This window comes from Triplophysa rosa, linkage group LG19, assembly GCF_024868665.1.
Source record: "Triplophysa rosa linkage group LG19, Trosa_1v2, whole genome shotgun sequence".
NCBI classification, from domain to species: Eukaryota; Metazoa; Chordata; class Actinopteri; order Cypriniformes; family Nemacheilidae; genus Triplophysa; species Triplophysa rosa.
Genome location: NC_079908.1, coordinates 1,637,774 through 1,781,952, shown reverse-complemented (window position 1 = coordinate 1,781,952; position 144,179 = coordinate 1,637,774). Strand labels below are relative to the sequence as shown.

Here is a 144,179-nt window from a genome sequence, read left to right as displayed (position 1 = left end):
GTTGCCTGCCTACTTATGTGATAAACTACATATAAATATTTTTGTGTTTATATATTTTTTGTAATATAACATACGTTTTATACTTGTACTACAACTATTTGGCCTGTGCTACAAAACTTTATACCTCTGTAGCACCAGTGCTACGTGCAAAAAAAGGACAGCCCTGACCTTAGGTATAAGGTATATCCCTAAACAGCCACACAGCTCAAAGATTTTAATGTAATATATTACGAAAACGATTATTTATTTTTATAATTTTTATTTTATTTCAGTATATTTAATAAATATTCATCATCAACCCATAAAATAATTATATTAATGTGTTTTTAATTATAATTAATAAATGTAAATATACAATACAAATAAATTATAATTAATAAATGTAAATATACAATACAAATAAACACTTAGCAGCAAAATATTTTCTCTCTTTTCACTTTAAACTTTTTTTTATTTGGAGCGAGCGATACATGGGGAGGAGTGGCTTCACAGCGTAAGATATACGTCACTTTTCTCAGAGCTGATTGGTCCAGTTTTGGTTTGGATCTCTAACCCAGAATAAAACCTGCTCCGGAGCAGGTTAGCCATGTAGCCTAAGTTACCATGGCGACGAAACCCGCTCAAAACCAATCCACCTTCTTGAGCCCAAAAACTCTTCGTATGCTCAAACTAAACGCGAACTTACCTGGGTATGAACCGAAACCGGCTTTGTGATACAGGCTACTGGTGTCATGGGTTTTGGTTTGTGTTTATGATTTATGTTGTCTTGTATTACGAAGTTGTCTTTGTAGTCCTGGGTTTATGGTTATTGTAGTTCTTTCAAGGGTCTTGTTCTGATTGGTTTATTGTTTCATTGTCTTCAGGTGTGGCTTGTTAGTCTTTAGTTCTTGTGTGTATAAATACCTCAGTGTTTCATGTGTCTAGGGTTGGTTATTGAATGTATGTATATGGGTTGCCTAGTCATTTTTCTGTCTCTCGTTTCTTGTCATGGATTATTGTTCACGTTTGGATTTATTAAAGACGTTATCTGCACTTAGATCCTTCTCCCAGTTTCATGATTTGGGCAACGTCCTTACAGAATAACCAACCCCCCAAATTGAACCAGCAGCTCGTCTGTTCCTAGAGGTGGTGAGATGAAGCCCATAAAGCATTGAAGCTTTTCAGCCAAGTGGTTCACAAAAGGGTTAATTTCTCAAGGCTTTATTTACTCACAATACCACCTGGTGGCCAAAGAGTGTAAAACATTACTGTAAATACATTACAGATGTGCCTGATGTGGTCTGTGATAAACTTTATTTTGCCCCAGTTAAGGCTTAGAAATAACGTTGAAGAAAAAAACAATTTATACATAGACTAATCTGTTTATATCAATATAATGTGCATTTCCTGGTGGTATATAATGATTGTATAAAATAACTGTGTAATAACTCTGCTCCTGGCCTACAAGACCACCACTGATTTGGCACCCCCTTACCTTCACTCGCTAATGCAGACTTATATACCCGCCAGATCCCTACGCTCTGCAAACGAACGACATCTTGTGGTGCCATCCCAAAAAGGTAAAAGATCTCTCTCAGGTACGTTCTCGGGATCGGTTCCACATTTATGGAATGATCTGCCCACTGCTACAAGATCAGCAGATTCTGTAGCCATCTTTAAAAACCGTCTGAAAACACATCCCTTCCGTCAACACCTGACTGATCAGCTCTGACTTCTATCTCTTTCCTACTCTTCAAAAAAAAAAAAAACCTTAGCTCTGTATACTGTGATAGGCTATATGAGACCTATTTTCTTTTTGCACTTAGGCTTTTTGTTGTCCTTATGTAGTTCCAATTGCTTCCATTGTTTCCCTCATCTGTAAGTTGCTTTGGATAAAAGCGTCTGCTAAATGACTAAATGTAAATGTAATAAACGTATTGGCTTGAAATGAATGGGGCTATCAAATGTGTGTAAATCAATTATTTGGTTATAATAGGCAGAAGGGGCAATATTATTATTCTAAAACTGGAAAGTGTCTGGTCTTAACTGGGCAGAGGGCAGTGGATGTGCTTGTGTAACTTGGTTTTTATAGCTGTCAAAATGTCACGGCAAGATTCGAACCGCTTACTGAACTACTCAGGCGGAAGCGAGGCTTCAGACGTCATCTATGACGTCATTGGTCTAAAGCGGTACAAGCTTCGATACGCGCTTCACTGAAAGCTTCCGGGATTTCTTGACACACGCTCCAAAGCCTCGGCACAGAACGTAACATCACTATCTGTTCCTTTTGAACCAGGATGGCCGCTCCATTGAGGAATATTTCACAGAATATTTGGATTTAAGTTATCAGGTACCATGGGACGATGTTATGTTAAAGTTTTGTTTTGTAAATGGATTGGACGAGCAGATTTATAGACTCCTTCCATCTGGGATAAACAATCTCCCACTTGTGGAAATTTATTGACTTTGTTTACTTCTGTGCAACTCGCCCTTTACGGTTGGGCAAGGCAGAGGACATTTCCACACCAGAACCAGGGTAGTCTAAATTTGCCACATTTGGGTCTATAGGGCATGTAAGGACTCTAGTTTCCCCTGGAATTTTTTTGTGGGGGGGTCCATACAGTCAAGATTCCGGGGACAGCGGAGATGGGCACATCACAGCATGGCAGCATGTGAGGAGCCTTTCTGCAGGACCGCTGTTAAGCCGGAGTCGCTAGTCAAGATGTCCGCCAGTCCAGAGCCCGCTCACAAGATGGCCACCAGTCCAGAGCCCGCTCGCAAGATGTCCGCCAGTCCAGAGCCCGCTCGCAAGAAGGCTGCCAGTCCAGAGCCCGCTCGCAAGATGGCTGCCAGTCCAGAGCCCGCTCGCAAGATGGCTGCCAGTCCAGAGCCAGCTCGCAAGATGTCCGCCAGTCCAGAGCCCGCTCGCAAGACTGCTGCCAGTCCAGAGCCCACTCGCAAGAAGGCTGCCAGTCCAGAGCCTGCTCGCAAGATGGCTGCCAGTCCAGAGCCCGCTCGCAAGATGGCCGCCAGCCCAGAGGTTCCAGCCATCATGGCCGCCTCACCAGTGTTTCCAAGTCCGGTGTTTCCAAGTCCGTTGTTTCCATGTCCGGTTGTCCCAAGTCTGGAGGTGTCTGTTTCCGAGGTTCAGCCCTTGGAGTCTGCTCTGTCGGTTGTGGCTGCAGCTTTGTGGTTGTGTCTGGGCTGTGCACTGCTATTCCACTCCAGAGGCCGTGGGCAAGATAGCTGTCACGCCCAGGCTTCCAGCCCTACCAACCATGCCCAGGCTTTCAGCTCTGCCTGCCACGCCCAGGCTTCCAGCTCTGCCTGCCACGCCCAGGCTTCCAGCTCTGCCTGCCACGCTTAAAGGGAGGAATATATCATGGAGTTCTTTAGTTCTTGTGTGTATAAATACCACAGTATTTTATGTGTCTAGGGTTGGTTATTTAATGTATGTACGTATATGGGTTGCCTAGTCATGTTTTCTGTCTCTCATTTCATGTCATGGATTATTGTCTCTCTCTCATGTCTTCTCTCGACAGGACGCTTCTTGTCCAGTGTGCTACTCCGTTAATTTACATGCCACTTTGTTTGTTTACATTGCACTGAAAGCTCAACCGTCACCGCTACAGCCTTGATTGTGAATGTACATGTAAGATTGGCTGTTTGGTCTCTCTGCCATAGTTAAACTAGTGTGTGTCGTGGCCTCCGTGTCTCTGATAAACACGGCTCTTTAAGCTGGTGCACGCTGGTGTAACTTTGTTTTCATTTTGTGCAAGTTGCTACGTATAAGTTCCGTGCAACAGAAACATGCGGTGTAACGGAGCCTTTACGATTAATTAACCGTTACGATTTTTTGGCACGGTGAATAGTGAACCTCGGTAATCGCTACATCCCTAGTTCTGTGTGCATGTCTGTATTCTATTTGTGTTCACTTTTTGTTTTTACTTGTATAACTTTAATGTTTTGCTTATAGTCAATATGTTTCATGTACAGCTGCTTTGTAACAATGAAAATTGTAAAAAGCGCTATATAAATAAAGTTGAGTTGAGAGTGGATGCATGTTGCTGCTTGCCAAATGATTGGTAATTAAATGGATGCTCAAAAATAAATATCCATCCATTGCTTCACTCTGCACATATTAGTTTTTATAAATGGTGTGGAGAGGTGATTTTCAAAACATTCACTTTATAAGTATGGCTTTTTGAATATATTGGAACTTTGTTTGGATTCTGCCAAAATTAAACATCATGTACATCTGGGATGAGGGTAAGTATATAACAAATTTTGGGGTGAACGCCTCTGATTTAGACAGTGGTTTGTTAAAAAAAACATTCTCATGTGTACTGAAAGTGAAGGAAAAACTTACTTTGGGTGCCTAATATCAGGGAGGGATCTGTTAAGGGCGATTTTATTACTAACAAATATGTTGAATCCATTCTCCCTGTAGGCTTGATCCACACGATCTGAATCAGTCAAAGGATAGGGCATGCCTTGCTCCCCAACACCTTCAAACACATTAGCATGTTAGTTACTACTGAAATGCTTTACTTTTACAACAAGATTTAAATTTAAAAAAGTGTAAAAGTCTGGATTAGTGGAAATGGTTTAAGCAACACTTAAGTGTTAAATGTATTATTGACAGCTAACTCACCAGTTAAAATTTTGCATGCTCTACAACCCAACTTTTGCAAACACAGTTTTTTTAAGCACATTCAACTTTAATAACAAATTTAACAAAAACATCCCATCCTCTACATCACTATATGTGGAATGATACTCTGATAAGCCTAGCCTCAGATCTGGCCTGGTAAGAGCCTTATCTGGAACACAACATTATTCTTATATTTATAATTTTAATTTTTTGAAAGCATAAATGTGAATCTAAAACCTTCTGGAGGAAGGTAAATTTAGGGCTTCATTAGAGTGGTCCTCAATAGGTCCTCAACTCTGGGGTCTTCCACTCAAACCCTTAACTATTACTACTTACTCAAACAAGCTGACTATTCTTCTGTACAAATCTTTTATATCCTTTGACCTTGCAGCTTTATTTATACTTCTTTAAACTAATTCCATTCTTAACAAGAACATTGCATTAAGATTTTATGGAAACAAATTCCACAGTCATAGGGAATAAATATAGATTAACATGGAACATTCTATTATCGTGACTTTAAGGTTCCGTTTTATTACTTGATCTGTAAATAATAGTGTTAGTTCTAAGATGTTCTGGTTAGAAAGTATACCACCGTATCTACACCGGACACGGCACGATGCGACAAAAGACAATGGAACGCATTAGAACTAGGGCTGTCAACGTTAACGCGTTAACGCCTGCGATTAATTTTTTCAGATTACTGCGTTAAATATATTTAACGGCATTAACGCAACATCCATTTTTTTGTCATCATTGTCTAGTGTTACATTATATAATTACGCTCTTATTCATATAAAGGCCTTTAAACTGAATCTATCAGACAGCGCACCAGTATTAACTTCTCTTTCATGCTTGAATGAACAAAAACACTCAAGATTATACCAGAAAGCACATTTTGTCTAGTATTTTCGCAAGCACAGTCTTCAACGAGTTAAATAAAGTCTTAAATTAATGCAAAGAGTAGTGAAAATTTTGGGTTCCTCGCCACCGTTTGCATACTGTTTTGCACTATTTGCGAGGCCGGGGGGGCTGCTTTAGAATTAGAATTTTAAAGTTTTACTTTATTAATATTGCATATAGGAATTTATAGTCTGTTTAATATGTCCTGTGTTTCTCTCTCCTTTATCATAAATGTGTGCTTTCATTGTGCGTGTCTGTGTGTGTGTGTGTGTGTGTGTGTGTGTGTGCGTGTGTGTGTGTGTGTGTGTGTGTGCGTGTGTGTGTGTGTGTGTGCGTCCGTGTGTCTGCGCGTCCGTGTCTATGTGTGTTAGTACGTGTGCATATTGTGTGTGTGGAGTGTTTTGTATGTGGGTATGTCTGTCTTCTGTGTTTTCACCTTTTTCTTTTTTCTTGTTTTTACAGGTACAACTTTAATTGTTTTGCTTATAGTCAATATGTCTCATGTGCAGCTGCTTTGTAACAATGAAAATTGTAAAAAGCGCTCTATAAATAAAGTTGAGTTGAGTTGAAAATAGGAAGCACATTAGACCTGCTTAGAGCGGCAGCTCTTAAAGGGGCCACGTTCTTATGCTGCTGTGACTCCTGTCACTAATGTTAATCAAAGAACAAAATAAAATAAGAAATCAATGTGATTTTGTAGCTTTAATGAGGATTCTTTAATGAGGTCATTGTTTACCCAAGGAGTTTTTTGCCTGTTTTTCCTTGACTGTGGATTATACTTTGTGGATTATACCCTGCGGATTTTGTCAGTTGTTTTTTCACCCGTGGACCTTAATTAAACTGGTTAAACGTCTTTCTGTCTGGTGTGCATCGTATTTGTCAGAAAATATTGTACAAAATCTAATTAGAACCCATTATAATTTTACATTTTGTCCACACTGGATGCGACGCGACAATCCCATTAGAACAAGCCGTGTGTCCGGTGTAGACACGGTGTAAATGTAAATACCAAAATATCTAAATGTGGCCAAGATAATGCATAACAAAAAACCTGTAAAGGTTAGCCCCATTAGTCTTCATCATGTACCTTTACATTTATTATTTTAGCAAATGCTTTTATCCAAAGCGACTTACAAATGAGAGAGCATTTACCATTTTTTAAAACCATGTAACCTACCCAAGCGCGCTGCATCGCTCCTAATAGTGCCATAATCATGCCAGTCTATTTTCCGAACACCAGCATTCTGCAGGTTCTGTCTGTTCATTCTCTGAAAAAAACACACAGTGTGAACATGTGTAAGCAATATAGCATACACTGTAAAAAATTATTCTGTGTTGTAGTAGATTTCATGAAATTAATTAAGTAAACTTTACTTAATAAAATCGCATTCTTGTTTTTTAACCAAAATTTGAGTAAAATTATGGAAAAAATCTAGTAATTCTAAATGCACAAATTATTGTGAATTTAATTGAATTTTATCATGTTGAACCCAGTTAAACTTGTATAAAGGATCTTTAGTGGTGGGACTACATGAATTATTTTTGTTAATGAGCAGTGGATTTAGAGTTCCAAGCATGCTTTGCATTTGCATTTGAAGAGATGCTGTTTATAGTGTTCACATTATTTTGTCAAAATAATGTTTTTCCTTGACTGTGATTGAAAATGTGTACATTTTTTTTATAAAGGACACAAGGACAAACCCCCCCCCAATCCCCCCAATAATAGTCTTTAATGTTACTAATTAAATGTTACATGATTAAAAACAAGCAACTGTTTGCCAAAAACAGATATTTTTCACTTAGCAACACAAAAACAAATTACCAAATTCTGACTGCCAATTTTGGAAATATCAGTTCAAATGTTTATTAGTTTAACAGTCACCTAAACAATATTTAATAAAATAAAATGAAATAAAATATTTTCAACCAGCAATATTCATTAAACAATAATTGAACACAAAAAGTAAAGAATAGCCTACTGTGGCCTCAAGAGACTTCCAAACACTGCCACTAGATGGCGTATCTACGTCTTTTATACAGTGTTTGTCCGCATTAATCCGCAGGTTTTGCAAACGCTGCATGTTTTAGTTCATTTAAATGTACGCTTTCAGTAGAGACTTCAACACGTTTATATTAGACAGTGACTAGATCGGCCATTTGTATAGTTTCAAGCCATCAAATCGCGGAATGGCCTATTTTAGTCTCTGTATATAGATAATGCTTTAATGTTAAATCATATCATGTAGACGTCTCAACATCCAGACTCGGGATTTTCTGTATACCTTACAAAACGCTGTTCAGTTCCCCATTTAATTAAAAATGACACCACACACAGTTTTGAGTACCAAAACAGCTGTGTTTGGCTTCTATTAGTCTGTCTGGACTCTCTGGAAACACAAAGATAACTCCCAAAATGATGTTCTTCTGAATGAAGCGGTCACTCTGCATTTATAACAAGTGTGTGCATGACGTAGAGAGCGTAGAAAGGATCCTGTTGGCCAGCTGTATGATTACCACGCGCACATCCCCAAACCCCCACCAAAAGTGAGTGAGAGTGATTTTTCCCTTTGTGGGATGGCACCACAAGACGTTGTTCGATTGCAGAGCGCAGGGATCGGGCGGGTACATAAATCTGAATTAGCGAGTGAAGATATGGGGGTGCCGAACGAGTGGTGGTTTTGTAGGCAAAGAGCAGAGATTTGAATTGGATGCGAGCGACTATTGCGAGCCAGTGCAACCTAACAAGAGAGAGGAGTGACGTGCGCTCTCTTCGGCTCATTGAAGACCACTCTTGCCGCTGCATTCTGGATCATCTGAAGAGGTCTGGTTGTACAAGCTGAAAGACCAGCCAGTAGAGCATTGCAATAGTCCAGTCTGGACAGGACAAGAGCCTGGACAAGAACTTGCGTAGCATGCTCAGACAGGAAAGGTCTAATTCTCCTAATATTGTAGAGGATGAATCTACAGGACAGGGTGGTGCTGGCAACATGAACAGCAAAGTTCAGCTGATCATCAATTACCACTCCCAGGTTTCTGGTCGTTCTGGAAGGAGTAATGGTTGATGAACCTAGTTGGAAGGAAAGGTCGTGCTGAGTTTTCCGGTCGGCCGGGATCATGAGTAGGTTTTTGCAAGGTTCAGCTGCAGGTGATGGTCCTTCATCCAGAGTGAGATGTCATTCAGACATACCGACATGCGCTCAGAAACCGTCGGATCATTAGGCTGAAATGACAGCTGATGTGTGTCATCCGCATAGCAGTGATAGGGTTGTTCTTTCATCACAACGTCCAACTTGCAGGCGGTTGAGTAAACCATGCCTACTTCTTAATATTCCGCGGAATACACGGAATAGACAAATCTCTTACGGCATATACCTTCATACCGCCCAGCCCTAATGCTCACGACACAATATATTGCGATACGGTATATAGAGGGCTGTGAATGTGAAGGAATTTCCTGTGCGTTGATTTTTTTAACACAATATCCTCACACAATTGGCATGATGGAGTGCTGGGCTCGAAATTGTGACCATTTTAGTCACATATGCTCCCTAAATTTAACCTGTGCGACCTCAAAATATATTTTGGATCATTTGTGTGAGGATGCGCTCCCACCCGCAAGGCGTGTCCTCGCACCATAAAGGTCCAACTGAGGAGGGAGGGTGGGGGTTCAGGAGGTGGACCAGGGGCAGGCAAGGGGCAGGCAATGGGGAGAGGAAGCAGTCCATGAGGCCAGGGTGGTGAGGACAGTGGGAGGAGCCGGGGGGCCTGGAGCAGGGGAAGCCAGATGGCGACCCAGAGGCCAGCCAGGGTGACAGCCTACAGGGGTGTCGACGGAGGGAGGAGCCATGGTGGAGTTGGGATGGCCGGTGACACCAGGGGGCCGAGTGACGGAGATGATGCCGATGGAAGAGGAGCCCAGGGTGGAGCCGCACAGACAGAGAGACAGGGTGACACCAAGGGTCCGGAGGGCCAAGGCAAAGCAGACGGCTCAGGCGACTGAGGCAGAGGCGGGGACCCGGAAGACCACGGCGGAGCCAGAGCGACCGAAGATGGAGGTGTAGCCGGATGGAAGGAGGAGCCTGACAGATCCATGGGGACGGAGTGACGATGCGTAGCTTGAGGATTGGAGTCCCGAGGCGGCGGATTGTTGACGACTGATGGAGCCGGAGGGACAAGGGAGCCTGGTGGAGCTAGTACGATGACTGATAGTATGATGAGTCTAGAGCCCTGGTTATTTTTTGTCAAACTAGTTTTTTCTGCTCTAATGCGGTTACATTTTTTATATGACGAAGAAATCATCATAGAAATATGCAGAAGCATTAGTTAAAAGATATACAAGTTATAAGACACTAACGAGAGATTTAAGTTAAAATGTCACAGAGTTGTTTTATTATTATTATTATTTATAACAGGCTTTATTATGGAATAAGCAGAAAGAATTTGTTAAAATAAGAAAAGACAGGCTTTATTTAGTTTGTTGCGAGTATGCACTTCACAATAAAGTTTAGTCATGAGAAGGCTAAAGAGGTTATTTTGTTTTTTGAAGGGGTGTTTTTTGTGCCTCTCGCTCTTCCAAAATGGCGCCGAGTATGGCTGCTGTGTCGCGAGCTCCGAACCAACTTTGTTGTTTTTTTGTTTGTTTTGTCGACTTTTCTTATGCTATTTATATTGGATACTGTTTGCCTTATTGTCTACGACAGACAAACACTTTTGAATATTGGTTCAGAAGTGGCACATTGAAAACCAGACTTTAACACTTCAACGCTGACCCACTGTTAACAAACACCCAAGCGGAGCCCTTTGTCTGGACAGCCCGGCCGCGGAAACGCAGACGGAAAAGATGAAGGAGAGCCGGCGTTCTTATCAGACTCAGACGCCGAGTAAACCGACCCCCGCTACCCAGTATTTTACTGGCAAACGTTCAGTCTCTGGATAACAAACTTTGCAAACTGAGTGCGCGGATCTCTTTTCACCGAGAGACGAGGGACTGTTGCATTATCTGCCTTACTGAAACCTGGCTAACTGCGGGAATTCCAGATACGGCCATCGAACTCGCGGGGTTCTCCATGCATCGAGCGGACCGATCGAAAGACCTCTCGGGGAAAAGTAGAGGAGGTGGTGTATGTTTTATGATCAGCAAATCATGGTGCGATCAAAGGAACGTACATGCTATCAAGTCTTTCTGCTCCCCTGATCTGGAATTTCTCATGCTTTTGTGTCGACCATTCTGGCTACCGAGGGAATTCACAGCGGTCATTATCACAGCTGTGTATATCCCAGCACAAGCCGACACAGAACAGGCTCTCAAAGAACTGTATGGGAGTATAAGCAACCAGGAAATCGTGCACCCAGAAACCGCGTTCATTGTTACTGGAGACTTTCCAACCTCAAATCTGTAGCACCGAAATACCACCAGGGGAACGAGGGCTGGACCATTGCTACTCTCCCTTCCGTGATGGCTACAAATCCCTCCCCCACCCACCATTTGGCAAATCAGACCACTCTTTCATCCTTCTGCCGGCTTACAGGCAGAAACTGAAGCAGGAAGCACCCGCCCTTAAGATCATCCAGTGCTGGTCTGACCAATCAGACTTCAACAAGATCCGGACAAGCTAAACACCTTTTATACTCACCATCTCTGTAGCGGATGTAACCCGATCCTTTCCGACGAGTGAATATCCGCAAAGCCGCGGGCCCAGACGGCATCCCGGGTCGCGTCATCAGAGCGTGCGCATACCAACTAGCCGGAGTCTTCACGGATATTTTCAACCTTTTCCTTTCTCTGTCCATCGTATCCACATGCTTCAAAACATCCACTATTGTTCCTGTACCAAAGCAACCCAAAATTACTTGCTTAAATGACTGGCCTCATGTTGCTCTGACACCCATCATCAGCAAATGCTTTGAGAGGCTAATTAAAGATTCCATCTGCTCTGTTCTGCCTCCCTCACTGGACCCACTACAGTTTGCATACCGCTCCACTGATGATGCCATTGCACATACACTACACATTGCTCTCTCCCACCTGGAAAAAAAGAACACATATGTGAGAATGCTGTTTATAGACTACAGCTCTGCATTCAACACCATTGTGCCCTCCAAGCTAGATGTGAAGCTCCGGGCGCTGGGCTTAAACAGCTTGCTGTGCAGCTGGATCCTGGACTCTAGCAGATGCCAGGTAGTCAGAATTGGCAACAATACCTCCTCATCACTGACCCTAAACACTGGAGTGCCACAAGGATGTGTTCTCAGCCCACTCCTGTACACCCTGTTCACACACGACTGCGTGGCAACACGCAGCTCCGACGCCAACATAAAGTTTGCTGACGACACGACGGTGGTAGGTCTGATCACTGACGCTGACGAAACAGCTTACAGAGAAGAGGTGCACACTCTGTCAGGTTGGTGTGAAGAACACAACCTCTCTCTCAACGTCAGTAAGACCAAGGAGCTGGTGGTGGACTTTAGGAGGAAAGACAGAGAACACAGTCCTATCACCATCAATTGAGCACCAGTGGAGAGAGTCAAAAGTTTCAAGTTCCTTGGTGTCAATATCACAGAGGAGCTCACATGGACCACTCACACTGAAGCCGTATTGAAGAAGGCTCACCAACATCTCTTCTTCCTGAGACAGCTGAGGAAGTTTGGCCTGAATCACCACATCCTCACTCGGTTCTACACTGGCACAATAGAGAGTATCCTAACTGGCTGTATCACTGCCTGGTACGGTAACAGCACCGCTCTCAACCGGAAAGCCCTGCAGAGAGTGGTACGAACTGCCAGGCACACCGTCGGAGGTGAGCTTCCCTCCCTCCAGCAAATTTACACCAGACGGTGTGTGAAAAAAGAGAGGACGATTACTAGAGACACTATATCTCTATGTGTACACTAGGACACAAACCGATTGCATACACAGGGCACGATATAGATGCTTGTAACATCAGACTGCCACGAGTTTCACAAATTGCTGCATTAGCCTCATCTACCCCTGATATGGCTATAACTCAACTAGCCAATGTTGGTATTCTACCACCCCCTGTGCATCTTTAAAATAGATTTGAGGCACTAACGAGTGTGTGTGAAAAATTCCCAAATGTGGTCAGGCAAAAATCAAAGTGGACACTGCAGCTGGCAGACCCTCTGTGTCAAACAGGCCAAGGTGCTCCGCTCAGAAAGCAGCCGAGCCAAACACTCTGCAGTTATTTTGGGGGTCCTGGGCTGAAAAGTTTGGGAACCCCTGGTTCAGCCGTGCATTTACAACCTCAGGACTGTGCTGGTTCACATCAACTGCACTTTTATTTCTATTTTCCTTTGATTTGATTCTTTTTATATATACATACATTTTAAATCAATTTTAATTAAGTTTTATTGTCTTTTAAATGTTTAAGCTGTATTTGTCATTTTAAATCATCTGCTTTTTAAAGATGTCTTATTAATGTATTTCATCTTTCCTTTGTCAATCATTTTATGTAAAGCACTTTGAATTACCTTGTGTATTAAATGTACTATATAAATAAACTTGCATTGCCTCGCCTCGCCTCAATATTTACTTTTCAATCTACAAAAAGCAATTAGAACATCTTATAGACTTAATTTGGACATGTTTGAGGTGTGTAAACAAGAGTAAACTGACAAAACTATAATAAACTTTACTCTCAGTCAATTCTGTGAGCTTCAAAAGAACAACATTATTACAGATCTTCCAATAACTCATGACCACGTTTATAACACCCAGTCTAACATATGCAACAAAACAAATACGCCTCAGCCCCATAACACTGTCATTTACCAACTGCTTAAGTTACTAATGAACAAGTTATTTTGCATTTGTAATGACTGTTATATTTGACAGGATCCGTACATTTTGAGTGTTCTAGTACCGATCAGAGGAGAACGGTGCTATATAAATGTTTTGTTACCTGTATGTATGAGAATCCAGGTCCCTCCGCCGAGTTGTCAAACATTCGGTCCAGATAGATAGACCATAAACCAACATTGGGTAAAAACAGAAAGGCCACAACGATTATCAGAACGATCTGCAACAATCTTTTTTGTTTTCTTCGCATTTCTCTCTCTTTTTCTCCCGGTTAGTGCTGTTTAAACTTGTAATTACCCAACTCAAACTTAACCGAGTCCCTGTACAGTAACTTTATTCACTTTGCGTTTTACTGTAAGAACTTCCGCTATTATGGAATGAACCAATTCGCTCTCTTAGACGGGGGTAACCATCTCTAAGCCAGACTCTTTAAACGGCAGATTGTATTTAATAATGACATATAACCTATTACAAGAGCGATTTGAAATATATATTGAAATATATTTACATTAAAAATTCCTAAGTAATCACTTATATTTCAACAAACTGGGAAAAAAAACCTAGCAACGTGATAATGGAACTGAACACTTAGGTTCAAAGCTTACATTTCATACAATTCCAAATTTTCATTTAATCAGCATTTCTAGATGTAGCCTATTGTTGCCATTGTAGTCCGGTGTCTGTTGAATTTCAACAAAATCAAACCTCAGAAGTTACATAAAGTTATCCAACAGAAATGTGAAAGACTGACAGCACAACAAGAAACATGAAAACTGTGATAAAATAGAGGTTATCACATAAAAAACTTTTAAGCTTTTTTAAATACATGCACAAATATTACTGTTGTATTGCTTAAAAGTATTTGAGGTCTAAAAAACAGAGCATTTCTATTATTTTGACCTGTTTGTCTAGTTTTCATTTTCTGCAAATAGAAACAATATTTTCACAGAATTAAACAAAAATTATAACTTTACCTAAACACATACCAACATATATACAGTATATATATATATATATATATATATATCCTATGTACAGGGCCATGCACAGGCATTTTGAGGGGCAGTGGCCGAAACAAAAAAGGGGACACTAAGGGTTGGGGCTGGAGGAGACAGCATACGCTCTTAAAAATGTCTTTCTTGTTATCATGCTGTAGCACTCAGTAAATATGTAAATCTATATTTTATGTTGTAAGTACAACTCTTTTAAAACATTTAGAGTTGCCAATATTGCGTTAAATAATGGTGATTTATTGACATTTCAAACAATTTTTAACGTTATATGCGATGCAATGCAATATTATCGATGCATTTACATTGACAAATCGAAGTTATTTATGATATACAAGGCCGCCGTGCCTCAATTCATTCTGGTTGCAGGTGTGCACATTTGTTTATGTTGCTTAGCTTTATTTGAGAGGAGTGATTTTGACTGTGGTCAGTCTTAAACATGTTGTGCATATTTGCTGTTATTCTGCACTAATAGTATGTGAAGTACTTATAATTACAAGTTTTTAACAATATTTGTAAATGTAAAAGTTTTTTCAGTACATATAAATAGTACATATAAAATAAACTTGTAATCATTGTATAATTTTGGTTAAAATCTTTTTTTAGCTTTTTAAAAAGTGCATGATCATATGAATGTAAAGTTTAATGAAATATGTATTAACTAATGATCTGTTAAGCATTATATACTGTTTCTTAGTCATTTATAATGACGTTTTTAATCATTGTAAACCATGTCAAAATCATTTCAAGTTTTTAAAAAAGTGCATGATCATATGAATTGAACGTTTTATGACATTTGGAAACATTTTAATTTACATGAAATAATAATCTGTCAATCATTAGATGATGAGAGTAAAACTACATTAGTAAACATTAATGAGCACATTCCCAGCAAGAAATAGCCGTCATTTCAACGTCTCGGTTATATCGTGTTTCTAGCTATGTGAACATAATTAACTAATGATTTGTTAAGCATTATATAATGTTTGGTTATAATTTATTAATGAAAATGGTTATCAAGTGTTACCAAGTTTTTTAATACATGTGTTACGGCCCAACGTGTTTGTGTGTTTGTCCATTAGATGGCGATGCTCCGCGATTTTGTTCTCAGTCAGAACGGTCCCCTTCAGGAACAGGTGCGGAGTGTTACCTGTGATTGCCACTGGCTTAAGAAGCGGGAGGTTCAGAAAGATTGAGTTCTTAGATTGTGGTGCCGCTCGTCACTCAGCTCCAGCCCAATTTTCTTTCTTTATATTTTTCATTAAAATTTTTGTATTATTATTTTGTGTTATTATTTATTAAATGTCTATTTGTTAAAACTTAATCCCATGTGTGGCATCCCTTTTAAATGTTACCTCACCTAGAGCCAGGTGGTTGTAACATGACGTGTGTGGTAAACAGGAGATCTGGGATACAAATGTTACATCCACCTGGCTCTAGGTGAGGTAACTGTACTGTTAAATTTACTTTTAACAACTCTCTTTAATCTTCACACTTCCGCATAAGCCTCCTGCTAGGCAGCACTAATCGCTCACCCCACGATCAGGCATGCCCAATCATTACCGAACGTAATTTGTGAACAACATATATTCCTTACAGTGAACACATTCCCCCCCCCTTTTTAGTTGACAATTATGAAGAGAAAAAGTAACAGCATAATAACACACTTAACCATGTATAACCCAGAACACACCATAACTCTGTTTGCTAAACATGGAAGGCGGTGATAAAGTCATTCAAGTAACAAGGCCGAGATCTGTCCCGCACTGGCCGTGGGGAGAAAGAGTCCTGACTTGGAACCAAGGGGCCTGAAAACCCCGGGGTCACACCAAGTAAGGGTGAGGCAGGAGAAACAGGGGCTTGGGGCAAAGAGTCTACATCATGACTATCAGCCCGGGCTGTTGCAAGTTCCTGGTCAGGTGAAGAGAGGGTTTGTGGCAGGACCTCTCTGCTTTGAGGACAGACTGGAGTCGGTGCAGCTACTTTCTTAAGGCGGCTAGCGTGCCATCGGGTACCATCTCCCAGGAGATATGACGCCCTGCCTATCCGACCAGTAACCACCAGTGGAGTGGACCAGAACGAAGCCAGTTTGGTGCTCCTGTGGGGTCTGCGGACTCTTACCCAGGCAATGTTCAGCTCCTTGGCACGTCTAAGCTTGTCAAATCGTAGTTTCATCTGCTGCTGTTGGTGAGTGACATGTGCTTTAACCCCCTGGGGAAGTTTCTGAGGCGTAACCGGGCAAAGTCTGTCCAGCGGCAAACTGAGTTCTCTGCCCAGCATAAGAGAAGCAGGAGATACTCCAGTGGTGCTGTGCTGTGAGGCCCGATAGTGCAGCAAAGTAAGGCGAATGGCTTGGTTGAAAGTGTATCCTTGGGCCAGGTGTACTCTAAGGCCATTTTTCAGAGACTGGTGGAAGCATTCCACACCACCATTAGCTTGGGGATGATAGAAGGTGGTGCGAATGTGTTGGATACCTCTGCTACTCAGGTAAGACACAAAGTCAGCAGACACAAACTGAGGGCCATTATCCATCGTGACAGTTTGTGGGAGGCCCCAGTGGGAGAACAGAGAGTCCAGAAAGTCCACAACAACCTCTGAGGTGACTGAGCCAGTGGTCGTTAGTTCTGGCCACTTGGAGTGCAAGTCATATGCTACCACTAGGTAACGCTGGGTATGGAGAACACCATGAATCTCCCCGCAGATATCCCAGTTGCAGATGTTGCCAAGGACGGTTGGGCCAGGCCAGGGGTTGAAGAGGAGGGGAGCATGGTTTGCCTGTCTTTCCACTCACAAGGCAGGCCGGACAGTCTTTAACCAAAAGTTCAATTTCTGTGGCGATGCCCGGCCACCAAACCCTGTCTCGGCAATGCTGTTTGAGCTTCACTATGCCCAGGTGCCCCTCGTGCGCCATTTTTAGCACACGCGCACGAAGAGGACCTGGGACCACAGTACACAGCCCACGTGCCACACATGTGTCATTCCAACAAGATAGCTCATCTTTGACACGAGCAAACGCAGACAAGTCTCCAGAAACTTGTGAGGGCCAACCATCCCTGATGTAAGTGCGGAGCTGAGAGAGGATAGGGTCCTGCTCTGAGGCAATTTTGAGCTCATGTAGTGAAACCACGCTCTGCAGAGGTGTGTATAGAAGCTGGATGATGTCTGTTTCTGGGAGAACACTGTCTTCTGTTGTTTCCAGAACTGGGACAGAGCGAGACAGAAGGTCAGCCACCACGTTTTCACGACCTGGTGTGAACTGGAGGGTGCAATTGTACTGACAGAGCCGATCGTACCAGCGGTGTAGTCTCAGTGGTCTATGACCTGTACCTGAAGTTGCCAGTAGTGCCACTAAGGCATGATGCTCCGTCCTCAGTTTAAAGGGGCGGCCATACAAGTACAGGTGCCATCTTTCGCATGCCCACATGCACGCCAGGGCTTCCCGCTCACCCACGGAATATCGTTGCTCTGTTAAGTTGAGGGCCCGGGACGCGAAGGCTATGGGCCTCTCTACCTCATTTTGCACCTGTGAAAGCACGGCGCCAATGGCTGTGGCAGAGGCGTCACTGGTGACCACGGTGGTGCTGAAATGTGACAATACCGGGGGTGAAGTGAGTTGGGCCTTGAGGGTGCGCACAACCTCTGTACAGTCCTGTGTCCACATCCAGGGCTCGCCTTTACAGAGTAGTTGGCGTAGAGGGGCAGTGGTGGTCGAATACTGTGGAAAGAACTTTAAATAGTAGCCTGTCATTCCTAGGAAGGAAGCCACCTGAGCAGGTGAGATCGGTTCCGGGATGCGCTGGATGGCCTCCACGTTAGACTGGAGTGGAGAAACGCCCCATTGTGATAACTTAAACCCCACAAATTCAATAACTGGCACAGCAAACAGACATTTTTCGGCATTTAGGGTGAGCTTGTGCTTATCCAGTGCGTCAAAAACCTTGTTGAGGTGCTCGTCATGAGTGTGCAGTGTCGGCCCATGCACAACAATGTCATCGAGGTAAATGACGACACCTGGTATCCCGGCCAGTACTGAGGTCATGACCTTTTGGAAACAGGAAGGGGCAGAGCTAAGGCCAAACGGCATCCTGGTATAACGGAAAACTCCCTCGTGTGTCACAAAAGTTGTTAGGTTCCTGCTGTCCACATGGAGGGGAACCTGCAGATAACCTTCTCTCAGGTCCAGCTTAGAAAACACTGTGGAGCCATAGAATTGGGCTGTGAGTTCTTCCGTCATTGGTAGGGGGTATTTATTGGGAATTACTGCTTTGTTGACTTGCTGTAAGTCCACACAGATGCGTAAGGCCCCCGATTTTTTCTTAGCCACCACAAGGTTTGAAACCCAGGGCGATGCATCCACAGGCTCAATGATGCCAGTGCCCAGCAGGTGCTGTAGTTCTGCTGACACCCCATCCCGCAGCGCCAGAGGGATGCGGCGCAGTGACTGAATGACGGAGTGATGGCCTTGTCAATGAGGGGCTGATGCATAAATGAAGTGAGGCAGCCCAATCCGTTGAACAATGTTGGGCGCTGTTGCTGCCATGTCGTGGTCACAGCCAGGACAGCAGCCCCCTCTTTGTCCACGAGGGCAAACCCCAGCGCAGTGAACAAGTCCAGCCCCATTAAGTTTGCTCCTTTGTGGGCCACATCAAAGGCAAATGAAGGCAGCGTCCTCTTCCCATAGCGAACAGTGAATGTAAGTGACCCTAGTAGTGTAATTGCAGAATCACCATATCCACATAAGGCTGTGGTGGGCATGGCCAGGGGAAACTCGCTAAAGAGCTAATTGTAGGTGCTCGCATTGAGCAGGGAAACGCTGGCCCCTGTATCCAGCAGCAGTGGGACATGCACATTATTCAACATGACATTACATGATTTAAATGGCACCAAACATGAAGTAACATTGTGGATAACCGCCGGTGAGGACTGTACGGTGGGCGTCTGAGGTGGGGCAGAACGGCATACGCTAGCAAAATGTTTCCATTTTCCGCAATTACGACATGTCTGGCCTTGGGCTGGGCATGTTTGGGCTCTGGTGGAGTGAGAACGGGATCCACAATTAGCACAGGGTAGTGTTTGACGTGGTCGTCTACGCTGTTGCTGAGTGGGTTGCATCACTGAATCAGGATCCTCCACAGATGCCTCTGTGCCCCCATCGGATGACCGCTCAACCGGTGTTTCCCTAAATGTCAATTGGCTCTGTGTACATTTAGTGTGGCTTGTGAGAGTAGCTGCACATTCAGCCGTGCTTTCCACTTGAAATGCTATAGTTAGTGCCTTAGATAGTGTCAGATCGTCTGGCTGTAAAAGCAGGATTTCTCTTATTTTGTTGTCATTAGTGTGTTCAATCAGCTGATCACGGATCATCTCGTCGTGCACCTCTCCGAATTTACAAGAGTTCGCTAGCCCTCTCAAATCAGCCACATACTGATGTACCGACTCACCGGGAAGTTGATGACGTCGGCGAAATACGAACCGCCGCAGAAAAACACTCTGCGGAGCCGTGAGATGTTCATTCAGGAAAGTGACACACTGGTCGTAAGAAGCTTCGGTAGTGTCGCTTAACGTGCCTAGCACTCGCTGGCCCTCCGCACCCAGGCAATGTTGTAGAAGTGCTTTTTTCCGTGCCGCACTCACCTCCGTAAGGCCGGCCGCGACTAAATACGTTTCAAAGGAGCGAAGCCAACGGGTTCATGGTATCGGGGGATCACCCGGGAGAGCAAGGAAAGGTGGCGGTGGGGGCAGTGAAAAATCCACCATCCTCGTCGCCAAATTGTACTGTTAAATAAAGACGGCCAGAAAGGTATGCTTTTAACATCTCTCCTTAATCTTCACACTTCCGCATAAGCCTCCCGCTAGGCAGCACTAATCGCTCACCCCACGATCAGGCATGCCCAATCATTACCGAACGTAATTTGTGAACAACATATATTCCTTACAGTGAACACAACAGTAACATTTCAAAGGGGAGGCCACACATGGGATTGGGCACCACGTTCAGACTGTCGCTTCAAATCCAATTTTTTGCATATCCGTTTGAAATCTAATATAAAGGATTGATTGTCCACACTGTGTATAGCAACTGTTCAGATACAATTTGAGTGTCCAGTGGTAAACTCTCATTTTTTTTGCTATATCTGATTTGGTTTCTATTGCAATGACAGGGAGCGTTAAACTTCATGCGTCGCTGTGCAGACCGATCGGTGTATGACATCGCAATGCCGCGAGAGCGATTCGATATGAGGTGTACAATGTGCAATTTCTGCCACTCACTAAGCAAACTGACAGGAGAACAAACTTGTATACGCTCGCCTGCCGTCTGGCTGAAATCCCATTGAATTCAGGCGTCAGATGTAAGATATGAGACGTCATACGTCACGTGTCGGAGCTGCGCTCGAAATGCGCAGGTACGTATATGGCGGGTACTCCGTACCAAAACCTAACGTCCGATCGACCGACCGTCTAATCGAACGTCTGACCGAACGTCTTGAGCTTTGAGCATCTAACAGTGCAGGTGACGTCAACGTCTCCAAATTAGCATTTTTTTAAACCAGTGTCTATTAACACATCCAACCAATAGGCTGCCCAGTGGCGTATGGTGTAAGGTCTGTATAGTCTAGCACAGGAGATCGGAGTTCTAATCCACCTCTCGTTGAAGACACTCTTTAATCTTATTCTATTACCTTGAAGGCTTTTGTTTTCAATAAAATTGATTTAACACTTAAAATTCATTTTTATTCATACAGTTTAAGTTTAGGGGTTGGTGTAGGCCTTTAATATACATTTACATTTGGCAGACGCTTTTATCCAAAGCGACTAACATTGCATTATCCAATACATTTATACATAGATATGTACAATCCCCTGGGATCGAACCCACAACCTTGCGTTGTTAACGCAATGCTCTGACCACTGTGCTACTGTGCACTGTTCTTTGTTTATTCAATTATTATTTTGTTTTTATTTTTTCAATACTTATATACGATACAATACAATACTTTACTTCTTCAATACTACATATTGCTATTTATTGCTATTTACAGGCCGCTGCCTGTTTTTAAACAGGTGAAGAACCACGCAGTTGTTTAAATATCATACAGTACATTGACATTACAAGCATTAAATACAGATATTTTATGTCTTATTTTCACAATACAATTTTCCTCCTGCTCTTAGCTAAACAAGCTTTAAGAGACAGGTGTTGTATGCTATTCCAAGCTGATGTATTAGTGATGACCTTAAAACCTATCACCCATTTACTTTCATTACTGTATTCCATGACAGCATGTTCTACAGTATTTTTATTTTTTAATTGCAATGTGGAACTTTCAAAGAGCAAACATACTGTACATACAATACTGTTACATATAATATTATAATATATAGTTTTATAATGTTATATATAATTATATAATAATATCACAATTATATATTATATTCATAATTTATATTTTTTATTTAATTGTTAACGTAGCTGTCACTGTAAAGGAATTTCCCTTGCGGTGTTTTTAGGTGGTTCAATAGTGCGGTTTGGTTTTATTACAACTTTTCTTCTATTATTAGTGCTAAATACATCTAAATAAGCTCTGTTGATGGGTTATTATTATGTAGCATTTGTTGTTTATTAAATGTTTAATTAAATACTTTTTATTTATTGGTAAATGCAGAACAACGACCAACAATACGAACAAAAGGTAGCCTTCTTTTCTCCTTTAATGAGACAAGGATTAGCCTACATTCAGCCAGTTTATGCTACATATAAGATAAATATAAATATCAAAAGAACTAAAAGCAAATTGTTTATGCATCTGTAGTGCAAATTAAAATGGAACGCAGCGGAGTATGTGACAGAGCGGTACAAGTTTGGGACACAAGCCCAAGCTTTAAACAATTAGAAAATCTGACTACGCCACCCCAGGAATTACACCCAGGGAAAATACTTCAAACCATGTAAGACACACAAGTTCAGTCCCTTACAAAGGGGTAGGCATGAGACGTGGGTAAAATATAAATATACAAATCTTTGATACAAAAATCCTTAAAATATGCTAAACAGTCGATTAATAGAGGACACCAATAGCAGCGCCGCTCACAAGACAACAATAAAACAAACACAATAGAAACAAACAAATTTGAATAAATGAAAAATAAAATAAACGAAAAACAAAAGAAAAAGGTAAATACCCGCAGGGCTGAGGCTCCCAAGAGAAGGAACTATGATAGAGTTGGATTTTTACAAGAGGAACACTCCACAGACACTCTCATCAATGTGCACTCGAATCACACTACCAAACATTCAGAAGAGGTTATCACCCCATGTATACCATCCTTTACAGGTGCAGGCTAACAGTCATTTCACCTGCTTGCACAATGGGATGCAAGGATCCATGCCTATAGCATGCATACCAACATTACATGCCACTTCAAGTAAATAAATGCAATACGAATAAGCTCATTATACACATACCTGAATGATGAGCAGTCATATAACCTACTAATACAGCACAGAGGGCCATCAGAGCAACAGGAAAAGACGCGCTACAAATCAAAGAAAACATTAATAATACACTCACACTACGAAACAGCTCAGAATAGCTGCATGCTAACAACTGGCACGCTTACCTGCCACCGCCAACAACAGGGGGGTCAGATGTGACGCATACCAGGCTACAACCAATTAGCCCTTAAATAAGACGCCACACTTGCTGATAGGTTAACATAGCTGTCACTCACCAAATTCCATTACACGTGCATGATTTAGCTTAATACGAATATTTTTTTAGTTTAGAATAATTGTCGAACTTGCTTAACTCTTGTTTTCTGGCAACAATATGGCAATATTCCAGGATCATCTCTGTGTGAAAGGCATTACTGATGTATAGCTTTCCTGTGGCTCAGTGGTTAACGCATGGCGCTAGCAACGCCAACGTCATGGGTTCGATCCCAGGGATTGCACATACTCAGATACAAATATATAGTATAATGAAATGTAAGTCGCTTTGGATAAAAGCGTCTGCCAAATGCATAAATGTAAATGTAATATACGACTCGCATTGACAGGTGATCTGCCTGTTTCCATGACAGTCATAAGCTACATTCAGACTGTCACTTCAAATCCGATGTTTGGGCATATCCGATCATATTTAGCAAGTATGTGTAAAATAATGGGTCTGACACAGGGCTTCAGTACCGAGCCAATGCTCACTGATTTCTTGTTAATTTGCAACATGCATGCCAAGCAAAACAGGCAACGTCATAACATAGACTACGGACGTCAGGGCGTCACTTAAAGGAACAGGTACACAATCGCAATACATAACATCTCCCACCCTAAGCATGAAACACAAACATATTCCTATTCACTTTATATTCAGTATGTACTGCTATTATTACTATCAAACAATTATTCACAGTAATGACTTGTTGAACATCAATATACTGTACATAACTAGGGAGGAGAGGTTACTAGCACATCACTTCCACAAGGCGTCTCTACCACGCCTTTCCCTGACTACAAACAGAGCTTGACAGGAGGCTTCACAATTCTGCCTCTTCGGGTGGTGTAGTGTCCTGTGGGCAATGTCTCTTCAGTAGTCTCGAGGTCAGTAGGTGTCACTTGGGTCGAATTAGAATTATCCACAGATTTTGGCTCCTCATTAGACAATGACTCTGACATCTCTGTCCATTGATCCTCACTAAGCAGGTGACGGGGGCCATTGGCAGTTGCTGTGCTCTTACGAAGATGCTGTATATTGCGGCGGTACTCTTTTCTTCCACAGTCTACAACATAGAACCTTGGGACACAGTGTGTTCTCACTACAACTCCAGGAGTCCACTTTTTACTGCCAGGGTGTGGTTGCATTCTTACCTCGTCTCCCGGCTTCAGTGCAGGGCGAGGGCCACTTGCTCTCTTGCTATCATAGTATACCTTCTGAATTCTTTTACCTTCATCCAATTGACGTTTCACTCTGAGAGGGTCATACGACGTTGGAGTAAGCAACAGACGAACAGCAGGTAAGTTGTTACGGGGCCGTCTACCCATCAGAAGCTGAGCTGGTGAAAGATTCACTCTCTCAACTGGCGTTGTTCTGTGGTCAAGCAGCGCAAGATGTTTGTCCAGCGCTTTACACCAAAGTTTCTTAACAGTCTGGACTACTCGCTCGGCCTCACTGTTGGAATGTGGTGTGTGAGGGGATTACGTCTTGTGTGTAATTCCATAGCTTTGGCAAAAATCCTTAAATTAATTTGCTGCATATTGCGGTCCATTATTTGTACGAAGGATGGCAGGAATTCCATGTCTGCTAAATTGAGCTTTGAGCTTTTCTATAACAGCACGGCAATGTGAGTTTTTCAGCTTGTCCACTTGTCTTCAGCTTGTCCAATGTATTTTGAGTAGTAATCCACTAGCAGAACATAGTGGTCTCCTTCAAACTCAAAATGGTCAAAAGCTACCTCTTCAAATGGAAGGTCTGGTGTTTCTGTTGGTTTGAGTGGTTATCTATCTTGTCGGTTTTGGAATTCTGCACATTTACCGCAGTTTTTCACCATTTGCTCAATTTCAGAATCACCTCGCGAGCTCTCTGCTTGCTCTTCACTATTCCTAAATGGGACTGATGTATGAGCTTAAGCACGTGTACTCGCATGGAGGGGGGTACCACTATACGCAGGCCTTTATAAACAACACCATCTGACATGGAGAGCTGACTTCGTGAGTCCCAATATGGTTGCACTACATTAGGCACATCACGCCTATGGTCTGGCCAGCCTTGTGTGATTGTCTGCTGAAGGAAGCTGAGTTCCTCTTTTGTGCAGTCCTGGAGTTCAGAGTATCTCTGCTCGCTAACTGAGACAAAGTCAAGCGCAGAGACGCGTACTCTAGGCCTTCTACCTCTGGCTCCTTTCCAGGTAACTGTGCTCTGGACAGTGTATCGGGCAGTTCCATATCCTTTCCCTCTTCTGTACTTAACAGTCAGATCATACCATTGCAGGCGGAAGCGCATTCTCTGTATGTGCATCGGAATGGAAAGCAGAGGCTTTCTGTATATATCCTCCAGTGGTCTGTGGTCATTTTACACTGTGACGTGGTTTCCGAATATGTAGTTGTGAAATTTGACACAAGCATGGACTATTGAGAGCATCTCTTTCTCAATTTGCGCATAGCGAATTTCTGTATTCGTTAGTGACCTGGATGAAAAAGCGATTGGATGACTGTCCTACAGTAAGACCGCACCAAGGCCATTGCTGCTGGCATCACAGAAAATATCCACTGACTTTACTGGATCAAAGAAATGTAGCACAGGAGACTTCGTGCATAAGTCTTTAAGCTTGTCAAAGGCTTGTTGTTGTGCTGGTTGCCACGCAAACATTGTCTTAGTGGTGCGTCCACTTCACTGAGGTTAGGCAGGAATTTCGACAAATATGTGACGAAACCTAATAAACGACGAACACCATCCTTGTCTGTTGGTGTTGGCATCAACTTGACAGCCTCTATTTTCGATGGGTCTGCCTTCAGGCTGTCTGATGTTATCAGATGTCCTACATAGGGCACTGATGATTGTCTGATGTGGCATTTGTCAAAGTTTAACCTCAGATTGTAGCTTGTGACTCTCTGAATTACTTTGCGTGGTATTTCATCATGTTCCTTCACTGAGGGAGCTGCGATGAGAATATCATCCATGACGCTGGAATATTTCCGGTGCACATTTTAGGCCAAAGGGAAGCGTGAGCCACCTATATCTTCCAATGAGCGTATTACATTTTGTCAGAAGTGATGACGGTTCATCCAACTCTATTCGCAGAAAGCCAGATTTTGCATCCAAGAAGCGCCAGGCATTGCTGAGACCACTTCTTCAATGGTATGCATTGGGTAATGTTCCCTCAGTGCAGATCCTTATTTCCCATTTCGTATTGCTGCTACCATTGAGCTCACCCACTCAGTTGGTTGGTTTACTTTAGTGATGTGTCCATCTTTTTCCATCTCATGCAGTTTTTCAATTATCTTTGTTCTTAACGCTGCAGGTTGTCTGCAGACTGGATGGACCACACCTTTTGCATCTGGATCTATTTTTATTGTGTACTTGCCTGGCAAGGTACTAGTAGTGTGAGACAGCTCTGGGTATTCATCTAGTCCAACCGGCACGTTTTGATTTACTGCCTTTTGGCTGAGATGTGTCTTGTTATTCTCTTTCTTTGTAGACTGCAATGCATCAAGCCGCATAATTAAGCCTAAAGCTTCTGCTGTTGCACCACTAAGCACATTTTCCTGTGAAATATCCACAATCTTGTATTCAGATGGTATTTCGGCGGATTTATGCTTCGTCAGTAGGTCTACCGTAGCCACTGGTTTTAGCTTGTGGTTTGAGTATGACTTTAACACTCGATTAGAACGTTTGAGCTCGCCATTATGCATAAGTGACTGGTAATTACTCAAAGTTAAAGTGTTGCATTTTGCACCGGTGTCAATTCTGAATGGTACCTTCTGAGACAAAATTTCAATGTCCACTGTCCACTTATCTTCATCGTGTTCATCTGTTTGTGTCAGATTTATTATCAGTATCTCTTCATCCTCTGAATCTGATTGCAGCTGCACACTGACTGCATTTACCGATCTTTTGTGACATACTGCCACCCAGTGGTTTGGTTTGTGACAGTAGGAACACACAGGGCCTTTAGAGTCGCTGGACATTTTCCTTGGTTCCATTTGTGTTGAGGGTCTTTACCACAACTTGAACAGCTTTTTTGTTGCACCGTTTGCTTTTATTTCTGCACAAATCTTGTTGGATTTTCTCTGTAGGTTTTCTTATTTGCGATTTGGTATTTTGCTTTTACTTTTATAGCTTGCACTTGAGATTCTTCCTCTCTGACTATTTTCATCTGCTTCTTTGACAGTTCAAATTGCTAAACTATTTCTATGGCTTTTTGGTAACGTTAGATCTTCACCTTTGTCTAACAGTCTCTCTTGTACACGCTTTTCTCATACACCCGCGATTATTGCATCAATTAACATACCATCTGGATCAGAAGATCATGAGCAGAAGTCTCTAATCTTTCACAAAGTGATCAAAACTTTAGGCGAGTGCTTGTTTTCTTTGCTTGTAGTGGTGTCTGGCTATTCTTTTGTTTTTCCTTGGCCTCGTGTAGTTTGCGAATTAATCCAGAACTTTAGATGGGTCATCTTTCTCACCTTCGCCCCATTGTAGCGTCTTGTATATCTCTCTGCCTGCACGCTGTTTCGCTGATTGCTCCGATATCGGGCCGTAAAAGACGAATGTGACGTGGCTCCGAAATCTTTCAAACTCCTGATAAAGATCTGGAGCATCCCAGTCGATTCTTGGGTGATCGAACTGGGACGCCATAATTAAATATCTGTTCCTCACAGATTTCTGGCAGCATGTAAAATAATGCGTCTGAGACAGGGCTTCAGTACCGAGCCATGCTCACTGATTATTGTTACTCTGCAACATGCACGCCAAGCAAAACAGGCAATGTCATAACGTAGATTACGGACGTCAGGGCGTCACTTAAAGGACCAGGTACACAATAGCAATACATTACAGTATGAACAGTATGGTAAATAAACGTTTTCAGGCAATCGTCCAACATGTATAGTTTTAAACGATTCATTGATATCGATATGAATTCATTTCAACATCTAAAAAGATATGTACAGTATGTGTAATTTATACTCAAAGACAATAAAATGTATACTTATTGACCAGGTTGACGTTCTGTCTGGATCAACCTTAGCTAACCACGTGTGTGCTTACTCGATATCTCTTACTCATTTTCATAATTATTTTATTTTTCATTTTATTTTTTTGTCTGTCTCTAGCCTATGTGATGGCCTTTTCTGGTAACATATTCTTCTGACCCTGTTTACTTACATTAATACATAACGTCACTACAGTAGGCTTATATGTAAACCATTTCAATTTAGCTGCACACCTACTTAAGTTATTTATTATTTTAAGTCGTTATTCATAGTACAACTTCCTACAAAATGGAGAGCCCCATATTCAGAACTAACAATTAATCACAGGTGAGAACATCACAGTCAACCTAATAATTAGCCAGCAAACAATTTTCTTAAATGTGTATTAAGAAAACAAAAGATCAGTAATTGAGCACCAACAATCACAAACATGTTCAAACTCGAATTGAAAACTTCATTCCCATATGGAATAAAATAAATTATCATATTATGTAATGTACACATAAAATACATTTTTGTTAAAATAGCTTAATGATCCTGATTAAAATTTATGTGCACCTAATGTGAGTTTTATCATGTTTGTGATTGTTAGTGCTCGATTAATCTTGTTTTCTTAATAGCAATTGTTGGCTGGCTAATTAGGCCTAATATGTTGTGATGTTATTGATCTCATCTGTAATAATACTTGGAAGTAATAAAAATGTGTTCAAGAATGCATTTTACATAATACTGCACTTTAAACCAATAGCTTGTCTAATAAATACATAAATGACTTACAGACACATATGTGGCAATGTTTTAATGACATTGTAACAAGAGTTCAAGGGAAATAGGAAGGAAGAGGCTGGAATCAGGGTAGAGCTGACGACTACAAAGTTTATTCCGTAATACTATACACAAGCGCTGTACGCGCATATATCAAAAACTCCCACTTCCGTGGATGAAACAGTCTTTACTGGACCGAGCCTCTTGCTTCAGTTCGCAGCTCGCTCGTCCAGAGTTCCGCATATCCAGCCGTCAGCTCCGGTCTCTCTCCTCGACTGTCTCTGCCTTGCTGGTTTTTAAGTTCTGTGTTCATTATTTGTGCGAGCGCCACTCACTCACCGCTCGTCTCCTCACTCTCTCTCCTGCTGCAGACTTCGCTGAACCACGCCCCCCTTGCCACATACCCCCACCGCCGGACTCAGGCCGGGGAGCCATCCGGCCTGCAGTCTCCCCCCCCCTTTGCCGGCAGAGGAAGTCGGCCACAGCCATCTGTGCACCTGGCCTGTGGACCACCTTGAATTTAAAAGGCTGTAAAGCAAGATACCAACGGGTGATCCGGGCATTGGTGTCTTTCATGCGGTGGAGCCATTGGAGGGGAGCGTAGTCCGAACAGAGGGTGAATTCCCGCCCCAGCAGGTAGTATCTGAGGGTGAGGACAGCCCACCGGATGGCCAAACACTCCTTCTCTATGGTGCTGTACCTAGCTTCCTTGCGGCTCAGGTACAGCACCGGCCGTTCCTCACCCTCCACCAGCTGGGACAGTACTGCACCCAGCCCTCTGTCCGACACGTCGGTCTGCAGGATAAAAGGGAGAGAAAAGTTAGGAGAATGTAAGAGCAGCCCGCCACACAGGGCAGCCTTCAATTTGGTAAAGGCCTGCTGGAACCGCTCCATCCACTGGACCGTATCTGGTACTTCCTTTTTAGTGAGATCAGTCAGCGGGTTGGTGAGTTCCGAATATTTAGGTACAAACCGTCTATAATATCCCGCCAACCCCAGGAACTGTCTCACCTCCTTTTTGGTCTTAGGCCTCGGGCAGGCCGCAATTGCTGCGGTCTTATCAATTTGGGGACGCACCTGCCCATGACCTAAGTGGAAGCCCAGATACTTGACCTCCACCCGCCCAATCGCACACTTCTTCGGATTAGCCGTGAGCCCAGCCTCCCTCAGCTACCTCAGGACCGCTCTCAGATGCTCCATATGCCGCTGCCAATCGTTACTATGGATGATGATATCGTCTAGGTAAGCAGCGGCATACGTCGCATGGGGTCGGAGGACAAGGTCCATGAGGCGCTGGAAGGTGGCCGGGGCTCCAAACAATCCGAACGGAAGAGTTACGAATTGGTGTAATCCGAATGGCGTGGTAAAGGCTGTCTTTTCCTTGGATACTGGTGTTAGGGGTATCTGCCAGTACCCTTTTGTTAAGTCCAGCGTCGAATAAAAATGAGCAGAGCCCAGCCGGTCCAACAATTCGTCGACCCGGGGCATTGGGTAAGCGTCGAATTTCGACACTGTATTAACTTTGCGGTAGTCCACGCAGAACCTAACCGAGCCGTCCGTTTTGGGAACCAAAACTATCGGGCTCGCCCAGTCACTGTTGGACTCTTCTATTACCCCCAAATCTAACATGGCCTCTAATTCTGCCTGAACCACCTTTTTTTTGTGTTCAGGTAAACGGTAGGCTCTACTACGCACCACTACCCCCGGTTCGGTTTCGACATGGTGCTGTAAGAGATTTGTTCGGCCCGGAAGGGGAGAAAACACGTCAGCAAACTCCGCTTGTAGGCGGGCCAGGTCAGTGAGCTGCGAGGGTGAGAGGTGGTCTCCCCCCGGGGCCCTCCCCCCGGGGCCAGAGCAATGGAATGCGGTTTAATATTTGCTTCTGGCCCGAGATCCTCCTCTGCGGATACCACCGTCGCCAGCATCACTGCCTCCTCCTCGCTCCATTTTTTAAGGAGGTTGAGGTGGTATATTTGACGTGCGCCTCCCCTATCCGTCGAGTATGATATAGGCAGTGTTAATTTCGTTAACGAAAACTATGACGAAAAGTATTCGTTAACGACATGTTTTCACTGACGAAAACGAGACGATAACTAAATAAAAATGAATGCATTATAACGAAAACTGTAATAAAAATATACTGACATTTTCGTCAACTAATAAAAACGAGACGAAAATATTCTTGTCCCACCTGGCGGACATCAGTTTGCGCGCATGTGCTGCTTATCTCATATAAACGGAGAGAGAAGTCTCTGGGAGAAGGGGAAGCACACACATGTATTCTGTGTCTCCACGCGGGTTACAAAGCGTCTTATTTTCTTCACGATCGCCGGTAAAACGCCGCAAACTTGAAGCGCGACTGCAGGCGAGTCACCCCGAAACACATTACGAAGGCAAGCTCAAAGGTTTTATATGCCAATGTTAACTTAACACGAGCTGCTGCATAACGTGAAATGCAACATAGAGTCAGCCAAAAGAAACCAGCGCTGTCCTCTACTGATTATAGAAGTGATGAAGTGAGTCAAACTGTACATTCCAACCAAATATGTAACATGTTTGCATGACTAAAGAAATGTAATACAATTTATATAATATGTCTTTTTGAAAGCTATTCTCATTCATTGCTGTCTCAAGCAAAGACAGTGCGCTCTTTCTTCAAATAGGCATGCCATGAGCCAATAGCCTTTGAGTGTGAGCCCTGTCAGAGCGTTTCATTGGTTGAATGAACTGAATGAATACGCCCTACTTAACGAGTCAATTGAGTCAAATGGAATTGAACGAACTGGAACATGTCGTTCATGGTCTAATACTCTGCGTTCCAACAATGCATATCTAGTTACTGGAATTTTCTGAAAAATAAAGGTAATGACCTGGTTTAATTTCATTCTAAGGTGAAGTAAATTATGTCAAAACAGTTGAATCTTTGTATGGAACATTTAATTACACCAAGTAAATGATTTAAACCATTTAGATTTTAGTAGACTAAATATAATGTATATTTATTCGACTAAAATGTTTTTCATATTTCGTCGACTAAAACTAGACTAAAACTAAAATGATGGGGTTGACTAAAATGTGACTAAAACTAAATTGCATTTTCGTCAAAAGACTATGACTAAAACTAAATCAAAATTTGCTGTCAAAATTAACACTGCCTCATAGTCGAGGTCCCCGACTTGCCGTGTGACCTCAAAGGGTCCTTGCCACTTCGCAAGTAATTTGGAGCTAGATGTCGGGAGCAATACAAGCACTTTCTCTCCCGGCGTGAATTTTCTAGGTTAGAACCCCGATTATACAGACGGCTTTGTTTGTCCTGGGCCTGTAGCAAATTCTCCAGACAGCCGCCCCAGTGTTGGAGTTTTGCTCTCAGGTCCAGGACATATTGAATTTCATTCTTACTCGAAGAAGGCCCGTCCTCCCGTTCTCCTTCAGGACGTCCAGACCCCACGGGGCTGAGCCCATAGAGGAGCTCAAAGGGGGAAAACCCCGTGGAGGCTTGGGGGACCTCTCGTAATAAGAGGGGCTCTAACCATTTATCCCAATTCTTGGCGTCCTCGTGAACGAACTTACGAATCATGGTTTTCAACTCAACTCAACTTTATTTATATAGCGCTTTTACAATTTTCATTGTTACAAAGCAGCTGCACATGAGACACATTGACTACAAGCAAAACAATCAAAGTTGTACCTGCAAAAACAAGAAAAGGTTGAAACACAGAAGACAGACACACCCACACACAAAACACTCCACACACACAACACGCACCAACACACACAGACACAAGAGACACACACACACACACACGGATGCGCACGCACACACACACAACACACACACACACACACACACACACACACACACACACACACACACACACACACACACACACACACACACACACACACACGTACGTACACAGACAAGTACGCACACACACACACGCTCAGTGAGAGCACACATTTAGGATAAAGGAGAGAGAAGCACAGGTCAAATATAACAGATAATAAATTCCTATATGCAATATTAATTAAGTAAAACTTTAAGATTCTAAAGCAGCCCCCCCGGTCAGGCAGATAGTGCAAAAACAGTATGCAAACGGTGGCGAGGAACCCAAAACTCTAATCGAGAAAAAAAACCTCAGGAGAACCCAGGCCCAACCAGGGGATTCCAGTTCCCCTCTGGCAAAAGCTGCTGCCTCTGCACAAGCTCCAGAGAACTTGCACAACAAGGCTAAATAAAATAAATAAACTTAATAATAAAATAAATTATAGTTTAAGATTATCATTAATAATCTAATAGCATTTGAAGTTTTGTGGTGAAGACATGTCAAGAGACCGCGTCCTTCTTTATCCAGCTCTATCATCTCAGCTCTTGTCAGGTCCCCACTTCCCATTCTCCGCTCTACCATCAGGTCAGGCCATGAACTGCATCCTGCTCGCTGTGGTAACCTTGGAACAATGAGACAAGACTGGCTGAGAGTAGAGTACTGTTCTGTACTCTTTGATGCAACAAGTACATCAGTTGTCAGTTTCAACGTGCGATTAAATCGTTCCACCAGTCCGTCGGTCTGTGGGTGGAAGACGCAGGTGCGAATCGATTTAATGCCCAGTAATTCATACAGTTCGCGTAGCGTACGTGACATGAACGCCGTGCCTTGATCGGTGAGGATCTCGCGGGGGATCCCCACCCGGGAGATGATCCGAAACAGGGCATCCGCAACACTTTTCGCGGAAAAGCTGCAGAGCGGCACTGCTTTGGGATATCGCGTTGCATAGTCCACCAGGACCAATGCAAAGCGATATCCCCGTGCAGATCGCTCTAATGGCCCGATGAGGTCCATACCAATTCTCTCGAAGGGGACCTGCATTAACGGAAGAGGGCGCAAAGGCGCTTTTGGGGTGGCCGGTGGGTTTACCAACTGACATTCGCGGCAAGACGCGCACCACCTGCGCACGTTGTCGTGAATGCCCGGCCAAAAGAATCGGGCCATGAGGCGACTCAGTGTATTGCCCTGCCCTAAGTGACCTGCCATTGGGTTACTATGAGCCGCCTGGAAAAGCATTTCCCGAAGGCTTTTCGGAATCAACAACTGGGTTATATCTTCCTTTGTCTGAGTGTCTTGGGTCACTCGATATAACCAATTCTTTCTTATAGCAAAATACGGGTAGGAGAGGGCACGTGTGGGCTGAACCGGCTGTCCGTCGATGGATGCAACCTGCTCAAACGCCCGTTTCAGCGTCGCATCCTGGGCCTGCTCGAGGGGGAAGTCATCGCGATCTGAGAGTACCAACCTCTCAATCTCGCGCGCCTCCCCGGAGTTCGGCTCCGACGAACCCGGCTCCACACTACCCACATGCACACAGCCTCCCCTACCGTGCTCATGGCTAGTCGGGGACCCGGATCATGGTCCCCACGTCCATCACCGGGCATCGGTCTATGTAATGGTCCGGGTCCCTCGCCAACAAGCCGGCCCAGGCTTTCTCGCCACCCCTATGGCAGGGAGTGGGCCCGCTAACTGGCGTGGGGAGGGCGAGGCAGGCGGGTTGTAGGGCGGGGTGTAGAGATGGCTGGTCGTCTCCAGCCTGGCGGACCTGCCGGCCAAGGTCCCCCCTCCAGGCTCCGCGTCCCCGGGGTCCTCCCCTCGGCGGGACCGGTGGGCGGGACCGTGGTGCTGGTATCGGTCGGGCTGCGGGCGTGGGGAGAAAGACCGCTGGTAAGATTTCCCCGACTCCAGGGCACGCAACCAGGTGGTCATCCACCAGCTGGATGGCCGAGTCCAGCGACGTCGGACGGTGGCACTGGACCCAGGCCGCTGTTCTCCGGGGCAGACATGACGTGAACTGCTCCAGTACCACCTTGTCCATGATGCTCGCGACGTCGCTTCCCCCAGCCATCAGCCATTTGTGGCAGGAGTCCCGGAGCTGCTGAGCTAGCAGGTAGGGTCGGCCGGTTTCCGCCAACCCCAGCGATCGGAATCGCTGGCGGTACTCCTCAGGGCTCCGGCCAACCCGCTGCAAGATGGCCTTCTTCAGCTCAGCGTACACCAGGAGATTCTCCGGGGGTAATTGCTGCGCCACCACCTGGGCCTCTCCAGACAGAAGCGGTATGAGGCGTAGGGCCCACTGATCCTCCGGCCAACCCCTCGCGACCGCTACCCACTCAAAGAGCTCGAGGAAGGCCTCGGGATCGTCCTGTGGGCCCATTTTCTGGAGGACCAGGTCGGCGCGAGGCCCCGTCTGAACCTCCCGGTGCACCCAGCTCCGGAACGACTCGCGGTCCTCTTGCTGAGCCAGGAGGACCGCCTGGAAACGTACATCCTGGTCCTCCCGGAGCTGCAGCAGCGCTCGATATTGTTCCTGATGGAGGACCGTGAGTGACGAAATCACCTCCGCAAACGGCGAACCGGACGGTACGGACCCCCGGTCGCGGCGCTCCTACTTCCTTCCATCCCGGGTTTCGGCACCAGTGTAACAAGAGTTCAAGGGAAATAGGAAGGAAGAGGCTGGAATCAGGGTAGAGCTGACGACTACAAAGTTTATTCCTTAATACTATACACAAGCGCTGAAAGCGCATAAATCAAAAACTCCCACTTCCGTGGATGAAACAGTCTTTACTGGCTCCGAGCCTCTCGCTTCAGTTCGCAGCTCGCTCGTCCAGAGTTCCGCATATCCAGCCATCAGCTCCGGTCTCTCTCCTCGACTGTCTCTGCCTTGCTGGCTTTTAAGCCTCTCCACGCCAGTTACTGGAATAAGGCACAGGTGTTCATTATTTGTGCGAGCGCCACTCACTCACCGCTCGTCTCCTCACTCTCTCTCCTGCTGCAGACTTCGCTGAACCACGCCCCCCTTGCCACGGACATCATCAATTTTCTTTGCACAGTCCATCATCAGTGGCCAAAAGAAATCAAATTGGCTTGACATATTTTGCAATCCTTCTGCCAAGAGACCATGCTTGTGCCTGTATACATTTACAATCAGGACCAAATTGATGACCTACTTTCACCTCACTTCATTTCTGGACAGGACACCCACACAGACTCACAGTGACACAATCAAGTTTATTATGGATGTCCTTTTTCCAGAGGTGGGTCCTGTGTTAGCTGTGCTCCTCAGATTTATTTTGTAATTGCTTTAAAAAAAACATTTAATTTAGAAAGGACACTCAGTTTTGTTGTACAAAAAAATAAAAACATAATTTTGATACTGAAATGATACTACTTGTTTGGGGTGTGACCCATCTTGACTTAACTCTTTCTTTGATAGTCCATCATCTGTTCCCTTGCTGTTTTGGAAAATCTCACCATGCTGGAGGCTGAGGAGGAATTTCTACAAGGGCCTGTCATTGACATAAGGTATGTAAGGATGCTATAAAGGAGAAATGGTCAAGCATGACATCCTGCCATTATTTCCCATAACAATTTTCTCTACAACTTTACACTTTCTTTTATCAGTGAGCGGGAGCAGTTTGACAGGAGGATTAAGAACATTTTGAAGAAGAGTGGCAACCCATAGGAGTCATTATCGAGAGCCATCCTATAATGATCATCAATCCTGTTTTTGATAATGGTCTTAATAAATAATGTTGTTCACAAGAAACTTGTCACTTTTTTCTTAGAAGATAAAAGACCTTAGAAATTTCTTAAAGCGGTGAATTGTGTTTTTCTTCATTAAATAGTACGCAGGACACTGTTCTAAATGCACGGCAGATATTTAATTGATGGGTCATATGGTTGCACTTAATGTTTTATGGGCTAAATATGGTTAATATTTGAATGTAACTTTATACATGCCTATACATTCACAACAAACACTCAAGTGCCACTGTGTTCATTAAAAAAGTTTACTGTAGTAACTATATTTTTGTGGAAACGTTTTATTGCAGTCCGAAAGAAGATTGTCAAGGTTTACACCTATTATTACTGTTCGTTCATGTCAAAAAATCACACAGATCAACACAATTCAGAATGACACTTTTATTTTTGTGGATTTAGCAGGAGTCTCCCTCCAATAATAAAAGGAATTATTACAATCAAAGAAGCAGTTTCATAAATAAGCACGTCAGGGCAAAAACAACACAGTAACACGTCAGAGGATGGTTCACAGGATTATGTAAACATTAATGACGCTAATCATTAATGAAACAATGAGCTAATGGTGATATAAATATGAATTTGCAAACAGATCCAACAAAAATGCAGAAAGTCTTGAAAAATGTTTGTTGAGCTCTGGAACCTCGGTTATTTTAATGACACATGCATACATGAACAGCATTAATGTTTTTACTAACACATGACCAGCAAGAAACAAAACACGTGTCCATGTGACTGATATCAAAGGCAATCAATGTTATAGTATGTACATATGTTTGAAAGTCTAAACAATAGCAATCACTTTAAAGCATTTAAATCAAGGAATTTAAAATCACCGTAAGATCATAAATCTTAACCGATTAGTGTAGGGCTGGTTATGTTGGGCTAAGGGCAAAAGATGGAATCTCATTAAATCTGACAGAGCAAAACTAAACAAAATTGAAATTACACGAAAAGAAACTACATTTTGTAAATAGGCCTGCATTCAAAAATTCACACCGAGCAATGGCGCTTCTAATTACAGTAATACAACGTAAGAATGTTTACATGTGAGGAAAAAAGGTTTATTTTCTTTAGACTTTGTTGAGAAGCATGGGCATGGACTTGATAGTCTTTGTGAGACAGACCCAAAATAAACGAGTAAAGAACGCACCCCGCTGTTCACAAACTTCACTAGTTTCTGTGGTCAAACCCACCCCCGTACGAAACACTATGTTGTAAGTCAAATCTAGAAAATGCTTTAAGAAATGATCTTGTTCACAGGCTTTATGGACATATGCAAAAGTAAATCACCATTCAGCTCTCTGTAAACCGTATCAATATTTCACAGCAGTCTTTTGAAGCAGGATTTCGTATGTTTAGTGTTAAACAAGCCTTTGACAGATACAAGACTCTACGGTTTGTTCCATAACGCCATTTCAGAGCCAAACAGCAGAAGCAGCTCATGACACATGATGAAGGTGAAGAAATAAACACAGAGGTCTGAGAAGACGTCACTCATTTTCCTGTAGGTGTCCATTGATCGATTGATCACTTCAGCAGGAATCCCGGACAGCAGGAGAGCAGCGGTCAACATTGTCGTCTTGGTCTTTTTCTCCACCTGATGAAGCAAACAAGACACTTTCATCTGAGAAAGGGACAGCATCATTTAAAACAAGAGAACAACGCTGGATATTTTGTTGACCAGTCCTTTATAAAATCCACCGTCATTAACACACAAGTTAATACCACAGAAATAACAAACCTTTGGAAAATATTTATGCAATCCCATGTAGCCCAGCTCAAGAGTGAGGAATGGTGCAAATATGGACTGGAAAAACAAAAGACACAGTATTCAGATTAGCGTTTGCTAAAACAAAAACCTTCGGGTCTCGCCTGTGCCTCTATAACACTCACCAAATACTGGCAAACAAAGATGCGCACGAAGACAGCAAGAGTAACGCTGCCGGCCAGTCTGAAGAAACGGAACGAGTCCAACTCCTCTACGTCTGCGCTATCGTCCTCCTGAACCGCTTTCTCATTGGCCAGCTGTCCTCTTAGCTTCATTGCATCATCAAAGCGACACAGGTACTTGTGCAACCCCCTGCGAGGAGAGCGAGAGTGTTCTTCCCTCGACAGCTCCCCGCGAGGTCTCTGTCGCACTCCATGTGACGCTTCATCCTCACCTGCAACATCGTCGCTGTCGACTCTCTCGGACGGATCAGTGTTGCTCCCAGCGGCCTCGGACACGTGTGGCGAGATTCTCTTTGGGGAGGACCAGGGCTCGTTCCTGTCCAGATCCAGATATAAAAGTGGCTCCACGACACCGCCAGCAGCTGCTTAGACACAAAAACAGAGAAAGATGCGCATGACTCTTACAATACAAACCCGTGTGTGATGTCCATGAATGATAGTCAGGTGAATAAAAGGAAATAAAACAGGATGAACCTCATTTACACAATGAGAATATAGTTGTCATACATTAATTTTCATAGGACTTTTTTTTAGGGGTGCTGCGATACAAAAATATCATATGTATTGTAGAGTTATGGTGAAACTTTTACAGGCTGACATCTGTTTAATGCTGTTTGTTGTGCTGCCAACTGGTGACCTGTGTCAACATATATAATGTTTTTTTTCAGTGTTGTGCTTTTACGGCTTTAAAGACCCCCTGTGGTGAAAATCAAGTTTTTAATGTTGTTTATATGTTAATGTGGTGTTTTAAATGTGTTAAGACAAACCATGTGCAAATGTATCATTTTAAACCATTGCTAAGTATTTTCTCCATAAAACTGTAGTTGACTATAGACAGTTTAAAAAATGCGGTTTGAAACGGCCTCTGGTTAATGATGTCATAAACCTGTAACCAATCACATCAACTCATTTGACCCCTGTGGATCAGCAGTTTGAAGCATATATTTGCAAAGATGACACATAGATTGCAATGCTTTGTCAGCTCTGTTTCACTTTCAGTTTAAGCAGCGTCTGAACTGCCGATGTCATGACAAATTCTGCCCCCGTGTGAATTTTTTTGTAAACTTAAATTTGAATGTCATTTTAACATTTTTATTTTACACAGCGTATTTAGCTTGCTATAAGCTAACGCAGCTTTGGTTAGCCATACAACAACATATAGAGAATACTTTGTGATCAGGCATTACAACTATGTACTAGATTGGTTCCTAAGCAGACACAATTCACATGGGGAGCAGAATTTGGCCGTTCTTAATTCCAAGAACAGACTTGTGTTCTCGTGGAGACCGGTCTTGCCAGGCAGCATCGGAAGAACGAACTTGGATGGATGCACCGCAGTGATTTCTGGGACTTCAAGCAGGTTCTGTACGCGCGCCAGACTGCCTTCCATGCATCCTTGATATCAAGGACACATCCGGGTTATTTCATGCGGTCTCTGTTCTTGTGTACTTTGGTATTGGAATCAGACTTTGACGGTTGATGATGACGTAGGGCGAGAACACGAGGACACAAGATCGCTGAAAAACAGCCTTTGTCATGACATTGAGTGGAGGCGGTGCTAATTTGCATATTCATGTATCATGTGTATACTTAATAAAGCTGAAGTGCAGACTAGTTACATTCAAGCTATTTTAAGGCAGAAAAATATTTTCACAAGAAACAACTTTTAAATATGTAATTTTGATGGTCAAATATTAATTTTAAGTGACACATTTATCGACCACAGGGGGACTTTAATAAGTTCTTCCTTGAGGGTTGGCTTTCTTAATTCCTTTCTGAATTTTATATTAAAATGTAATTTTATCTTTTAGTGACATACCTATTTATAACTCAATTCTATAACAAATATGAACAAAATTATCAATATTTTGTAAACAAGCGGTTATTTAAATTTTAGTGTCATCCTTTAAATTTCGTTCAAAACAAAGCATCCTGTGTTGCATCTAATTGTGAACTGAGTGAGTGCATCTTTATGCCACTGCACATTTTTGTCAAGACACATATCTTAACGCCTTAACTGCAAAATAAAAGCCCTCAGCAATTTACTCACGTGACAATTATCAAATAAAACAAGTGGGATTGTCTGGGGCCTGGTTTAACAAATTGTTATTCAAATTATAATTTAAACCTAAACAAACAGAAAGCTTTACCTTGCTCTAAATTGTAAACAACCATTTGTCGCGTTAACCATTAATAACACCTTCTTTATGCAAAAACGTCGATTGATTGTATTATATTAATGGCACAGATGATGCGCTTAAACGCAGGCGCTGCGCAGACCGATCGTATGACATCATAGTACCACGAGAGCGACTCTAGACCTGTGCTTTCCAATCGCTCTAACGGTAGTTTGATGTCATACGTCGATCGGTCTACGCAGCACCGCATAAAGTCGAAAGCACCTATTCTCGCGTCGAGCAGCTGTCATTTTGAGCAAGACGGCAAATACTCGATCCCTATCCAGTATAATAACAACTAACGTTACAATACGATCCCTATCCGGTATAATAACAACTAACGTTACAATACGATCCCTATCCGGTATAATAACAACTAACGTTACAATACGATCCCTATCCAGTATAATAACAACTAACGTTACAATACGATCCCTATCCGGTATAATAACAACTAACGTTACAATACGATCCCTATCCGGTATAAAAACAACTACAATGAGTATTCGGAGGAACGCACACGCGTCACTGTCGCTGAAGCCCACGATCTTCTTCATGCGATCCTCTGAATTTAGCAGCAGTTTCCTCCTGCGGATCTCCGCGCGTCTCTGGGCGGCGCGTTTCTCCTGCTGTTCACTGCTCTCCATCTCCTCATTTAACTCCATACCTCGCGTTATTACTGATAGATCAGATATTAATAAGGATCAGTCGACTCATCCGTTATTGTTGGGGCGGTACCTCACGCGCAACATGATGACGTCAGACCAAACACGGGTCTCTAAAGTACGACGAAATATGTTTCAAAATAAAAGTTCACCTCCACAACGTCGACATACCAAACAAACTCAGATGGATCTGTTTTATAGTGTCTATGTGATTAACACATACAATACAGTTAAGATCAGTGGCGTCAGCTTATGTTCTCATAGCATTATATATAGTGAAGGATATTTTGGATATCTATAATTAGCATTTCTATATAGGCAAAAGAAATGCTAAAACAGTTGTATCTTTTGTTAGTCCTAACATAATTCTCATAGTTTCCTTTTGCGTTTTTCCCACAGAGTTTACTATTTTCAGGGGTTAAAGCAAAAAAAAAATCCTGAGCCTGAACATTTTTTTGCGGGGTTGCGAGAGTAGACACATAGGCAGGGTTATTTGTCAAACAAACAAGAAAATTATTTCCCTTGAAACTAACTAGTAACATGCCGTTTTGAGATTCTCAGACAGACGTTTCTTAAACTTTGATGCCATGTGTGTATGGATCACCGAATGACTCGAAAGAAATGTGGGCATAATTATAACCCACAAAACCAGTTTTATGCAATTATGGTATATAAAAAATTCAACATAATAAAAATCCTACTTTTTAAAAAGAAAACAAACAAGACTCACATTTTTGTTCTATTGAGGGTGGCATTTTGAGAGCAAAGTAAAGTGACTAGATCTCTGAAGAATTATGTGCACTTGTAAACTTGTAATTTAATCATTAGTTTCATAGGTATTAATGGTGATAATATGGCACAAGTCACATCCACAACACATAGTAATGAGATCACAGTTGGTCAAAGCAGGTTATCATAAATGAGCCCTCAAAAAAGCGAAAGTGATCACCTTTTTGAGCTCGTTAATTTTTTATAATAATTAGTGGAGGCAGATTTATTTTCCATTTTGAAACTCCTACTGGCAAATTTTGAACTACAAACTGAAAAGAAAACAATATAAATTCCTATTAAAGTTACAAAGGTTACGGAGTCAGCAGTGTGTGGTTCTCTTTTCATTTGAGTCATATCAGCCACATAGACTAGCAGGAATATCTATGGAGGACTAAACCTGCAAAAATTATAAATAAATAAATGTATAAATAAATAAATATATAAACGAATAAATGTAATAATATGAAAATAAATAAAGGAATGAATGGTTTGATAAAACAAAATAATTCGTTTTAGCTATTATTGATCTTAGCTTTAACTTTTCTTTTCATTTTTTAAATTGATTTTTTATTTTTTGTGTCCATTTTTTATTTTTTGTGTCCATTTTTTAATTATTTTTAATTATTATTATTTTTTATTTTTAGATTATTTTATTTATCATTTCCTTTTATTTTTACATTTATTTATTTATACGTTTATTTATTTATTATCGCATGTATTTATTTCCACTTTTATTTATTTATTCTTGAATTTATTCTTACTTTTCTGTGTCTTGTATGATAATTAGATGGGTTGGTCTTGCCTACTATTGGTTCAGCGTAGATTGAAGCGTTTGATCGATTACTCTTGACTTGTTTTGGACTAACGTCACGTCACTCACTGATCGTTTGCTTCGTGTATAACGTTAAGTAACTATGTCGGGCGCACAATTAGCTAGAGAGTTACAGCATTTAGCCAGTGAAGTCGATAACCATGCATCAAATGACTATGTGTCATTCAGATTAGATGCACTTATTGATGATTTATTACAGATTGACGGCGAGATAAATGACAAAGTTCTTCCTCAGTTGTTAGCCTCTTTGCAGCACATTCAAAATCTTTGCGAGTCAGAGGGTGCTATGGTGGCGTTACAGTTCAACTGGTGAAAATCATAAAGCACAAAATGTAATAAGGTTTAACTACACAGATGAGCTTGTAAACCGAAGTCGCAAGCTAACGCTTTGTCAAAGTGATAGTTATAAGCAGCCTTTCGGTTAGAAAAAGCGTAAAGATTTAATGTAACATGATGTAACAATGTAAATGAATTGAGACATAGTGAACTTAAGTCACAAGTTAACACGGTAGTAATGAGCATCGTTCTTTCACTACAGGGGCCATCAAATGGAAACCATTCCTTCTAAAAAGACGTGGTTACTAAACGGTACTCGTAAACTACATTTCATAAGAGATAAATAACACAGAGGTCACAAGTTAAAACGGGCATATTCCCTTGATTCATACAGCTGCATATTGTTGTGTGACGATATTATTGCAAAGATCTGCAGCAGCTAGCCTCGTGAAATAGCTTAGTGTGATTGTTACCGTAGTGACACGCTGCCTCGCTTTATTGTATGGGTACGAATCCCGTGTCAAATCGCTTTATTTATTTTTTCACCTCGCTTCAGCCGTTACGGGCGATCATACCAATAATTTGCAATCTTAACAAGAATGTCAAAATCATGTAACAAGAAAGTCTGTGTTTATTAGACATCTTAATATCAAGTCGTCTTGTGCTTTCAGAATCGACGAATCTGCTGAGGTCGTTCATGCACCTCTTTGGCAGAGGACCTGTAACCGCAACTTGGTCACCACATTAGAACCCTCTGACTCGCACAGATTTTGAAGAACTTTGTCATTTATCTCGCCGTCAATCTGTAATAAATCATCAATAAGCGCACCTAATCTAAATGACACACAGTCATTTGATGCATGGTTATCGACTTCATTGGCTAAATGCTGTAACTCTCTAGCTAATTGTGCGCCCGCCATAGTTACTTAACGTTATACACGAAGCAAACGATCAGTGAGTGACGTGACGTTAGTCCAAAACAAGTCAAGAGTAATCGATCAAACGCTTCAATCTACGCTGAACCAATAGTAGGCAAGACCAACCCATCTAATTATCATACAAGACACAGAAAAGTAAGAATAAATTCAAGAATAAATAAATAAAAGCGGAAATAAATACATGCGATAATAAATAAATACAAAAATAAATAAACGTATAAATGAATAAATGTAAAAAATAAAAGGAAAGATAAATAAAATAATAATAATAAAAAAGAATAAAAAATGGACACAAAAAATAATAAATCAATTTAAAAAATGAAAAAAGTTAAAGCTAAGATCAATAATAGCTAAAACGAATTATTTTGTTTTATCAAACCATTCATTCCTTTATTTATTTTCATATTATTACATTTATTCGTTTATATATTTATAATTTTTGCAGGTTTAGTCCTCCATAAATATCAGGCTGCTGTCACTAATGTATTGACATCCGATTTCTTTCTCAACTTTTTACGCTCACTTCAGACAAAAGCGACCATGTTTGTGACATAACTGTGAGATAGGTGCAATAAGCTGTGAAGAAGTTTGAGAACGATTTAGACGCTTTAGAAATCGATCCTTGATATCTCGTTCGCAGTTAGCGCGCGCACGCATGTCTCCAATTTGTAAATGTCATATTTGTAATGGACTTAAAAGCTGCTCCCCGCTTCAGGCTTTATAAACGTACTCTCCATCCAGCCGACTGTTCGCTTGTTAACGTAATTCTCCAAAGTAAGTGACGTCTCCACTCCACTCCTGCAACCAAGACCCGCCCCATTTTAATTCTGATTGGTTAGTAATGTTGGTTTGGTTGAGAGTGATAGCTGTGTTCCTCTCATACCATTGGTAGGCGAACTTATGGACTCGAACTGATATCAAGAAACTTTTTAAAATGTAATCTTTTTTAAGTAAATCTTTTTTTCTCCCAGTCAAACGCCAAGCCGGAGATCCGGCACGGTGTCGGAAAACTTTAAGCCCTGTATTTTGTGTTCTTTATATACGAGTTCTAAAACTTTTGAGGTAGTCGTGTATGGGGTTGGTGTAAATTCAGAAAAAATGTCCTGGGTAAATATTCACAACAAATATGCTACTCAGGCCTGATTTACCACATTGTGATGATTCACAAAAAAATATATTAGAAAAAAAGATGAAACAAGTGAAAAAAATTTCTCAGCAGTCAGAGGTCTTCAATAGTACTCCAGTCATAAGACCCTTAACATTAATACCCATTTATTGTTGAGAATGTATGTAAATATTTATTTTGCATTACAGGAGCTCCTAAATGCAATAATCCAATTTCAACAACAGCAAATCTGTCAAAGTTTTACACAGATGGGATCTGTAGCTGATCAGCAGATAAAACATTGAAAAACATTGAAAAAATTTCATGAACAAAACAAAAACTAAACAATTTTTAAAAGAACCAAGCAGTTTATTTTTATATATAACATGATCTAAATAATGCTTGTTCTAAAAACAACAATCTGTTCAGTATAACGTAAGTTTATCAATAGCGGTTTATATATCATGTTTAAAGGTCACAATGTTGAGCGTCTGAATTTTCCCATGTCCTATTAAAATATTACATACTTACAAAGTATTTCTTTTAACAAAGGTTTTCCAACAAAATAAACTTCATTTAAGGCAAATATTGAATTTAAATTAAAACAATAATTAAAAGAAAAGAGACAAAGTTTAAGTTTGAAAACAACTGCGTGTGAATGAATGCAGAATTGCACTGATTATTAGATGAAGAAATTGCTTTCCCTACAATTTAGGTTTTTTTAGTAAAAGGCAATAAATTACAAACGACGACTAGACCTGTGCCGAGGCAAACAGATTCATCCAAAACATGAGAATGACTTCAATAAAAACTCATCTTTCAATAGATCATGACTGCATCAAGGTCAGATTTCATGAGCGGTTTGTGTGTCCGCTCGAGTCCTGGAGAGCAAGCAACACTCCTGCACAACACTTTTAGTGTGATACAAATGATACTTTATTGTCAGGAAGTGTGACTGCTATTGTCAAGCAGTGCGCTCAAATTCACATTAATATGCGAGTATCTGATTCTCAGAAAGCTGTTAACCGCTGGAGCCATTACATCTCCTCTCTTAGAAACACAGAAAACACAGAGTGGGCAGTGTTTGATGTGGGATTGTGTTCAGGAGGCTGTGAAAAACGTTTCTGCTCAATACTGCTCTGGTTCTGCTTCAAAACAGCTCACTTGGACACTTGCTGTTGTAGATGCAGCAGGAACTCGTAGTAAGAGAGCGCCGATTCAGTGCGATCCTCAATCATGTTCTGCATGAAATCAGCCTTCAGTTGACTCTCATCTCTGCAATCAAGACAGCATTTTGTCAATGTCAATGATCCTTTTTATATCAGAAAATGATCAAAAAATCAGCTCAGCGCAACAACAGCAGATAGCTGGCTGAGATTTTAGCGGAAGTACATCATCGCCCCCAATGCATACACCCCATTATTACAGTAAATAAACGCCTGATCATAGTTATTTGACTTAACCCCAGTTATTGTGCACCTTCAGAAAACAAAAGCGTGATTTGTACAGTAGCATCTACAGCACCCCTACAACCACCATCACTTCCGGTCACATTCAATAGACATCTACACCGTTTGAGTTACATCAGTTTTGTATTTTTGTGTAAAAATAAAATGTGTGTATAAACCAGTCTGTCTAAGACACACATACTTGTACACCAACTACAAAATGATATTATTGGATATGATAAAGTTTATATTGCTAGTCTCTGAGTATTCATGCTACAACCAGATGTGAACCTACCAACCTTCCAACATTTTTTTTTTTGAAAAGTTGTATAACAAAACATCTAGCTTAAAAAAACAGTGCACCTATAAAGATTTCTTGGAGAATGACAATGATCATTTTCACCATCTCATCCCTCACACATAATGCCACATACAGGTGCTGGTCATATAATTAGAATATCATCAAAAAGTTGATTTATTTCACTAATTCCATTCAAAAAGTGGAACTTGTGTATTATATTCATTCATTACACACAGACTGATATATTTCAAATGTTTATTTCTTTTAATTTTGATGATTATAACTGACAACTAATGAAAACCCCAAATTCAGTATCTCAGAAAATTAGAATATTGTGAAAAGGTTCAATATTGAAGACACCTGGTGCCACACTCTAATCAGCTAATTAACTCAAAACACCTGCAAAGGCCTTTAAATGGTCTCTCAGGCTAGTTCTGTAGGCTACACAATCATGGGGAAGACTGCTGACTTGACAGTTGTCCAGAAGACGACCATTGACACCTTGCACAAGGAGGGCAAGACACAAAAGGTCATTGCAAAAGAGGCTGGCTGTTCACAGAGCTCTGTGTCCAAGCACATTAATAGAGAGGCGAAGGGAAGGAAAAGATGTGGTAGAAAAAAGTGTACAAGCAATAGGGATAACCGCACCCTGGAGAGGATTGTGAAACAAAACCCATTCAAAAATGTGGGGGAGATTCACAAAGAGTGGACTGCAGCTGGAGTCGGTGCTTCAAGAACCACTACGCACAGACGTATGCAAGACATGGGTTTCAGCTGTCGCATTCCTTGTGTCAAGCCACTCTTGAACAACAGACAGCGTCAGAAGCGTCTCTCCTGGGCTAAAGACAAAAAGGACTGGACTGCTGCTGAGTGGTCCAAAGTTATGTTCTCTGATGAAAGTAAATTTTGCATTTCCTTTGGAAATCAGGGTCCCAGAGTCTGGAGGAAGAGAGGGGAGGCACAGAATCCACGTTGCTTGAGGTCCAGTGTAAAGTTTCCACAGTCAGTGATGGTTTGGGGTGCCATGTCATCTGCTGGTGTTGGACCACTCTGAGGTCCAAGGTCAACGCAGCCGTATACCAGGAAGTTTTAGAGCACTTCATGCTTCCTGCTGCTGACCAACTTTATGGACATGCAGATTTCATTTTCCAACAGGACTTGGCACCTGCACACAGTGCCAAAGCTACCAGTACCTGGTTTAAGGACCATGGTATCCCTGTTCTTAATTGGCCAGCAAACTCGCCTGACCTTAACCCCATAGAAAATCTATGGGGTATTGTGAAGAGGAAGATGCGATATGCCAGACCCAACAATGCAGAAGAGCTGAAGGCCACTATCAGAGCAACCTGGACTCTCATAACACCTGAGCAGTGCCACAGACTGATCGACTCCATGCCACGCCGCATTGCTGCAGTAATTCAGGCAAGATTTCTAAAAATCCTTTCTTTGTATTGGTCTGAAGTAATATTCTAATTTTTTGAGATACTGAATTTGGGATTTTCATTAGTTGTCAGTTAAAATCATCAAATTAAAAGAAATAAACATTTGAAATATATCAGTCTGTGTGTAATGAATGAATATAATATACAAGTTTCACTTTTTGAATGGAATTAGTGAAATAAATCAACTTTTTGATGATATTCTAATTATATGACCAGCACCTGTATATTTTCGTATAGCTTCTCCAAAGCAGTCTTGTTTTGGGGGCATAATGTAAGAACTTTATTTATAAAACATTTCTACATACATTTATTTGAACAGACAGTTTCATTGTATTTTTTACCTGATTCATCAGAAAAACAGATGAAAGAAACGTATCAACCAAGTAAAATCTTAACACACTTAACCTTATTTTAAAGGTACCAGTATTACTTGACCATTAAACAGACAGAAGGGGTATTTTGATTTGATTGATTGATTTTAAGGTGTCTGACCTGATGATATGTAGTGTGGGATAGAACGGCCGTCGTTCCCTCAGCCAGTCGATGAACGCTCTGGTTCTGGATGATTCTGCTGTGTCCAGCTCTGGAAGTTGGGTCTGTTGTCACAACCCAAACACCAACCTATTAATATCCTAATGCTGAGCTTTACGTAAGGTTAAGATATATAACATGCCAATTACAACTATTAATAGACTGTATTATTGTATAGGAATAAAATAAAACATTTCAGTTGTGACCAGTTCAAATATTTTCAGGGTTAATTAAGTAAAGACATGCATGAAGCCCAAAATGATGAAATGCAACCTATGCAGATAAGAACAGATCCAAAAAAAAAAGAACATTAACAAGTGTTACACGCTGCGGTAAAATCTGAGCTACTATCCAAAACTGATCCACAGCAGCTGAAGAATATTGACACTTGAGAATTGTGAACTAAATTATAAGCAAATAATTGCAGTATTGTAAAAACATAACAATTAGACCTAGTAATAACCGAATATACAACACGAAAAACAGATGCATGAAAAAGAACCAGTGTTCAATTCCTGATCTTATATTTGCAAAACATTTTGTAAAATTCCCTCTTTCTGCTCTATTTGCATTATGTTATAGAAGAACAGTGCATATTACCATGTTCTGAGGAATAGCAGCATAACTCTGGACTCCCAGAACTTGCGTGATGAAAGCGGGGCTGCAGTTTCTTCCAATCCACAGATACATCACCTGAAAGAGAGGAGATTCAGAGACTCTGAGATTTCCATCTAGAGCCGAGTCTCATTTCTGTCGTTACTGTACAATATACTCACTGTGCCGTTATCCATGAGAAACGCTGCATCCCTGCTCAGTTTCTCCACGGACAGCTGAAGCGCTCTGGGCTGAGGGATGGTGCGCTCATCGATGTTCAGAGCACCCTGAGGACGACAGGAGAAAATTGCAGATGCTTTCTAACCAACATACACATACATAAAAAAACATGTAGTCTTTTAGAGTAATGCATGCAGTGGCTACAGCTGTCAACCACAAGCAGTTGACAAATAAAGCATTCTGTTAAAAGTCTAACCTCATCGGTCATATCATCCACCCGGTACAGCGCTGGATGTATCATGAGCATGATATACGCCAGCGGCTGGTACTTCAGCTGGCACATGGCAAACACGCGCTCGTCTAGTCGGGCGCTCGTGCCTGTTCGAAAGGCTTTCTGAAACAGGGAGGAAGATTGTCAATACTCTGACCAATGTGCACATGTGGCGCAATGACATGCAGATTTCAGGCAGACGCACATGTTTGAGCAGGGCGAGGATGTAGAGAGGGAAGAGACGCAGACAGGTGGGGATCAGCAGACCGGGCTGCTGGATGGTCAGCACCGAAGTGCGGTAAGACGTCAACGAGTCAATGGCTGCGTTTGTCAGAGCGTCCCGAGCATCACTGAGGCTGGCCGACACCGAGCGGTCCACGGCTATACACGACAAGAAACGAAATGCCAATTATGAGGGCATGAGACATATTTAAGAGAATATTTTTGCACCACGAGTCGTACCCATGCTAGCCAGAAGACAAGTGATGGCCTGAACATCAGCCCCGGCAAAGATGTCCGACAGAGAGTTGACAACAGGCAAACACAGCGTGTGCACTCGAATCCTCCTCTCTCCTGAAAGAGCACAGCGGCATGTAAACATGTCAGCACGAGCATCATGTTTATAATGTTTTAAGAGTCAGAGCTGCTCTGGACCTTTGCTGGACGTGTAGAGCAGAGCGGCCTGGAAGGAAACCGCCTGCATGTCGAGCAGGTTCTCGTCAATGGACATCTGCACGGCGAAACCAGCATCAGGATTCACGTTGGGCAAAGACAACAGATCCGTGGAACGGACAAAGAAGTTGCCGTGGAAAGTGTGTATAGACATGCCTGAAACAGAAGATTACACAACAGACACCATGAGACCTAAAACCAAAAGCAAAAAGTGTTAAACACAGTTTTGGTGGAATAGGTAGAGAGACCTTTGGTGCATCGTATCCTCATAACAGCCTCAAAGCCGATTTTCCGCGTCAAATATCTCTTGAGATCTTTCTGGAAGCGTTCGGTCTGAGAGGGGTTGTGATGCTTGTGATAAGAGGGGTAGTAATGGACGCTGCCAGCTGAGTATCTAGATATACAACCTTCACAAAAAAAAAAGAGAGATTGAAATTCGAACGATTTTTCAGAACAGAATTTATTGACTACCTGTCAACATGTATGCTGTTGTGATGTGCACAAAAAAAATGTTCTAAAGCAGCATCCACACACTCTCGAGGACACGATTTTTAAACAATAAGGACAATAACCAGGACAGTTAAAAAAAAACTGGCTTCAAGGCAAGAGTGATTTGAATGAGAAAGATGTTTTTCAACACATTGAGCTGTAGAGTTTTGCACATCTCCAGCTCTGTGTGTGTGTGTGTCTGACTGACTGACCTAGAGATGAAAGATCACAGTATTGTGCGCTCAGCAGAAAGAGATCCACAGCCACCTGGTGGCCGGAGCAGTCCAGAGCCAGCTTCTTATAGAAATCTGTTGCAGGAGCCAGATGCTGGACATCCTGGAAGAGAATACAACCACAGAGAAATAAGCGAATACAGTGAACACCGGTCAGTCATACACTGTCCTCAAGCTGATCCAAACTTCAGTCATAGAGACGGCAGTCACAGCTGTGTTTCAAAATCAGTGAATGCTTCTTCTCTTCATTCGCGTGCAACATATTCAGGTTTGACATGATCAATCAGTGAAAAAGAAATATTGAAACCTTGGCTGATGCTTTGTGACTGGGCTCTTCTCTGGGCTTGAGAGCCCCTGCGCCCACAGTGGGGAGTTGAGTCTGGAAGACTGACATTCGTCCGCCAGTGGGGGACAGGAGTTTAAATGCGGCCTGCAGCGCTGGACCCAGAGCCGACTGAGTCTCCATCGTCTTACAGAACATCTGCGGCAAGCTCTTCAACAGATCCTGGAGCAGCTACAACACAAACACTTTCGCTACAGAAATCCACAATGCCATCATGATGTATTGTGATATGCTGAAGGAGTGGATGTGCTCACCTCCTTGCCCTCTTTGAGATTGACTAAAAGGCTGTCTGGTGTTGGTATAAAGACATCTGAGCGACAAAAAGTTGAAAAGGTTTTAATGTTACACTTTTGCTGGGAAGGGACCGTTTGTCAGCTCTGTGTTGCACGTTTACCTTCAATGTCCGACACGATGAGCATCTGAGGTTGAGAAAGACCCTCCTGGAGGTTGTAGAAATGGACAGTGCTGTCAAACGTGATGAAACCGATTTTTGTCCTAGCATCTCCAGGGAGCCTTCATCAGAAAAACACCCAGTTACACATGCCGATTCCTGAATTCAGCCGCCGTGAACTGTGGGTAACGATGCTCACTTACACATCCAGGTTCTCCAGAAGTGTCTGGCAGACCACATCCAGGTATCCAGTCTCCACTGCATTGTGAGACACGTCAAGGATGAACAGGTATACGGCGGGTTGTGGTGGTCTCAGCTGAGGACAGAGGAGCAGTACACTTACGCACGCGCTTTTGGATCATCTTTGTTATTCAGATTTTTTGGATTCAGAAGAGACACCATTGGCTGTAAAAGCACTTGCCATGTATTCTGAGGGGGCGATGAACTCAATGGTTGCATTCTGAACCTCTGGTCTTTTATGAGGCGTTCCATACGATCTGCTGACGGGATTATACATGAACTCTTCTGGAACTGAAAGGAAGGAACGTGCCATTACCATGACATGCAACATAAATGTTCATAAACCTTATCACACTGAACGCTTTTAATCCCATAACATCCTGCATATAATTGCATAACGTGAATCAATATATGATCAAACATGAGATATTACTGAGGTCAATATGACTGAATAAAAAATGACTAAATGTAAATATGCTTGTGGTGGCCTTTTTAATTATTCTACAGTAGGGCTGTTCAACCATTAATCGCATCCAGAACAAAGGTTTGTCTGTGTACTGTGGATATTCATTTTCTATTTATAAACACATACACACATATGTTTAGGAAATAAATATCATTTAAACTGTACATAAATATATACATGCAAATGTATGCGTTTATAAATACAAAATAAATATGCACAGTGCACAGACATATATTATGTAAACACAAAACCTTTATTCTGATGCGATTCATCGTTGAACCGTCCCATTCTACAGCAAAAGCAAAAATATCAAGATTATACAATATTTAGGAAAGATATCCTAAAGATCTGATATGGCCCAGCCCTACATATTGAAATTCTTTTTCCATTGCGGCTCACCATCATTAACTCTGTAACACAGGTTACATTTCCATTTTCTCTGGTCCATGAAGGACACGAATGGGTTGATATATGTCCGACAAGAGCGACAGCGCACAATATTACTGGACGTCACCACAGGAAGTTGCTGAGGAGAGACATGAAGAACTTTAATGATTACTTCACCTTTCCATCACTTACACATTTCAGGTATTTCAGTATGCAAACGGAGACGTTCGGAAAGTTTCCGTTGAGTCAGAAAAGAAAGCAAGGGGTCCGAGTGCCAATTTAAGGTTTGAATCTGGCAACATCAGGCACCCAATTCCACTGCTTATGTTCTCTGGCTTGCCAGAGGGGTGCAGGTACTTTAGAGTGCTAGAGGTGAGATTACTCACAGAAAGATCTTTAAATGGGTGCAGGAGGAGGCCGAGGGGAAGCTTGGCTTTGTTCAGTAGCGCCTGTGTTTGAGGGATGCTGGTTAAAGTACAGCGGAAAACCCTGTGAAGATGATGGAAAAAACAATGAGCAAACTAAACTGTCAGCAGGTCCTTCACCAAAGCCACATGAATGAAACTCACTCTGGACTGCAGTTGAGTTTCTGCAGGTCCTGAGGCAGGCAGGGTGTTGGTACTGTGACCGTTCCTGGAGGAAGAAGATTTCGCTCCTGAAGAAGGTTGACCACCCTCAGGGCCTCTGGGGTCTCTGACTGCAGGCTTAACGCTGCTAAAGATGGGCTGAGCTGAGCCGTGCCGACAGACGGCTGGGTGCAAGAGGAAAGAACACAAATGGTCAGGTCAGACATACAACAGTTTTGTAGGATGGGATTGTACACAATGACACGGATAAGACAGCTTACCTGCTGGTATAGTTGTGCTGTAGGCTGTATATATGGTGACGTCTGCATGCCTGGCCTGCTCTGGTAAGCAGTGGGCTGGAGTGAAGGGTAGGCCGTGCCCATCGGTCTGTTCATCTGTCCTGGTTGAGAGGAATATGATCCTGCTGGACGACACATGCACCATCGGTTAGCATCACTCTTACAGCAGAGTACTGGAAGCAGGTTGGACCAGAAACTAACTGGTATTGAAATTAGTATTGGTTATTATCATCAATAAAACTACTGTACAAACGGGAAACACAAATATTGCAATTGCCCAACTGGGGTTGTTCCGATAGACGATACTATCGTGTATCGACGATCCTCAGACCATCGGTGATAGCTGATTCCTAGACGATAGTTGGCTGTTTGCCAATATATGTTGCAAATCAATATTACAAACACACATTGCGCATTTCTTCATGCAAGAGAGCTCGGGCTTTTCCTCGCAGAATTGTTATGCGCGTGAGGGTTTAAAACCACCGCACGAGTTGTTCCCGTTTGGCAATCAAGTAATAACAGCGCACGCGGGCATCAATGACGCATTTGGATGAATGGTATTGACTTATAGCAATAGTTTACTTTCTCTTGTTTAAAAGGTTGCGCTGGTAAGTAACAATGTTGCCAACTGCACTGAATTTAAACTCTGATAGAATGCTAATTGCAGTCACACATGAGCATTTTCTAGACACATAAGCTTCTGTCTTTGTCCACAAATCCAGCTTGTCATAGATAAATGCGTAATTGCCCCGCCCCTCGATACTATCGTGTATCGGCAATCCACAGGCTGGCGATAGAACGATCTGATTATATTGAATATCGCCCAACACTATGCCCAACATAAATCCAGTTTTTATTTCTCTGTGCACATCTCATCTTAGCCACATGTTCCTATTATCGACCAAGATTTTATGCCTAGTTTCCCTTTTTTTGACCTGACGCTCAAAATGACATTTTCATTAGTCTGTAGCCAAAAACTTATGAAGCAACATTAAAGGTAAAAGATACAGCAGCTATATGCAAAAACATAATAACACTAAGAATTAAACCTCAAACATAGCCCAAAATAAAAAATACAGACTTGTGTCCTTTGATTGAAGAATTTGTTTTAAGTTGAGCAACAAAAAGAAAGTTGTGGCATTTCTACCGTCATTGTGGTAGGTGAGTGGTGGTGGTGGTACACCGGTGGCTGGTGGAGGGGGAGTTCCTCTCATAGCTGTGGGTGGGATGCCATAAGGCAGATGGGTCTGAGGTGCCACAACATTCATCGCAGGTGGCGCTGTTACAAATCAAACAGATATAGACAACATAAGTAAAATCATTTTATTATATTAACATTAGGGATGTAACGATTCACAACAATTTTATTATTTCTCAAATGCTCCACATTTTTTTGTAAAATCAAAATATATTTTATGTCAAATAGCCAAACCAAACTGCAATTTTAAAACAAATAAAATAAAAATGAATAATGTAAAAGGCTTTGTGCTTTTTCTAACTTGGATTTTTAAGAAATATCAGCATATCCACGTTTACCAAGTTTGCAGTAAACATATAATGCAATTCATTTAACTTCTCAACCGACTTGAATCGTCACGTTATAATCGATTTTCATTATAATCGATTACATCTAGGGCTGCAACTAACGATTATTTTGATAATCGATTAGTTGGGCGATTATTTTTTCGATTAATCAGATATAAATGTAATTACATCTTTTGCTTACGATAAGTAAATCAGATATCGGAAAAGTATACACAACTGAACTCATTAGCCTTCTCCCAAAATGTTGTGAATGTCTCCATAATTAATACACCTGGTGAGTTGATTCAGGTGTGTCATATTAGAAGCAACTGACAATAGTCTCTCCCAAAGGTGGGAGCGAGGGGAGGGTCGGCCAAGGAAATCATTTTTTGTGCCATGAAAAGTGAGATATTTGCAGAGGTGGGTAGAGTAGCCAAAATCTTTACTCAAGTAAAAGTACAAGTAACTAGAGAAATTGTTACTCAAGTAAAAGTACAAGTATCTAGAGAAATTGTTACTCAAGTAAAAGTAAAAGTCACTATTTTAAAATTTACTTGAGTAAAAGTAAAAAAGTATGCAATGAAAAAACTACTCAAGTAGCTAGTTACTTAGTTACTTTGTATCTGATTATATAGGCCTACTACATTAAATTAATATTAACGCCAATATTTTAATATTACATTTTAATCAATATTTTTAATTATCATAAGCAGATATCTTTGCAATATACTAGAGAGACTAAAGAATAGACAAACACAGGAGAGACAAGCATTTCTGTAAATTTCATCTAGTCCTGATGTCAATGTAGTTTACACAACTTATTTAGAATAATAGACCATGTCAAACTAAAGCATGAACTAAACTCAGAGCATTTCCTAAGATGATCTAGAACATCTGCAGTGCTCTCTTAAATGAAATACACATTTTTGAACAAAGCTCGTGTTTTCTCGTGTTGTGTCACGTGTGTGTTGTGAAACGCTCTTACTTGTAAACAAACAGTAAACAGTGAACCACACGCCCATCAACAAGTTTTCTTCCTTCTGTTCTTCAAATGTATATTTCTGCAAGCCCACGTCTCTGTGTCTGACAGGTAACGCGCATGTTGCTGTGTCTGACGAACAGGTCGCGCGGGTGCGCGCATATGGCGGGCATTTATCATTGCTGGCAAACAATATGACACATTTGCAGTTTTGATTGTATAGATATAGATTAATATCCACTTCATCCAACGCTCTTTGTGTTCTGCGTGTTCTTAAGTTTCGCGCTACGAGGAGTGAGTAATCCTGCTTCAGATGATTCAGATCGTGCTGCGAACTGAACAAATCATTTGAACTGATTCATTAGCCTATTCAAATGGTTTTGCCCATTGTTCAATTAATGCTTTCAAAAGAATCGACTCAAAAGAATCGATCACTCGGGAATGCCCGTAAAAAGAGACGACAACCTTGAAATAAACAACGCGTTTTAAAAAGCATATTTTAAAATGAAGGAACGAAGGAACGTCACGCAATGTAAGTTATGTAACGAAGTAAAAGTACAGATTTTCTATTAGAAATTTACTCAAGTAAGAGTAAAAGTACACACTTTTAATTTTACTTAAAAAGTACATATTTTCCAAAATGTTACTCAAGTAAATGTAACGAAGTAAATGTAGCGCGTTACTACCCACCTCTGGATATTTGTCATTCAAATGTAGTGAAGTACAGTAAACAGAAAAAGTAATACTTCAGTACAGTTCTCAAGTAAATGTACTTCGTTACCCACCTCTGAACTAAATAAACCACCAAATCAGTGTATTTAGCCTATTATGTACTTTGCAAAGTGCAAACGCCACAAATTGGGTTTTACTAATATAATCTTTAATTTTGTCATTTAAAACACCTCTCCCCTTTAAACTTTAAAACTGCGCAGCTTGAAGAGATGCATGCAAAACACGTCTGACTTTAAAACTGCGCACCTCGCGCTGCATGGAGAGACGCATGCACCGAGAGACACGTCTGACTTTAAAACTGCGCAACTTGTGCCGCACGGAGAGACGCAACCACGGAGATACACGTCTTACTTTAAAACTGCGTACCTCGTGCAGCACGGAGAGACACGTGTGACTTTAAAACTGCGTACCTCGTGCAGCACGGAGAGACACGTGTGACTTTAAAACTGCGTACCTCGTGCAGCACGGAGAGACACGTGTGACTTTAAAACTGCGTACCTCGTGCAGCACGGAGAGACACGTGTGACTTTAAAAATGCGCATCTCGCGCTGCACGAAGAGACGCATCCACGGAGAACCACGTGTGACTTTAAAACTGCGCAGCTCATGCTGCACGGAGAGACACATCTAAAACGGTCATTTTAAAAGGGAAGAAGACGCGCTTGATTTATAACTGCGTGACGTCACAGACCAACTAATCGATTTTATGATTAGTTGTTGCAGCCCTAATTACATCCTTAATTAACATTGCTGTATGTGTATGTGTTCTCTTCCATTCAGCCAGACAGTATGACTGTGTGATTGTAATGGCATTTGTTAGACTATAAAGAAAGAGTTGTACCAGGCATAGCAACGCTGCTCAGAGAGGAATAGGGCGGCACTGGTCCAACGGGCTGCATAGTGTTCTGGAAGACTGGTGGTGTGCTAGCTCCGCTGCTGTACGCTGTTGGGCCCAGAGCAGGGCTCACGTGATTGGCCGCAGGTGGAGGCGCACCCCCATAGTGCCAGCTGGGAGGCTGCTGAGGATGCTGGTAGTAGCTGTTGGGTGGGGTGGGTGAGCTCTGTGAGGCAGCTGTCAGGACGGGTCTGTGATTGGGCGATGCAGGCTGCTGTGGGGAGTGCTGGGACATGCCGACAGGTGAAGGCTGGTGCCGATTGTTGTTTGGCCCAGGTGGTGTTGGGGCCTTAGCCAGCGTGCTGTTCAGATAGGTTGGCTGTGGTGGTGTCATGTAGCCCTGATTTGAGGGGTAAAGTGCAACAGGATTCGGTGAGGGACCTAGAGAAGATAAAAAACATTAAAAAGTTGAAAAAATGGTGTTGTTAGTACAGCGCAAGCTCAAGAGTTAAGACAAACAAATAATTTCAAATTCTTTAGGAATATGAATGAAGGGTCTTAGTAGTAGGATGCACGATAAAGGCCATATCGATAAAAAACTTTAGGTCAATATATTTCCTCTGGTTAAACTTCTTCAGCTGCACCTGCACGCTGCTCACAGTTTCTGGGTTGCTCTAGAAGAACATTTACAGTATAATTTGTTTATTAAAGGGGTCATATGACACGGCTAAAACTAATATTATCGTTTGTTTTAGATGGAATGCAATGTGTATACCCAATTTAAGCTTCAAAAACACTGTATTTTCCACACACCGTGCAGGTTTGTATCTCCTCTTTGCCCCGCCTCTCTGAAACGCGTGGATTTTTTACAAAGCTCATGGCTCTGAAAAGCGAGGTGTGCTGTGATTGGCCAGTTAACCAGTGCGTAGTGATTGGTGGAATACTGCAAGCGTGTGTTGGAAATGTAACGCCTCTTACCATATTTGGAACATCAGGTTCCTCTTCAATTGTACTGACAGGTACGCCCACCTTACTTGCAAATCATACCGTGAACTAGGGCTGTGCCGATAAACGATATCATATCGAATCGTGATAAAATGTATTTCAAAAACGATGATAAGCTATTGGCATTTTGACTCGATATGGATTAATCTTACAGTCTAACAGAAAGCAGAAATAAACGCAACAACGCGTCAGCGTGCAGCTTTTATCATGCGCGTCAAAGTACAAAGTCCATTTCATACTGCACTTGGCAAAGAAAACTCGACATGAGGAGGAAAACATTACTGGAAGTGGAAACAAAGGTGAAACTAACCTCGAGTTGTCATCACGCGGTTTATCAAGTGTCTTATTTTGTTTTCGCAATCGCCGGTTAAACAAAACAAACTTGAGGCGCAATTACAAGCGAGTTACTTCGAAACTCAAGCACAAACGTTTTTATATCCATCGTTAACATATCTGCTAACATGAGCTGGTGCTTATGAAACAAACCAGCGATGCCCTGTACAGATCAGAGATGTAATGAAGTGAGTTTGTGTGCACATTAAAATATTGAACCTTGTATGTAAGATGCTTGCATGATTAAAGAAATGTACTACAGTTTACGTGAGATGTCTTTAAGGTTCATTGAATACATTGAATGAATCCCACTACTCGAGCAAGACATTATTGCAGCGTTATGTATGTGCACAGGTGCTGAGCCAATAGCGTTCGAATGTACACAGTAACGGAGCCCTTTCATTGGTTGAATGTACTGAATGAACACTCCCTTTACTTAACGAGTCAATTGAGTCAAAATGAGACTGAATGAACTGGTACATGTTGTTTATGGCCTAATATCCTCTGTGTTGCAACAGTGCATTAATTTAATTGAATTTTAACTGGATAAAGGTTAACTTCTGTTAATAAACTGTATTTAAAATAGATTCTTTTAATACAGTTTTTTAATTAAATATATATCGAAATAAATATCGTTATCGATCAATATAGAAAAAAACTATCGAGTTTACTTTTTTGCCATATCGCCCAGCCCTACCGTGAACTGACAGATTTGTGGGGGTGTGGCTACACAAGGCTTTTCAGGCAGGTCTGGGTGAGCCTTCGCTTTTAGATAGAATGTATCTTTTGTTCCGGCACTTTAATTTTTGCAATTTTACGTGTCTAATACATGCATGGGCAACTTATAACACACCAAAGACACAGAAAAACATGTGTTCGCGCCATATGACCCCTTTAATTAAAAAATATACAATCGTTAACAAGTGTAAAGTAGGCTTGGTAAGAGATCTAATGGTAACCTTGTTTGCAGTGAATGTTTTTAAAAAAAAGCCGTTGTCCACTTTTTGCCTTCTGTACATCCGCCAGTATATCGGTTATCGGCTTCCAATGTTAAAGAATTATCGGTTACCGCTCAAAATTTACTTATCGGCCAATCCCTACTTAGTAGCATAAAAAACATTATTTATGGGCAGTAAATTACATGTTTGACTCACCATCTTGTTATTTCAAACCTGTATGACTTTCTTTCTTCCGCAGAACACAAAACAAGATATTTTGAAGAATGTCGTTCACTGGCCCCCATTCACTTGCATTGGTTTTGTGTCCATACAATAAAAGTCAATGGGGTCCAGTGCTGTTCAGTTACAAACTTTCTTCAAAATATCTTCTTTTGTGTTCTGCGGAAGAAAGAAAGTCATACAGGTTTGAAATGACAAGAGGGCGAGTAAATGATGACAGAATTTGAACTATCACTTTAACATGTAGATGAACATATTTTACGGCGTGCGGAACATATCTGCCAGTAAATAGATTCCATGTGTTAAAATTCACTTTAGATATAAAGAGATATATAAATATTGAAACTAAGCAAACAGATCTTAAGAATTTTGTGATGTTTTGCATTTCAAATCTGGCTAACCACACATTGTTTAGCAGCAACTGAATCCGTTTATATATCTCATTCAAAGTTCAAACACTGATAAAGAATTCAGTATATTGATACAGATCAGTTTATATGAGTCACGTCATTTGAACAGCAGTAGATGGCCCAAAAAGTAAACTGCCAATGTAGTACTTATTAGTGAGGAATTGCTCTAGGATAAATCCTCAAAAAGCCATTGCCTAAAACATACTTTCATCATTAAGTGATGATCTATCTCTGACTGACAATGTGCCAGAAACCTGTCAAATAATACGTGCACTAGTATAAATACCACTAAACTAGTGAAATCGTGTAGTTTTGGGCGAGTGGCACGTCTTCGACAGTAGTTGATCATCTGTTGAAACTGATACTGAAACCCCGTAGAGACATGATTTGACTTGCTTTGTATTTTTCAACGATTTACAGCATAACTCGTTTTATTTCATTCTTCTGTGGTTACGATAGAAAAAAGTTAAACTACTTAATCCACGCGGGGAGCTCTCTGGCTGATAGTTAGCTGTGAACTTTAACTTAACTTATTATTCACACAGCTTCGTTACATTACAACGCAAAAGTGTCGCATCGCGAGCTGTGTGGACGCGACGCTCAAGAGTTCAAACTCAAGAGAACTCGGCCTAAGAAACGGGTTGCGAAACACTTTAACGTTACCGACTGTCGTGTCAACACACAAAAGACGCGTAGAAGTGACGTTTACTACACGAATACTTTCAGATATGACAGCAGCGTGTTCAACCGAATGATATCGAGTTTATTTACCGTTGGCGTAAGTCCCTCCAGCGCCGTTCTGTGACGCGAAACCGCTGCTGGACATCCTGATACGCACGCGTAGATTCACCTGACCGGTCTAACTATTCATACAACCACTTCACACGTGCTGTGTGACACTCTGACCGATGAAATAAGTTTTCGGCTGTGTGTGTAATACAGGCCGCTCTCACTGGCCCATAGTTCAGTCCATACCCTCCGCTCGCAATCTAATGTTACACTCCCGATAAACCAGCACCTTCCGCTCACCGGAAGTCAAGCGCTAGATCTAACATCGCGCATGCGCACTTGGTACACGTGGCATTTCCTGTGGAATGTCGCTTTCGCCCGTACTGGAAACACATGTAATGCTGGGGTTATAGAAAAACGTTAACGCAGTAAACTTGTATTTTATTCTTATGGAATAAAAAGTGCAATGCCATAACTCATGAATAAATATGGTTTGGAAAATACAAATGTATGTGATTTATTGATTTTGGCGGCTCGGGTATGTGCAAAGTTAAATGGACTGAAAGCGTGAAAACATTATATAAAATGTGAATATATGCCGTTAATATCGACTCAAATGTGTTAAACGTAAAAATGCCAGTTTCACTGTATTTGTCTCTGCAGAGCATGCATGGGGAAAACACATTTTCTTCTTCTTATGGCAACATTCATTTAACAGAAACATTTGCTGTATAAAAAGTACACATAGTTGACATGAAGTTTACATTATAAGCATACACACATTCCTCCACTCTAGAAGTGTTCATATGAAGTGCGTCTTACATTGTGCTGTCATGTGTCGCTTGTTTCCGTACCGGTCGTGTGTGAGTGTGACACGCAGCGGAAGTGGAGCCATTGCTGTGTGTCGTGGCTGTGATCTGAGAGTATCTTCACTCAACTCTGCTCTAATACTCACCCGTTCAGCAGCATAGGAAAGAGCCGACCCATCCGTTTACACACCCGAGGTATGTTTAGTGTCTGTAAGCTTGTTTAATTGCGTGTTTTTCTTTAGGATGTGTGATGTGTCGCCTCTGCCGGGCGCTCGTGCTAAAGCTAATGTTCGATTTTAGCATCCTACAGTTGTGTAACAGTGAAGTCAACACAAACCAGACGGATATCAGCATTATTCCATATTAATAACCACATTCAGTTATGAAAGAACTGACAGGGGTGATAGAATGGCTGTTTTGTTGATTAAATGGCTTTAGCTCTGTAGCGTCTCTAGTTTAGCATAATCACCAGAAATGACACGTACATACTTACACATGCACGCAATCAGATAATCATTACAGATTTACACCCTCAGATCATAACAGCCCTACTTACTGTTACTCGCCCGGTATTCCGTTCAGTTATCATTCACGCATCGTCTTTTATTTTACAAGTAACGATACTCAGAATCATTTTGCACTCAAGTAACGTTATGATCCTCAACAGGGTTGTTCACCAACATAAACCAAAATTCAAGATTCATTATATCGTTTTTGAAACATAAAACGTTCCATAATTTGGGGCGTATGTGCCACCGCTTTATCGTTTGTTTTCTGTGTTTTCAGCATGTGAGAAGTGTGTTGTTATCTATCCAGAGTGGCAAACTTTTGGGCTGTGAAATTCAGATATCGTTTCTCCTTTGTTTTGTTTTTATGGTATGGCTGCTCGATTGTGACAAAAATCATAATCACGGTTATTAACAATAGTAACCACAACTTTACCATTCACAAATGGTATTCCATCCACCAAAACCAACCATGGTTACTATGCTTTTACTATAACAAAACCATGATTATTTTTCTTGAGGTACTAAATTGCTAATGTATCCAAGTAGAACAAATGATATGTATTATTATTTTTTGGTTTGTTTATTATTGTGAAAGCATTGTATTTGTGCGTATGGTGCTGCTGTGAGTGAATATGTGTGTGTGTGTGTGTGTGTGTGTGTGTGGTTCAGACAGCACTCCTGTATGTGAGTCAAACGCAGACTGTGACATGCTGACGTGTATCTCATCTGTCTACATGTGTCCTTCACCTTTACTACTGCTGTTCTTTACTCCGCTGACTGCTGACAGTTTATGCAACTTGAGCCGCATGTCACACTGATTCCCTTACATCCCTTACAAGCCCATGTAGACGACAAACCTGTGATCCCTCTGTTGATGTTTCCCGTCAGGAGAATCATTTTTTGGTTTCAGATGAATTGCACCCAGACCTTGTTCCCAGTGTTCTTGTTGTTTTAAATAATGTAAAGGAGTAACGTTTCTAAAGTTTTCCCTTAGTAACATTGTTTGAGGTCGTTCGTGTAGTCAGCATGAATCTATAATGTCAATAACCCAAATCACTTACACACACACACAGAGGTGAGAATTAAGCGGTTTTTTAAACTGTTTCGCTGTTTCTGTGTCTGGTTCACGTGCTCATTCACAAGCCATTAAACAGATCCAAGAGCCGAGATGAATGAACCGACGGCAATAAGAAACATTGAAAATGCTGATAAGATTGTAACGGAAAATCTACTCATTATTTTACTTTGTTTCTTTTTAGAATTCCGACGGCCTGGATATGTCCTTCATATTTGACTGGATTTATAGTGGTTTCAGTAGCGTTCTACAGTTCTTGGGTAAGTTAATGGAACATCACTTTTGTTTTTGTCACTGTTAATCCTAAATCTAACATGTAATTCAAGAAACACACCTGAAATAGACATCCCTGTATAGGGCTCGGACTAGTCCTAGACTAAAGTAAATGTTAGAGCTGTCTAAATTAAAAACTGCTTGCACTGACACTTAAATACACTTAAAATACATAAGTGCCATTGTTTTATCTCAAAATACACACAAGTAATGTTTGTTGTAAGGCATGTTTGTAAAAACGATTTAAATGTCCCTGTCCTGGTTTAATCTAATCCCTGTTCGAAAAACTGCACCCTAAAACATATAGGCCCAGTTTCATAGACAAGGCTTAGCTTAAGCCAGGACTATGCCTCATATTTAAGGATATTTAAGTCACTTTTATTAAAATGCCATAGACAAAAACATTACTGGTGTGCATCTTGAGACAAAACAAAGGCAGTTACATATTTAAAGGTATTGATTTTCAGTTAAGACAGCTCAAACTTTCATTTTCGTCTGGGACTAGTCCTAAGCCTTGTCTGTGATATGTTTGCAACATATTTTATTATTTTAAAGTGAAATTTAAAAAAGTTAGGGATGGACTTTTTCACAATGATTTACTCACTAATAAAGTGGACAATCTATACTAGAATAGGAACAGATGTGAATAGAAGTTGGGTTTTTTTCAATGATCTCTGTGACTTTGGTGAAAAAGGCTGAGCAAATTCTATTTTGATATTGAAAATCTTTGTCTTTCGAATAATGAACATGAATGAATCGTTCACAGTAAGATCAGCAACATGCAGTAAGAAACTGGGACAATTTGAATATCGTGTTCAAAAGGCATCTTTATTTGTACAGCATTTTGTAGAATGTAGATGGTGTTTCAAAGCAGTTTAAATGGGAGGATAATGGGATGGAGTAATTAATTTCACTGTCAAATCAGATGGCTTTGCGTTATGGGCTGTATCAATACGTCACAGGTGAATCATATCCGGTGTCTTCCGCGTATGGCCGAGTTTCTGCAGGAGAAACACAGTCTCGACTGCTCTTGCTGCTCTTGTTTTTCTTGTTCATCCACTCCAGACTGAGAGAGAAATCTCCACAATCTTTTTCTATCAAAACATTAACACTTAGTGTACCTTACTCTTACTGAAACATTGGTTGTAATATTCAACTTTTCACTTTTAGGATGTAACATTTTTCGTTATTTGACTAATAGAAAGTGAGCCCTCTGCATTGGTTCATCGGGTGCAAGCTCGTCTCTGTGTCGGGTCGTGTGCAGTTGTGTCTGTTGTTTTGCATGATGTTTTGTTTCTCATCACAGGACTTCTGTTTCTCAGCAGATGGGAAATGAAACTCTGTGTGCAGCTTCTTTGCACTTGTGGCTTTGTGTTCAGAATGCTTGTCAACATTCTCATTTGTTTGAAAGTACTGTGTTATGTTGAGATGGCAGAACGAATGTCTTTCTCATTGTTTTAGGGCTGTACAAGAAGTCTGGCAAACTAGTATTTCTTGGCCTAGACAATGCTGGCAAAACGACTTTACTTCATATGCTTAAGGATGACAGACTGGGTCAGCATGTGCCAACCTTACATCCCAGTAAGTGCACACTGCACCACACTCGTGCTCGTATTATACCACAATCGCAGTTACAGCCGATAAAAATGATCATCTGGGTAAGTTGTTGTTAATTATGGGCTGTTTATACAGATGACAGTACAAATCATGAGCTATTTGTTTAAAGCCGATAAATGCACCTGCACTTATGAGGGAGAGTGGAATTACCACACTGCTTTCTCACCTACTCAAGAAACTAGTTATTATATATCACCCGATCAATGAATTTCTACGTGAATCTAGAAACAACCTGCTGCCGAAATGTTGACATCATTCATTTTGACACGTTCATATAATGGCAACTGTTACCAAATGCTGAGTTTGTAATCTTCAAGTCTGCACCTTGAAATCAGATTTGAGGTGTAATATATGAGTGGAGCGTGATGAAAGTCTTATCATAGTAGGTTTAATACAATCCAGTGTGTAAGTAAAGAAGTAAATTCTGTGGTTTGATGGATCGTGTCTGTTTCCTCTCACAGCCTCAGAAGAGCTGACAATTGCTGGCATGACCTTCACCACCTTTGACCTGGGTGGTCACGCTCAGGGTGAGTAGACGAATCAACACCTCAGCGTCGGCCTTTATGAGATTATCTGAGTGTTTAAAGGTTGCTTGTGTTGTTGTGAACAGCTCGACGGGTCTGGAAGAACTACCTCCCTGCCATCAACGGCATTGTCTTCCTCGTTGACTGCATAGATCACGACAGGCTGCCCGAATCCAAAACAGAACTCGACGTGAGCTTTAGAGACCACCTTGATATACTCATTCTCGTAACGTGTAACTTGGGCCGATTGTAAGTGTCTCATGGCATGGCGTACTGTGTTTCTTGTATTGTTTATGAATAACAGGCACTCATGACAGATGAAACCATTGGAAATGTGCCAATCTTGATTCTTGGCAACAAAATTGACAAACCGGAAGCCATCAGTGAGGAGCAGCTGCGGGAGGTCTTCGGACTCTACGGTCAGACGACGGGCAAGGTGAGACACTACTGTCACAATGTCAGTTTACACGACACCGCTATCATGACCAAAAGAGTTCACGATAACCATTAGGGCCTGGGCGGTATATCGCGGTTCGCGCTACATTATACCTGTCTAGGGTGATTCTGTGTTTTATGCACAGCGCTTCCATGAACTACGGCTCTTTGATCAGTAGGAAGTTCTGCTCGGTCGTTTATAACCAGCATTTGAAAAAGCAACACTCGTCAAACATCATCACTATAAATATACTTAATTATCATAAAAAACTGAAAAAGTTTGAAGAACAGCTATAGAATATGACAACTGGCATTTCCTGTGTAAATGGTTCTTCTTCTATGGTCCATATTCAGAGTTTCTGCGCAAGAGCGCCCTCTGGCTTTCGGATGTGGCAGCATTTAAGGGTAATTCATTGAGAAACTGAGGTTAAGAATTGAAGGATATATCGTCCCTGCACTATCATATTATCGTCATGTCTATCGGTTGTTAATAGTTTTGAAAAACTATCACTCAGATTTTGTGTTTTTTCTTTGAAGGTGAAGAGATGGAGTTTGTAACCATTATAGCTCTTAAAGGGATACTTCACCCAAAAAATGAAAATTCTGTCATCATTTACTCACTTGAGTTGTTCCTAATCTGTATAAATTTCTTTGTTCTGATGAACACAGAGAAACAGATTTGGAACAACTCGAAGGTGAGTAAATTATGACAGAATTTTCATTTTTGGGTGAACTTTCCCTTTAAGGCGAAATGTTAAAAGGTGTCATTGTGTCAGATACGGGCGCTGGGTTATTTACAATATTATTTATCACACGTGTTGTATTAACACAATATCCTTTTACGGTTATCGTCAATACTGCAGTATTGTGTCACACATCGGCACTTTAACAGTAAAGAGAGTATTTTTTATGCTTTAGTTTTCCTCACACAAATGTCAAAAGTACCAGTGCTTTGTTAGCAGCTTCAAACATCAAATCATGTTGTCACACCCCCATAACATCTTATAGCTAATAAAACCAAATGAACACTTGAACATAAACCAGCATGGTAAGAACTAACTAAACTGACAGAAACAGAAAATGTTTGGCTCACCTACTGTTGGTTCACATGACCTATACTTTGGCCAGCCACATGGGGGCGATCAGGTGACTTTGTCTTCACTTTTCAGTCCCAAAAGGCAGAACTAAAAGGACGTTTTTTCAATTATTGGATGTTTTCAAACCGGGATAAGGCGTGGGCAAAGTCAAATGGGCAACTCACAATTACTTTCTCCCATTAAACGATAAAAACCGCCCCTTCTGTGTTCCGTGTCCTGCACCCCTGGATCAAACGCATTACATCAACACCCAGAAAGAAAACATGATGGCGTAATGTTGTAAATTGAACAGTTTGGCTTAAGTCAGGACTAGGATATTTAAGTCATTTTTAAAAACATACTTTACAAAAAAACATTACTGGTGGGCATCTTGAGACAAAACAATCGCACTGATCGATTTTAAGATATGTCAATGCAAATTGTTTTCGATCAGGACGCCACTAACATTTGAGTTAGTCTGGGACTAGGCTTGAGCCCTGTCCGGGAAACAGCACCTTTGAATTTTAAAATCTATTAATTCATTAAAAGTATTTAAACTGTGATTGAAAACTGCAAAATGAAATTAAAATCAATTTTGTTTAACAAATTTTCATAGGAAATATCACACTACTTTAAATCCTACATATTTAATAAACAAGGCTTAAAGTCGGCATGAAATAAAAATGATCATTGTAATTGTTTTACACAAGTGTTGCAGTATTTATTATAAATGATTTATCCGTGCACATCATTATGTTTTTTATAATCATTTGCACTTGTAATCTTTAATCAAAAACATTAAGCTCAGGAGGAATGGCGCGAGGGGGGCTGCAATGACTGACAGATCGCAAACTACCCTTGAAGAAATCTTTCACCTTTTTAACGATCCAATCAGTTGTCGGTGAATGAAATCAAGTCCCGCCCTACATTTTTTTCTCATTTAAGAAGTCGTTTCACTTGCGTGACAATCCGTTTCATGCCGACTTTAAGGCCTAGTCCCAGACTGAAATGAATGTTTGAGCTGTCTTAACTAAAAATAACTTGCCCTGAACTATTTAAATAGGTCAGTGCCAATGCTTTGTCTCAAGATGCACAGCAGTAATGGTTTTCTACAGCATTTTTATTAGGGCTGTCTATCGATTAATGGCATCCAGAATAAAATATTACATATTACATTTGTAATATAACATATTACATTTGTATTTGTAAACACATACACATACATGCATATATTTAAGAAAAATATAAAAATGAATATTTAACATTTATATATAATTTCAATTATTGGTAAATATAAATTCATTTCCTAAATATATATACATGTATGTTTCTAAATAAAAAAATATGCACAGTATACAGACATATATTATGTAAACCCAAACGTTTATTCTGGAAGCAATTTATCGCGATTCATCGTTCGACAGCCCTAATTTTTATAAAAGTGACTGACATATCCTAGTTTAACTAAGGCATAGTCCTGGCTTGTCTGTGAAACCGGGCCCATGAGACGGATGAACAACATGTATTTTCTTAGATGCTTTCACAGAGCTGAATGTGTCCTGTTTTTATAGTGTCTGCAGTGGTGAAAATGTGAGGTGTCAGTGATTGATTTTGGTTGTGTCTCTTCAGGGCAACATTCCTCTGAAAGAGCTGAACACAAGACCGCTGGAGGTGTTCATGTGCAGCGTGCTGAAGAGACAGGGTTACGGCGAGGGTTTCCGCTGGCTCTCGCAGTACATTGACTAGAGAGAGAGAGAGAGAGAGATGTCTAACAGCACCACACTCAGCCCACATACAGCCTGCCTTCACTCTCAGAAAAACTCCAATGGACTGTTAACGTTCATGAGTTCAACATGATCAACTCTTTTCTCACTTTATTTCTTATGAAAATAACAAACTAGCAGTGATTCTGAAAATGTGGTAAATCCAAAACCATCAATCTTTGCATTTTCGTCTATTCTCTCTATAATTTGGTGTTTTTTTTTTTCATTCACCCATTCCTGTTTTGACCGTTGGAACGGTAAAAATACTGCAGCAACTGTAGACGATGCTACACGTTAAGTTCCAAAAGATTCATAAGAACTGTCCACAGGTCATTTTCATCACAACTTGCAACATGAAGTGCTTGAACTCATTTTCTGTCATGTGTGGCCACAGTCCTCAGGCTTAAAGATGATGATGTGACTGTCTGTGCCAAGAGTCTATCAGTGTGGTCATCCTCCGTTGCATATCTGTTTTTGTTTCAACAACTTTGCTGTACTGCCTCATTGAGAAGGTCGCTCGAGGTCTCCTGAAATTCATCCACCAAGAGTTTGCGCTTTATTTATGGCTTGGAATCTAAGATAGAGATGGCAATAAACCACAACCTTACGGAAAAGAATATCAACACTGAGCACGAGTTGTCTGAGCGAGGGGGCAGCACACCTTTGACACAAAAACCTATAGATTCTTATATTTAACTGCTAACCGATAATAATCATAGCGAGAAGCGGAAGATCTAGTTGATGCAAAAATATATCTTGACAACAGCCTACGGTGCAGGGTGAGCGGTGGAGACGCATCATCGATGAGACAACCATATGTAATTTATATAAATGCCATACATAGATTTTTTGTTTCGTTTTAAAGATGTCCTATATGGTTCTTAATTTCAATGTGGATTTCAATATTATGCATGCCTTGTTCCATCTTTTGTTTTATTAGGTTTTTTTTAATAAACAAATCACAGGCTAAACGTAAAGACATGCAGAACGTGATGAAACGCGAAGGGTAGAGTCTTGGTCCTATTCTATAGAGTTGCAGTGGAATGGCACATACATCAATGCATTTTACTTTCCTGTCCTCCATCTGTCATTCCATGAGCTGTTCCATTTATGAAAGATAGCCTACTGTTGTCGCATCATAAATTGTAATAAATGTTTGCAATGAAAACGAGCCATGATCAGCTCAGACTTTTTGAAATGAACTAAAGTTCCGTGTAACAATGTCTGTAAAGGGTTTGACACCTTGAATAAAATGACTCATTTTTCTGGATTCAAACGTTGGAGACATTTCGCAGAACGCAAGTGATCAAAATATAAAACATTTGTGCTGCCAAAAGTGCAGGAGGTGAGTGCATAAGACCGTCCCATGTCTCGGGCGAAATGTTTTCCACAAGGCATCATGTTCTGGATAGATATCGTGAAATACTGTAGAAAACCTATATTACATATAAATGTAGTAAAATGAAACCTAGTTATTGGTCCAAACTCCAGAAGTCAAAGAGATGTAAAACGTTTGCAGCAGCTTTTTATTGAACAGCTTTGACTACTACAGTCATTTTCCTGATTACACATCTTAATGAGTTTATTTAAATTTGGGAGGAGCATGATAATGTAATCCAACCAATCAGCGCGAAGTAGACGCTATATAAAGCCGTCCCTCACCTCTCTACCTTGACCGTTTCACAGCATCCCTCCTTCACCCCATCGCCTCACTCTCTGCTGGTATCTGTCCCAGTTTGAAGGGGGGAGTACTCTGGGTTCGGGCCAATATTCCGAGGTCTGAGCCCTCCCCTCGGACAGCACGCCAAATATGCTTTATTTGACCTGATTACATGTTAATGCAAACCCCTGAAATGATACTCTATCTAGAGAATTGTGCTCTTCTAATTTTACAGCAACAGTTTGGTCAGGGCCATTTTCTATTCCAACAGGGAATAGAAAAGAAATGATTTATTCAGTCAGCGTGGAAGAACATATCTGATGTGACTTTAAATGCAGTCAAAAACTCATCACTCGACATCAATGACTTCATCGAAGTCAATCATTGAAGAACAGAGAAGGGCACTTCCAAAACTGTGGCAACAGAGATGGAAACAATTCATGTATTTTAAAAAAAACTAGAAAACATGTCGGTGGGGGTGTGTGGGTCAGAAAAGTCGGACACCTTCTGGACATGTGGTGGAGTAACAGACAGCACAGAGACGCGTAAATGTAAAGCACAGCTTTATTGACTGCACTGGTCGACCACAGCCGAGCGCTGGCGATGATGGGACGGGTGCGCTTATTAAGGCATCACAGACAGCATGCACATACAGTCACATGAACATTATATTGCTCTAAACGACTGCTTAACATGGTAAATGTAAAAAACAAAAAGGAAAAATAGGTTTTTGCACTGATGAAAAATACTCGTGTTTTTTCCTCCTATAAAGATTTCCAATACAAGAAAATAAATAGAGCAACAAAGCCTAAAATAATTTAAAATAGCTCTTCTATGTTCAATAGTTCTCTCTGCTATTAACAAATGGCACAACATTCCTTGAAACAACGAATATAGAAGAATAAACTCCTGCAACATTCATTTCATCATATCCTATAACCAGTGGAAAGCAGATGATGTTGACACACATGATCCACCAAACGGTCTAGTGGGTGGGTTTTGCTGAATGGTAAACAGACGAGAGTGGATCTAGAACCCACGCTGGGTCCTGTTGTGATATGACGTTGGAGAAAGAAAAGATCTCTGCGGTTCAGGGAAGTGTCTGTACGAGCAGAAGTTGCATGAGAGCTTCTTGACAATACTGTGAGTGAAAAAAACGGTCATATTTCACCCCTAAAACAAGCTAAATTCTGTTTTATTGCTTAAAGAAAATGAAGCCAATTTCAGGATCGCTTCTGTATACATTATGGCGACGTATTATTTGTAACCTCTGAAACAACAGCAGCGTTGCCACCTTGTGAAATTAATGTCAGGTGCGAGTGCAGATCATCAACACGGAAAAATGTGCTGGACGATGTGGAAACCTTTAGAAAACATCAGTATATTCAGGGCTTTATCGAAATAACGTCACAACTGTCCTAAAAAGCTTTTATTTTCTACACGGATTTCAATTTTTTAAGGGACAGTTCACCTAAAATGACCAGTTCACTCACCCTCAAGTGACTTGTGTGTGACTTTTTCTTCGGTGGAACACACCAGAAGATATTTCGAGAAATGGTTTTGTGCTCATATAATGAAAGCCAACGGTGTTGTTTGGTTGTCAACGTTCCTCTTCGTTTGTGTTTTACGGAGGAAAAAGTCACACAAGTTTGGAACGGCATGAGGATGGGTAAATGATGACAGAATGTTCACATTTTGGGTGAACTGTCACTTTAATTCGGGGTGAAATATGACCTGGACATTCTCCATGAAAGGTACCTATTCACATTGTGGAATAATCGATATCCCTCGAGGAACAAATGGTCCGTTATTGACCTCATTCGGTCCAAAGATAGAGATGTGGATAAAACAGATGACGCTCTACCACTCCAACCCAGAGAAAAGCTGCGTTCTATCTATTCCTGTTATTTTGCTCTCTCCGGGGAAAGTCTGTGATGGAGACAAGTACATGTACAGGCGATTTATCTTTTGTTTGTTTACAAGTGTAATGATCTGCTTTTTCCTGTTATTCTCTTCCTGTAAATGATTTCACAGAAGCTGAACATACACAGAGCGTACATTAGCTGTGGAACACAAATTAAGCATGAGAGAAAAGCTCGAAGCCCTGCGGCGGCTTTCATCTAGATCACTAAAGGCACAGTTTTCCACATCTGCGTTTGCTGAACCCCAGAGCAGCTATGATGAGTCTCTACAGAAGCGTTTAAGATACATGAGATCTGTACAGGTGAATAAATTGTGTCGTCGTGTTGTTTTAAGCCTGTCTGACTGTCGTCTGTCTGTCGTCTGTCAAACACAAAAGGAGAAGATTCGCGAATGCACATACTGCTCTTTTGAGACCGCACATGTCCTTCATATTACTTCAGTGCTACAGTCGTCTTGAGGAACACAGAAATTGATGCTGCCATTCAAAGCACTTTATATTGACCATATAGGACTTGTGTAGCAAATAATCATGTATACCTGAAATAACCCATGGACCAATCAGAAACGAACTACCCCAAAAAACATTTGTTTACAAAACAGGTGCCGTCTGATACGAGCGTGTGAGGGTAACATTTGGCTGTATGATGGAAATGACATGGTTAGTATGAACCATGCGAAGAGCAGTGTGAACATTTATTAACTTTCTCTCTTTGTGCTCCACAGAAGAAACAGACACGCAGACGTTTGTAGATTTGGGAAAACAGTGCTGTGCTGGCACAACACGACCAAACCTCAGGTCTACAGAGAGAAGACACGCATCATACGTGAGCGACATAGTTTTCTAGTGCTTGATCTGTCCATCTGAAAAACAAGACTTGCTGTGGATCTCTTGTGTGTGAAGAGTTGATGACGCAGGTGTCCAGGTGTGTACCAGATCAGTGCAAACCATCAGAAGATCCACATAGAGCATGTGCCCACTTATTAGTCTTTGGCATCATCATCATCACCGCAAAAAACAAAGACATTTCATCATTACACGTGGAAAAAGGCTCTTACAATGCAATAAACATGATGTTTTGCCAAAGCAACACCGAATGTTCACCGTCTGTTGGTTTTTCTCTCCAATGATTGCAATCACTTCTTCTCTAGAACCCTGAGATAAACACCACGGGCCGATTGAGCGCATAACATCAGCCAGAAATGAAGGGGGAAACGCTAGCAAAGCCTGAGGATATTCTGTGTGAATTTCATTTCATTTCAATCAATAAACAACGAACAGACCAACAGACGTTGGTTTACGGGCAGCACTTTTAGAAAGCCGGGCTGGTTTCCGTGTTTTCTGACGCTGAATGCTGCTCTTGAATGATTTTCTAGGCACTGGACTTTTGTCATTTCTGATTGCCGTCGTTCTATTAAATTGATGAAATGAGCTGATGACTTGCTTGAGTGTGAAGCTACAGAAGGCACGCTGTCATAGACATGATTCTGTCAAAACAAAACATATCCACATCAAATTTCACTCCAATATTTGGAAAAAACGATTAAATGTTCACGAAGAAAGATCAAATATATTTCCATCCCAAATATTCGTTGATGTAATGTATCTGGACAAGTTACAATTTAAATCCATTTTTATTATTCCCATATTTCTATTAACAATACTATTTATTGGTTTTAATACGCATAATGAGCACAAATTAAAGATGCATATTTTTGGAGTTTGAGAAGAATGAAAAGTTGAGATGAAAATATGCAAAACTCTCATGAATTTTTTTTCTTTATAAGTAAGATATGTTTTCATTTTGGGGTGAAACGTGAAGCAGACATGTCTGGAAGCTAATTTGACCACGGCATGTAGATGAGAGTGATGCTGGTATCTGTCTGATCTGTGTCAGAGTAAAATGAGAGTTGACGTAGATACGACAGGTACAGGTGTGCTACATTCTCACATGACTATTTGTGCTTTTTGAAGAGTTTCTCTGTACTGTTCATCATTTGAAACGGAGGAGCTGTATCAGCCTCATTCTGTGGAGTCATGTAACTAAACATGTATTCATTCATAATGCCCACATCATTGTCCCTATTCCAGGACAAATCCTATTGCTTCCCAACACCATAGAGCCGGCAGTCTAACTAAGCTTTGTTTTTCAAGCACAAATGATTACGGTTTTCGAAATGTAGGCGTGTGACAAAAAAAGAAGCCAACTTGATTTCACAAGCTATTACAATTGAAGGTCTAGAAACCGATGTAACGAAAGAAACCGTCCTCTTGATGAAGTATACACTATAGTAACAGTGAGAGCATTACAATGATACCATGACATCCAAAAGCAACGGTGATGCGCTTTTAGGAGGCGAGCACACTTCGCCGCACTACCTCCTCATTCCCAGCATGCAGCTGGGTGAAGCGCAACTTCCGGCTGGCGGAGCGCATTTCAGAGTCACTCTGTTCTGCGTCTGAGAAGTAGCCGTCGGTCTCCGGGTCCAGTGCAGAAACGTTGTTGGCAGAGACAAGCTCCGTCGTCTTGCTTTTGGAGCGTGACTTACCCTGTCTGGGAAGACGCAGACGCAGGGCCTGCGAGCACCTGCCGCTCACCGCAGCGTTCGCGCTGCTGCCCCGAGAGCCACGCTCCTCAGAAATGTGGCAGGAGTCCATTTTGGAAACGGGCGGCTGTGGAGGGTCCGGCCCGCCCGTGTGGCAGCTGCGGATGTGACGGTGGCGGAGGTGGCGCGCTCTCGCTCCTCGCTTGCCTCCGGTGGCGCGCCGCTCCTCCGACGGAACCTTCGCCACGTTCGATCCTGCCCGTGGAAGAGAGACAGACTTTCTGTGACTGCGGCTGCGTGACGCGCCTCTCGTCTTGCGGCCCAGTTGGGGTGTTTTCCAGGTGGATTTCATGGAGTGGTCCATCATGAGACTGAGCAAGCTCTCCTCGCCCTGCAGCAGCTGGTCTGACAGGAGGCTGGGTGACGGGTCGTGGGTCTCTCGGGATAGAGACCACTGGCTCAGCATGTTATCTGTGGTGATGTGAACGGACTGAGCCAGCCAGCTGTCAAACAGCGAGCCTTTCAGCGGGAAGGATTTGGCCAAACCTGTGGAAGAGAAAGTGGATTCTGTGCGGTCAGGAACAAAGGCACAGGTCACTGTCCACATTAAAGATCTAACTGAAGCCACCGTGTATTTAAAGTATTGAAGTACTGAAAACCATGGAATCATACATCAAATTGCTATCAGCCCACATTAGTTATCAGATTGTGGCGGAGTTGAATGGAGGGTTCTTTACTTACCCAACTCTTTGAACAGAGAGTTGTTCTCCGATCTCCATTTCTCTTTCTTCTCTGGGCTACTCTTCCTCCTCTCTTTCACTCGTTCTCTGGCCCCATTGCGATGAACAATATCACCTCTCACAGTTCTTTCTGCAGAACACAGAAAATGTGAAAACTTAATTTTTTTTGTTTTCGAGACCAAATACGTTCACATGTCATGACTACTAACAATTAAAAGTAGTGTAGACACGATCGCTCATGCTTGCGCAGAAACAGACGCCAGTCAGACATAGGCCGTGTTGCCATGTTTGTAGTGCTGCAGTGGTCCGGCTTGTCTTGAAGGGTCATTGGTTTGTTTTTGTTGCGCAAATCTGGCAACCCTGACACGGACCAGCGCTTTACCTTCAGGGGCGGAGCTAGAGTGTCGCCGCAGCCACCATGGACAAAATGCGTGCAAATGCCGGTCATGACGCAGCAGTAATCAATTGTCTCATTTTAGATACGCCTCGTGAATGTAAATATAAGCTGTGTTCGACTGTTTGCGGCGTTGCACAGACCGACCTGCACAGGACATCAAAGTACCGTGAGAGTGATTCAAAGGCAGAAACATACTGCTCTCGGGATCCTTTGATGTCATATACTGATCGGTTTGCGCAGCGCCGCATGAAGCCAAACACAACTGAGAAGGCTACAGCAAGTCAGTGAAGTGCAGTAAACGAACAGTTCTCACTTCTGGACCATCAAAGGCGGATATTGCGTGATTCACACACTGGATGTAATATATATATATTAGGGCTGTCAATCGATTAAAATATTTAATCGCGATTAATCGCATGATTGTAATGAGTTAACTCGTGATTAATCGCAACTTAATCGCACATTTTTATCCATTATAAATGTACCTTAAATGAATACTTTTCAAGTTTTTAATACTCTAATCAACATGGGCATGGACAAATATTGATGCTTTATGCAAATGTATATTGTTTATTATTAGTGAAACCATACTCAACATAGAGCATGAAGACTAGACATGTTTCAAAGGTCATAGATGTTTTTCAAAGAACTTGTACATGTCTATTAAACACATGAAAAAAAACAGGAAAAACACAGGTTCCCATTACGTCTTTCTCTGCACTGAGCTATTTACTTACACAAGCATGTTTACATTTTCGCAACTGTGATAGCTCGGTGGAGGCTGTGTGCAATGCAAGGCATATGCTCGAACGGAAGCTGCCTGGCCGCGGCAATCATGTTGCGTGCACTATCGGTGGTCAGTGGGCTAATTTTGAATTCAATATTCCACTGTCTGGCTACCTGCAGAAAGTGCTCAGCGCAAACGTTAGCATAGTGCCTCTCGTCTGTCTTCATAACGGTCAAAGCGTGCGACCGTAGTTTCCAGTGTGTGTCAATATAATGAGCCGTGACCCCCAGGTAGCTATGGTTACTGAGGGAAGTCCAGTAATCTCTGGTGAGCGCAACCGTGTTTGTCTGTCTTATCGCCTCCTCGACTTTCGCTTTCTCCTCTTCGTAAGAGTCGTGAATCTTGCTTGTAACAGTGGCTCTCGAAGGTAGTTCATATGTGTAATCGTTAGATGCGATGCGAATAATTTCAAGTAGACCCTCGTCCTCCACTACATTAACTGGCCTACATGCTGTAGCCACCCATTTAGCTATCGATGTGGTGAGTCTGTTGCTTGTGAAGTTGTCCATCCGTCTCTGCTGAAAACAATCTAGTGTGGTGTGCCGCGAGGAGGAGGAGAGCTCTCTGCGTCAGTTGTATGCTTCGCCATCAAGTGAAATTTTAAACTCGACGTGCTGCGGTGATAGCTTAATTCACATCGACAATAAATGCAGATCACTTTAGTCTTGTCGACAGAACCACCAGACATCGTTTTATATATGAATTTTACGTTCAGAAGACCTATTTATTTCTCCATTTCTGTTTGCTGCTGCATCGTTTACTTTCTCAAACTACGGGCAAGGCCAAGGTTCAAACAGAAAATGCGCGCTGCGTTAATCGCACGTTAATAAAATTAGTGCCGTTAAAAGGAATTTGCGTTAACGTGTTATTAACGCGTTAATTTTGACAGCCCTAATTTATATATATATATATAAAGGAATTCGGAAGGGTGAGTAAATGACAGTTTTTAATAATTTGATAAATGTCAATTTAGTAATTGTACATTATATTGAACATTTTATAAAAAAGAGGGCTATATAAGTGCCTTGTTTGTTTGTATGCCATGTATATTGATGTATATTGATCTGTGCCACCTCAAAGTTAAAGGTCAACCCTATGAATACACAGGATATAGGCTATATTCTTTTTTTTTACAAAACCCTATTTTGCAAAGATAAATTTATTAAACGTTTTTAGTTGTGCCGATAATTCTGCTTAAAAACATCTTTTGTATGGCATACACAGCTACTGGTCAGGAAATATTTGAAATGTGTCATTTAAAAGAAAATGAAGCTTTACAGTACAGGTGCTGGTCATGTAATTAGAATATCATCAAAAAGTTGATTTATTTCACTAAAATTCACCAAAAGTTGATTTATTTCACTCTCTTTTTCACTAAAAAGAGAGTTATTAAGAGAGATAAAGTGCAGGACCTGATTGAGTTATAAGAGCTCAAAAAAGAGTTATTAAGAGCTTTCATGAAAAAGAAAGGTCAAAAAGCAGAAGCAATACAAAAGTAATCCGCGTGGCTCCTGACGACATATTAATGTATTATGAAGCGAATTGATCGGTCTCTAAAATAATAATTAAATATCATCTGTAGACTACAGCTTCTGCGACTAAAACTTCGGACGAATATCAATCGCACCCAAGTGCCTTACTCACTTAGAAGGGCAGAGCTCTAGAAATGGAAATTTGAAAGGGAGACTGACAACTGTCTCTCATAACATAGCCGTTTCCATCACGTGGGTGAACTGAATAATAAATATCAACGCCATTTTCTCTTTGACATACACTTTGTGTTCGTCCCTTTCAACAATGCTTTTCACGGGCGAAAACATGATGTTTAGAACGCGTGATTCTGGTTGGCCCAAGGACCAAAAAAGACGACGCTGATAGCTGTTATCTTGATTCTGGTTTGCCAAACGATTGCAGGTGCTGGACCAAAGACGTTTCAGACACTCCAGAGTAGACGCCTAAGACCCCACCACGGGAAAAAAACTCCTTGGATTCACATAAACGACCTATTTTTTATTCAAAATGGCGAATTTCGTCAAAAAGCAACTAGTTTGCAGGTATGAAAAAACAGCAAAGTCTGGAAGAGCATGGTGAGTCAGGTGAGGAAAAGTAACGCAAAAGTAACTTGTGAAAGTACTTTTAGTTACTTTCCACAAAAGTAACTAAGTAATGTAATTAATGTAACTGAGTAACTAGTTACTTTTAAAAGTTACTTTCCCCAACACTGGTCATAACAGACATTTAATGAATAATTCCAAATGTTTTCCATTATTTTGACAAACAAAAACATAAGAAGTAATGAAAACAAACTTTTAATGGTTAAACTTATTTCAGACCTGCAAACTCAGAAGAGGTGAAAAAGGTGACACATACAATTTGAATCCCTGTTTGGGGGTGTGGGGGCATCCTATCCCATAAGAATTTTTTTGTGATTTTTGCATTCGATTTATGCATTCTGGAGCACTCTGACCAAAAAAAAGACAATATTTGCTTCAAATAACTTCTCACACCAGCCACAATTTGCTGGTAAAAATGTATTGGCCTAACGTATGACCAAAGTGCAGCTCATACGCAAATATTAAAACCCAATTGTTAATACAACTTAAGAAAATATTCTTTACTACTTTTAAATATCTGCTGACCATGGTCAGCACAATCATTCATTAAAATACAGTGATTGTTTCATTGCGTGTTCATAGAGAGCAGTTGGTTCACGTATATCCATCTTGAGATCTGAGGCCAACAACCCCTTAGGTGCCATGTCGTTGAAAGTTCAAAAAGCATATACAAGCAACATAAAATTATTTTCTCTTTATCCGAGACAATGCTTCGTGTTGCATGCCCTTCAGCAGTGCCTTTCAAGGGCACAAAAATGATGTTTGGAACGCGCTCTTCCTGATCCATCCGCAGACAGACTGCCTGCCTGATGCTATGATGTTGCCTGTTTCTGTGTTTTGAATTGTAAAAATATGGCACCTGAGGACTTACATTTTATAAATTACCAACCCCACCCCCCATTCTCCGAAAAAAAAAACTCTTCGGATCTATAAGGTTCACAAGAATGGCATAATTTGATTCAAAACGGCGAATTCCGCCGAAAAGCGACTAGTTTGCCGGTACTGTATGATATAAAACAAAATTTGATTTTGTAAAACCAAATTCATGCTTTTTTGTTAAGACATAACATGTAATCTCTAACAATTTTAAAACATAATATACCAATAACAAGAGATGCATCGATACTACATATTCCTGTTACCGATAACAATTATTCACAGTGATATCTGCCGATACCGATTCTAAAGATTAAATGAATATTTCTTAACTTCCTAAATGTTATTCATTCAAATACTGAACATAAATATTGAACATCAAACTGGAAGTCATGATATTAAATGTGTTATCTACACACATGGTGAGTGTCATGCTCTTAATGTGTGAGGTTTGAGAGTATTTTGTGTGTGGTAATGTGGTGTGAGTTCTCTCTCTGTGTTTTCACCCGTGTTCTTTAAAAGCTGAATAAACAGGTCTTAACAGCAGCTGACAGAGAGGCAGCGAGCTGAGGAAAGTGCAGAGTCAGAGGTTCAGAAAATAATGAGAAAAGAAACCGGCCGGACAGAACGGACATACTGTATATAACACGCTACATGACAACTGATTCAAATAACACTTCAAAAACTCTCTCTCACACTTCACACAGAGACTGCATCGTGTCTATCTGAGAGATAATAAAGAGAAAAAGAGAGAATAAAAAGTTATTAAGGATTAATGCAGAGAGATTTCTGTGTTTAGTTCCCAAAATCAGCTCAGACTGTAAAGTGTATCAGGCCCATGAAAGCTGATGCTGAGTGATGATCAGCAGAGCAATCTCCGACTCGACACATGTGGATGTAGATGTGTTTGCGTACCTCTGGTCAGCTCCTGCTCTAACAGCTCAATCTGCAGGTTACAGATCTTCTCCTGCAGGTTACATAAAGAGTGTTTGATCTTCTCTCGCCTTGTGACCATGTAGCACAAGTTTCTGACCTGAAAAAGACATACCGGTCACATTTTACAGATACTGTATGTGATGAAGCACAGGTGACACTAATAAATAATTCATGCGTTTGATTCTTTTATTCATTCTTAACGCCATTCCAGCATCTCAGGCTCTATTCATGGCAAGAACCAGTCAATCGATACACAAGTCAGTTCTACACACATGTTGGGGGGACAATTTGGAATCCTCAATCAAGCTAACCTGCATGTCTTCAAGCTGTGGGAGGAAACCGGAGCACCCGGAGTAAACCCAAGCTAACACAGGTGGTAACCACTGTGCCGCCCCGTAATTAACGGTGTCTTCAAGAGTCCGTTTACACGAGACCGGTTTCAACTAGAAACCGAAAACTTTTTATGCGTTTTGGCTGTTCATTTACACGACAACGGCATTTTGGGGGACTGAAAACGCAAACTTTTGAAAACGGGTCTCAAAGTGCAAGTTTTTGAAAACGACAGCATTATCTGTTATCTGTGTAAACTCGGAAGGCGGCGTTTTGCAAAAACGATAACCTCATACACATGCGCGAGTATTCCCCACACAATAATGGCGGCTTCCGTGCTGCATGTTTGCACGCTGCGTTTTATTTGTTTTCCCGGATCCGTGTAAATGCAGATCGTTTCGATAACGCTGTCGTGGGTGAGTGAAACGTTTCCGTTTTTAATTGTATAAACAAACTCCAAGTCCTGGCGGGAAGTTCCTACCTGACGCTTCATAAGTTGAGTATGTGTGCGACTGATGCTGTATCTGTGATGCTTATCTGTTCATTCATGACCTTCATTTGAGCGCTGATGGGACGATGGGAAATGTAGTTTCAGAAACCGGTGCTGTGCAATGGGGCTCTTAGATTTTATTTTAACCCAAAACATTAACATAGCAAGGAAATGCTGTAGGTAGGTAAGCAGGTTGGCGAAGGTTTTGGACAGAATGGCGATGCTCACCCTCTCCAGATCTTGCCGTAAATGAGTGAAGAGCTTCAGGCGACGATAGAGAACGTCCTGCTCCTGCTGGGCCAGATTGTCCACCTCATCCCTCTTCAGTTCCACCAGCGGCTGGTTACAGTTGGCCTTTCGTCGGAGTTTCCAGTACTGGTAGAGGAAGTCCACGTGAGCATCGGGCAGGCAGAGGTTCTCTGCGACATCCTTGGGGTCCACTAATTTGTAAAACTCATCCTGTAGCTCCTGCAGTTTCTGCTTCCGCTGACTGGCTTTCTCTTGTTCCACCTGGTCTTGCTTTGCACGATCGGACTGCGTTCCCGACACGTCGGCCCCTGGATGTCGTATTTCGGATCTCTCGGAATTCCCAGCACTGTTGTTCGAGTGTGCGCCGCTGCTGTGCTCCAGACAGAAGGACTTGAAGCGCACCTCGTCGTTTTCTGCCAGAGTGGTACGCATCTCTAGCCCGTGGTCGAACGCACAGGTCACGTGGAAGGCAATGATGCAAGACGGCATGGAGCACTGTGTGATGGAAACAGACAACGTATTCAAGATGTGCTGGAAGTAAACCTCTCGCATGTTTGTTTTCAGAAATGTCTCACCTGTATACATGTGCCTGTGTGTTCACGACACAGACTACAAAACAAGGCCCAGCGACTTGCTGGAATATGAGACACTTTCGTGATGGGTTCCATCTTCTCAGGGCAGCCAATGCTCACCTTCAGTAAACATAAGTAAAGAAAAACATCACCAAAATGCAGGTAACTACATGTATTTAACACGGGTTCGGTTCAGCAATATATTTATTCTTTCAACGTCTCAACCCATCTGTGAGTGAAATAAAGGAGAATAAGGAGTGTATAATGGCCTTATACATGTATAACATGTGGCAGACAGCTGAGCAGCGCTAGCTCATGATCAGATTATTCATCTGTCACTGAACGGCTCTTTCAAAGATTTCTCTCTGCCTTTTCACTCATTTCTTTAGCTTTCCAAATCCTCCTCATTCTCATTGTTTCTGCCTCACTCTTCTTTTTCGCGAAATGTCATTGAAATAGCCATTTCACAATCGCCTCATTGAATCCGCCTCATCCTGTCAAGTCTTCTTTTGTCTTTCTCTGAATGGAATATTCGGCAGCCTTCTGCATGTCAAACAAGAGGACTGAATGCGTGTTCAGCCTTTTGAAACGTCTTGCCCTCCACCTGACCATTCAATTTCCAGCCGAAAAGCTTTTCTTTCAGCCGTATGCCATGACGTAAGGGACCCCGAGGAAACATTTCAATTAGAATTCATCAAGTTTCCTCCATCAAAAGCGGTGAATAAATGTGAATGTATTTTGGAGCGCTTTATAAATGCGTTGTGAGAGAACGTGAAAAATGCTAAGTGCTATATTCGAGTCCTCTGAACAGTTTAACACCCAACTGCATCTTTTAGCTGGCCATAACAAATGTGTCAAAAACATAAAGCACAACACGATAAACTGTGTTTGAGCTCGACAGAAGGTCATGAGTACTGTATAGCATTTTATGTGACTGGGTTGTCAAGTCAGGTGCTGTCAAAGACGGCAATCGCTAATATTTAAATGTTTCAGAATTTTCATTTTTGGGTTAAGTGTCCCTTTAACATCACACCGAACATCACACAAATTTTCAAGAAAAATTTACAACAACTTTTACATTTCACAATTCAAATTTCAATTCAACGTGGCAAACGCTTCTATATGTTTTCTCTCCATACTAAAAACAAGTATTACTAAGTGGTGATATTGCATGTGATTAATGTTTTGCATCATCTTAGATTGGCATGACAATTTATAATATAACAAATCAAACGGTTATGTATGACTTCTTTATTCTCTAAACAGAGATGAGCTGTTGATACCTCTGGGATCCATAAGGCACAGCTGACGTGGACCCATTTGGTTCCGCTACGGGTAGGTTTAAGGGCCCCTCTTCTTTTGGGACACAGCAAACACTTGGGCTGCACTCCCAGAGCACACGTCCGGCACCGCCAGTTACCCTTTGGCACCTTTAAGATCCCGTAACACGCCTTCAATATACAGAAACAAAATCTTTCATCATCTGAAAAGCCAACAGTTGGTTAACTTTTCCATCCATTTGCCCCCTATTCCCACCTGGTGCACACAAACGTTGCACTTATCGCAGAAGACCATCTCGTTGCTGTCTTCGCCCTCAGGTGAGCGGCACACATCACAAACCACGTCCTCGTCGTACTCGATGCCCAGACCCTCCTCTGTTTCGATAGCCCGCTGCATGTTCTCCTCACACCGGCTCTCCAACTCCACCAAAACCTGCTCCATGCTCAGCTCATCCAGCTCCGGAAGTGCTGACACGTGCAAAGACAACGACCATTTATTCATGACCTACTGACACACTTTATTACACTTGCAGAGAGTGCAGGAATAAAGCAATAAGCCCCAAGAAGCAGTGGGTTACAGTGCATTTTATAACAGCTAAGTGCGTTGTGGCACGACGCGAAGCGGAGGTTTCATAAAATAAAGTAAATAAAATGATATTTAGGCTATGTAATGCGGTCAGCCGTTATAAACTGGGATATTTTATAACGGCTTAGAACTCAGCACAGCCAATCACAATCAAGGACCAGAACTGACCGTTTTATAAACTGTGTTTTATTATCGAGTGTGCCTGCGAGTCCTGTGATCTTGTGAAGCTGGAAACACAAGCTTATTTTATTTTACACCTGCTGTTTATTAGCTGCATGCAGCAAATGTCATTTGAATGGTCACAGTCACAGATGAAGGACGCTGTTAATCTATTCAGTCATCATAACCGTAGATTGTGATGATGACATATTAAAAATGGTACCTAATTGTCTGAATTCAGCATTAACCAGCTCGAGCCAGGACACATCTAGGTCGTCCAGATCGTAGCGGCTCAATGGCTTCACGAGACCCCGGGATTCTCCGAACCCAAACTCTGAATGTCCCCGTGTCTGGACAGGTGAAAAGAACGGGATTCGATTCACCTCTGGAAGCATCCTAAAAAACATGGCACATATGCATTGGCATGACCATATCATATCAAATATACTTGAAGTAGGGAAATTAAAATCCTATCCAATGAATAAACATGCTGAGCTATCGAGTCTGAAGATGGAGCCGGTTAAGCCAGCAGAACACATGGATGACAGCAGAGGCAACAGCTGGAGGCCAAGTGAAAATACTGAAAGGTCCAGGTGTTATTGTGTTCCTAAAGCCTTTGAAGTGCTTCGATGAATCAAACAGAGATGACCACAACCACGAGTAGATACTGGAGTTCACTGGCAAATGAAGGTTTCACTTTTAATACACATATCATTTAACAAATACAGTAAATACAGAAACCCTGGCACGTAAAAATGTCACCGTAAATGTGGTCTTTATTTTGAGTGAACAGACTCGATATTTGCAGGGACGGTTTTCGCAAGAAAATTTGAGTTTGCAGAAGATCCTCTTTGTGTCATTACCTCATGTCTGTAAACCAGTGGTTCTCAAGCTGGGGGCCCCAAGATGGATCCAGGGGGGGGCGCAGTTTTTGAGGCGTTTTATGAAATATAGGAATTTATCATCACTTTTGTGCAGTTATAAATCAGAAAAATAAGACCACCAACCAAAATAAATGAAGTTCCAGCACTGTATAATTGAATATGTCTTTGGTTTAATTAAAATTCTAGGTCTTTATTTTGGGGGACCACCAATGGATGCACCCTACACAAAAGGGGGCCTTACAATGAAAAAGTTGAAAAACCACTGCTGTAAACCCAAAAGAGAGGAACAGGCTACTTTATCACATGTGTGGATGCTGAGGTGCTGAAAGTGGCACAGCTTTGCTTATTCTTACAGTCATTTAGACTTTTAATTATTTGTCATATAGACGGCAGCATTTCATCTAGAAAGTTTAAAAAGCCATCATCTGGGGAATGCCATGTAAACATCTCAATCGTGGGAATCACCTATTGTTAAAACCAAGAAACCTCAAGCTGTGGTGAGCCTGCAGAGTCTATGCTAAAGCAAGGGTTCATACCCACAGGGATTTCGAGAAGCGACATGTAAAAGGATTAAATGCTGATGTCGTGATGCCTTTTTTCCTGGCAAGACGTCACTAACGTGATTTATTTGAAAACATTTGTTTTTTTGATGCTCACCTCACCGCAGGTTCGGGGATAACGTCTACATTTGCTGGCACCTGTACACCCTTCTCCCATTCCTGTCTCCAGGGATCAGACAGAAAATAAAACTCTTCCAGGCCGAGTTGTGCTGAATCAGGCAACTTCATGGCTGTTATAAAATCGGTCCGAAAAACCTGAAAAAACACAACACTTGTAACAAATTGTATCTGAAAAGTATACTTTTTTCAACAATATCTAAATGAACACACATAAAAATCCAAAATGTGGACAAGACAAGTTTAATATAGCATCTGTTTAACTTCTAACATGAAAGTAAGGTTAATAATATAACAGATTACACATTTTTCTGTTTCGATCAGCTCCAACTCCATTAAGATGCATTAAGATGCGATCAGCCTCCATTGTCGTTTGTATACACTAGCATACACACAAAACATCGGCGAAGAAGAGCAAACCCGTGAAAACACAAAGGGCCAACTAGCGTTTCGGCGGTGTAATTGCAGTACGACGCATACTCTCAACGCAGAACCATAAATGTTCACGACGGCGTCGTCTACGTACGTAGGCTACGCCGTAGGTTACGGCGTAGGTCCTACGCAGAACCATAAATTGGCCATAAGTCTTTTAGCAGATATGTACTCACAGATATCTATGGAGATACTTTCCAGCAGAGAAACGTTGGAGAGAAAGGTCTTAAAATCATCCCCGACGAGGATGCTTTGATTCGGATCAGTATGAGTAACATACTAACATACCAAGATGTGTTGTTGTAATATTAGCTGTGTGACGGAGCAGTTTTGAGCGTCATTGTTTTTCTGGAACCGCTTTAATATTAGAGAGAGAGAGCGAGAGTGCGTTGGAGCTGAAACTGGAGAGCGAGCGAGAGTGCGTTTTATTATTTTAGTCAATGATGAATAAACTTTCAGTTAATCCGCGGGTCACATGCGTTCCGCACCAGAGAGCACGATCCATACGGATCACTGATCATCCGCGATCTGTTTCACCACGATACCGCAGCAGAGAGGAAGAGGAAACGCGCGTTGTAGAGTTGTTTGTCCGTTTAGGGCTGCTGTACAAAACATGGCGGCGAATTCAATGTGTGTAGGCCCGCTCTGTATGTAGATATAAATGGCTTATTCTAAGGTATTACAAACATAATGGTTCATTACGTAAGGTCTTTATACACCTCTGGAGAAATAGTTTTGTACAGTATATTATATTGTATTTCTGTCAATAGATCCTCCTAAAAACGCTGCATTGTTCCTTGAAGTTAGTTTGATATATTAGCTGCATACCTATGAGGCCCACATCGACTGATGAAACAGTATTGCTTATAGGGGTGTTCGGTTACGGGTTTTTTGGAGTCGACTCCGATTCTCGACTCCCACTTTTGGAGTCGATGGAATCAACACTTCGACTCCATTTACTGTCATTCAAAACGGGCTCACGAATACGAATATAAAATAAATGAATGAACCTTGGGAACGTTGGGCTGGCAACCAATCTCCAAAGTCACTAGCAAATACACATACATTTGTGCATCTAACACCATCACAGAGAGTTTTTTGTGCCGTCAGACCAGTTACTCCTTTCTGGTCCTAAACCGATGTGGTTTTCCAAGCGCACGCAGCGCAAGGACATGACGGCCCAGGTCTAACCGTAGCTGTAGACTTATGGTAAAGCTAAGACTAGGGATGGGCGATATTATATCGTTTGCGATATACCGGTAGAAATTACCCACACGATAGGAATTAGTCTTCCCGCGATATAAACGATAAATTCTAGTTGATGACGTATTTCTTTGTGAGACCCATTCACAGCTCATATGTGAAGTGAAAAGGGGTATAGCGGAGGGCCGACGTGAAGCTGAGAAAGAGTTTGCACTAAAAGCTCTAAATCTCGTTTAGGTTGGCACTGTAGATGCATCCGAGTTAATGTTTAGTTTCACTTTCGTTTTATTTAATTAGTTTGTTAAGTATTCGTTGATAGTCATAATGCGTTACACCACAACATTTAGTTTGGCTAAAAGTATTTATTTAAACATTCGTTAGATGTTATGCGCGCGTGCGCAAATTGTTTAATACGATTTCTTGCCTGTTATATACAGGATGAACGGAGCGTCCCGTGCGCAGCTCACACCCACATGTGCTTTCATAGCGACACAGCGTGCACAGCACTGCTGCCTGTTTACATACAGTACAATTGCGAGTTTGTATGACGTTATTTTAAATACGTTTATGAGCGTATAAAAGCATGGATTATTTAATTAGATTTCTTTTATCCGCATTTTTCTGTTCTCTTTCTGTAGCGCGAGTCATAGACAGATTCAGTGTATGTTGCTGTGAGAAGAGAAGGTTCACACAGATCAAGAGAGAGTGATTGACAGCGTGATGCGATCGATCGTTTCCACCCAACAATAGAATATATACAGTTTTAGGTATGACATGATGTGTTTATTGAGCTTTAGTTCATTTCACTCTTCATTACTACAACCGTTTGAAGTCGAATCTCACTATTATATTTTATATTTACAAAAATACTATAGGTATATTTTAGGAGCTGTTTGATTTGGGGTAAGTTTTACTTTTTGATAATATTTGTTTTTCTGAGGGTCTAGACTATGCAGCTACGATCACTTGACGCAAAAAACAGCGGTGGATGGCGTTATGGATATATCGCCATTTTTATCGTTATCGCAAGAAATACCAGGAATTATCGTGATAGAGTTTTAGGGCCATATTGCCCATCCCTAGCTAAGACATTTCGTTTCCTTTATTGTTTTTATATTTTTATATTGCATCGATTTTAGAGAGTTAAGGTCTTTGCACATACAGTCCGAAATCTTCGTATGCGTTTTTTCGTATTTGCCTGTCATCTGTACGGTGTCTCTGAATTGTTATAAAAGGCCACTCAAAATGCTTGCTACGGATGCGAAAACGAAGAAAATCGAACCCGGTCCGAATTTTTTTATGACGGACGAAAATATCGGAGGCAGTGTGTAAATGTGATTGACACAACGTGAGGTCGTATTTATTTTTTAACGTGCGGAAATTTCGGATGCAAATTTCGGACTCAATGTGCAATGGGCTTTACAGTTACACAAATGAATATGTTTTGTACGTAATGACACCGTGTTTCATTGTTTTGAATTGAGGCTCCGTAAATGTGCGCTAAACAAGCCTAAAACATTTATTTATTTATTTTCGTTTAAGAGTTTATATATTCACCCTGGGCTAAGTTCAACACTCTAAAAAAAAGGCATTGAGCCTACCTTGTGTTCTTTTCTTAATGTAACTTCTTAATGTTCTCAAAATATCAACATGTAATTTTAAAACCAATAAATATGCTATAATAATAACCCAGCAACAATAACTTAATATATGATTTGTGACTTCCTGACTGTTGCTGATTTTTTAAGTTTTTAAGCTGGATGAAACGCTTTATAATTTGTTTCCACAAACTTGATTTTGATTTGTGTCCAGTTATGCGCACAGACTCACATTTAAGCATAGCGCCACACTTTCATTTAAAGCAACTTACAAAGTCTTAACAGTTGTTTAGAGACATAAAAGCTTGAAGAGGGACAGACGAAATATAGGAGAGTTTTTAATAAGAATTTTTTAGAATTTAATGTGATCGTGTTGAAGCTGAAGAATGAACGGGAAATATTGCGTGTACTTTTGTGAGCGAACAAGTAGGCGTCGCTCATGCTCTGATTAACGCAGTGTTTTGGATCGGATGTAAACGTGTACAATCAGAGAGTGGAGGTATGACTTTTACCTGATTGGTTTTTAAATGTTATTCGTTGCTTTGCGCCAATCACAAAGACAACGTAACCGATTTGAGTCAATGACAACATTAAAAATTACGGAGTCGACGAGTCGATTCCGACTTTAGGGACATGGAGCCGACTCCCCATCCCTAATTGCTTACCTCAGATGGTTTCTTCGGCTCATGGCGAACCCACGTGCTATTGGTCCCTGTGTTCTTTGAAGATCGTGACCAGGTGGTCACATGACCTGTAACAGATTGCAAACAAATATAATTGTACTTTTATTTTATGGCATTAGCCTATTACTCATTAATATAGACAGCATGGTCTGCTTACGTGAGACCTCAAAGTCATAAAGCTGTAAAGGCAAATAGAATTTTTGCACTGCCAAAACTTGATTTGATCATTGAATGTGATTTCTGAGTGATGTAGATGACTTTCACACTCCCCTGTAGAGGGTCTGTTTCTGTTTTGAGAAAAGCTCCAAGACGGCAGCGGAGTGAGTGAACACGTGAAGCTCACACGTTGGGAGATCAAGCTAATTTGTTAGACCAGCGCGTTGGGGCTAACAAGGACAACGTGCAAGCGAGCCTCACTCGGATTCAACAATTGGAAAAAGACAACTCTTACCTGATTGAAAAACTTGATGATTTGGAGAACCGAAGCAGGTGCTCTAATCTTCGCTTTGTTGGAATTAAAGAATCTCCGGAGGGCAGCGATATTACTGGCTTTATGTCCAGGCTGATTCCACAGCTTCTGGGACAAGACAACTTTTCTGCCCCCGCTGATTATTGAATATTGAATGATTATATTATGATCAAGCTCCTGAATTTTCAGGATAACATTAAATATATATATAGATATATTCTCTTTGTTATCCTTGCACGTTGTGTGTTTTTGTTGATGGTAAGCAGCAATGTTTTACTTGTCATAAAGATTTTGAAGTGATCTACATGTCATCTTATATCTCCTTAGGATAACATGTGAGTACTGATATTGTATGAGTTGGCACTGATGACGAATTATGCGGCGAATTAATTAATTGTTTTTTTTTGTATGTTTTGTAGTATTTATAATTATTATTATACTGTTGAGCTGAGCTTATTTAACGCGGTGTGTTAGATTATTTGGTTTGTTCACTTTTATGCCCCGGAATATGGGGGGTAGCTGGGTCATTCTTGAAAGGTGTGAGGAATACTGTATAAAGAATATTCAAGTAAAATTAAGTGTTCTGTTTGTTTGTCTTTTTATGACTTTTAGGTTTTTTTTGTAATTTTGGTATTTTTGGATTCATTTAATTTCTTTTGGGCAGTGACATTTTCGGGTTGGATGATGTCAAAGGGTTAAAAATAATCCATTTGAATATCAGAAGTCTTGTGAACAAAATAGATGTATTTCGTGTATGGGTTGATTTACATAAGCCTGATATTATAACACTATCTGAAACTTGGCTTAATAGTAGTATTTCAGATAATGAAATAAATCAATTGAATCCTTTAAAGGCATGATAGGGGCTCCAGGGGTAGAGGTGTGGTTATTTATGTTTCTACAGGTCTTGTTTCTGAGTGGGTTACACCTACAGTTAATCCTTTATATTTTGAATGTATTTTTGTTAAAATAATTCTTCATTTAAATAAAAGTTTAATTATTGGTAGCATATATAGACCTCTTATGTCACCAGTGGAGTGCATTAATTGCCTGGTCTCTACCATTAATTCTATTTTTGGCAAAAATTAAGTCATTGTACAAGGGGATTTTAACAAGAATTTGTTAGATAAGTCATCTGATAAAGAAAAAAATATATTTAATAATTTAAATCTTTAAATCTAAAACTAATTAAGGAACCCACTAGAGTTACCTTTTGTTCACAATCACTTCTTGATTGGATACTTGTTTCACATCCTAATAGATTTATAAGGGCAGGTGTTATGTCAGACCCTTTTAGTGATCATTCTATTATATACTGTGTATGGAAAATTACTTTGCCCTTAAATTGCCACCAAGATTAATTAAAATAAGACAATATAAAACATTTAATTAAGATTTATTTATAAAAGACTTGATTTCTATAAATTGGAACAGATTATAATTCCTAATGTACAAGATGCATGGGAGTTTTCTATACAAAATGTATTAATGTTGTAGATAAAAATGCTCCTTGGAGAGTTTGTTTAAGGATTACCATCTTCCTTGGATTAACTCTGAGTTTAGTAGTCTTTTTCGGCAAAGGGACAAAGCATGGTCAACATTTCGTCAGGCAAGAAGTAATGCTGATGGGAAGCATACAGGAAATTGCGAAATCTGAGCAAAATAAGGACTCGAAATGCAAAGTCTACTTATTATAAAGAATGTCTTTGTTTTCATTATAAAAATCCTAAACAATTTTAGAATAAAATCAATTATACAGTATGTTTAGTACTTCAGAGAAACATTCTATTAGTCAAATTAAAGTTGATAATACATTGTTACATGATTCCTTAGCAACTGCTCAAGCATTTAATCAACATTTTGCTTCTGTCTGCGTGGCCATTGTTGTCACTTTGCGCTGCGTGTCCTCCTGTCATGTCGCTCAGCCCCGCCCTCCTGACTCCCGTAATCATGCCCTTAGCGTTTGATTTCCGTCACTTGCCCGTCACCTCCTTTTTGTAATTATCCCTCGTTAGTGTTTCCTACTTAATGTCCCTTTGTTCTCTGTCCTGGGCGGTTTTGTTATGGTTGTTACCCTGTTGTCTGTGGATTACCCTGTTCATTTGTGGATTACCTGTTTTTAGTTTGTGCCGAGTTTTCCCCCATCGTGGGTTTTGTGTTGTATCTTTAATAATAAAAGACCTTAGTTTACCGTTTTCCTGCCTGCGCTTGGGTTCTGTTTCCTCCCGTTCCGTGACAACAGACTGAAGTTCAGCATGCCAATAATGGTTTAAACATGACTGGTGGTGCTGGATTGGATGGTATTCAGAATAGGTTTCTTAAATTATCATCTCATATTCTTATGTATCCACTTGCTGATTTATTGAATCTTTCCTTGTTTACGTATGAATTGCCAGAGATTTGGAAATGTTCACATATAACTCCACTTCACAAGGGATGTGATGTATTTGATCTTTATAACTATAAACCTATATCTATCATATGTTCCATATCTAAAGGCCAGCCGGACGTGCACAGCCGAATCATCGGAAGTTCTACAGGTAAGGTAGGTAGGGTAGGGTTGGGCAATATCTATCAAATTGGCATCGGACTATGTCTGCACTCTACAGTGAAACCTCGCAATGGACGATGACATCATTGTCTTCTATAAGTAAGCCGCAACATTATGAAGTGAAGCGCGTTTAGGCGCAAGCTGCGCAGAGACACATTTTCTTTATACAGCGCAAGCTGGGCAGTTATCAAGTCAGGCATGTGTCATCTGTACAGTGCAAGCTCCTTAGGTATAAACTCATGCGCTTCTTTATACAACGCAAAATGCGCAGACACGTGTCTTCTTTATACAGTTATAAAGTCAGGCGGGTCTGCGCAAGCTGAGCGTCTTCTTTAAACAGCGCGAGCTGCACAATTATAAAGTCTGACGCGTCTGATCTGTATTGTGCGAGTTTATATGCCCCTTAAGCCTTGTTTATATTTGTTTACAATGCAATTTGAAGCACAGAGCAGCGAGAGTCACGCAGTAAGTAGTAGTGTTATCACGATACTGGAATTTCTAACTTCGATTCCATACCTAAAAATGTATCGATACTAGTTACCATTTACGATACCACAGGGAAAAAACTGCCATAAGGCCCAACATTTTTTACATTTTATTTCAAGTTAAATTGAACAAGACTAGACAATGAGGTATATTTTTACATTAATTATGAATTGTTAATCTAATGTTAATTTTACTATTACATTTACTATTTAAAATCAAAGTTGTATTTGTCAGAATTAATGGACCAGAGCTTACATACATAGCTGTGTTTTTTTAAGAGATTAATAAATACTTGAACAAATGTATTGCTCATTCATTGTTAATAGCCTACATTTATATGATTAAATTTTTTTAATTTGGCATTTATTCACATATACTGTAATTATTGATCAGCGCACATATAGACAGAAACGCAAACTTTAAACGCAAGAACTGTTGCAGAGACGTTTTGTTGTTGGATGCAAGACTGAACATAAGTCTTCATTTACTCTGGACATCTGAGTGTGGCAAGGGGGGCGTGGTTTAGCGAGGTCTGCGCAGAGGCAGGAGAAGAATGGTGTGTAAGTAGGTCAAGTACACATTGTGAACACCTGTGTGTCGTTTCAGTGATTGGTGAGGAGAGTGTTAAAAGCCAGCTCGAGTGGACAAGGAGAGAGAGCGGCTGAGAGCTCGGGAACGCTGAAAGCGGAAAGGAAGAATCTTCGAGTGCAAAGACTTACTTTTCTGAGTTATTGTTGAATGTTAACGCAGTGGCGCAGTTTATTTTGCATCATTAAAAATTCTTACCTAGTCTCAGCCACGCCGACCCTGTTTCCTTCCTTCATCCTCATTTGAACCTTGTTACACTGATTCCAAAAGCCGGGAAGGAAGGAGAATGCCGCCGCCAGGACGCCTGTCGCAAATGGTTGGTCAGTGATGACAGCGCCGTCGCTGACCCAGGCCATCCAGCTGGCGGAGGACCAAATGGCAGCATGCCCTGGGGTCGGCGAACCCCTCCGATCTCTCTCTACCCCTGTGTCTCCCCCCGTCCGACTCCCTTTCCCAGGTCCCGGCCGGATCTGCAGCCACGGCCAGCTCCCCGCTCCCGGGGGGACAATGGGAGCCGGATTTTTCCCCGCCGCGAGGGTGTCGCCCAGGAACGCGGACCCATACTGCGGCCCTTCCACCAGCTCTCCCCTCCCTCCACCCTCTTCTCATCAATCCCTTGGCCTGCTTCCTGCCGCTAGGGCTGCGGGGAGGCCTAGGCCGGCCTGTTGGCGGTGCGGGGATCCGGGTCATGTTATCGACCGCTGTCCCGTGATGGAGGTCGGCACAATGATCCGGATCCCGGGCACCCCACAGGCTGCCCTTGAGCAAGCCGGCCTGTACCAAATATCTGTGAGTATAAAGGGGGGTACGTATCAGGCTTTGGTGGATTCAGGATGTAACCAAACCTCAATCCACCAACGCCTGATTCAGTCCACGGCATTGGATACGAGCTGCATGGTTAAGGTATGGTGCGTGCACGAGGAGGTGGTGGAATATCCTTTAGTGTTGTTGGCTATACAATTCCGGGGCCAAAAACATAGTGTAGAGGTGGCCGTTAACCCGCACCTCCAACATCTGTAAATTTTGGGGACGAATTGGCCAATGTTTTCTGTTTTATTGGGGCATTTAAGTGCGGATGTTTCTTAGCGGAACCGAGGGCAGCGAAAGGGGGCGGTCACGCAGATGGGAGAAGCTGAGCCAGGACCACTGAGATCTGACTGTGGGGAACGGAGCGCTGTGGAGAGGAGAAATCTCTGTCAGTGCGATGATCTTCCCCTGGAACAGTCTCAGGATGAGTTGCTCAAACATGTGTTTGATCAGGTCCATACCATCGACGGACAGCTTCTCCACCCGACGCATCCGCTCTCTTATTCGTACTTTGCCATTTTAAAGGACAGGTTGTATCGAGTGACCCAAGACACTCAGTCAAAGCAAGATACAACCCAGTTAGTCATGTCAAAGAGCTGTCGGGAAATGCTTTTCCAGGCGGCTCACTGTAATCCGATGGCCAGACATTTAGGACAGGCAGCAACATTAAATCGTCTAACAACCCAATTTTTCTGGCAGGGCATTCATGAGAATGTGCGCAGGTGGTGCACGTCTTGTCCTGAATGTCAATTGGTAAACCCACCGGCCACCCCAAAAGCACCATTGTGCCCTCTTCCTCTCGTACAGGTCCCCTTTGAGAGAACTGGTATGGACCTGATCGGGCCGTTAGAATGATCTGCACGAGGGCATCGCTTTGCATTAGTCACAGTGGACTATGCAACGCGATAACCCGAGGCAGTGGCGCTCCTCAATATTTCCACGAAAAGCGTAGCGGACGCCCTTTTCTCCATGTGGTAATGTCCAGTCCACTCACCTAACAAACCCCCCCATGAACGTGTTATTTGTTAGTGGGTTCCGCCTATTTTGTTCTGCGTGACAAATAGACGTACATGATTTTAAAACAAAAAATAAAATCTTCTTTACCGTGTCGGTTCGACTGCATTTCTAAGACCTTGGAAACGCGGATTTAAGACATTTTAATGCTAATTAAGGCCTTATTTTGACATTATGGAATTTAAGACTTTTTAAGACATTTTAAGGATCCGCAGACACCCTGTAATCTCCGGTGGGAATCCCGAAAGAGGTTCTCACGGATCAAGGCACGGTGTTCACGTCACAGACCCTTCGCAAACTTTACGGGTTATTGGGCATTAAAGCAATCCGTACCAGCATCTATCACCCCCAAACGGACGGTCTGGTCGAACGTTTTAACTGCACATTGAAAACAATGATCCGAAAGTTCGTTCACGAAGATGCCAAGAATTGGGATCGATGGCTGAAGCCCCTGTTATCTGCTGTGCGCGAGGTTCCCCAAGTCTCCAAGGGGTTTTCCCCCTTCGAGCTGCTCTATGGACGTCAGCCACGCGGGGTGTTGGACATCCTAAGGGAAGCTTGGGAGGACGGACCTTCGGACAGTAAAAACCAAATACAGTATGTCCTGGACCTGAGAACAAAACTTCACACTTTGGGTCGGCTCTCAATGGAGAATTTGTTACAGGCCCAGGACAGACAAAGCCGGCAATATAACAGGGGTGCCAGATTGAACAAATTTGCACCGGGAGACAAGGTGCTTGTATTACTCCCAACATCAAGCTCTAAATTACTCGCCAACTGGCAAGGGCCCTTCGAGGTTACACGGCGAATTGGAGATCTCAATTATGAGGTGGTTCGATCAGGCAGGAACGGGGCACATCAGATATACCACCTCAACCTCCTAAAAAATGGAGTGAGGCAGACGCAGTGATGCTGGCGACGGCGGTGAGTAGAGAGGAAGATCTCGGGCCAGAAGTGACCACCAAAAGTCAATCTCTCGCTCTGGCCCCAGGTGGAGATCACATCTCGCCCTCCCAGATCACTGATGTTGCCAGGTTGCAAGCGGAATTCGCGGATGTGTTCTCGCCCCTGCCTGGCCACAAAACCTCATCAAGCACCATATTGAGACTAAGCCGGGCGTGGTAGTGCGCAGCCGGCCGTACAGGTTACCTGAACACAAAAAAAATTGTTCAGAAGGAATTAAGCGCTATGCTAGATATGGGGGCAATAGAAGAGTCCAGCAGCGATTGGGCGAGCCCAATAGTTTTAGTCCCTAAAACAGATGGCTCAGTATGATTCTGCGTGGACTATTGAAAGGTGAATGCTGTGTCGAAGTTCGACGCATATCCAATGCCGCGGATTGACGAGTTGCTTGATCGGCTAGGTGCTGCCCGTTTTTATTCGACACTGGATTTGACTAAAGGATATTGGCAGATCCCCTTATCTCCCTTATCCAAAGAAAAAAACAGCTTTCACCACGCCGTTCGGTTTACACCAATTCATCACACTTCCGTTCGGCTTATTCGGAGCTCCGACCACCTTTCAGCGTCTCATGGACCGCCTACTGCGGCCGCACGCTGCATATGCAGCATCTGAGGGCGGTTCTGGGGTCGCTGAGAGGAGCCGGGCTGACGGCTAACCCAAAGAAGTGTGCAATTGGGTGTGTGGAAGTAAGGTATCTGGGCTTGCACCCTTCCCCTGGGTCAGGTGCGTCCCCAAATTGACAAGACGGCAGCGGTTGCGACCTCGCCGAGACCCAAGACCAAAAAGGAGGTGAGGCAGTTCCTGGGGCTGGTGGGATATTACATAAGGCTTGTACCTAATTATTCTGACCTCACCAGCCCGCTGACTGACCTCACTAAAAAGGAGGCGACAGATCCCGTCCAGTGGACGGAGCCGTGCCAGCAGGCTTTCACCCAAGTGAAGGCTGCTCTGTGCGGCGGCCCGTTGTTGCACTCTCCTGACTTTACTCTTCCCTTTCTGTTGCAGGCTGACGCATCGGACAGGGGCCTGGGGGCGGTCCTGTCCCAGGAGGTAGAGGGTGCAGAGCGGCCGGTGGTGTACATCAGTCGCAAGCTCTCAAGGAGAGAGACTATGTACAGCACCATTGAGAAGGAATGTTTGGCCATCAGGTGGGCCGTCCTCACCCTCCGCTATTATCTCCTGGGGCGGGAGTTCACGCTCTGTTCGGACCATGCGCCCCTCCAATGGCTCCACCGCATGAAGGATACCAACGCACGGATCACCCGTTGGTATCAAGTTTTACAACCTTTCAAATTTCAGGTGGTCCACAGGCCGGGGACGCAGATGGCCGTAGCTGACTTTCTTTCCAGGAGGGGGGGAGGCTGCAGGCCAGATGGTTCCCCGGCCTGAGTCAGGCGGTGGGGGTATGTGGCAAGGGGGGCGTGGTTTAGCGAGGTCTGCGCAGAGGGGGCAAGGCAGGAGAAGAACGGTGTGTTAGTAGGTCAAGTACACATTGTGAACACCTGTCTCTCGTTTCAGTGATTGGTGAGGAGAGGGTTAAAATCCAGCTCGAGCGGACGAGGAGAGAGAGAGCGGCTGAGAGCTCAGGAACGCTGAAAGCGGAAAGGAAGAATCTTCGAGAGCAAAGACTTTTCTGAGTTATTGTTGAATGTTAGCGCAGTGGCGCACAGTTTATTTTGCATCATTAAAAATTCTTACCGAGTCTCAGCCATGCCGACCCTGTCTCCTTCCTTCATCTTCATTTGAAACTTGTTACACTGAGCCTCTGAAGATGCTGTGGATTCGTTTTATTTCTCAATGGAATGTGCAGAAGACATCAGGTGAAGTCACTTTACACCGGGATGCTTCACAATCGAATGTCAGTAAAATGCTGGGTTCATAACGGGCCATGTTTTTAGTTTTTAAATATATGACACGTTTGTCCCGTGTATTGTCCCATATAAAAACAATGAACTGGCGAACCTCCATGGCCTCCTGACCTCCCAGATCACCCGTAGCCCCCCTGATTCCCCAGGCTGGGAGCACCGGACGCCCACCCCCCCTGGAAGCACCTTCCGGGAGGGGGGAAGTACTGTCACAGTCTCATCTCTTCCTGTGCTTGTTTCTCCTGTGTTTCCCCTTGGACTCCATTCCCCATCATCCTCCACGCTCCCTCACCAGTCCCTCGTTTGTTATAATCGCACCTGCCAGCCATCATGCTCATCACTGGACACTATAGAGGGTATGCATTGACATCACTTTCTCATGCAAAATGGCTCAGGAGAATAGGAGAAACAAAGAAACCGAGACTAAAACACGCAATTATTTGCTGAAATTACAAACAGCTGGACTCGGCGGTGATCCTTAGGACTTCCCTACGACTTCCAAAGGAATCAGGTATTCCTGGACACTGAAATGTAACGTGGAATTGCATTTCCTAATATTGTAAGCAGTCATTTTGATGAGTGTTTTGCCACCCACGGGCAGTGTTGGGCAGTAACGCGTTACTGTAGTTTGATTACTTTTTTGGTAACAGAGTAATTTAACGCATTATAATTCCTAAAATAGTAATTAGATTATAGTTCCAAGCCCAGGTAACTATACGTTACAGCTGCGTTACATCATTGCATCGTTTTATCATTTAAATTGTAAAAAGCGAAATAGCTTTGTCAAAGTCTGGATTCCTGCCTGTCATCAAACTGAAACGCGCCTGTGCGGAAAGTACTACCAAAGCCACTCCATGGAAAGCCTGCCACCTTAAGCTAAAAACTCGTAACGGCCAATGCTATCGCCGCGCGGAACGCAGGCAAGGAGACTAGACACCGGATATGATTGGCTGAGGTGCCTCTCTCAAAAAATATGAAATTTCAGTGAATTTGTGCTTAAAACAAGTAAAAAATCTGCCAATGGGGTAAGAAAAATAATCTTGAATTAAGGTTTACCTTTTTCTTAGTCACTCAATTCAAGATGATTTTTCTTACCCCATTGGCAGATTTTTTTACTTGTTTTAAGCACAAATTCACTGAAATTTCATATTTTTTGACTAAAAACTAGACTTATTTTCTTAGGTCATTTTGCTCATCAAGAAAATGCATCTTGATTCAAGAATGTTTAGACATTTTTACTGGAAAACAAAAAAAAAGACTAAGTAAGAAAGTCATTTTTTGCAGTGCTGAAATGGTTATGTTCAATGCAGTTGTTTTGATAGATGGAAAAAAGATACATTATTAGTTTTAACATTATTTGATCTTCAGACATTCCTATTTTAAAGAAATTAATTACCAGATTTTTGCAAAATGACCCACATTAGGGGAGTGGAGACAATTGCACTTGGTTGCGTTTGTTACAGTACAACAATGTAAGTTTGCCCTTACACTCAATGCTGTGTAACAAGACTAAAGAATGGAAGCAGGAAGTTTCTTAGGCCCGATACACATTTCGGGTCTTTTCTGCGCGCATATTTGTTATTTTAAATGAAGGCGCGCGCAAATAGGGGGCGACGCGTTCACATCCGGTGCTTCGAGATGGAAATAGTTCAACTTTTCGGAGTGCCGACCCACCACGGGTCATTTGAAGAGAGAAAGCGCCGCGGCTTGCATTTTCCGTGCATTTATTTGTGGTTAGACGCGAAATGTGAATCGGGCCTTATGAAGTTCTCATTAATCACTGTAATGATGAGCAGCTGTGTATGAAAATCCCCCCCATCTGTTTATTACTCACTGTCAGTTGTGTCCGAATCGTTGCTACTGGTGGAGTATTTCCTCCTCTTCATCTCATTCTCCATCTGTCAGGAAAAAACAGATGACCCATTATCAGACACTACACGGAAAAACATTAAGCAAACCAGATTCAATGTGGCATTTACAAACATGCCCTGTTTTGAAAAATTATGTAGTTTGAATTGACTTTAGCACTTTTTACAGTGTTGTGAGTGCGATTCTGATGCAATCAACTGTTTTATTGTTTACCCAAATGGCCCATATAAACTGGATAAAAGCGTCTGCCAAATGTGTAAATGTAAATAGCACCTTAGGTGAGCATCAGAGATCAAAGTACTACAGCATCTCCATACGGGAGGCCCTATCAGGTCATCATCAGGTCACTTTCCTATGGGTTCTCCATGGGGTGTCAATGTATTGTTTGTGTCACATGTGTTCAGGGACTTTCCTGCATAGAAAAATTGGAGGCGGCCGCCTCTGTCAAACTTCATGCCACCTCAGTCTCTCACCAAAATTATGTCGGGTGTTTTCACAAAAAAACACTGCTGTAGTCTGTCAACAGACTGTCATGTGTAACGTTTACCAAACAATCTTCTTTATGGTTCTACTCAAGAAAAAATGTCACCTACATCTCGGATGGCCTGGGGGTAAGTAAATGGAGTTTTTGGGTGAACTATCCCTTTAATGAGTAAATGCTATAGTATACTGAAGTATTTTTCATGTGGGCAAAAATATTACTATTGTATCGTAAAAAAAACGTAAAACACAGAATCCAGAAAAATGAAAACAGGAAAAAAACAGAATTTGGGAAAAAATTTAATGGATTTCATAGGGCCCTATTTTTGCCTTATTTTATTTTATAGGACAGTAGAGAGCCTGACAGGAAGATGCTCGTGTGGTCGAATGTGTTTAAACGGCCACAAAAGACCGCCTACTCTGAGCCTACAAACAACAAATACATCTTAAAACCAGGTATAAACAGGGTCCGACCCACAGACACATTTAATGAGGAAAGTTAACATGCATGTTTTAGCCAGAAGTTTGGTCTTTTTACAAGGCATGGCTGCAGAGTGTGAGTTGCTCTGTCTCGGAGGGAGAGAAATTCTCCGGTACAGAAACAGTATTATTATCTATCTATATCAGTGGTGTAGTCCTAACAAAAAAGTGGTGTACTTTACTATACAACCATAACCCCGACCCAAAACCCACGACCAAAAAACCCCTTTCCTTTGCCGATACCAATCCTGATCCGATACTAGCATTGTTTTTCTTGATCAACATAGAATTGCATATTTTTATCTTTTATTGCCAGAGGTGGATAGTACTTAAGCATTTTTACTTTCAAGGATGCACCGAAACGAAAATTCTTGGCCGAAGCCGAACATGATGTGAAACACTTGGCCGAAGGCCGAACATGTATTTTTTGGTTGTTGCAATTTTGCTATTTATTTTGCCCATTTTATCACATTACATTTATATTAAGGGTGTGCAAAGCAGCCGGTATTTGTATCTGTATTTGTATTTGTTGAGGGGGGGAAGTATTTGTATTTGAGTAAAATTCAAAATAGGCGTAAAAATCCAGTTTTTTTGCGTTACACTTCTAATTTACGTTATAGTGTACGTAAACAGAGCGAACATGAGAGCACCCGACTGCAGACGTCAATAATGCAGCGTAACGGAATAATCTCCCAATCAAACTCCGCTTCCCGAAAGTTATAAACTGCCTCCGGAACCCAGTTAAGGTACAAAAATCTATTCAACAAAAATAGTGATGCACGCAGTGAAGCCTTTTTTCGCTCAGCCGAGCCTTCTCTGTTGCTGTGTGGAGCAGCCTGTGTCAGTCACCTCTTTTACCCCCCACCCCCCAGACTCCTGAATGTCACTCACTCACTCACTCTTGCGGGCATGCACTGCGCGCAGTCTCGTGAGAAAACGCAGCTTTTTGATATAAAGTTTTTCTTGTTCCCGAATACAAATTTTTTTTTAAGTATTTGTTCGAAATACTGTATAAAAGTCTTCAATGAGTGGAACAGACGCGTGCTCATGCGCATCCTGGACACAGAATGATGTGCTTAATACATTCGCTTCTACATTATTTACAGTCATGCGCATTGGATGCAGAATGATGCGCTTAATGCAACCATTTCACTCACGAGCATCACGGACGCATAATGATGCGTCCTTGTGATGATCCTTCTGATGTCGCGGGGATCTTTGCTCCCTAAATTCAAAACAGTTATAACACAAAGAGAAGATATACTGTATGTTATGTGTTTAACACATAGTGCTGTCACGACTAGCGTGGCGAGAACCCAAATGCAGGCAGGCAAAGACGGGGTTAACAAAACACTTTATTCACAAGACAAAAAGGGACAAAGCAAACACCCACGATGGGGAAAACAGAACTAAGAATATTTATATAAATGGAAAACAAAAACTTCCCTCAAGGGGGCAAAAACGAGAACAAAGAAAAATCAAACTAACAAGACAAGAAACTACCTGGGAAACAAAGACAGATGACGTGGGACGAACTGGATACACGAACACGACGTAGCATACGAACCGCATAAGACAATCCACCAGCACAAGACAAAGAAACATGAGGGTATATATAGGGAGAGACAAACGAGGGATAATTACACGGGGCAGGTGTGGGACATTAGACATGAGAGGAAAGCAATACAAGAAATGAGAGGGGCGGGGCTAATGACAAGACATGAGAAAACACGAGATGTCAAAAAACAAACATCTCATGGCTTTCTCACATATAACCTAAGGCTTTGCCATGGCTCTGCTACAGGACCAAGAAAAACATGACTAAAGGAAGCAGAGCCATGACATAGTGGATTGCATCCATTCAACAGTTGAAAAAAGTGTTATTGTGTATGAATGACGCACAACATAGAGCGCTTCCAGCTAGTTCTTTAATCTAAATCACTCAGCGAGTACGGTCTCTGGCAAAATGCATTTTGAACAAAACCATGGACTATTATCTAGTGATTGTGATGAATAATGAAAACATTGGAATGAGTAACGTCCTGACTGTTACCGAACACATGCATGCTGGATGGAGATTGACAGACCGTAAAAGTTTTCATGCACTGTATTCCACGTCATGTATTTCGATAGCGTTATGCAAGGAATAAACCAATATAGCATAATTAAGAAACTCTGACCTCCGCTGGTACTGTGGTTTCCTGATAGCTAGTCCTTTTTGACGCTTAAGAGTAACATCCACGGGTAACGCAACGGATCGGATTTGAATGGAACCCGTCAGTCCGATACCCGATCCAGCAAAAAATACCCGTATCGGCCCCAATTCCGATCCAGAGTATCGGATCGGTGCATCCCTAACCTCAAATAGCCAAAAGACAGGGGTCAAAGTGTATTTGTTTGTTTTTCAAGTAACATATGACAATTATTTCAGTTAAATATTTGTGCATAATTCTTCACTTATGCTTTAAATATGAAGTTATAGAATTGGAAAAAAAAGAATACAGATGTAACTTTGTCATCACTGCCATCTCTGTGTCAATACTTGTTAATTTAATCAGCCTCAAAGAACCCATGTAACACCCCTTCTGATTTCACTTCACTGGCTGCCAGTTGCCGCCCGCATCAAGTTTAAATCTGACACTGGCCTTCAGAACGATAACGGCAAATTCACCCATCTACCTTAACTCAGTGCTCCAGGTCTACATCCCCTCCCGTCATCTTCGGTCTGTAAATGAGCAACGCCTGGTTGTTCCATCACAGCGAGGCACCAAATCGCTTGCAAAAACCCTTACTTATTCGGTTCCCCTTTGGTGGAATGAACTACCAGCCTCCATCCGAACTGCAGCATCCTTCACAAGTTTCAAAAACAGCTCAAAACTAACCTGTTCCGCATTTATTTGACTAACCAATAACTCTGTATGTTTGTCTGTCAAAAAACAACAACTTTTTGTTCATTCTCTCCTTTGCTTACTAAGATAAAAGCATCTGCCAAATGAATAAATGTAAATGTTAATAATTTAAGGGGAAGATATTAATGTATGAAGTAAATGTTGTGGTAAGCGGCAGCTCGAGTTCTTACACGTACAAAAAAGTATGAACATATTAGCCCGGTTCTGTCAACCTTGCACTGGTTACCTATAAAGCATCGCGTTAACTTTAAAATCTTGCTTATTACCTATAAAGCCCTACATGGTTTAGCTCCTCAATACTTGAATGAACTCCTTTTGTATTACAGTCCTTCACGTGCATCACGCTCTCAGGCGTCCTGTCAGTTGGTAATACCTAGAATTTCAAAATCAAGTGCAGGTGGTAGATCCTTTTCCTATCTAGCGCCTAAACTTTGGAATAGTCTTCCCTGCACTGTCCGGGAGGCAGACACACTCTGTCAGTTTAATTCTAGACTAAAGACGCATCTTTTTAAACTGGCATACACTACACTTCCATAATATAAATCGTCTGAGGGTTTAGGCTGCATTAGTTAGATCAACCGGAACCAAAAACACAACTGATGTACTTGTTGCATCAAAGAGTGCAGAACAGTACTCTACTCTCAGCCAGTCTTGTCTCATTGTTCCAAGGTTACCACAGTGAGCAGGATGCAGTTCATGGCCTGACCTGATGGTAGAGCGGAGAATGGGAAGCGGCGACCTGACAAGAGCCGAGATGATAGAGCTGGATAAAGAAGGATGCGGTCACCTGACACGTCTTCACCACAAAATTTCAAATGCTATTAGATTATTAATGATAATCTTAAACTATAATTTACCTTATTAGTAAGTTTATTTTATTTAGCCTTGTTGTGCAAGCTCTCTGGAGCTTGTGCAGAGGCAGCAGCTTTGCCAGAGGGGAACTGGAATACCCTGGTTGGGCCTGGGTTCTCCTGAGGTTTTTTTTCTCCATTAGAGTTTTGGGTTCCTTGCCACCGTTTGCATACTGTTTTTTGCACTATTTGCCTGGCCGGGAGGGCTGCTTTAGAATTTTAAAGTTTTACTTAATACTGCATATAGGAATTTATAGTCTGTTATATTTGACCTGTGCTTCTCTCTCCTTTATCTTAAATATGTGCTCTCACTGAGCATGTGTGTGTGCATAGTCAATATGTCTTATGTACAGCTGCTTTGTAACAATGAAAATTGTAAAAAGCGCTATATAAATAAAGTTGAGTTGAGTAAAAAACCGACTACATTATTTTAAATGTAGAATAAACGTCACAAGGTGGTTTAAAATGACTATAAAGGGAATGAGGATACAGAGAAAATGTTTAAAGATTAAAGATTTTAAACAGTAGGGCTATGGAAGTGCTTTGTTTCATTTAATCGCGTGTCATTTAAAGAAAACTAGTATTAAAAGTTGTGACAGATATCAAAGATTCGCGATGCACCGCAATATCATAAAGAGATAAATCAGTGCAAGAGAACCTGTGATTTCAGTGTTGATCTCTCTCGAGCCGGAGGCCTGGAACAGATGAGAGTAGCCACTGTCGGTGATCAACCTTTAAACCAGCTTTGAATAAAAGTGAGCAGTTTTATCAATATTACCTGATGGCTTCAGCGGAAGTCTTTCAGTCACTGACAGGACGAACTCCTCGCCATGGAAATAACAACTGCCTTAAAGGGATAGTTCACCCAAAAATAAAAACTCTGTCATCATTTCCTTACCCTCAAATTGCTCCAAAACGGTATAAAATGCTTTGCTCTGTTGAACACAAAGAAAGATATTTGAAGAATGTGGGAAACTAAACAGTTCTGAGGCACCATTGACTACCAGCTTTTTCCCTACTGTGAAAGTCAGTAGTGCCCCAGAACTGTTTGGTTATTTGTGTTCAACAGTACAACAAAAATACAAAATTTTGGGACAACTTGAGGGTGAGTAAATAATGACAGAATTTTTGGGTGAACTAAAAAAACTCAAGCTGGAGGCTCATCTACAGTATTTTAAATTTACAGTAGATGTGAAATGTACATCCATGCATGTGACGTGACAGTGTGACAGTACCAGAGCTCTAGAGTGCGACCTTATTTTTCAATGGTGCGACTAAACAAAACCTGAAGTCGCACCGGTGCGACCAGCCGTTCGAGGGAGAAAAAAGTCTCCGCTACTCTGAAAGTCTCCCTGTGATTCAACAACAGACACACATTAGGCCCATATCGTGGTCTAAACCAATCAGAGATAGTGAAGGGCGGACCCCCCTCTGATTGGCCATGGTCCAGATTTTCCTGTACGTGTGTGTACCAGAGGTCGCGTTAACCGAAAATTCTGTCATTGACAGATTTTTTTTACCAGTGACGGAAAAATCTGAAGGCCGTCTGTCCGTCTGTCATTTTGACGGATTACAATGAGGGCAATTTGTAACTCCCAGTTTCCCTTCATTAGAGTGTGATATGCTCGCGAAGGGACGTGCGTGTTTTCACCCGTCATTGTTACCGACTAGACATATGTGATGCGATCTGGGAAAACCAGTCAGTCGGATGTCGCGCTGGGACGCAGGAAAGACAGTTCACCTATCAAAGTAAACCACATAACATGAAGAATGAAGGAGTATCAATGCACATTTCCCGCCAGTCCTGTGTAAACTACGGCATGCAAAGTTTTTTTATACAATGTTTTCGTGAGATGACAGAGCTCCCTGTCTGCAGCACCGGGAGTTATCCGATCGCAAAACATACAAGGGATGATCATGAGTCCAGACACTATGCACATGATAAACAACGTAAAACTTGCTTCACTGCTTATTAGTTGTTATCCGTAATGTTTGCTAGTTTCCTTGTGTAGTGATCACAGCAGAGCTCTCGTAAGTGTGCCCTGCACCATTTTCCTTACTTTCGTTTTATTCAAACGATTTTGTACAGTATTTTTATAGACTTCAACACTGGGAAATGTTTTACTTTCATTTTATTCAAACGGTTTTGTACAGTATTTTTATAGACTTCAACACTGGGAAATGTTTTACTTTCATTTTATTCAAACGGTTTTGTACAGTATTTTTATAGACTTCAACACTGGGAAATGTTTTACTTTCATTTTATTCAAACGGTTTTGTACAGTATTTTTATAGACTTCAACACTGGGAAATGTTTTACTTTCATTTTATTCAAACGGTTTTGTACAGTATTTTTATAGACTTCAACACTGGGAAATGTTTTACTTTCTATTATTCAAACGGTTTTGTACAGTATTTTTCTAGACTTCAACACTAGGAAATATTTTTTTATTAAATTGTTATTAGAGTAAGTCTTTTACTACTCTAAAGTGACTTTTACTTGTTATACTGGACTGTTGTGCTTTTATTGTGCGTTTTCCTCCAAATTCCGTTCCTGAAAATCATAGCGCTTCAGCTGACCTCAGCCATAACTTTTGTTACATACACAAGGTATGAGCAAAATAAAAACTGAATTGGAAAGGGCTTGAATATGGTATCAAAAACTGTAATATATAAAATTTGCACCATGTGTTGGGTTTTCCCAGATCTAATCACATATGTACATAAACATTAAAACATTAAATATATAGATGAATATAAACATGTGAGTACACGCACCTGGGTAAGAGCGCATGAGCCGACGTCAGGACTAGCTGCAGCGAGGTTGGCACAGCAATACCTGAATGTACATCATGGAAATCTCCGTACTCAACCATACAAAGGTACTGTACACGGTGTTTCCCATAACTGATTGACAAAGGGCGAGTTGAACAGTCTGACAATGTACCCAGTCCTAGGTCAACACCCAAGGATTGGCTTTGCTTTTACTGCCAGCAGCCAGGACACAAAGCAGCTGTGTGTCCGGTTCGCAAAGCGAAGCTCACTGGGTTTTGTTATGTGCCCAGAGAGGGCTGTGATTTTGACTCTGTGGGGGAAGGGGTCAACACATATGAGGTGACTGTGAATGGACATGCTCTGAGGGCATTGTTAGACACTGGCAGTTCTCTGTCAATGATGAAATCATGCTGGGTAAATAATGTGAACTATGTGAACACTACCTCTGTACAGTGTGTGCATGGGGATGTAAAGAGGTATCCCTGAGCTGAAGTGATGGTGGAGGTAGCCGAACAAATGTATTTGTCAAATGTTGCCATAGTGGACAATTTACCAGCTGACATGATTCTAGGAAGAGATTTTCCTATATTATATGAACATTTGCAACCCGCCAGTCGGGATTCTCAATGTACTGTCAGGCATACCAATGTCGATGTGTCATGTCCTGCATTTAACAGGGCTCAAGCCAGGGCAGGTCTGCAGCCGTTGCCAGACTTATGCGATAGTCTGCTGCAGGGCGGGACCAAAAGCCCTGTAACAAAAACCACGTAGACAATGACAGCTAGAGAAGTACCTGTGTACCCCAGCCTCTGAAACCTCTGTGGAGGGATTGGAAGTGAATGGCTGGAAGGTCCCAGGGAACATAGCCCAATTACAAAGGGAAGACGAAACTTTAAGGTCCCTGATTAGTAAAGCTAAGTGTGAAAACCTGAAAAAGCTGGGCATTGAACAATGTGTAATGTTGAATGATGTGTTGTATATGCAAAGCAATGATGTGACACGTTTAGTTGTACTTCACGTCACGGCTGATGGGACAGCTGAACACGCAACTGGGCATCAAAGCGGTACGGACAACTCCATATCATCCACAGACAGGTGGACTGGTGGAGAGGTTCAATCAAATGCTGAAGAACATGCTGCGTTCGTGGCAGACACGGGAAAAGACTGGGACAAGTGGCTGCCGTTTGTGCTGTTCGCCTATAGAGAGGTACCTCAAGCATCGACAGGCTTCTCACTTTTGAACTCCTGTATGGATGGCAGGTACAAGGACCCTTGGACATGTTAAAGGAAAGCTGGGAGAAACATGAAGTGAAGAAGGAGAAGGGGATAGTACAGTATGTACTGGAGATGAGAGATCGGCTGGAACGGTACCGAGAACAGGCTAAAGAGAACCTGATGGAAAGGCAACAGGCACAGAAAAGGTGGTATGACCAACACGCCAGGCTACGACAGTTTCAGCCTGGGCAGAAGGTGTTACTGCTCTTACCAACATCAACACACAAGCTTTTAACTAAGTGGCAAGGACCTTATACTGTGGTTCGCAAGATGGCACCAGTGACTTATGAAGTCCATCATCCGGACAAGGGCAAGACCAGGCAGACCTACCATGTGAACTTGCTAAAGGAATGGAAGGAGCCGCTCGGTAAGGGACTAGAGACATCATTGCTGGTGAAGAAGGTGGAAGAAGAAGAGGATTCAGAGGATGTGAAGAGGCAGCCGTCTGTGGTGAACCTAAAACACCTAGAGGACCCCAAGAGGGAAGGGCTGCAGCACCTCTTGAATCAGCTTCCTACTCTGTTCTGTCAAAGGCCTGGACGGACTGAGCTGATCCACCACACTATCCACCTGTCCGACCCAACACCATCACGGCAACGTCCCTACCGAGTGCCTGAGAGGCTGGGAGAACCCTTGAAGGAGGAAATCAAAGTTATGAAGGAGCTGGGAGTGATCGAACCTTCGACCAGGGAATGGAGCAGTCCGATGGTGATCGTACCCAAGAAAGACAGATCCCTACGTGTCTGCATCGACTTCCGCAAGCTCAGCGCCCAGTCAAAGTTTAACGCGTATCCTATGCCAAGGATAGATGATCTACTGGAGAAGATTGGGAGAGCCAAATATATCACCCCGCTAGACCTATGTAAGGGATACTGGCAGGTACCCCTCAACCCTGAGTCCAGACCGTACATAGCATTCCGAACACCGGTAGGGCTGTACCAATTCACCGTCCTTCCGTTTGGTCTTTATGGAGCACCGGCCACCTTTCAGAGGCTGTGAAGACTGGTCTGCGGCTTACCTGGATGACGTGGTGATACACAGCAACTCATGGCTAGAGCATCTACAACACCTGCAAGAGATCTTAAAGAGGATAGACAAGGCAGGATTAACGCTCAACGTTTCCAAATGCAAGTGGGCAAGGCAAGAAACCAACTATCTGGGGTATCATCTGGGCAATGGACAGTTAAGGCCACAGATTGACAAGGTGGAGGCAATCCGAAGGAGCCCACAGCCAAAGACCAAGAAGGAGGTGAGATCATTCTTGGGACTGGTGGGTTGGTACCGGAGGTTCGTACCAAACTTTGCTTCCATCGTAGCGCCCTTGACAAACCTCTTGTCCAAGGCAGTAAAGAACCCGATTCCTTGGACTGATGACTGTGAGACGGCCTTCACAACACTGAAGGAGAGGATGCATTCCAGTCCGGTCCTGCAGAGTCCAGATTTCTTGCAGAGATTCCTGGTGCAGGTGGACATTACGTTATAAAAGTTCCCTTGATTGTATTTTGTTCAAACTTTTGTGTAGTGTTAAAAAACTAAAACAGGAATGTATTTCTCTGTTTCACTACACAGCCACTAGATGGCGCATCTACGCCATTTCTACCACACAGCACCCAACCCCCCACCCCGTCACAAAAACATTTTGCACTTTACGCGGGTGATCCCAGCGAGCTAAAAAATTTTTTAAAGTCTTTATTTATATGAAAAAAATCTAATCCCTGATATCATTAACATCGTATTAGCACTTTGTTGTTTGATGAAAGAAAATTCGCGACACTGCAGAATTCAGTCGGTGAGCACACACACACAACTTGACGTAGTTTTTAAGTAAGATAGGCTAATTTCTGCCCGAGTCCCTGATCATTTCCGACCATATCTGGCAAAAAAGACCTACAATTACACTTTACATCCCTCCCGAAAATTAATTATTTCGCGAATTTTTCCATCTACCTTAAACTTAATTGGCCTAATCGAAAATTTCGAAATAATCGAAAAACTTACCTTTCATGTGGCTTGGAAGTAGGGCTGCACGATATTTTATTGCGATACCACTAAATCCTATTGCAATCGAGCTGGCTGCGATATGCAATGTGTCAATATTTTTTTAATGCATAGCTTGTCCGTGAAGCATGGCTCTGGGATCAGTAGGAAATGCTGCTCGATCTAAAAGCAGTGCGAGTTTGAGTCGCTTATAATGTGCATTTGAAAAAGCAACACCCATCAAACATGATCATTATATACTTTATTATCATAAAAATACCTGAGGAGGCTTGAGTAACAGTGATAAAAAGATGTCCATAGGCATAGATTCTAGAAGGCGTCATGGTCTCCTTCTGCAGTGCATATTTCTGCAGTGCATATCCGAAAGCCAGCTCCCTCTGGCTTTCGGATGCAGCAGCATTTTCCCATACTTCACTCAAAAGCTGTGCATAAATCACGTGACATTTATCGTCGGTTTATCGTGACAGCCCTACTTGAAAGCGCAGCTGGCCCCATGGTGAAGAGCTGCACATCCTTTTTGCATACTTTGCAGTTGGCCACTCGAGGATTTGGTCCACGTTTTAGCCATAATTTGTAATTTTCGTCCTCCAGCCAACGAGCATTGAAACGGTAAACGCCGGGCATATTTTCATCTCCTACTCTGCTCTACCAGAGGGCGCACATCCAAAAGACTGGCAGATAACATTATAGCCACACGCCGATTTTTTTCGTATTTTCGTTATGTGCAAAATGTATATTTTATTTCAAAAGAAAAATTCGCCGTAAAATTGCGAATTATTATGAAAGCAACGAAATTAATGTTTTAGGCAGTTTTAAGCACTTGATCCCAAATCCAATCACTTTTCTAACCTTAAAATGACTATATTCAAATTCAATCATTTTACAGGATTTAAAGCACCCGTACGAACCCTGTACTACCTACTAGGTCGGGAGTTTGACCTAGAGACAGACCATCGAGGCCTGACCTGGATTCAGTCCATGAGAGACCACAATGCCAGAGTCACGCGGTGGTACCTTGCCCTCCAGCCATATAGGTTCCAGATAAAGCATCGTCCGGGGAGGCTCAACGTCGTAGCCGACTACCTGTCCAGGTTCCCGGCCAGTACGCGGCTTGGAGAGGGGGAAGGTAATGTGAGAAACTCACGTTATCTACCACCGCTGGGGAAGCAGCACTAACACACATACATACACTTACACGCACCTACATACCTCATTCATTCTCCGCTTCCCTCCTTTTCACCGATTAGCGCTGTCAGAGGAGTGGGTGCACATGCAACACCGATAGCACATGGACATATTCTCCCATCTCTCCACTTTCCCATTCTATAACGGTTCCCGTACATTTTCATACATACCTTGCACTTTGTCTTAGTTTGTTACATGTTTTGGTAAGTCCGGTGAACCAATGGTATTACGGTGGGAAACGTTATCGGCCGGCCCGAATGAACCGGCGGTAGCGCTTATGACGGCACTTCCGGGTCCCGCCAATGCAACGTGGCGGGAAGTGGGCGATACCATTGTATATTCATTGTGTTAAGTGTTTGGGTGTTTTATATATATACAGTATATATATATATATAGTTTTTGTGTTATGTGTTTATGTGTTAAATCTAGTATGTTAAGAGTGACATGTTACTTATCCGTAGACATGAGTGGTGTCAAAATGTGACAGAAATACTTACCTGTGTAATGGTAGGGCCCAAAAAAGGGGACGGGGTTTGGCCTTTATAAGCCCAGGCGAAACTCCAAATCAGGGCTTGTTCACCAAGTCGATGCGAGAGTGCTACCGTGGTGCCTCACGCAATCTAAAAACCTGAGAATACAGTTGTTTGTTTAATACGTTATTGATGAAGGATTAATTTTCTGCTTTTGATTTTCTTTTCCTTTTATGATTTCATTTGATACTTTGATTTTATTGGTTACTGGGACACTGTACATATATACCTTCACTGTGGATTACTTTTGGCACTGTAAATAAACACCACCTTGCACAGAAGTGCTTCTGCGAGTGTGCCATCATTTTTTTGATCCCTATTGGACTCACAATTCCTCCCGAAGACGAGCTGGTGGGCTCGTTTTCATCACAAAACAACAACGGCTTTATTGGGCATTCAGCTGTATTAAAATACAACAAGTTCCGAGATGCAAGTACAGCGTGATGACGTCACGAACATTCTAATTACCATGTAAAGCCACCTTGCACCATAGTGACGGGTAATAATAGATTATGACGGATTTTTTACGAGCCTGTCAGTCAAAATGACGGACAATAAAAAAGTCAAGCGCAACCTCTGGTGTGTACGTGTGAAAATGCGTGTGCTGCAGTCAGACAGAGAGGTAAGTAGCCTATAGGCCCGTCAGTTAAACGGAGTGGATGTAGCCGATGAAAGAAGATGAAAAGAACGATTGACAACTTTTTCGTGAATAATGTTAAGTTGAGGCCTGATCCGTCCGAAAATCATAAGCAATGCTCTGACACGGAGCCATCAACCTCCCAGGTTATGTCAAGCCCTGGTCCATTTATCTTGAGATGTTTTAAGTTTAAATTTTAGTTCAGTGAAGCACTTTAAGCACCAACACTTTTTCAGTAAGTTACCATTCTTGTAGAATTGTGCTTCAAATAAAGAACTTTATGTTGACCAGGGCCCGTATTCATGAAAAATCTTATCGCAAAGAGTGTGTGCGTTTCCCCTTAGAATTACAGAAAAGATCCTAGTAAAGAAGAAAGTAATTCATAAAGCATCTTAACCCTTAAAAGAGCTCTTAGGAGTAGCGAGGAGGACTTTTAAGAGACTTAAGAGTTTCTTTAGCAGCAGAGAAAATGGACGAAACACGAAAAGTCAGAAGAAATGTGTTGCAATGCATGACAATTTCCATATTAGATTTAACTTTATTGTCATTGCACATGTACAAGTACAAGGCAACGAAATGTGACCTCTGCATTTAACCCATCCAGAGAGAGTAGTGAACACACGCACAGCAAGTGGTGAACACATGTACCCCCGGAGCAGTGGGCAGCTATCACTGCAGCACCCGGGGAGCAAGTAGGGGTAAGGTGCCTTGCTCAAGGGCACCTCAGTTGTTACCCGCCGGCCCTGGGAATCAAACCGGCAACCTTCTGGTCATGAGTCCGACTCTCTAACCATCAGGCAACTGCCCCCCATTATATTTAAGGTTTATCAGATTTGGTGTGTGTGTGTGTTCAACTTTTGATTATCTTGGTTTTGGTTTTCTTCTATAGCTGCTTTGATGCAATGCAAATTGTAAAAGCGCTATAAAATAAAATGACATTGAATTGAATGACAGTGAGTTAATAAGACACAACACATTAGATGTTTGTGACCGATCCTATTAGAGACACGCTAACATCTCCAAAACAGCGCAGAAATGTCATTGCGCCAGAAATAGAAGAAATCACTACATTAACATATTTAGCAACTGGAGAAATGCAGCTATGCAGCAGAAATGATTTGGTTCTGTCACAATCTTCTATAGTGATCACACAAACAATTACAGCACTTACAGAGACTTATTGTGTCACTGTTCATTTTCTATCAAATACGTTGACATTAACAGCATGGTAAATAAAAAAATAAAGAATATATATGTCTGTCTGTGTGTGTGCGTGAGTATGGTAACACAGAAAAAAATGACGTGCAATTTCAAACTAATGACCCTATACTTAAAAGCGCTCTTCTTCCTTCTTGGCCAACCAACCAATCACAGTCTTCAAAAGACATAGCAACGGGGTCAGCCCCGCCTCCTCACTAAGATAAAAGTTTTTGTCTTTTCCTTGCTCAGAGTTGCTCTCAGATTGATCCTGAATCACTTTTAAGCTAAGACTCCTACGTAGAAGTTTTTAAAATAGATTAAGAGCTTTCTTAGAGGATTCTTAGAAGCTTTAAGAATACGGGCCCTGATTGTTAGTTAATCATTTACAAGTCAATTTTGCCTATACGGACAGCGATTAAAAAAAAAGTGAACTGGTAAAACTGCGGTGTTAAATGCAATGCGGTCGAAAATTTGGGTGCACCTAACTTTTGTGCTGGTGCACCTAAGAAAAAAGTTAGGTGCACCAGTGCAACCAGTGCAAAAAGTTAGTCTAGAGCCCTGAGTACTGTTTTTTTTAATATACAGTGGCAAGAAAAAGTATGTGATGAACCTTTTGGAATTTCATTGTTTAATCCCAACTGTGTAGAAGGTGGGTGATGCAACAGGACAACGACCCAAAACACCGGAGCAAGTCCACAACAGAATGGCTTCAGAAAAACAAAATCCGCCTTTTGGAGTGGCTAAGTCAGAGCCCAGACCTCAACCCAATAGAGATGCTATTGAATGACTTGAAGAGGGCCATACACATGAGACGTCCAAAGAATATGACAGAGCTAAAGCAGTTCTGCCAGGAAGAATGGGCTAAAATTCCTCCTCAACGATGTGCAGGTCTGATCCACAGCTACAGGAAGCGCCTGGTTGAGGTTATTTCTGCCAAGGTGGGGTCAATTCCCAAAAAGTTATTAATTCTAAGGGTTCACTTACTTTTTCCACTGCCATTTTGAATGTTGAATGAGTGTATTCAATAAAGACACGAGAGATCAGAATTTGTGTTATTATTTTTAGACACATTATGTTTGTCAATACCCTTGACTTAGATGAAGATCAGATCACATTTTATGAGAAATTTATTCAGAAAACTACGAAATTCCAAAAGGTTCACATACTTTTTCTTGCCACTGTATAATATGTTGTAAAATATTTTGATGTAATTAATTTTCTAATTTGTTTTCGTATTATTCTGTATTGTATTGCTCTTTTTGATGTTTGGTGGGTTTAATAATGTATTAAGTCAGCTCTTCCTGTCGTATTAAAAAGGGGACTCTTATTATGATGGGTATTGCAGTCTTGTGAGTGATTACGGTGTTAGCACTAAGGCAAGAGAGTGCTCTGGCGATTTCCAAGGTTTATCCGTTTATTATGCACCCCCCAAAAAGGCGTAAAGTCTGTGAATATTTGTTTATTGTCATCTTTGTCATCAGTGTTTTTGTGTAATTTGTTTGAAATACAGATAATGTGACAGAAGAGAGTCTATGGATGGGAGTTTAATGTGTAAACCGCTCACCCACACGACGCCATACACGCTGTCTGCCATCTGCCCTGTACAGTGAAAACCGGGATTCATCCATGAAGAGAACACCTCTCCAAAGTGCCAGATGCCATCGAATGTGAGCATTTGCCCACTCAAGTCGGTTACGACAACGAACTGCAGTCAGGTCGACACCCCGATCAGGATGACGAGCATGCAGATGAGCTTCCCTGAGACGGTTTCTGACAGTTTGTGCAGAAATTATTTGGTTATGCAAACCGATTGTTGCAGCAGCTGTCCGGGTGGCTGGTCTCAGACAATCTTGGAGGTGAAGATGCTGGATGTTTAGGTCCTGGGCTGGTGTGGTTACATATGGTCTGCGGTTGTGAGTCTGAAACGCCTTTGGAGATGGCTTATGGTAGAGAAATGAACATTCAATTCACGGGCAACAGCTCTGGTGGACATTCCTGCAGTCAGCATGCCAATTGCATGCTCCCTCAAAACTTGCGACATCTGTGGCGTTGTGCTGTGTGATAAAACTGCACATTTTAGAGTTGCCTTTTATTGTGGCCAGCCTAAGGCACACCTGTGTAATAGTCATGCTGTCTAATAAGCATCTTGATATGCCACACCTGTGAGGTGGATGGATTATCTCGACAAAGGAGAAGTGCTCTCTAACACAGATTTAGACAGATTTGTGAACAATATTTGAGAGAAATAGGCCTTTTGTGTACATAGAAAAAGTCTTAGATCTTTGAGTTCAGCTCATGAAAAATGGGGACAAAAACAAAAGTGTTACGTTTATAATTTTGGTCAGTGTAATATTCATAACAATGGTGTTCCATTTGTTTTATTTAATATTAAAAAGGGTTAATGTAAGTGTGACGAGGGAGGTGGTACGAGAACCGTTAGGGAACGACGCGAGGCAGGTGTAACGCACAGCTGACACTCATTATCACTCGTGCCACCAGCCTCGCGTCCTTCCCTCACGGCTCTCGTCCCGCCTCCCTCGTCACAGTAAGCCTGTCGCGATAGTCAATTTATCGACTTATTGTGCGATATATAAACTTCACGTTGGTAGTTTTTGGTGATGCAATATAATAATAATATTGTGTTTATATATGCGTTTGTTTACATAAAAATTAATGACATTAACATTTTATCCAATCACGCTCTCTGTTAGCTCCCTGTGTCCGTGTGTCAAAAGCGAGGCCTGCGCTATAGGGCTGGGCAATATATCGTGCAATTCTTATGCTCAGTTTCTAGGGCTGGTCCGAATACCATTTTTGGAACTTTCAAGCTTCGGTAGTATCAACACAGAATATTCGAAGCTTCGGAGGGAGGGGGCTGAACATATTCTTCTCTCTAATAAAGGCAGGAATCTCTGTGTCTGTCTGTTTGCATTTTTATTATGTCGAGAACCATTCATCCAATAGACGGGTGTGTTCTTGCGGACCCAAGTGAGTGCAGTGTCGCATTTTGGTACAATATGGACACGCGACACGTTCAGAATAGGGCTGCAGCTATCGATTATTTTAGTAATCGAGTATTCTACTTATTTTCCATCGATTAATCGGGTATTCGGATAATAAGTACTTTTTCTTTATTAAAGAGCAATACTAAATATACAAGTGAAAATAAGACAGGTCGCTTAAAATGAACAACTAATTTGTTTCCTTTTTGGAAAAAAAAAAAAAATTATTGCTGAAATTGCATACATTAATATCTGTGAAAACTAAACCCATTTAGTACATTCCATTGCCATATTAAATTCAAAATGCAATATAGGCCTAATACAATTGTATAAATACGAAACATTAATAAAAATAGAAAGAATAATTTCAAAGGTAAACAACTAACTTCAGCTTATGCATGATGCATTTAGTTTATCTAAATTAGTTTTAGTTTCTTTTTTACTATTAAATAGTAATATATTTGTCCACATAAAAATACTGAGTTAACCGGACTTTTATTTTGACAGGTCGTCGGAAGACGCTTATTTTTTAGTGTGTTAGCTTCACTCAGTAAAATGTTCTGAAATAAACTCCCAGAGCAAATCTGGAGATGAAGTTCATGTGTTCATGTCCTCATAAAGTGCAGTTCATTTAAATTATTTTTTGTTTAGTTTCTGTATTAAGTTAATTTAGAAAAATGTATGGAGCATTTTTTGTTTGTGGTTCAGGTGCTAGCATAGTTTGATTGCCAACTGCGCTGGAGTGCGGATTTAAATACATAACGTGAAGGAGACTGTTTAAACCGTTGCAGTCATTAAAATAGTATAATTAGAAAATTGTTTTGAGTATTTCTTCTTTGTTGCTCAGGCACAGATTGCAGTTTGATTGCCAACCACGCGTCTAAGACGCGGTTTGCATTTGACGCGAATATATTAAAACGATAGCCAGTAACACAAACCTACTGTTTCTAAGATCATCGTTTGTGGTGTGTATTATGGCAACTAACCAGACTAATAAAACTTTCATGTAAACGGGAGCAAAGAAGTGTTCTCGTTTCATGCAAACATGTTAATGCAATTAAGTCCTTACTCTGATTATTGGAAATAATCACATTATTGATGCGCATGTAAAAGTAGTCATTGAGCCACTGTATTACAACATCTTTGATATTGTCCTAGATGCTGATGCGGCTGAATTAAAGAAGAGTGTGTTCCACACTGTTGGCTAAAGTAAGTCCCCCTTTTGGCCAATTCAACATGTTGAATCGGCGGCGGAGCTCTTCTGGGAGTCAGATCATTTTGATTGGCTGTTCAGCTAAAAAGTAAATTCGTCATTCACTTCTCCGAGTACAAATATTACTTGTCCGAAGATAAAAATTATATTTAATTTGAAGTGTCAATATAATTGTTTCGGATCCTGATTGGTCAAGTTTGCTTATAAACGTTTTACCAAGTGTCCGCTGTGGCCACCTAAATTTGTTAATACTCTCCATGATTGCTATAGAACAATGGCAAGCAGTAATTATAAGGGCTGTGCGTTAGGGCTGGGTGATATATTGTGCGATTCTTATGCTCTCAGTTTCTCAATGAATTACGGTTAAATGCTGCCACACCCAAAAGCCAGATGGCGCTCTTGCGCAGAAACTCTGTATATGGGAAACAGAAGAAGAACGATTAGTTCCAGGACATGCCAATGGTCATATTATATCGCTGTTCTTCAAACCTTTTAAGGTATTTTAATGATAATAAAGTATATTTATAGTGATTTTTTTTCTGGTACTCGCCGATACCGATACCTGTAACCGATGCCTGCATAATGTACAATAATGTTAATAAACCAGTATCTTACTGGTACATTTTCTTTTTTCTTTTGTTTTTAGGTCTACTTAAATTTAAGTACTATATTTTAATCAAGTTCTATTTTTTTATGACAATTTTACTAGCACATTTACTTCAGTTTTATTTTGACGGATCGCCGGAAATGGTGTTTGTTTATGTGTTCCGTGTCCTCGTGCAGTGAAACGCTGGCGCTGAAAGCTCCACAAGCACAATGCGTTCAGTACACGCAACTGTACTACTCTTTCACACACGGTAACGCAAAACAAGCAGAATACATATTTAAACAGTATCTGAATATTTTGTTAAATGTTACGTTAGCTATTAGCTGTTCAGCTCTAATTTCTTGTTAGGAAATGCCTGGATTTCTCGATTCCGTCCACGTTTTCCACATTGCGGAAATCATAGGGCTCTATGTATGTCACGTGAGGTATCGGTCTTTGGTATCGGTGTGTCATTACGAGTACAAGTACGAGTACATGAGCTTGGTATCGGGCCCATCCATAGAATATACCCGACATAATTTTGGCAAGAGTCTGAGGCGGCACGACATTTGACGGAGGCGGCCGCCTCCAATTTCTCTATGCAGGAAAAACCCTGGATAAAAGCTTCTCCCAAATGCGTAAATGCTTGTAATGCGCGCTGCTCAAACTTTCCCTTGCAGGAGATGATATGCGTGTGAGGATTTAAAACCAGTGCATGAGTTGTTCTGTTTGGCAATCAAATAATAACAGCGCAAGCAGACGTCAATGACGCATTCAGATTAATGATATTGACTTGCAGCAGTAGTTTACTTTCTCTTGTTTAAAAGGTTGTGGTGGGAAATAACAATGTTGCCAGCTGCACTGAACTCACATTCTGATAGAATGCTAATTGCAGTCACACATGTGCATTTTTTTAGCACCGTTTGCTTCTGTTGTTTGTCCACAAATCCAGCTTGTAGATACATACATAGATAAATGCATAAATTGCCCTGCCCCTTAATAGTATCGTGTATAGGCGATCCACAGACTGGCAATAGAACGATCTGACAATAGAGAATATCTCCCAACACTTTCCTCTTATTACAAATAAGTTAGCTTTAAGGATGTCTATACACTGATTTGCTCCTTCACGGTGACAAAATTCCAATTAAGAAGATATAAGCGTTCAAAAATGACAGTCTGGCACGTGCGCTCAAAAATATCTAGCAATTGCATGACATCACGCTACACTTCAGCCTCTCATCAAAGTTCTCGTCCAATCAAATCCGCTTTATAATCCAAAGAGTCCAGCTTCCTTCACTATGAGAGCTGCGGAATCAGCCACTTGTTCGCTCATTTATTATGTCCTACATGGTGAATGACGCATAATGCACTAGATGGGAGATGGGGGATGATCCAGACTAGGGCTCCCTCTCTTTCTTCTTTCTGGCGCGTTCAGATGAGTGTGTGAACGGAGGAAGTTGAATGTACTGTAAATAAAGTGCATTTTCATATATTTTTTAACTTGAACTTCTGTTTAAAGTTGTTTAAGATGTAAAGGGCTCGATCGACATGTTAAAGACGCCACACTGTGTCTAAAACGTCTACTCACGTTATCAAAGAAGTGCGCGCCACTGAAGCGTATATTTATTTACAATAAAGAGCCGCAACAGTTACAGCTTGTCTACACTGCACGCAATCTCTGTGATGTGACAAAAGACTATAGAACCTTTTATATACAGAAATTCCGTCCCCACTGGATGCGCCGCAACAAACGCCTTGTTCTTAATGGTTTCTAGGGATGCACCGAATGTTCGGCAACCGAAAATAGCAAAAAAGGATGACGTGTGATATGATCAAGCAGCAACCAGTGCAGAGAGAGAGAGCGACGCACGCGCTTTGTTTATGCAGCAAACATGTCGGCAGTGTGTGGAGCATTTTAAAGTGTCAGAGAAAGACACAGCATGGAACTTGCCACGCCAGTAACTTGTGTACTTCAGACGGAGGTCTTACAATAGCTAATCGAATCGTCAGACAAGTGACGATGCGCACCCCTAATCAAGACAGTGTAACCATTAAGATTAAAGTCTTAATTTAGCATTAGTGTTACGCGAGCGGTTGCACGTGAGTGTCCTCCGGTTCAGAGACATGATAGCACAGAGCCGATCATTTGCGCGATCATACCAACCCGTTCTCTCACTCCCGACTCGTCACATATTTACGCTCGGTCAGCACCCCTCAGCGTCACTTTTGAACGTGGCATCGTTTTTCGACAACAGGGAACTGCGTTGGTGTTTGCTAAATGCTCCAGACCGAGATGCGTGCAATTCTTAGCATTTCATAATTATTTATGGTTTTAATATTTTGTAACACCTAACCCCAACCTCACCCTAAACCTAAACCTAACAACTTCTCAGCCATTTAAAACACAACACACGAATAAAAGTACAGTCACAGCTATTTATTGCACAAACTGACCAAAAGCATTACAAAACATAAGAAACAACTCGTTTCGAAGACCTTTTTGCACCAAAGCTGTATGATAACTTTACATGAAGATGCCGTGCATGTCCGTGAATACATGAAGTCTGTTCCCATTCAAAAGATAAACCAGAACAGCTAGATGCAGTCGGTCGCAGGAGCCAATACCGTTTCACATTCAAAGCCAACGAAATGACGCGATCGGTCATGAGACACGGGAGAGCAAATGGCATCGAAGCTGACGTAACTTCCTCTGGCAGCAATATTTGGACGTCGTTCTTCACTGGATTTCAGATTTACGGCGGACGGTGATCGCTTTCGGATCGGTTCCTCATACAAATAGATCGTTTCGCATTGGTACCCTTGGAATATCTGTATTTTTGAACGACATTATGACTGCTTGTATTATGTGTTTTATATTACGATAAATAAACTGTTACATTACTTGCTCAAACTGTGAAACTGTCTGAATAACGTCATGTAAACACAATTATCCTGGCCTTTAAACTTAAATTAAACCCCAAAACATCATCATTGCAAATTATATCTAATATACATTTTCATAATGACGGTAAAATTTGCGTGCCCTTCACGTCGAAAAACGACACCAAAGGGGTACCCTGCATGTTCAAAAGTGACACCGAAGGGCGCAAATATGTGACGAGTCGGGAGTGAGGATGTGTTGATCATACATGCAAATCCGCTGAGAACACAAAACGTATCTAACCCATTTCAAGTCCACACAGAATGTTGTATGTTAATTAGGGATGGGTACCCGAAACCTGGTATTAAACAGGCCCCGGGGCAAAATTATGAAAGACCGGAGCATCGATAAGCTCCAACCTTATCGGTTCTGCTTTCGGTCCTCAGAAAACAAAAATCTTATATGTTATTGCTACATTAACGTTATCTTGCACATTTTATCTCAACAATAGTTTCTAATTTTCAATAACACCAAGAATTTAGCACGTCACGTGTCTCTCGCGCAGTTTGTGTCTACACAGCGTGCACACACACGAGCAGCCACACAGAAGAAACACTCTTAATTCGCGACGGTGGTGGAGAGAACTAAACACTCAAAAGTGTGGTTACACTTCACCAAAGTTGATGCTGACAGTAGCGGTAGGGCTGGGCAAAAAAAATTGCCCCCGGGGGGCGCTTGCAAGTTCACCGCCTGGTCTCTAGGGGTCCGTGGTGGGAACTTTGGGCATGTAGCCGGGCCGGGGTCTCAGGATAACGTGAGAATCATCGGGCCCGAGTTCTAGGCAATCTGTGGACACGGAGGATGCTTGTAGGTTCCCTATCCTCTTGGAGGTGAGCGCCATCAGGAGAGCCGTCTTCATCATGAGGTGAGAAAGAGCGGCATCTCCGAGGGGCTCGAAGGGGGGCCTCTTGAGGCCCGCCAGGACCACATCAAGGTCGCAAGAGGGTACGGAGCGCGGACGAAGTGGTAGCGGTAGAACCTAATGACCAGGTCGTGCTGTCCCAGAGGCTTCCCAGCAACTGGGTCGTGATGAGCGCCCGTAGCAGCTACATATACTCCCAGTGTGTAGGGGGAGAGGTTACTCTCCAGTCTCTCTTGAGGAAAGGACAGCACGTTCCCGATCGAGCAACTCTGCGGGTCTTCTCTTCGAGAAGAGCACCAGGACGAGAAGAGGCGCCACCTATAGGCGTATAGCCGCCTAGTGGCCGGGGCCCTAGCCTGAGTGATGGTCTCAACCACCGCAGGGGGTAGGCCACTCAGGATCTCCTCATCCCGTCCAGACATGGAAGTTCCAGAGGTCTGGCCTGGGATGCCATAACGTGCCCATCCCCTGGGAAAGCAGGTCCTTCGTCAGGGGCAGGGCTCTAGAGTGCGACCAATTTGGTCGCACATGCGACCTAATTTCTCAATGGTGCGACAAAAAAAAATCTGAGCCATTCAAGGGGAAATAAAGTCTCTGCGAAAGCCTCCCTGTGGTTCAACAACAGACACATTAGGCCCATATCGTGGTCTACACCAATCAGAGATAGTGAAGGGCGGACCCCCCTCAGATTGGCCGTGGTCCAGATATTCCTGTACGTGTGTGTACATTTGAAAATGTGTGCTGCAGTCAGACAGAGAGAGGTGAGTAGCCTAGGCCCGTCAGATAAACAGAGTGGATGTAGCCGCGGATGATGAGAGAAGAATGTTAAGTTAAGGCCTGATCCGTCCGAAAATCATAACCAATGCACTGACACGCTAGACTGCGACTAAATGGTCTCATTTTGCGACAAATTTTCCAAAGTTTTTCTTAATGGTCGCACCGGTGCGACTGTCAAACTGATCAATATATAATTTTTGCATATTATAAATTTAATGGCAGAAATGTTACATTCAGTTACTCATTTTCGTCTCCCCTCCTTCAACCATTTACTTATCTATCAGTGCCCCTGCCCCCAAAGATGTAATTCGCGGGTTACGGGTAAGAGGCGAAGGACCTAAAGAGCAGACGAGTGAAGCGCTCAATCTTGCAATTTAAATAAATATGCAGAATACAAGAATTTCCCCTGCTAAGGTACAAAACAGCAAAGATAACGAAATGTGTTGCAAGTATTGTATGCATGTGAAGCTAATGCAGGAAACATGTGTTTAAACTTTATGCACTAAACTATTGTATAAAGATCTCGCTATTGATAGAAGCCAAACGTGTATCAATGCAGCTTTCATGAATAATAATCACTAAAAGCCTTCAGGTCTCACGGGTTGTTTGAGATATGCGCGCGCCCAGAGAGTCAGAGCACAGAATACTAAACGGAGTTCTCTTTCACGCCTTCTTACTCTGAAACGGACATATTAACACAAAATAACCTAAAAATTCCCATATTAACAAGAAACCTTGTAAAGGTATTCAGTTTGTTTCGTGACCAAACAGTTGGGAAACAAAACACGTGTTCCAGTATATTGCGTGAGCTCTTAAAGGAGAGGTTGTTCGAATGGTTTTACTAGATGTGAAATAAGTCTCTGGTGTCCCCAGAGTGTGTATGTGAAGTTTTAGCTCAAAATACCCAGGAGGAGATCGGCTCTGCTGACTTACCTGCCTGGCGATGATGTAGCACAACGCACCGTCGACTGAGAGTGCTGAGGGCTGCTGATTATCCTCGACATTGGGTCTCGCCGTGATGCAACGTCGAGTTGCTGAACACCGTCGTGTAGAGGGTGATAAACACCCAGAGAGAGAGGAAACTCTTTTTGAGAAAGTGGGCTGTTGGGACAGGGCAGGAACCGTCCCAGATCAACCACCCAGCGATGGAATGGCTGGGGTCGGGCCCGAAGGTATTCTCGATCTCCCTGGGGTCTTCCCATGAGGGCCGCTTCTGCTTTTGCCACGGCTGCTGAAGGGGTGGTGGTCTCGAAGAGGACCAGGGCTGCTGGGAAGCAGACGGTGCACGGAATTCGTCGCGGCGGGGGAGGATATGCTTGATAGCCTCTGTCTGCTTCTTTACTGTCGAGAACTGCTGCTCGACAGTATCACCAAACAGCCCCCCCTTGCGAGATGGGTGCGTCAAGAAAGCAGACCTTCTCGGCGTCACTCATCTGTGCAAGGTTCGGCCAGAGGGGTCTCTCCTTGACCACAAGTGTGGACATCGCCCGACCCAGGGCCCGCACGGTCACCTTGGTCGCCCATAGAGCGAGGTCGGTGGCGGCGCGGAGTTCCTGCATAAGCGCTGGGTCGGTACCCTCGTGGAGCTCTCTCAACGCCTTGGCCTGATGGACCTGCAGGATGGCCATAGCGTGTAGAGAGGAGGCAGCTTGGCCCGCAGCAATGTAAGCTCTCGACACCAGAGATGCCAAAAATCTACATGCTTTGGACGGGAGTCTAGGTCGAGCCTGCCAGGTGGCCGCCATCTGCGTAAGTTCCTCATGCACTTCCGGTAAACACAGCACTGGGGGCGGGTGCGGCTTGGAGCCGCGCTCAAACCCGAGGCACCATGTATCCACCCGCGAGCGCTGGGAGAGGCAGTGCGGGCACTGCAACCCAACACTCACGGCGGCCCAGGAAAGCATGGCTGACGTTCTGACGTCCGCTTCATCCTGGGCTCGACCCCCTGAGGGAGGGAGCTCCGAGGAATCGTCGGAGTCGGATGGCAGTAAGTCACCCTCCGATGCTGCAAGGGACATCTCATCATCACGCACCGTTTCCGAATACGTGGTTGAGGAACAAGACGTCTCCTGGGGAACGGTCAGATGAGCGAGACGAGGTGCCAACGGTCCACGAGCCAGTGGCTGACGGATTAACGCTCACAGTAATCCTCATATCACCCTCGCTGCTTGCCGTAGCGGATGGCAGGGCCGTAGCCACTGCTGTCACGGAATGGGAAGCAGACGAGGTGGTGGCTGAGTCCCGTGGGAACACAGCCACCCGTGAACGCAACGTCTGAATCGTCAACCGCCAGCAGTGCGGGCAGGATGTATCCACAACGTCTGCCCCAGCATGCTGGAAGCAGACATAGTGTCCGTCCCCCTCCTCGATGAGTGTGTTGCACCCACGAGAACAGCGGGACATGCCACGCTGGAGAAATTTGCTATTTTAAGAGAAAAAACTCAAACACTACTGGCACTGCCGAGACGCCCAGGGGAAGTCGCCGCAGGAAGGGACAGTCCGCTGCACCACGTCGTAAGATTCCAGCAGTAATTCGGCGTAGAGTTTAAAGTCTCGAAGTCGATCATCGGGGGGGGAGTCCGGCATGCAAATTTCATTCGCCAATTTCATTGGCCTTTTCAAAATAGTCTGAAGTTGATAGGTTCTCAAGGGCGAACCCCATCTGTCTGTTCGACACAACGCCGAGAGACCGACAGAAAGGGAATGGTGAGTTGTTTAAATTTCTAAAAAATGTCTAAATTAATTGCAGGTGCAAAAATGATATTGATTCAATGCAATTAACATTGACAAATCAACTATTTTTAACATTGATTCAATGGTTGCTTGCTATCTGGGTAAAATCACTGACTCGAATCGAGAATCGAATCGAGAGCTTGTGAATCAGAATCGAATCGGAACATCAGAATCGATACCCAGCCCTAAGTAGGGTGTAACGATACTTCGTATTACGATATTTCGCGATGCAAAAATGTTACGATTTGCTTCATAGAGAGATGGGGATATTTTACGCTATGTTTAATTCTATTCGTTCAGCGGTCAAGACGCTACCTACTCTGCGCCAGCGCGTCACGTTTGCTTATCTCACATATGCGGTAGAGAGAGAAGCACAAGACACAACCTGTGTCTCCAAGTGGTTTACAAAGCGTCATATTTTCCTTCACAATCGCTGTTAAAACACAGCAAACTCGAAGAGTGACTGCAGGCGAGTCACCCCGAAACTCATTACAAAGGCAGCATAAACGTTTTTAAATGCCAATGTTAATTTATCCGCTAACGTGAGCTGATGCATAACGTGATATGCAACATAAAGTAATCCAAAATAAACCAGAGTTGTTCCAATCAGAGAAGCAATGAAGTGAGTCGTACTGTATATTAAAAGATCGAATGATAGGGCTGAACGATTAATTGAAATCAAATCGCAATCGCGATGTGAGACGTTGAGATTTGCTAATCGCAAGAACTGCGATGTGGAAGCGATGTGAAAAATAGGAAACACGTCTGTTCCAAGCCCGCTTCGAGTGGCATTCTTGCTAACCAACTGAGTGAGCGCACCTCCGTTATGCCTAATCAGCACTGCCCTAGCCAACTGCGTAAACGTCCGTCATTAAAAAAACAAACATACAGAAGGCAGGAGAGAGAGAGTGTGTGTTATTATGGCATCTGCAGAGTCAGATCGATCATATTAGGCAAATAAATACTAAAGAACCGTCCAATTCAGAAGACCGCACACACAGACTGTGTCATACTCGCGCGACTCTTCCCCACGTTGCAACGCGCACACACAGCCTGTTTCATACTCGCGTGTCTCTGCCCCGCGTTGCGCATCTCGCGAACGAGCCGTTTAAACTTCATGCGCACACACAGCCTGTTTCGTAATGACGTTTATAGTACTTGAGTCCGGCTCGGGCATCTGGCAATACGGACGAGGCTTGACGCCACGCGCACCCTGTGTCAACTCATGCCTATCTCCGCGTTTCAAACAAATGTAAATTCTATCTAACTGTTTTGCTAATTTCACTTGGATGAAATGAAACATTCAGCACATTTTCTACTTGTTTTAAAAAAATCCCACATACTTAAATTATAAATCAGCCTATGTAACCTATGAACTATTTTAATAATAAACTAACGCAATAGAAAATGTTATGGATTTAAGGGTTACAATGGAAGTTGTATTTGTTTTAATGGAAACTATAATAGTGTACACTGGTATTTGGATTCTTGGTGTGATGTAATCTGGAAGTTGGGAACCATTTGAATAATGCCCAAAACACACTACAAAAATGAATTTTGTAATGGTTTTAATGGAAACAATTAGAATTTCTGTAATGTTTTTTTTGTCGTTTTCTTTCAGCAGGGTAACTATACCCATACTGTGCTCCACACAACAATACTGAGCTGAAGCTAGAATTAGAAAAGTTAAAATCTCAAATGTCAAAAATATCGCAATTAGATATTTTCCCCAAATCACACAGCCCTACGAATGACATGCTAAAGTATGTGATCTGCATGATTGAAGAAATGTAATACAGTTTATGTAATATGTATTTTTGAAAGATTTTTCTCATTCATTACTGTCTCAAGCAAAGACAGCGCAGCTTCAACGAGACACGAGCCAATAGCGCTTCAGCATGAGCTTTGTCAGAGCGTTTCATTGGTTGAATGTACTGAATGAACACGCCCTTCACTGAACGAACGAGTCAATTGAGTCAAAATGAAACTGAATGAACTGCTACATGTCGTTCATGGTCTAATATTCTCTGTGTTACAACAATGCATATCCAGTAGGTTACTCAACTTTTCTGAAAAATAAAGGTAATAACCTGGTTTCATTTAATTCCAAGGTAAAGTAAATTATGTCGAAACAGTTAAATCTTTGTATGGAACATTTAATTACACCAATTAACTGAGTTAATCCAGATAGATTTTAGTAGACTAATATAATATAGATTCTGTCGACTAAAAATAGACTAAAACTATGATAAATTGGGATGACTAAAACTAAACTGCATTTTAGTCAAAAGACTATGACTAAAACTAAATAAAAATTTGTTGTCAAAACACTGATCTTAATTCTAATTTCAGTTAAGCCTTAAAATGTTAAAATTCTTTATTAAGTTGTATGTGCAACAAAATAAGTTACTGAAATTGTTAATATTTTGAAAATAAATGTAATTTCAATTTCAGTTTCATGTTTGAATTTTGTTCAAAATATCGAGATGTGTATCGTATCGTGAACCCAGCATCGAGATATGTACCGAATCGTGAGCTGAGTGTATCGCAGGGCTCTAGAGTGCGACCTTATTTCTCAATGGTGCGATTAAGAAAAATCTGAGGTCGCACCGGTGCGACCAGCCGTTCGAGGGAGAAAAAAAGTCTCCGCAACTCCGAAAGTCTCCCTGTGATTCAACAACAGACACACATTAGGCCCATATCGTGGTCCAAACCAATCAGAGATAGTGAAGGGCGGACCCCCTCTGATTGGCCATGGTTCAGATTTTCCTGTACGTGTGTGAAATTCTCTGATTTTTTTTACCAGTGACGGAAAAATCTGAAGGCCGTCCGTCCATCATTTTGACGGATTACAATGAATTTGTAACTCCCCGTTTCCCTTCATTAGAGTGTGATATGCTCGCGAAGGCACGTGCGTGTTTTCACCCGTCATTGTTACTGACTAGACATATCTGATGTGATCTGGGAAAACCAGTCGGATGTCGCGCTGGGACGCAGGAAAGACAGTTCGCCTATCGAAGTAAACCACATAACATGAAGAATGAAGGAGTATCAATGCACGTTTCCCGCCAGTCCTGTGTAAACTACGGCATGCAAAGTTTTTTATACAATGTTTTCGTGAGATGACAGAGCTCCCCGTCTGCAGCACCGGGAGTTATCCGATCGCAAAACATATACAGTAAGGGATGATCATGAGTCCAGATACTATGCACATGATAAACAACGTAAAACTTGCTTCACTGCTTATTAGTTGTTATCCGTAATGTTTGCTAGTTTCTTTGTGTAGTGATAACGGCAGAGCTCTCGTAAGTGTGCCCTGCACCATTTTCCTTACTTTCGTTTTATTCAAACGGTTTTGTACAGTATGTTTATAGAGTCTTTTACTACTCTAAAGTGAGTTTTACTTGTGATACTGGACTGTTGTGCTTTTATTTTCATCACTTAACTTTAAACCCGTTTTCCTCCAAATTCCGTTCCTGAAAATCATAGCGCTTCAGCCGAAGCGCTATGATTTTAACATAACTTTTGTTACATACACAAGGTATGAGCAAAATAAAAACTGATTTGTTGAGGGCTTGAATATGGTATCAAAAACTGTAATATATAAATTTTCACCATGTGTTGGGTTTTCCCAGATCGAATCACATATGTACATAAACATTAAAACATTAAATATATAGATGAATATAAACAACAACGGCTTTATTGGGCATTCAGTTGTATTAAAATACAACAAGTTCCGAGACGCAAGTACAGCGTGATGACGTCACGAACATACTAATTAGTGAAAGTGAAAGTGAAAAGTGAAAGTGACCTATTACCTATTACCGAACACACGCACAGCAAGTCATGAAAACACGTACACCCGGAGCAGTGGGCAGCTATCACTGCAAAAAGAGTGTCTCTTCCAGCACCACGCCAAAGTCTGTTTAACGAAAGTCATGCCACTCGGCGGCCTTTCGGACAGCTATTTACGTCATAGCAAGAGTGCCTCCAAGCAGCTATTTAGCACTGCATTTCTTCTAATTTATTGCAATGGCAGTGACGCACCTTGTTAATATATTATCTTTGGCCTTTCCCATTGAGCGCACATTTACTTCGATTACAGCAATCGCAAGTTTTGCATTACGTCATTTTAATTACTCTGATGCACAAAACCTCTTCAAGAAGCTAATTTTACTGGCATGTTGATGAGCAGTAAACCAAAAACTGCTGTGCGCTGCCAGTGTAAATCTTTACATTTATTAAATACACCAGGAATTTGTACAAGTTGTTTTTTGCTTAAAGATAATAAAATAAGTCAAGTAAAATAAAGAGAATTTCAGTAAAATTGTTTTTTTCCTTCTTAAGTTTTTACTGTTCCTGTCACGTTAGCATAAAACAATCAAAAAACACTTTAATGTGCCGAAGCCATCAGAACCAATCCGAACCGAAAATCGTGGGCCATAAACTGAGGTTCGTTGAACCATGGGTGAGCTGTATTGTTGCATCCCTATAATGCAGTATATTATATAAAAAATATACTGGATGTGTTTACTTCTCTTCCGGCTGCATGCACCTCGCCTTTTCTTCTTCAAATGTTTGGGAAAGATGATCTCTCAGATTCTGACTCAGATTTATTCATGTAGCATATTGTCAATACAAAAACCAAATGTCCCACTCATCGATTTAATCATACACTAGACTTGATTATATCTCACGGAGCCGATCTAACCAATATAGATATTATACCTCAAAGCGACGATGTCACTGATCACTATCTTATAACATGAACACTGCGCACTGCAGAAATCAGCCGTTTAACTCGTTATCGACAGGGCAGAACAATTACCTCGACTACTAAAGATAGTTTCGCAAAGAGCTTGCCAGATCTGAATCCTTTAATAACCATACCAATAAATACAGAATCGCTCGATGACATGACGAGCAAATTGGGCACTATTTTCTCTAATACATTAGAAGCTGTCGCACCTATGAAGTCAAAAAAGATTAATGAGAAAAACGTAGCACCATGTTACAATAGCACCACTCGCGCCCTTAAAAGAGAAACACGTAAACTGGAGCGCAAATGGAAACAAACCCAATTGGAGGTCTTTAAAATTGCGTGGAAAGAGAGTGCAAACTGTTATAAAAAGGCACTAAAAGCAGCAAAGGCTAAGCACCTCCGTAACCTCATAGAAACTAACAAAAACAATCGAAGGTTTTTATTTAGTACAGTTGCTGAATTAACAAATAAACAGACAATTTGTCCATTTAAATGGGGAATCATCAAATCTAACGCAAGTAAATTATGGATTACCTCAGGGATCAGTTTTAGGTCCCTTGCTATTCTCCATATACATGCTTCCCCTTGGAAACATTATTAGAAAACATGGAATTAGCTTCCACTGATATGCAGATGATACTCAGCTATATATCTCATCAAGACCAGATGATTCCTTCCAACTATCCAAATTGGCAGAGTGCACCGAAAATATGAAACATTGGATGACTTGTAATTTCCTTCTTTTAAATTCTAATAAATTAAATTTTAATAAAAATCATAAAAATATGATTTATCGGACCAAAGACACGTGAGCAGAATATTCCGGATTATAACCTGCAAATTGAAGGCTGCACTGTTACTCCAACAAATACAGTTAAAGACCTAGGCATTATATTAGACAGCAACCTGTCATTTAAAAATCACATCTCAAATGTCACAAAAACAGCCATCTTCTATGGAGGACTAAACCTGCAAAAATTATAAATAAATAAATGTATAAATAAATAAATATATAAACGAATAAATGTAATAATATGAAAATAAATAAAGGAATGAATGGTTTGATAAAACAAAATAATTCGTTTTAGCTATTATTGATCTTAGCTTTAACTTTTCTTTTCATTTTTTAAATTGATTTATTATTTTTTGTGTCCATTTTTTAATTATTTTTAATTATTTTTTTATTTTATTTTTAGATTATTTTATTTATCATTTCCTTTTATTTTTACATTTATTTATTTATACGTTTATTTATTTTTATATTTTTTTATTATCGCATGTATTTATTTCCACTTTTATTTATTTATTCTTGAATTTATTCTTACTTTTCTGTGTCTTGTATGATAATTAGATGGGTTGGTCTTGCCTACTATTGGTTCAGCGTAGATTGAAGCGTTTGATCGATTACTCTTGACTTGTTTTGGACTAACGTCACGTATAACGTTAACTATGGCGGGCGCACAATTAGCTAGAGAGTTACAGCATTTAGCCAATGAAGTCGATAACCATGCATCAAATGACTATGTGTCATTCAGATTAGATGCACTTATTGATGATTTATTACAGATTGACGGCGAGATAAATGATATGAAGATGCGCTTGATTTATAACTGCGTGATGTCACAGACCAACTAATCAATAATGAAATTCGTTGACAACGAATTTCATTATCGATTATTATCGATTTTATTGATTAGTTGTTGCAGCCCTAGATAAAATGATTTCAATATTCTTTGTCTTATTTTTTTTCCTTTTTTTCTTTTAGTTTCTCAGTGGATAAGCACTACTCCGCTTTATGGATCAAAAATACTGCATGAGTCATCTCTCTGGAGGAGGATATTCATCTGTTCTTTTAGAGACGTCATCCTGGCCTGAGCTATTAGATGCTGACAGTGCAGTCAGCGCATTCGGGATGATGTTTGTGTTTTGGATGAACATTTAGGCAACAGTCAAACAGAAGCACACTTGTCAGCAAAGCAAAGAGGCATGTCCAGAATTCCCTTCCAGTATTTGTATTTGTGACACTGTGTCTTGTGCTGTGGGAGGTCACAGTTTGGTAGTAGGGGGGTAACATCATTTAGAAAGGAACTCCCACAGGCAGTAGTTCATTCATGAATAACAGACCCAGTTCCAGCCCCTCTGCCCCCATGTGGGAAATGCACACATATGACAACCCCTCCATGTGACTGCCTTACCTCCTTCTCCACCAATCACACACCAGCCAGAGAAGCACATTTTACAAGGATGTAGGCTAGCCGCTCTACAGGTCAGTTTGAGACGAGTTCAGGCCTGGTGGCAAATCTCTTATAACACTAATGCTTTTTCTTATTTTTTTAGTCAAACTGATGGCCGACAGACCATGCTGAGCATGGACACTTTTTTCTTTATTTTTAATTCCCCTATTTTTTACATTTCAGGTAAAAACGGCATCTATAACGAATACACAAGTATTACAAAACTGTTGTTTAATACTGATTATAGGAATGGTTCTTAATCAATGCTAAATGCAATGAATACACTATAAGTGTATATCCATGTACATTTTCGACAGCGAAAGAAAAGAGCCTAATATCAACATTTAAAACAAATAACAAATGTTTCCAAATAAAAGTTTAGCATAAACAAAACCAATTTTCAAAACCAGTAAGAAAATTTGGCCAAGGCAATACAGTTTGGGTTGTAAGTAGGGATGTAACGATTCACCGTGAGCCGGTTGAAAATCGGTTATAATGAGTGACGATTCAATTCGGTTGAGGCTTGAACTGAATCGCAATACATTCTTTGAACAGCAGGGGCCGCTATTTTCACTGCAAACCTAAACGTGGATGCTGATATTTCTTAAATGCAAAAAAATCCAAGAAAAGCACAGACAGTATTAGTTTGTTTATATTAAAGAGACTTTTTCTATTATTAATTTGTTATAAAATCGCAGTTTACTTTTGTTATTTGAAATAAAACATTATTTTATTATGCAAAGAAACGTAAAGCATTTAAGAAATAATGCAAGGGAAGTTGTTCATTTCTAATTTGTTTCAATTCATTTTTAAAAAATAAATCGTGAGTAAATCGTGAATAAATCGCATCGTGAGATCAGAATTGTGAATCGCATCGCATCGTGAGCTGAGTGAATCGTTACATCCCTAGTTGTAAGTGCATGTTTAATGTTTGAAGGAAAGTGATAACAGGTAACAATAACAGGTTTTGACTAATGCTAGATTGTAAGTGAACCTAATTGTGCAATAACATGACCCACGGTTTCAACTGCACTCATTTTTGTCGCTCGTCACACACAGTCGACGAACGTAAACAACAACCACGCCCCCTCCGTCGTGATGTCACGCCGCTGCGTGCCGTGAGCAGAAGACTTAGGGGGCGTGGCTCATGACCCTCTGGGCTTGTTTTTTCATCTGTCCAAAGATGCATGCTGGGTCATTCAATGTTCATAACGTGTTAGTAAAACGAGCATTGGATTCGAGTTTAAGTTATCTGTGCTAAAGCTGTATAATCCACTAAATGCATCGCACTTTTATATAACTTTGCCATTATCACTTCAGACGTATAACATGTCGCGTAAAAGCTCTAGCCACAGTAGAAACTCGAACAAGAAGAGTTCACCGACATAATATCACGGATAGGTCAAGAACAGTGAAACCACTATTGCAAGCATTTAACATTCCAATCATAAATCCGCGAAATCTGATTAAACAAGACTAAACGGCAGTATCTAAACTTGTCATTAGTCAAGACAACATGAATAAAATACACACAACAGCTCTAAAACACCCATACCTGACCTACATGGAGCAATCCTGAGACAGTGTGTTGCTATATGTTTATTAAAGATGTCACATTTTTTCGCTTTACCTTATTTGCGGTTTGTTGGAGAGGGCGTGATGTCCTCGATGCACACGGATGGGTAGAAATCAACGGATCATTTGAGGCCAAGCACATGTAGCTCACTTCAGCACACTGTATTCGTGCGATTTCCCCTCCACATCATCAGCCCGAATAAAAGTTCCTGTCGTTCTATTTAATCCACAACAGCTCCGATCCGACGGCATACTACGGCTTTCTGCGATGCCCTCCTACGCAGTTATCCGCTGACTTCCTAAAATCGCCGTTCCCACACTCACGGCAAAAAATATCCGTTTGTCCGAGAAAAACGAGTTATTTCCTCACAATCCTGCAAAGTGACGCGCATCGACTGACGTGACAGGACATCGATTTTATGTGCAAAACAGTTTTGAATTACGACAAGCGTCTAAATGCCGTTTAATGTCCGTCAAGTGAGGCGTTTAAAATGTTTTATATCCCCCGAACAGGTGATTTTGTTCTTGCGTAACGTTTGACAGGATAAGGCTGAGGTGAGAGAGATCTCACGCTACAGCAACACAAGCTCACACTTACTGTATAACTCTTTTGGCGCCATATTAATGACGTACCAAAAATTTCCGTTACCAGCGAGCGGCCAACGCCGTATTTCAGCTCGCGAGCGTCACGCACGGCAAAGAAAAACGCTGTGAAAGGCTTTTGCGTTACCTGTCAAGTTTTAAAATGTCCATCGAGAAGCAAGCGTGAAGAAGAAAGTCAGCGGCTCTCCTCAAATGAGCGAACGGGGCGGTTCACCAAAAATCATCGACCATTTTACAGTGAGTCCTGTGGGGGGAGCCGTGAACAAACACGAACGAGGAAACGCTGTTTAACACGACGAACATGACAAGTTCACTCTCTGAACAACTCGATCCAACAATACCATCAAAACGACAGGCAAACTGCTTTAGGGATGAAATCGTGTTTACACTTTTTATTAGTTTGGCAAGAGGCATCAGTCGCTATTTGATGCATTGTTTAAGTTTCTAGATTGTTCTAAACACTCCTGCATTTAACAAAATCATAATGTGATATAGCAAAAGGCATGAATGAGCTGAGCTGGGGGTGCTAATGTCTGCATTAATAACAAAATAGCGCAGTTTTAGGCGTTTTTAAAACTTCATGCACAACTGAAGTAATCCGCTCTAAAATCATCTTATTAGTTATTTTAGGACACTGTAGTAAATAAATAGCTCAGAAAAGTGAATTTGGTTGGGAGAAAAGCTCAAGCAGACTGTCATCTCTATTGCTTCAGTTTATGCAATAATGAAAAATACATATTATTTATGCATAACACTAGAAATACTGTAAAAACGAATATACATAAAGATGTAAGTATGCGATTTGTGTACATATGTGCAAAGTACTGTATATACAATTGTGTACATTAATGTAATAATATAAATATAGCCTACTGTCAGGAAACGGGGAGGAAGAACCCAAATGCAGGCAGCGGTAGGACATAAAACAGACTGTAATAAACAAAAACCCACGATGGGGCAAACAACAACTCAAAACAAGGTAAAACAGAAAACTTCCCACGAGGAGCAAAACAGAAATAAAGTCCAAAATAAAATTGAAGATAATCCACACACGACAAGATAAGGCAGGAACAAGGCAATATCCCGGGGACTGGGTTGATGTTACATAGACAAGGTAAAGTGTAACAAACTGGCACGGGACAGAGAAAACTAAGGACTTATAAGGGGAACACTAACGAGGGAAGTAAACAATGGCCAGGTGAGGGGTATGAAACACTAACAGGAAGATTACACGGGGCAGGTGAGGGGAATGAAACACTAATGGGACGCTAACGGGGAAACAAGGGGGCGGGGCCAAGGCACAAGACAAGACACGTGGCACAATGTCATAACAAACAGCCACGTGTCTCCACACAAGACGTGGTACTGTCACGACCCTGTCCACAAGGCTCGAAAACTCCGGACAAGAGGGACAGGATTATGACAGTACCCCCGCCCCAAGGGCCGATCCCCGACGGCCCAAGGGAAGAAACTAGCGGGGCAAGACAGACAGGAATGAGGACAGACAAGACAGACAAACCATACAACAAAGGAGGGGGAACATCAAGGCTACAATAAAGTGGTTGGGGTGATTTAACACAAATAACATTAACGGGAGGGGGGAGGGGAGGGCAAAACTTGGAAAACCTAGGCATGGGTGGGACAGGGGTGGAGGTTTGGAAGGGACTGGTGCTCGCTCGCTTCCTAGGGCGAGGAGGTGTGACAGGGGCAGGACAGAAAGGGCTTGACATGGCTGGGGAAGACTGGGGAAATACTGGCTGGACCGGCGCTAGGGGAAATTCAGGCTGAGAGATTGCCAGCTGGAGAACCGCCTGGATGGCCGGTTGGAATGGACTGGGCACCTGCGGCTGGACCGGACTGGACGCCTGCGGCTGGACCGGACTGGACGCGGGCTGGGCACGGGCTGGGCGCCAGCTGGACGCGGGCTGGACCGGACTGGGCATCAGATGGACCGGACTGGGCGCCGGCTGGGGTGTCGGCTGGACCGGACTGGGTGCCTGCCATGGTGTCAGCGACCCTCTCCTCAGCTTCTTCCTCCTTGAGCGGGTCGCCAGCGTAGCGATCCCGCCTGCCTCCACAGTGGTGGGGGTAGGAAGCACTGCAGGCTCAAGGAAAGCGGGTGTGAGGTCGACAGATTCCCAGGAGGATGTGGAATCGACCGACTCCACGGAAGTCCTCCTGGTGCACTTCCCCCGCTGACTGACGACCGGTCCTGATGGGTCGGTTAGAGAAATACCACTCAGAACGCGGCCCTCGGGAGCTGGAGGCAGGCAGGAGCGTGAGAGGGTCGAAGGGGTCCTGGAGTCCTCCCTTCTGGTCTGGCCGAGGTCATCTACCAGCCCCTGGAATGACCCACGGATCAACCTCTCCCGCTTCGCCAGAGGGGTAGGGTCCTTGAGGCCCGCGATGAAGAAGGCGTTCATGTGGAGTTCAGGGAGAAGTCCCCTCTTCGCCACAGAGGCCCGTGCATACTCTCCAAGGGCCCGGTCGCCCTGAGGGGGAAACAGACCCTTGCCCGTCTGGATCCTCTCACAGGTCGACCGCCATCAATGCTGGTTGTCAGCCGACTCTTGGCAGGTAGGGGATAAAGGACTGCCTGCTGGGTTCATGTTTTGGCCGGTTTGCTCTGTCAGGAAATGGGGAGGAAGAACCCAAATGAAGGCAGCGGTAGGAAATAAAACAGACTTTAATCAACAAAAACCCACGATGGGGCAAACAACAACTCAAAACAAGGTAAAACAGAAAACTTCCCACGAGGGGGCAAAACAGAAACAAAGTCCAAAATAAAACTGAAGATAATCTACACACGACAAGTCACGATAAGGCAGGAACAAGGCAATATCACAGGGACTGGGTTGACGTTACATAGACAAGGTAAAGTGTAACAAACCGGCAGGGGACAGAGAAAACTAAGAACTTATAAGGGGAACACTAACGAGGAAAGTTAACAATGGCCAGGTGAGGGGAATGAAACACTGAAGGGAAACTAACGGGAAGATTACACAGGGCAGGTGAAGGGAATGAAACACTAATGGGACGCTAACGGGGAAACAAGGAGGCGGGGCCAAGGCACGAGACAAGAAGACACGTGGCGCAATGTCATAACAAGCAGCCACGTGTCTCCACATAAGGCATTACACACACAAGACGTGGTACTTTCACGACCCTGTCCACAAGGCTCAAAAACTCTGGACAAGGGGGACAGGATCATGACATATACATTTATATAATATGCATAAGTGTTAGATATAATATTGCACTAAAGGGATTTTTGCAGTGATTTGTGAACAAAGTTCTGGCACTTTGAGAGTTGATAAAACTCCATACTGGCTCCATTGACACCATACAGCTTAATTATATATGATATGTAATGAATATAATATATTATATCATGAATGTTGTAAATAAACTTTCTCTTGACATAGGACCACAGTTTTGCCGAAGAAGCACATTTGTATCCCAAATTATAGTGTTCGCATGACCAAGTGAACAACTCATCAGATTTTTTCCCCAAGCCACATATAAAGCATGTGATTATTTTGTCATAGCAATCTGATGCAGTGTCTCACACAGATTCAGACAAAAGGGGAAAAAATACCAAAACTGTGCAGTGTTCTGTACTTTCCACATAATCTATTTATTATTTTATTATATTGATTAAGTGAAAGTGACCTATTAGTCAGACATGGTGACCCATACCCGAAATGTGACCTCTGCATTTAACCCATCCAGAAGAGTAGTGAACACACGCACAGCAAGTCTATCACTGCAGCGCCCAGGGAGCAAGTAGGGGTAAGGTGCCTTGCTCAAAGGCACCTCAGTCGTTACCCGCCGGCCCTGGGAACCAGCAACCTTCTGGTCACAAGTCCAACTCTCTAACCATTAGGCCACGACTGCCCTGCCGATTAAGATTAAGAATTTTTGTGTCAATGAATAAGGTATGTGTGTTAGTCTACTTTTATTAAATATGCATAACAACTATAGTATTATATTGTATTGTATTAAATAATTCCTTTTGGCCCTGACAATTTAACCCTGACCTCTATGTTACGGTAAATACAGTGTAGTACACGAGATGGCACATTCATGACCCTAGATGGCAGTGTGTCGCGTTTTCCAAGCGGGAGAGAAGAACGAGTAGAGCGGAAGAAGAGGAGTAACGTAGTCGTTTTTGGGAACAGATGGCAGCTGCAGACGTTGAAGATTTTATTGAACAGAATAGACATTTATCAGATCTCGTGGAAACCTTTCGCACCATTTCTGAGAGCGACAAACACTGGAAATCTAGGAGGGAGTTTATATTCAGAAACATCAACGATTATGAGGACCCACACGTGGACCATCTGCTCGCGCTGTCCATGGTGTGGGCGAATAACGTGTTCCTCGGCTGCAGGTTCGACTGCAAACAATAACAACATATTATAAACATTCGAATACAATATGAATATATTCAACAGTTTTGAAAAAAAAAGTTTCTACATTTTGTTCATCCAAGAGTCATCTGTCTGTATACATTTATGAAGGGAATTTTTAAGTCATGCTTTCTTTATCTCTTCTGATAGATGTGAATGGTTTATGGTAATAGAACACTTGTTACTGATCTTATAATCACACAACATTCTATTCAGTATAGTGTTTTTTACATTGTGACTTTGCAGAGCGGATTTACATAAATATATTTTTCTGTCCTAAAGTATTTTAATTATTTATTTATTTTTATTCATCCATCCATCCATAATGGTATTTTAAAGACTTTTTAGCATACTATTTTATTTACAACAGTCACACCTTTATAATATCTGCTGTCTCCTCTTGACTTTAGCGGGTGAATTTGTTTGGTGTGTGTGCCGTTTGGTTTAGGCCTTGTCAGGAGACGGTCTCTTGTTTCTTACTTTGAAGACTCTGGTGTAGTTGTGCATCTAGGTGTTTCAATCCTTGCTTACATACGGTTTCTTTATAGACAGACAAAGGTTAAACAAGGCCTAAACATTGATTTATTGCTCAAATATTTGACTACCTAGTGCCACAACTGACCAATTACAATGAGATATTTTAGAAAGGTTAATATGCTGTTGTTTATTTCAGCTACCAGTTATGATTTGCTTGTATACCGTAGTTACATTTTGTGTATAATATTTTAAAACAGGCTGTAAATAGTAGTTCTCCAAGCTTTTAACATTTATATTTGCAGGTACCACCCAGAACTGCTGGAGAAAGTGAAAGAGATGGCAGACGGGATTGTTGTGGAGGATGCCCCTGTTTTTAAAACCAGAGACGAATTAATCAAACAACATCAGAAGGTAAGTAACCCAGACATCGTCCCCACACGCATTCATTCATTTTTTTTATATTTATGAAATACAGCGGAGTAGCGTAAAGGTCATTTTTCTGAGCGTGCTGTAAATATAAAAGACCCTAAGAAAACTGAAGCTGTGTTGTTTTTTCCCCCACAGAGGTGACACCTGCAAGATTCCCTGTTGTTTTAATAGCATCCTTAAAACGTTCATGAGAAAGGAGATTTTTTTTCTCATCACATCGGTGTGCAATGGCGTTCTTCGTCTTCAAATGTTTTCCCCAGTTGTTTATGTGATTGCCAGTATTTGGGTTTTTTAAACTTTGAGCAGGGGTTGATGTAAATTGAGGCACGATTGTTTTTTATTAGGAATTCGCTACAATAAAATGTACACATTTCTTAACACCCAAGTCTGAAAATGTTTTTATTTTTTAATACAGGATATTAGAAGTATAAATGTTCATATATGATAAATTCACAGAAACTAACTTTCAAAACATCCCCATTAACAATATAACACACTTTCATCCTACTGTGTATAGGACATAGCTTATAGTATACACGCCCTCTTTGTTTGATTTGAAGCACAAACACGTGAGTGTAAAGATGTTTCAAATACAGATACAAAAAGATGATTCCTATAGTCAAATTTATTTTGTAAAGATTACGTAGATTAAAAATGTACATAATCTTGAAGAGATTTCCATCTCAAATGTAGTAATGGTATACTAAAGAACTTGAAGTTGGAAATATTTAGGGATTGCTTGAGACATTTTTGCCACAATCTGCATTCCTTTAAAACATCAACTGCATCAATCCAACAATAGCACATCTTAAATGCTGTTAGCAATAATTTATCATGCAGTTAGAAAGAAAAATAAATAAGCACACAAATATAGTTGGTTTTCTTCAAATGTGTTTGCACAGAAATGCATGTCCGTATGAACCGAGTGCTGTCCATTGCACAGGCGGAACTTGTTGTCAGAGATGTTCATGGTGAGGTCAGCAGCGTTACGAGTCGACCCAGCTCTGCTCCACAATGGCAGACACTCGCTTCTCATATTCACGTTTGTTCTCCTGATAGAGCTGTGCGGCCTGACTGTTGGCTGGACTGTTCGGGTTTGGCTCATCCAACAGAGACTAAACACAGTTACACAAGAATTAACGGACAATATCAGGGAAAACAAGGACTTCAGGCTTATGGGGTTACTCTCCAGAAAACATTTCACACCAAAAAGAGCAATGTTCAAAAACCAATGTTTTGACTTGTCTTGATGAAAATGGACATTATTTTCCATTTACTCCATTTCTACCACGTGTCCGAGCAGAGTGAACGTGTTTTACAAAATTGAACATTTCAATGAACTGTAAATGTTAACATTATTGGGAACTAAGGGCACAGAAGGCTCTGAAAATAAATCTGCTTTGTTTGGCCTTTAGATTTTTACATAAAAAAGCAAACATCCAACATTTCATTGAAGTAAAAAAACAAATGATGACAAATGTTTTTTTCTCCAATACACATTGGTCACAATTATAGGCACCCCTAGAAATTCTTATGAGTAAAATAAATCTCTGAAGTACTACTTTCCCATTCCCATTTTTCTTGCACTGTGTCGACATCAGATGCGACAGGAACCCAGTGTGGACAAAATTTAAAATTATAATGGGTTCTAATGCGTTTCTAATGTCTTTTGTCATGTCGCGTCCGATGTAGACACGGTGTTGGCACACTAAAGTG

General features: G+C 41.8%; 7 protein-coding genes and 1 long non-coding RNA gene across 11 annotated transcripts in view; 3 read left to right on the top strand and 5 right to left on the bottom strand.

The window, feature by feature from the left end:
* Positions 1–13,714, bottom strand: part of galnt10 (UDP-N-acetyl-alpha-D-galactosamine:polypeptide N-acetylgalactosaminyltransferase 10 (GalNAc-T10)) — a 47,755-nt gene extending 34,041 nt beyond the window's left edge. The window contains exons 1-3 of one of the 2 annotated variants that reach the window (XM_057361058.1): positions 13,456–13,714; positions 6,714–6,804; positions 4,349–4,487 (exon numbers count right to left, since the gene is read on the bottom strand). In XM_057361058.1, the coding sequence (XP_057217041.1) occupies positions 4,349–4,487; positions 6,714–6,804; positions 13,456–13,602 (377 nt within the window). In that variant the 5' untranslated portion in view covers positions 13,603–13,714. Of the gene's footprint in view, positions 1–4,348; positions 4,488–6,713; positions 6,805–11,169; positions 11,302–13,455 lie in introns of those variants that run through there. The other variant, XM_057361059.1, reaches the window with a different exon arrangement.
* Positions 13,715–35,857: 22,143 nt separating this feature from the next.
* On the top strand, positions 35,858–36,421 carry LOC130570676 (uncharacterized). The gene is made up of 3 exons (XR_008964986.1): positions 35,858–35,919; positions 36,099–36,187; positions 36,287–36,421. It is a non-coding gene; the product is annotated as an uncharacterized LOC130570676 (long non-coding RNA).
* Positions 36,422–36,794: 373 nt separating this feature from the next.
* Positions 36,795–41,318, bottom strand: camlg (calcium modulating ligand). The gene is made up of 4 exons (XM_057360282.1): positions 41,075–41,318; positions 38,321–38,739; positions 38,169–38,234; positions 36,795–38,024 (listed from the first exon to the last, which is right to left on the bottom strand). Exons 1-4 carry the CDS (start codon positions 41,217–41,219, stop codon positions 37,818–37,820), a joined length of 837 nt encoding a protein of 278 aa, XP_057216265.1. The 5' UTR covers positions 41,220–41,318; the 3' UTR covers positions 36,795–37,817.
* Positions 41,319–45,297: 3,979 nt separating this feature from the next.
* On the bottom strand, positions 45,298–62,028 carry sec24a (SEC24 homolog A, COPII coat complex component). 2 transcript variants are annotated; one of them, XM_057360829.1, is made up of 22 exons: positions 61,761–62,028; positions 58,070–58,504; positions 55,142–55,273; positions 53,977–54,119; positions 53,699–53,880; positions 53,516–53,618; positions 53,142–53,268; positions 52,458–52,567; positions 52,240–52,352; positions 52,040–52,158; positions 51,900–51,955; positions 51,610–51,816; positions 51,282–51,405; positions 50,829–50,987; positions 50,563–50,736; positions 50,371–50,481; positions 50,114–50,289; positions 49,894–50,031; positions 49,640–49,744; positions 49,464–49,556; positions 48,825–48,928; positions 45,298–46,416 (listed from the first exon to the last, which is right to left on the bottom strand). In XM_057360829.1, exons 1-22 carry the CDS (start codon positions 61,813–61,815, stop codon positions 46,302–46,304), a joined length of 3,081 nt encoding a protein of 1,026 aa, XP_057216812.1. In that variant the 5' UTR covers positions 61,816–62,028; the 3' UTR covers positions 45,298–46,301. The 2 variants fall into 2 exon arrangements, with proteins under 2 accessions (XP_057216812.1, XP_057216813.1); XM_057360830.1 differs by having other exon boundaries at positions 53,977–54,116.
* Positions 62,029–62,574: 546 nt separating this feature from the next.
* On the top strand, positions 62,575–71,069 carry sar1b (secretion associated, Ras related GTPase 1B). Its single transcript, XM_057361011.1, has 7 exons — positions 62,575–62,722; positions 64,296–64,371; positions 65,846–65,965; positions 66,463–66,528; positions 66,612–66,715; positions 66,830–66,961; positions 69,666–71,069. The coding sequence occupies exons 2-7, from the start codon at positions 64,314–64,316 to the stop codon at positions 69,780–69,782; spliced, it is 597 nt and encodes a 198-aa protein (XP_057216994.1). The 5' UTR covers positions 62,575–62,722; positions 64,296–64,313; the 3' UTR covers positions 69,783–71,069.
* A 214-nt stretch (positions 71,070–71,283) lies between these two features.
* On the bottom strand, positions 71,284–137,409 carry jade2 (jade family PHD finger 2). 2 transcript variants are annotated; one of them, XM_057361010.1, is made up of 12 exons: positions 137,273–137,399; positions 101,497–101,560; positions 90,902–90,987; positions 86,984–87,141; positions 85,666–85,838; positions 84,954–85,165; positions 84,701–84,868; positions 83,421–83,537; positions 82,825–83,340; positions 81,756–81,873; positions 76,668–76,796; positions 71,284–76,472 (listed from the first exon to the last, which is right to left on the bottom strand). In XM_057361010.1, exons 2-12 carry the CDS (start codon positions 101,558–101,560, stop codon positions 75,730–75,732), a joined length of 2,484 nt encoding a protein of 827 aa, XP_057216993.1. In that variant the 5' UTR covers positions 137,273–137,399; the 3' UTR covers positions 71,284–75,729. The 2 variants fall into 2 exon arrangements, with proteins under 2 accessions (XP_057216993.1, XP_057216991.1); XM_057361008.1 differs by having other exon boundaries at positions 71,285–76,472; positions 136,598–137,409.
* Positions 137,410–141,262: 3,853 nt separating this feature from the next.
* Positions 141,263–142,843, top strand: cdkn2aipnl (CDKN2A interacting protein N-terminal like). Its single transcript, XM_057361075.1, has 3 exons — positions 141,263–141,538; positions 142,337–142,445; positions 142,599–142,843. Exons 1-3 carry the CDS (start codon positions 141,327–141,329, stop codon positions 142,602–142,604), a joined length of 327 nt encoding a protein of 108 aa, XP_057217058.1. The 5' UTR covers positions 141,263–141,326; the 3' UTR covers positions 142,605–142,843.
* Positions 142,844–142,892: 49 nt separating this feature from the next.
* ube2b (ubiquitin-conjugating enzyme E2B (RAD6 homolog)) overlaps positions 142,893–144,179 on the bottom strand; it is a 3,974-nt gene continuing 2,687 nt past the window's right edge. The window contains exon 6 of the mRNA XM_057361074.1: positions 142,893–143,578. Coding sequence (XP_057217057.1) covers positions 143,450–143,578 — 129 coding nt within the window. The 3' untranslated portion in view covers positions 142,893–143,449. The remainder of the gene's footprint in view (positions 143,579–144,179) is intronic.

Bases quoted from the DNA above. Each gene is read 5' to 3' on its own strand.
- camlg (XM_057360282.1), bottom strand. From the start codon at position 41,219: ATGGAGTTAAATGAGGAGATGGAGAGCAGTGAACAGCAGGAGAAACGC. The intron at 38,740-41,074 runs GTGCGTTCCTCC...GTGTCTAAGCAG, and splicing joins CTTCAGCGACAGTGACGCGT to CTGCTGGCGGTGTCGTGGAG. The intron at 38,025-38,168 runs GTTTGTTATTTC...TTGCTTCATCAG, and splicing joins TGCATAAATATTTTCCAAAG to GTGGAGAAAAAGACCAAGAC.
- sec24a (XM_057360829.1), bottom strand. From the start codon at position 61,815: ATGTCCAGCAGCGGTTTCGCGTCACAGAACGGCGCTGGAGGGACTTAC. The intron at 58,505-61,760 runs GTAAATAAACTC...TATCTTCTCTAG, and splicing joins TGGAGGGACTTACGCCAACG to GTCCCTCACCGAATCCTGTT. The intron at 49,557-49,639 runs GTGAGTATATTG...CCTCTCTTTCAG, and splicing joins TTCTCATGGATAACGGCACA to GTGATGTATCTGTGGATTGG.
- sar1b (XM_057361011.1), top strand. From the start codon at position 64,314: ATGTCCTTCATATTTGACTGGATTTATAGTGGTTTCAGTAGCGTTCTA. The intron at 64,372-65,845 runs GTAAGTTAATGG...TCATTGTTTTAG, and splicing joins TAGCGTTCTACAGTTCTTGG to GGCTGTACAAGAAGTCTGGC. The intron at 66,962-69,665 runs GTGAGACACTAC...GTGTCTCTTCAG, and splicing joins ACGGTCAGACGACGGGCAAG to GGCAACATTCCTCTGAAAGA.
- jade2 (XM_057361008.1), bottom strand. From the start codon at position 136,684: ATGTGCTTGGCCTCAAATGATCCGTTGATTTCTACCCATCCGTGTGCA. The intron at 101,561-136,597 runs GTAAAGCGAAAA...TTTTCCTGACAG, and splicing joins TCCAACAAACCGCAAATAAG to ATGGAGAATGAGATGAAGAG. The intron at 83,538-84,700 runs GTATCAACAGCT...TGTTTACTGAAG, and splicing joins GTGCCTTATGGATCCCAGAG to GTGAGCATTGGCTGCCCTGA.
- cdkn2aipnl (XM_057361075.1), top strand. From the start codon at position 141,327: ATGGCAGCTGCAGACGTTGAAGATTTTATTGAACAGAATAGACATTTA. The intron at 141,539-142,336 runs GTTCGACTGCAA...TTATATTTGCAG, and splicing joins AACGTGTTCCTCGGCTGCAG to GTACCACCCAGAACTGCTGG.